At 41.0% G+C, this 143003-nt stretch overlaps 4 protein-coding genes and 1 long non-coding RNA gene across 6 annotated transcripts; 2 read left to right on the top strand and 3 right to left on the bottom strand.

Moving 5' to 3' along the window:
- Positions 1-3050: 3050 nt before the first annotated feature.
- Positions 3051-13266, top strand: PGAM5 (PGAM family member 5, mitochondrial serine/threonine protein phosphatase). Of its 2 annotated transcripts, none has more exons than XM_082491864.1 (6): positions 3051-3335; positions 6094-6272; positions 7699-7824; positions 9027-9115; positions 9413-9546; positions 11479-13266. In XM_082491864.1, the coding sequence occupies exons 1-6, from the start codon at positions 3058-3060 to the stop codon at positions 11627-11629; spliced, it is 957 nt and encodes a 318-aa protein (XP_082347990.1). In that variant the 5' UTR covers positions 3051-3057; the 3' UTR covers positions 11630-13266. The 2 variants fall into 2 exon arrangements, with proteins under 2 accessions (XP_082347990.1, XP_082347991.1); XM_082491865.1 differs by having other exon boundaries at positions 9416-9546.
- Positions 13267-16742: 3476 nt separating this feature from the next.
- On the bottom strand, positions 16743-35426 carry ANKLE2 (ankyrin repeat and LEM domain containing 2). The gene is made up of 13 exons (XM_082491466.1): positions 35159-35426; positions 30242-30730; positions 28990-29181; positions 27539-27732; positions 26369-26557; positions 25957-26079; positions 25504-25570; positions 24653-24834; positions 23101-23207; positions 22028-22221; positions 20344-21070; positions 19705-19836; positions 16743-17090 (listed from the first exon to the last, which is right to left on the bottom strand). The coding sequence occupies exons 1-13, from the start codon at positions 35409-35411 to the stop codon at positions 16853-16855; spliced, it is 3087 nt and encodes a 1028-aa protein (XP_082347592.1). The 5' UTR covers positions 35412-35426; the 3' UTR covers positions 16743-16852.
- Positions 35427-36359: 933 nt separating this feature from the next.
- GOLGA3 (golgin A3) lies at positions 36360-63147 on the bottom strand (the record flags this gene model as incomplete). Its single annotated transcript, XM_082491740.1, has 23 exons — positions 36360-40368; positions 41349-41512; positions 42506-42670; positions 43096-43218; positions 43447-43579; positions 44389-44528; positions 45008-45124; positions 45678-45875; positions 46525-46668; positions 47370-47586; positions 48280-48374; positions 48883-49146; positions 50107-50184; positions 51387-51755; positions 52409-52570; positions 53551-53688; positions 54001-54203; positions 54818-55124; positions 55741-55852; positions 57127-57818; positions 58315-58427; positions 59302-59583; positions 63015-63147. The coding sequence occupies 23 exons, from the start codon at positions 63145-63147 to the stop codon at positions 40167-40169; spliced, it is 4551 nt and encodes a 1516-aa protein (XP_082347866.1). The 3' UTR covers positions 36360-40166.
- A 37960-nt stretch (positions 63148-101107) lies between these two features.
- Positions 101108-105931, top strand: LOC309678701. Its single transcript, XR_014269777.1, has 3 exons — positions 101108-101128; positions 105045-105290; positions 105900-105931. It is a non-coding gene; the product is annotated as an uncharacterized lncRNA (long non-coding RNA).
- Positions 105932-113000: 7069 nt separating this feature from the next.
- CHFR (checkpoint with forkhead and ring finger domains) lies at positions 113001-139454 on the bottom strand. Its single transcript, XM_082491447.1, has 18 exons — positions 139416-139454; positions 138801-138945; positions 136631-136730; positions 129451-129560; positions 126948-127007; positions 126582-126794; positions 125375-125590; positions 124633-124789; positions 124226-124380; positions 123479-123641; positions 122402-122544; positions 121829-121948; positions 121429-121512; positions 120662-120732; positions 119574-119661; positions 119291-119398; positions 118146-118218; positions 113001-115829 (listed from the first exon to the last, which is right to left on the bottom strand). Exons 2-18 carry the CDS (start codon positions 138931-138933, stop codon positions 115787-115789), a joined length of 2037 nt encoding a protein of 678 aa, XP_082347573.1. The 5' UTR covers positions 138934-138945; positions 139416-139454; the 3' UTR covers positions 113001-115786.
- Between the last annotated feature and the right edge of the window lie 3549 nt (positions 139455-143003).

A 143003-nucleotide genomic window follows, 5' to 3' on the forward strand; every position in this document is an offset into this window, starting at 1 on the left:
TTACATTGGGAAGGTGATGCATGGTGAGTAAATGCGCTTGGGGTCATGGAAAAGGCTTTTCAAAACCACATTTTCCTCATTTCAAATGTCCTTTTATTACTTTAACCATTTTGTTTAAAAAAAAAAAAATGCCAGAAAGTTCATAAATTTTGCTTGCCAATTGTAGGCTAGAGACCTGCCCTTGCTCTCCCTGTAGCTAATGGTAAAACATCCAAACACCGACTCATCCCTGTAGTGATCCAGGTCCCATACAGAAAACAGAAGTTCTTCCTCACTGTTGCCACAAGGTGTTTCTGCCCACCAGGGGAAAGCAACTCCGGTTGTCAGGCCACATCTGTACTGACTTTTCTGCCGACCGTACTGGCTTTCTCATTTCTGCTTTGCTTTGTTCTGGTCACAACATAGTTAAGAGGCCAGCCAATCTTGAGCACCTTGCTTGAGCGTATCTCCACCTAGCCATTGAAATGGGATAAACCCCTGGGAATCCTCCCCGAATATTGCACCTGTGGCATCAGTAGCACAAGCGTTTACTGGTTTAGCTAACAGGATAATTCCAGTAGTGGGTACCATCAGTAGGTTGTTATCCTCTTAAATGGATTTTCTGCTCAGAGATGAAATACAACACAATAAAACTGGATTAGAATAGTAGCAATATGAATATATATTAAAAAAAATAAAGAGCAAGAAGTAACTAGTCATTAATGTAAGGCAGGACTGTATTCAAGCTAGTGGTAACTTTCAACAAATTATTTTTAGTGATTTTTTTAACCTAATTGAATTGCAAGTTTTACAAAATGGTATACATAATCTAATTAAAAATAACATTTTGGGATTTACTGAGTAAAATCTAAGATAATCTCAAAATACTTTTGCACGTAAATTGTATAAGTGCGTTAGTACCTAAACCAAGCAAAAATAAACTGCAGAATGTGAGCATACGCACACAGGCTCTCTGGTGGTGAAGTGTTATCACAGAATGACATCCAAAATGCAGCACTGAGGCAAAAATTATCCATTTTAATTTTCTAGCACAATGAGATTGCCCAGATGTTCAGCAATACGTTTTTGCTGAGGAAACAATTTTGATTATTGCTTATCAACAGTCTCAAACTTTTCTGGTGGTGGACTGAGTTCAGCCCTGGCGTAAGTGCACTGTTGTGCACTTGGCAAACTTGCCTCTGTCTACACCGGGATTTTGACCTCAAGTGTCAGGTATTTGTGCAATCGATGCACCTTTAATAGCACTGAAGGTTCAAACTGAACCATACGATTTTAGAATTCAGTTCAAGCAACTGAGAGATTTATCAGGAATTGCACTATTTGTCCCGTCCAGCCTCAGCGTGTCCCCGTCCCCAAGTGGATGATGGCATCTGCTGCAGTTTTTTCCTTCTTTTGTGAGTTGTTGAAGGTTATATACAGCAACTGGTATTCAGGTTAGAGGGCGGGCTGCAAGGGAAGAGGAAGGATAGAAATGGGACAGTTAATGGAGAACGAGTGTTAGTTATGAGGGATAAAAGAGAAAAGGCATTATGGGGGAAAAAGATTTAGAACTCGTTTGCAGGAAGATGGGAGACTGGAGACAAAGAACTGAGCTATTTCTAAGGAACTGCATGTGACATTTTGAAAATAAACTTTTTCCTTCTGGGGTCTTGATAAGAAGGAACATACGCTGTATAAATACACACACCTGCCTCTATGATAAGGGCTAATCCTTCCAAGATAAACTAAAGAGAAAGAATCAAATTAAAATTGTAAAGGTCTATGAGAAGAAACAGAAAGCTGAGTACCTTAATGCAGAGAATGAGGCAGGCAAGAAGGATAAAGACGGGGGAAAAAAACATCTAGTCTGCAGCAAATTTTCTTTGACTCAGTTGTCTGGGCCCCGGGGCCACTGTTGGTCTGTAAAATGTCCGAGAGCCAAAGGACCTGTATTCGAGTCGGCTCCATTTCTCCGTCTGCACCATGTGTGCCTGAGAGACACAAAGTGGTGGACAGGGGAAAGACACTCAGCTGGGAGAGCTGGAGTGTGCTTTGACTTCTTCAGCACAAGGGCCATTTTCTTTGGGGCAGGCACAATGTCCTTGTGGTTCTGCCGTGAGTCCTGCTGACCTCAGTGGCCCGTTGGCCCAGTGGCCAGGCAGGACAGGCACTGGGTGCGTGGGGAGCGGGCAGGCGCTGGGCACGGTCCTCCCGCAGGCACTGGGGCTGGCTGGAGTCTGGCTGCTGGAGACCTTCCACCTGGCTTGCACATGAGTGGGACAACACGGAGAGCGCCATTTGCAGTGTGGGGAATGCGGGTATGGAGGCGAAGCTTGAACAGGTGGACGGGAATGATAAGAATGCATAATTAAATATGCAAAGGCTGAACAATGGAATCTGTAAAATCTGCCAGCATCCCGAGATCCACGTTCGGGAGCATTTCTCACCATCTGCAAACTGCTGAATTTAACAGGTAGCAATCACTGCTGAATGTTGGATGTCAGCTTTGAAAAAAGGGGCTCTGTTCAGCTTCTCTTTCCCCAGGGCTGCTATCCTGAGGTTATTAAGACAGTACCATTGCTGACCTACAGGTAATTAATGTTCCACTTTGACCACATCGTTTTTTTCTGCACAACGCAATGCTGGTGGAGCTCAACTGAGATCTTGCTTCTGAAAGAAGCCTCCTTGTCCATTACAGAACAGAACATACCAGGTTGGAAGGGACCTCAAGGACCATCTGGTCCAACCTCCGTTGCTCAAGCTGGCCCGAACCGGGGCAGGGAGCAGCCGCCTTCGGGCAGGCGAGGGCACAGCGCTGCGAGGAGGGGAGGGGAGGGGACCGCCCGGCCCTGCCCTACGCCAGCCCGGCGCCGCTGCGGGCAGCTGCATTCCCCAAACCCCGGTATTCCCGGTTCCCGACGCCAGGGACCGCCAGCGCCGGCTGTCCCGTCCCGCCCCACGCCGGAGACTTCGCGGAGGAATCTTGCCCCACTGCGCGCTCCGTCCGCGGCGGGGCGGGGCGCGGCGCGAGGCGGGCGGTGCCGGGGCTGAGGGGGCACGCGGCCCGCCGCCGGCGCCATGTCGTTCCGCCGCGCCTTGGCGCTGGCCGCCTGCGGGCTGGCCGGCGGCTCCGTCCTCTTCTCCGCCGTTGCCGTGGGCAAGCAGCCGGCCCGCGGCGGCGACGCCGAGCCGCGGACGGGGGGTTCCGCCGCCGCCGCTGCCGTTCCCCCCGCTTCCGCCGCGCCGCCGGGTTTGCTGCTGCTGCCGCCCGCCGCCGCCGCCTCCTGCCCGCCGGCTCCCGGCTGGATCGAGAGACCCGCCGGTACCGGCGGTTACTGGGACAGCAACTGGGACAGGTAGGGGCGGCGGGGCGGGGACCCGCTGTGGCGAGGGGCCGGGGCGGTCTGCTCGAGGCAGAGCTGAAATTCTTGCCAATCCGGGGCGCCTCCGAAGGGACGGGTCGTGTCCGCCGTCCCGCCGAGGAGACGGAGGGGGCCCCAGAGCCCACCGGCCCCAGCCCCCGGGCGGCGGCCGGGCTCCGCGTCTCAGGGCGGCGGTGGCGGGTCGCCTTGTGCCTGTCCCGGGGTGTTTCTGGTTAATAACGGCGCCCTCGTGGGTGAAGAGCGTTTTCAGGTGCTGGGCGTGCGCTGGGCCTGCGGCTGCTGTTGGCCGTGAAGCGGCAGGTTTGGGTTCTTAAATCCCCTTGCCTGGAACCCGACTCAGTTCTGTGCTTCGTCCTGTTGAAATGCGTTCGCCCAAGGGTTAACCGCTTTTTTTTTTTTTAATTCTTTAATTAGAACGTGCAAATATCTGTATTGAGCTTTGGCTCATTTAGCTTCTGTCTAGTAGAATTATCTCCCCAGGGAGACTTATGTCAAGCTCCAGCTTAAGCGTAGTAAATCCAAACTTAAGCGCTAACAGATTTTTATTGTATAATGCATCCTGGTTTGATTTTTGAGGTGCTGCAGAATCAAATGCTCATATAGATAGGGCTATGTACACCCTAAGCATAAAAATAAAACCTTCATTAAATAAGGTTATACCTGGTTACACGGTTCCATTGAGGGAGGTGCTAAAGCTATATGTTTAACTGCAGATCCACTCCTTTCTGGTGCTGCTAAATGGTTGATTTTCTTAAGGGATTCTAAAGTACTTTTGAACTCGTGTAACTTTTCTTCTTTTTTTTTTTTTAACCAATTCAGGAAGTGGAGATTGTGCTGATGTAGCTGTCACAATTGCCTGAGCAAATATAGCTAGATAACAGCTAATAGCAGTTAAGGATAGTGTACTATATCACCATTCATCATAGTGTACAAACAGTGGAAGTGTATTATGTAAATACGCTATCACAGATCAATTTTAGCTTTCTGCTGCTTGGTGTCTACCAGTTGATAGGGTATGGCTCTGGCTATACTTAATTTTGATTTTTGGATGACATTGGCAGAAACACGTGAAGTTGTTAAATGGCTTATAAATACACAAACGTGTGTAACATTTATAAATGTGTGTAAATGTGCTTGAATTTTTCCTAATGTATCTTTCCAGCAACATAGTTTCTACTGAATCAAAAGAAGTATCCTATGAAATAGCAATGGGACTTCTTGGTTTTGGACTCCTGTTTTATTTTTAATGCCTTGCTGAACTTTGTTAACAGCTTATGGAATGTGTTGTGCCTCATTGTGTAATAGCAATCAGGTCTTTACTAAAGCGAAATTGATGCAGGGCTTTTTAAAGCAAATCTTGCTGTGAACTGTAGAAATGGGTACGTGAAGCAGCAATTTTCTATGACCAAATTACTTTGTCTGGAATTGAATAAAAATTATATTCTTGATTAAAAAAAATCTATAAAGAAATAGATAAACAAGTTTAATTACAATAATGGAAGAAGTGAGGTCTGGTATGAATTAAATAAATTAACTGTTCTTTAGGTATAAAATGAAAGGATTGGGTTTACCCTCCGAGGTGGAGAGACATAGCAAAAGTATTTGTATTAGTGGGGTAGAGCATCAGTGCAGAGAGGGGACCAGAAGACTAATCTGTGGGAGATTTGGCCAGGGTTGATGATGATGGTGCAGCATTGGTGTTGGCAGCGGGAAGTCTCTGGCAGTGATCTGTGGTACTGGGGGAGGGAGGGGAAGAGCCTCTGTGCCCAGTGTACTCTTGAGGAACCGGATCAACTGTCTGGGTGAGGCGCAGGAGGGAAGGTTATGGTGTGCACAAAGGGCGACTAGTCTGCAGTGTGACAAAATGGAAGAAATGTTAAAGTGGCACAAGGGGAGAGAGTTGATGAAAAAGATGAAAGGATAAATGAATGCTCTAGGCTGAACAACAAAACAGTGTTACTGAAGAGACCTGATGTGACCTGGTTTAATGTACAAAATAATGCTCAATGTGCACTGCAGAAACAGAACAATATCCCTTCTAGGATATTGTTTGGGGGGGGGGGGTTAGTCATTTGACGTAAACGTGATTTATAAAGTGCAAATTTTGTAGGTGTTATCACAGGGCCTTTTAGATATGGAACATTTTCTTTCCTTTATGTTCAGTCAGCACCTCTTCCTCTTTTCCTGGGTATCATTTGTGGTTAGTTTTTCTTATCAAAAACCCTAATATTATACCTGTGACTGAAAATCTGTGAAAATCCCAGGAATGACTGTTGAATCAACAGGAATTAAAATATAAAGTCTCTGCTAGTGTTTATAATCTTCTTGTCCAGACAGACTGTAGCTTTCATGTGTTTTAGTGTACACCATCTGTTTGCATTAGGATTTAACTTCTTCCGTTGCATTTGTTGCCTTTTTTCCCCAAGAATTAACTGAGGGGTGGCTGTTGCTAAACAGCAAATGTATCTCCGTCAGTCATGCTTTTTAACCTACGGCATTAACTTCTGGGGTTTTATTGCAGGTTTTTATTTATAGCTCTTGCACAATGGTTTGAATCAGTTTTGTGATATAAATGGCTAACTGGTCAATTTTAGTACTTCAACTGTATCTAGAATTAAGGCAAGACTGTAAAATTCCTGTTAAAAAAAATAAAATCTGTAAAAATCTGTAAAATTCCTCTGCCTTTTAATCTCCCCTGTCTAAAAATGATGTTTTAAATGCATTTGTTTAGACGTGAACCACTGGCTCTTATCAACATCAAAAAGAAAAATGAAGAAACTGGGGAAGAAGAACTTGCCTCACGCTTAGATCACTGCAAAGCAAAAGCCACCAGGCACATATTCCTTATCCGTCATTCTCAATATAATTTGGATGGCCGGGCTGATAAAGACAGAACTCTGACCCCACTTGGTATGTATTACTAGCAATGTCAGACTTTGCATTTTGAGAAAACAGTTTTTCATGTGCTGCTGTCCTGATGAGTACAGGTCAGTAACTCAGCTCTGTTCTGGGTCTCACTGCAAAACCTTAATGCACTTTTTGGATCCTTTGTGGCAGAAAGATGTCATGAATAAGTTTACTTGTTCTATTTTTGATCCTCTAAATCCAAACATTAAAATGTGCTTTACAGAGTTCTAAACATGCTCAGTTGTAAAGAAACTTCATAAAGGAAATTTCTGATTATCTTAAGGTTGCTTGAGCAAATTTTCATGCTAGCTGACGTAATTCCAAAGGCTAAGCTTTTAAACTTAGCTCCATGAGTAACTTTAGGATAGATTTCTCTTAAAAGGTGGCTTGTGTTTCTGTTAGTTTATTTGCTGATTTATAAAAAAGATATAATTGCCTCTGACTTTCCTTTCAGTTGAAGTGTTTATAATTAAATACATTTCGCTTTTGCTACTGAGCACTGATTATGGGAATACTGGTAAGCAGTTACATGAAATGAGGATAACCTCTGTGTTAATCTTAATTCATTGATCCTGTGACTAGGTCTCAAATGTTAATTAGTATTATTTTAATATTTTAATAGCAGTGGATTTTTTTTATTATGTATATGCCAACACTGTTTTGAGAGGGGAGGAATTACTGTTGTGCAGCGCTGTTTGAGGTTTCAGAAGTCTGGTGCCAAATGTTTAGTATATGGACCTTTTTCTTCCACCCAATTCTTAATCACCAGTGTGCAAACAGGAGTGGAATGCTGGTCCTGAAGGACTAAATTGCTGTCTTAAAGAGGTAACAAAGTATAATCTTAATCCTGTCTCATGCTGTGCCTTGGGTCAGTTACTTAAACTGTCTGTTGTCTTTTCACCTACCTACCTGAAAGATGGAATAGCGCCTTCCCTAGATGTCCAAGTGCTGTGGTTCTTAGCTGTTCCAAGCTTACGTTGCCTTTATGAAAAATGCACTGTCAGGTCTGAGTGGATCTGTTTGACACAGTCTCCTCTTCTGTGTTCCCCGACCACAGAGATGGCAGATGGCTTGGGTCAGCCCTGTCTTTTATTGGAAGTGGCTCCCTTAGGATGGGGCTAGCGGGGATATTGAATACTTTAGTGAAAGTCTCTGAGTAAGTTTGGGCTTTTTTTTTTTTTTTTTTAATTAAAAAAAAGAACTAACTATTTTTTCCTGCTGATGGAAATACGACTTGAAATTTTCCAGCCAATAAGCTTGATCTGAAGAAGTAGTGACTCTGGTAAAAATATTTTCCAACTACTTTTTGAAAGGAAAAAAACCTGACACCGACAGAGACCTTTTATGTCTCCTGGACAACCTTTTTGGTAGTTTGTGTGAGGCACTTCCATGAGTGTCACCAATTTATATAATGAATATCATTTTTAAGGTCGAGAGCAGGCTGAACTGACTGGACACAGGCTGGCAAGCTTGGGATTAAAATTTGATCAGATTATCCACTCCTCCATGACCAGAGCAACTGAAACAACTGAAATTATAAGCAAACATCTCCCAGGTAAGTGACTTCCCTTAATTTGTCGTCTTTTGATCCTTAAAACCACTTCCATTAGAATTCTAAGCTTGTCTTTAAGGTTGAGATGTTACTTAGCCAACTTTCAGCCCTGTGTGAATATGTCTGTATTTATAAAGAAACTAATCACCCTAATTCTTCTTGTTTCCAGTTCATCTTTAAAAATACAAGAGGGATTTGCCCCTCTGAGTGACTAGCTGCTACTTGTACGTACTGCTGTGCAGGAGAACTCTGCTGGTTGCTCTTCAATTAGGCGTTTTGTAAAGCAAAGACTGTCACAGGTCATCAGGCTTGGCTCAGTCCTCAGTCTCGGGCGGGCAATAGCACAGGAGAGAAGAGGATCATAAACAAGATACCATCTTGTAGTGATGCTTGCTGGGGTAGTTAACAGGCCCTTCTTGTGTGCTCTGCTATCCTGTGTGCAGGGGAAGATGCGGCAGACTCAAAAAGGTGTAGGTTTTTTTTTTAATGCGGGTGCTTTGTTTGTATGGGGTTTGGGTTGTTGTGGGATTTCTGGTGTTTTATTGGATTTTTTCCTCCTGATGTTCAGACATACCAGAATCTAAACTAAAGATATTTGACTATACATAATTCTGTCTGGTATTTTAGCATATATTCAGGTATGACTAGCTGAATGTCAGTTCTCTTAACCGTTCCATGTTTGTTTTATTAAATGTGCTGCTTCAAAAAAACCCCAAACCCAACAAAAGAAAAAACCTCAAACAACCCCCCAAGCTCCCAAACAAACAAAAAAACCCACCGCACCTAAACTGTCTTTCCTTCCTCAGATTAAGATATTAAAATATTAATATAAATATTAAATACCAAAAATGTAGCATTAGCATTAATTAGCAGTAAGCATTAACTGTCATACAGCTTTAGATTAACATCCTCGCAAGTGCATTTCTTCAAAGTCCAGCAGATTGGGAAGACTCAATTTGCTGTGCCAGGCTGGTCTGGCTGTTCTCAATTGGAATAAACTTTGTCTTGCTGATGACAGAACAGTTGTGTTGGAGAGACTCGCACACCTTGATAGGAAGTGTGTAGACTAAAATGGTCTTCAGGAAGGAGAGGAAGATTTCCTTGAAGAAAGAATGTGAAAAGTGTATCGACTGTAGAGTTGTGGGTCTCTTTGCAGCGGTAGGTGGAGTAACAACTCCTTTCTGAGTGTCTATTTAATGTTTTAGGAGTCAAAAAAATAAGTACTGATCTGCTGAGAGAGGGAGCACCTATAGAACCAGACCCTCCGGTCTCTCACTGGAAGCCGGAAGCTGTGGTAACTTTTTTCTGTATTTGTTTGGGTTTTTTAATATACTTCATATTGCAAGTTATCACTACAGTCAATGTCTGAGCTGGTGCTTTTCATCATAGAACTTAGATAATTGCATGCTTTTCTCCTCCCCAATAAGTGTACAGAACAGTTAAAATAACTTACAATCCTTAAGTATTAGTTCAGCCTCAAATGTGCATCCCTGTAAAGTAGAACTCTTTAGAAGATGCAGTCCGTTTGCATGTGCAGACAATGGCACGTGATGCTCTGAGCTGTGTTTAATTCTGAACTCTGTGCCATTAGCAGTATTACGAAGATGGAGCTCGAATTGAGGCTGCTTTTCGAAACTTCATTCATAGAGCTGATGCAAAGCAGGAAGAAGACAGCTACGAAATCTTTGTCTGCCATGCCAACGTCATCCGCTATATTGTGTGCAGGTATGTGTTGGATTGCATGTTCATCTGTGTGCTTTAAAAGGCCATAGTTTTACTGACATGGTGTTGGTGTATGGCACCACTGGGCGAGGAGGTGGGTTGATTTGGCTTGTTTGAAGTGGTTGGAAGTCAGTGCCTGCAATGTGAGTGGCTGCTTCTGCAACTTCGTCACAGGATTAATTTGCAGATGGAGGACAAATTTGAAAATTAGAGGACTTTAATTCTAATTCTAAAGTGAAAATGGCTAAATTGGTGAGACTCCAAACCTTTTTGTACATCTGAACAGTCTCTTAACACCCTAAACTTCTGCTTCCCATAAACCTGAGGAAAATGCCTGTGTGGACTGTTGGAAAAGACAACAAATAGAACATCTGACTGGATGCATCTTTTTGAGATGATGTGAGTTTGATTTTACATAATAAAAGACTGATTTAGTTTTGGGAATTTTTACTAATGGAAATTAACCCCATCCTTGCCGGAACCAGGACATTATTCAAGTTGTATTAGTGTGGTTTTGCAGTAACACCCAGTATTGGATTAGAGGGGAGAGTGGATCTTTCCACTAACATCAAGGTTGTTCATGAAGGAGAAAATAGTTCTGGATCTTTGCCTGTCTCTGTATCCAGTCAGCTGAGTCTGTTTTATTCCTCTTGCCTATCAACAAGGCACTGTCTGTAAGATAATTTGGCTTGAGCAGGACATATGTGATTAAACTTTAATCTGATCAATAGCTACAACAATTTCAGTTAGCTTTATTTAGCTGAGCTAGTTAAATGATAGCCTGTCTGCTCTGTGGATTGCTTTAGAGCTTTTCAAAATTGCTATACTTAAAATTATTGATCAGGTAAACAGAATGTTCTTTCCTGTGCCAAAAGAGATCATCTTGCTGCTACCTAGGCTTTTTCTGAAATAGCCATATACTTTTTCTCTTTGCTGTTTCTTCCCTCTTCTTTTTAACTTCTCTTCCGTGCCTTCCACTGCAGGCTATCTGATATCTCAGTTGAACACAATGCATCTAAGTGTTCCCTTTGAATCTAGCTTGACTGTAGCTGTTACTTAATTTTTTAGCCTTTCTAAAAGACTGTCTTAGAGCCAAGCCCAAGTTATTCTGTAGTATCTGAGGCAAAAGGTATTCGCGACAACTTCATGTTTTCTCCATCTGTTTTACTATGATTGATGGAACTCCTGAGGCTATTTAGTTAGGAATTTTACAATAGCTGGAGACTGGCTGTGATACTGTGGTTATACAGAAAGCACAGTGTACTTTTTCTTGCCACTTTGGGGAACAATACAGCTGATGGCAAGTAGTTCTGTGAATTTCTTCCATAGGCACATGCAGGCAAGTAGAATTAATGCTGTCTCACTACCTCATCTCTGCTGTTGTTACATACCTACCCATGTTGATAAGGCTAAACTAGTGCGTAAGTATGCTGTTTGCCACTTACGCCTTTGGTCTGTGGAGGAGGCCAGTGGGGTGGTGAGCCATCTGCTCTGCCTGTCCTGAACTGCGCAGGGTTCTGTGGTGCTGCAGTTGGCTCAGTGACCAAGTTGAACCTATGCTGTCTTATCCTCCCATTTGTTACGAGGTTGCTCAGAGCGCTCCCAGCAACCTGACCACGTTAAGAGCTTCTACTGGCTGTTGATTTGAATTACCCCTGTCACAATAATCGTACCCACCTGCTGGACTCTGCTTACGCAAGCGCATTGCTGCTACTCGTCCAGGTATAGACGTTGCATTTTCATATCAATTGCAGAAGAAAAATATTTTTTTCTAGGGCTGACTGCAGGAGCTTTAGCATGGAAGCTGCAGAATGACCAACCATTTTCCTTTTTTTTCTTTATATCTGGAACAGAAGGTGATGCTGTGAGCAGCATGTTAATATATCTGTTTACAAATGAATAATTTTTTAATTTTTTTTTTTTTTTTTTTTTTAGAGCATTGCAGTTCCCTCCAGAAGGCTGGCTACGAATGTCTCTTAACAATGGCAGTATAACTCACTTGGTGATACGTCCAAATGGAAGGGTGGCACTTCGAACACTGGGTGACACAGGTTTCATGCCTCCAGATAAAATCACACGCACCTGAATGAGCAAAACTGATGGCTGTCCAGGAGCTGCCTCTAAGTCTCTTTGCACTAGTACATTCAGCTACAGTACCACTAGATTTTTATTGGTTATGTTGGGGTGTGATGCTGTCTTAAATATGTCCTTTAGCCCCTTGCCTCCTTCATATGTATTCATATCTGCCTTTCAGTCCAGAAAAGAAGAAATCTTTGTATGCCTGAAGCTGTCCAGTCCTCAAGTATTCCCCAAAACTCAAAGCTGAGCTGTGGAATACAAAGAAATTGAATGTCTGTGTGCTCAGCAGGCGCAAGAGCACTGACTTTCCCCCGGCCTCTGTGAATTTCTATAACCAAAGCTTGCTCCTGTGGGTATTTTTCTTGTGCAGGAAAGCAGTTGGTGTGGGAACCAGAAGGAACAGCCTTGTGTCACACTGCAGCTAAAAACTGAAGATGAGCCCGCTTTTCTCAGCTCCTGCAGAAGAAATGACAAACAGGGTATTCTGCTGTTCAAAGGACAGAGGGATAAGGCTTCCATTTCTGTAAGCTGTCGAGCATGTATGTTTATGTTGTGTCATTGTTCCCTTCTGCCCCCAAAAAGCTCATGTAAACTGTGCCTGGAGGTCGTAAGCATAAAGCAAGGAGGGTAAAAAAAACCCCAACAGTTGCCTCAGAGCCATGGTGCTAGAATTAACTGCTGCTCAGGAAGTACTTTAAGCTATTCTGAACAATGTTTCTCAGTCTTGTAAAGCCTTTAACTAAACCCTGGTCTGTAGAAGGCTGTAGGGATGCGTTTGTAGCAGTGAGGTGGAAGGAGAGGAAAGCAGTAATCCCCCAAGTGCTTCCAGTTACTGACTCGGACATTTTTGAGTGTTTACTCCCATTGAGTTGTATTTGATTTGTTGATCCCTTGCTTTCAGAATAGAGAAATAACACCACTGAGTTCAAGGTAGTGAGACTTCAGGTCAGAGGTTCTGCTGTATTGGAGCAAACTGCTGCTTAAAAGTACAGTTGCCTGAATGGTGAAAAAGCATCCGTGGGATGGCATAGTGCAGCCGTCAGGCAGAACACCTGAAGCAGCGCCTTTGTACAGCTCTGATACTGCTGGACTTGTGCTAGGAAAAATGCAGGTGCCCGAGAATTTGTGAGGGGAGGGCCGAGATATGTTTCATCTTAAGGATGTTTGCTGGGAACCTGAACTGGTGTAGTGACTTGGATCACATAATACCTGGAACATTGAATGGTTTCACCATATGCATAGTTGGCCTTGGTGATAGGCCAGCAAACATAAGTAACTTGTTTGACAGGTTCTCTTATCACCAAGAATGTTGGTGAGCCTCTAAACTCGCTCCTGTCAGAGCCACATGAAGCATAATCATGGCACACACCCTAGCAAGATGGGGTCTAACAGCTTGTTTGATGCAGGACTGCTACTTCAGGTTGATTTCAAGGAACATGGGGCTAGTAGGGAACAAAACACAATTGTGGTGTAGTGCAAGTTGTGGGGGTAAGAGGAAAGCATCGCGATGTATCTCTCATTGATGCAATGAGAATAATTTATCAGTTTTTGTCTATTAACTTTTTAAAAGTTTTGAATAAAATAACTTGTCTCTTCAGTTGAATAATGGTATGACCGTCAGCTGCAGAGCACATGGCCGAAGTGCTTCGTGGTGACTTGGGTGGGTTTCTGCCAGCTGAGCCGCCTTTGTGTCCCATGTTGCCCGGGGCAACAGTTCATTTACCAGTTCATTGTCCTTTTAACTCCAAATGTCTGAAATGTAAACTTGAGAGAGTAGCTGGCTCAGTTAATTATCATCATCTACAGAAACACATGTGCAAGCACTGCAGCATACTAGAGGGGACAGCTGCGCTCTAGTCCCAGCCCTTTGGCTCCTGGTGGTTTGGGAGTTACAGGGCACTTACCACCACCTGGAACAGGAGCACCAAAGCTGGTAAGATGAAAATCCTGTGCATTGTTATTTGCGTGTGTGCATACACATACCCTCTCACATACGTACCCTTCCAGATCCCCCCATGCCAATAAACAGGTTCCTGGTGGGCAGCCAGAGGACACACGCACCACCTCTTTGCACAGTTACGGAAATTAGCAACGTTTTCAGAGGCACTTAAGTTGTGGGGGCGAAAGTAAGAAAATTATGTATATGATTTTTACATTATTTGGAGTTCCTGTCTTAAGCATTTTGAGACTCTTCTTCCAAGTCTTCAGTGGCATAAGCCAATGTTGTCATGCACGCAAATACAAAAGATGTGTGTGGTTCTGTTATCAAGGCCTGGAGAAATGGGTGCTTTGCATGTCATGGTTATCAACCAGCTACTTACCGCCACGACCCACAAACTAAAGACGGTGTGACACTTGCAGCTACTCACTGATTTTTCACTAGAAAATGGGGTACCTTTCTGTCTGTAACATGACACTTGGCTAATTAAATACAAACAAACTAGAACTAGTCTTTTGCACCTTTAAAAGTGAACTTTTGGCCAAGAAAACAGGAATCAAGCAGTAACAATCTTATTCAAAGCGTCTCCACAGGCTCAGCATGGAAGTGCTCTTTCACAATCATGAATGATCAAATCACTACATAAATCACTATTTTCTTTTAATAGCTGAAGTAAATACATTGTTAGAAAAATGACCTCTTAAGATGCAGTACAACTGGACTAATGCACATTATGTAGCACAGTTAAAAAAAAATACTCTCTTAACCGAACCAAAACAAAATTACAAAGTGAAAGGCAGGGGGTGGGAGTGGGGGTGTTTGTGTCTGTCTACATGTACATACCAGTGATATACATTTAAATATTAAAAAAAGCAAAGCATAACAAAGGTAAAAAGGACCAAAAGGAAGAAGCACTCGAGTGTTAGTTTCAGTCTCACGGCTCTGGAACAAATGCTTATCAAAAGGGCAACGGCACCATGTGACAGCTCAGGAAGGACCAGGGTGGAGAACCGCAGCTGCGCACAGCAACTTCCCACGGGGACTGGGCTTTAACATGGTACTGGGCAATTACTCATCACCTGAACAATTTCTCCAGAATGACAAAGACATAATTTAAATTAAATTGTTTAAAAAAAAACCCCAAAATTAATCTGGAAAAAAGAAACAAAACAAAACACAAAAAAAAACCCACGAACAAAAAATTCTTACTGCAGGAATTTGGGACCTAAAAAAGTTGTTTTGAGACCATGGAGACTGCTGCATCTAAGAAAAACCTTATGAAAAAAATCAGTTAATATACTTGGTAACATAGCAGATTATGTTTGTTTTTGTTTAGGTTTTTTAAATGTCTCTTACAGAATGACACCCCCCCACCCACCCCAACCCCAGCTAGTAGTCTAGACTCTTGCCAAATAGCAGTCATTTGTGTAAAATAGCTCTTTCTAAGGTCCAGCTCATTGGAAATAGGTTTTACTATAAAGAAAGAGCTACACTTATGCCTTTTTTTTTTTTTAAGAATAATTTCTGAAATAGGAATGCTCTCCCACAGCAGAGAGCTAGTGCAGCAAATAAAAGGAGAGAGAGCGCACCATTAAAATATGTTCTGTTCAGAAAGCCCAGAAAAAAACCTGTGTTTTATGTGCCCATAGTAAGTGGATGCCACTTTTTTTTTAAAAAAAGATTTCTAAAAGAACAAGAATTTAATTAAAAAAAAATTATGTTACAAAAGGCACTATTAAGCTTGCAAAAGCATTAAGTGCAGTTGTTTAGGTTTGTACCAAATCATGAGCCTACTGAAGGGTGTATAGTCTGTGCACCAACAGTCGCTCTGCAGCGTGCAACAGCCGTCAAACCTACGGAGCGCTGGGGTCCCCGTCCAGCCCTGCAGTGCTGAGCCCCCCGGGTGGCACAGGGACAGACACACACTTGGCTGACAGCCGCCCAAGGAAGTTCCAGGCTGTCTCACTCACTGTGTGGCACCAGTGACACCAAATCCATCCCTTTTTACCAGCACAGCCCTGGCAGACGTAATTTTCTGATCGGAATTGTGTTGTAACAATAGATAGGTTTTTCTTTCTTTGTTTAACCAGAGAGCTCTCGACACAAGAGAGCTCTGTTTCTGGAAGCCTTCCTTCAAGCAACATTACAACCATTAAGCTTTGTACGGAAAACTTCAATCTCAGTGGCATACTGTCGAAACAAGTCATTCTGACAGAAGGCTAAAGAATAAAATTATTGACTGCTTTAACAAAAACTCATTACCGCATCAAGACTAGAGACATAGTAAAAGCTTAGATTTCAATAAAAATATTTTTAGTCCTTACTCCTCTCTCTTTACAGTTGGGAAATAAGGAGCCACATCACAGGTCACTGGCTACCACTCTAATATATTACACACTAGACCATTAAGGGATCTTGCTGGTAAATTATTGCTGATGTGCTTTTGTGTAATAGCTATTAAAATCCGCTAATGTTAAAAGCTTCTGTGGGGAAAAAAAAAACAGCTAATTTTTATATTATTTTTTTTCTTCAAACTAACCTTTAAAGGAATACCAGTCGCTTTTATAGTGCCCCTTTACTAAAACACAGTATATCACGGTGTTTTTAACAGCCTCAGAACAAGCAAAGGCTCAAGGTTTTCTGTGTAACTAGGTGCATACATACACACATATCTATAAGAGAGTGCGTGTGCGTGTGTGTGTATGTGTATTTAACCGTCTAGACCAAACTGCTGGCTATAAACAAACGCTTTCTGTTTACACACAGGGTTTCACATTCATACTCAGTCCAGGAAAGCTGTCACTGTGCAGGCTTTGTTTTAGGCTCTTCCCTTTGAGCATCCCCCTGCAAGTGGAAGAACATTTTACCTCTTGCCATCAGTTTCCTCTGGTAGGATTTCTGCTTCCTGATGATGTGCTTCCACCAGAGTATCCGAGTGAAGGCAATGCAGTTGAGGGCTAACAGGTTCATTACAATAATGACAATGGTGATAGTAAAGTACCACCATTTCTAAGTAAAGGTTCAGCTCACTGCTTTACTGGCAACAAGGGTTACTTCATAGCTACTGGACAACTGCACTGACTGTCACTAACTTCTTGCATGTCACCAGAAATCTATCTCGTATATGGCATAAAGACATATATTCAATTTTTTTTACCATACAGTTGTCCTCAACTGAGGAAAAATAAATAGCCAGGTACAAACCCTCGTGTCACTTTAGTAACATTGTAGTTTTTTCCTCTGTTCTAACAATGAAAATATAATTGAAGTCCCAGGAAGATGAATCACATTTTAGTGGGCAGGAGGCTCTGAAAAATAACGCAGTTTTAACAGAGCGTGGTTGACTCCAGCTGGACTGTAGCGCCCAGGACTCCCATGGTCTGGAGAGAATGATGCGGCATTGCCGTATTTTCCTGGACTTCCTGTTAGGGGACTGTTTCTTCCCGAATTCGAATAGCCTGAAGCATTTGGAAGGCCAGCAGCGATGGTTTGGGACTTGACTCTTGCCTTCAGTGCTGGACTTGGCCAACTGAAAGAAACAAAAAGTCATTTTGTGTTTTGTTAAGAGAACTGCGCTAAGGAGAGCAGTACTTTTACCCAGTATCACTTGTAGATCTTAGAGTAATGCACCCGCAGAGAAAAATCACAACTTGTAACAGACAGGTCTGAGAAGAAACAGCGACAGCATAATATACTATAGGTAGACACATTGCCTCATCAGCAAGATGTCATTTGCTCCAAAAGGGCCATTAAGCATTAAGAAACGGGTGCTTGTGAAGCACCTGGGCAATTGTAGTCCAATGTCCCCATTAGGAACGGGCACAAGATGAAGGCTGATCTGGGCTTCCTTAGTGCCACAGCTCCTGCTGTGGCCGGGCATGATCCCCTCCTCCTATTTAAAAATAATCTTTGTCTTTGGATGCCACAGAAGTTAATATTATTTTTCTATATAGCAAATGTCAGATTTGTCCTTAAATCAATGAGAACTAGGTTCTAAAATTTATTTGAAATCAGAGCAAAATATTTCCTTTGTTAAATTAAAAGGCCTTTTTGCTAAAAACCTTTCCCTTTTCTCTAAATTTTATCTTAAGCAAGGCAGAATGACCAAAGATTGATTCTAGCATCTGTGAATCATGACTGTTCTTTCTAAAACATGTTGTGTGATGCAATTTCTTAAGATGAGCCACTACAGAAAACATGCGGTAAGCTAAAGAAGGTTTTAAAAAAATAAATAAACAAACAAAATCCACCCCCCCCCACTACGAAAGCTACGCATGTAAACAGCTTAGCTAAAACCTTTTCAAAATAATTTTCTTCTGACAGACCTACTGGTATCCGTATCATTAGGTCTGATTTTTGCAGTCAAAATCCTACATACCTAAAGACAAAGTGATCTAGTGTGTAATTTCTTTGCTTTTAGCAGAGGCAGCACTGCAAAATTAAGGCAGTTGACAGAGCAAGCCTTGGCATTGTCAAATAGTTACAGGAATCATTTCTACTTATGTGACAGAACAGTGATTACACCTAAAAATCTTGCATTAAATTTTAGCACTTTAGAAGAACACTTTAGGCCTTTTAGACAGTGGACTAAGAATGAAAAAGGCCTAATAATTAACCTATTTCTTTCAAAAAATTAATCACAAATATCAGGGGATGACAGAACGTGTCTTTGAAAAGTGAAGCAGTACTATCAACCAGGTATCTGAAAATATTTGCCTGTTTCTACTCCACTTTAAATCACAGAAAAATCTTAGCTTCGTGTTGTTTCTACAAGTATACTTGATGGCCCTATTTCCGTGCACTATTTGAAATACAGAGACAAAAGAAAGCTGTTTTCTGTCCCAGTGCTCAGCACTGGGCAGCATCTCTCCTTCCACTTACCATCTGCACTTCTTTCAGCCCTGCCACATGTGGTTTCACCTCTTCCCACAACACTCCTCCTGCTCCAATCTCTGCTACCTTAACACAGTTGCACTTCTCAGCTGCTGGTTCTCAACTCCTACTCTGAGTTTTGTGGCCAATAAAGCCAGTCAATTATATTTTTAAAATTCTCACAGGGTCTCACAGAGCTTTAAAGGTTCTCTCTTTAAAGCATGTTTTGAAAACTTAATGTTTAATACCTATATTGAGAACTACTTAGTGGAAATAGTTCTCATAATTATTATAAGTGGAATTTCATGCATTTAGAAAGCTAGAAGAAACAAGAAAAAAACAGAAGTCAGTACAGGTCATTTGATGGCTTTCTGTTCCTGCCCCCTTTCCAATCTGTTGTGTGGCACTGGGTCATCTGTTTCTTTCTGAGAACTTTATCATGACTATATATAAATTGTAGGCTGTCTGAGCAAGGGACTCTTCAGTGTTCTGACCAATGTCTGTCACAATGGAAAAGAATCTTCATGCTAATACAATTACCAGAAGCCACTTGTATTAAAATTGTCACTTTGGGTCCCCAAAAGCAACAGCATTCAAAATAAAACATATAAATGCATAACATGTATTCAGGCATCCCAGCAAATGCAGTCTGCTTCCTTTGTGTAGCAAAACATGACATTCTCTCTAAAAACTGAACACACACCATCGTTCACACTAACAAGTCCTTTGGACTGGGGTAATAGAGGGTAAAAATAAAAATAGTAAGAAAAAGGTGCCTGAAGATATTCAATTCGCTTTAACATCACTCTGCACAACCTGCGTACCTCAAAGCAATACAACATCATTGTCCTGCACCCGCAACAGGGATGAATGACCATCTGACACCACAACGGCCATCAGGGCCAATGAAGGATCCAAGTACTAAGCAAGACATCAGCAAACTGAGACATCTGGCAACTGGAAAACGCTGCTGCTCTCCAGACCTTCATTTTCTGTCCAATTTGTCTGTATAGGTACACCAAAATTATTTGGAACTGCAGTGTAATGGAAGGAATGTGACTGCAGCACCAGTACACTTTCCCTATTAACACACACCAGCCAAAAAGGCTGGGTGATTAACTGCAGAAACGCAGTAATAGCTAATACAGTTGAATATTTAAAGCAAGGTTTCTGTGAGCAATAAGGCCTGAAATTCTAGCTATTCAAGGTGTTCTGCAGCTGACCCACTAAAAATTTTATTTCAACTCATTTGATTGAATTTGCAGAAATACCTTTGCCTGTCAGATGAAGAGTATGACTGCACCGCGTGCTTCCATTTGTAAGTAACTGGGTATTTCTGTGGATCAATCTCTACTGCTTCTATAGCTGCTAAGACATCACTATCCAGCTTCGAGGGATGTTCCCTAGAAAATAAACAGAACTAGATGAAAAGAGAACTATGTATTTGTTCAGGCAATAAAACATCCCAATTCCAAAATATTTATTTTTGATATAAGCAAATGGCCCGCACTCCTCTATAAACACAGTTTCCCTATGAACTTTTTCCAGCAGGCCCACACATAAATGACTGTCCATTATTACACAGCAGTCTCATAAAAGTCTCATGAAGTCACAAGCCTGCCAGATGAAAGGTAAACAGCAAAGTTAACTGAAACTGATTTGGAAACAAAGACTTCTCTTCTTCTTCCTTGTGTTTTGGATATACTATTCAGGTAATTACCTGCAAGAGAACTGTATGGCTGCTGTACAAGCACTGAAGTGCTTTAAGATGATCATTCAAGGCTGACTACAACTAGCGTTACTTAGTGTCACGTAATCTCAACCTTGCTGTCAGTGATATTATAAGAAGTATCTTGTTTTGCATACATAAACCAAAGGACAAATAAGTGTTAAAAAAAGACAATTCTTACCCAAGCAGGAATAATTTCTTACAATCATCATTTGTGGGTGAAGCCTTCAAAAGAAATTTCTGGGAAGAAAGTTCTTGACGTTGTCGTGCCTCATTAGTCTGAACTCCAGATTCCATGGCCAGCCTCTCCTTTTCTGATGGCATTTTGTGTTCTGTCCTTAACTTGGTCTCTCCTGGTTTACCTGTAACACTTGGCTCAGAAGAACTTGCCAGTGAAGCTGCATAGCAGGTGTTATCCAGATGGTCCTTGGATATTCTCACCTGACTTGTTCCTTCAGCCAGAACTCTCTCGTTCACATTTTTTTCAGTGATTTTATTTGATTCTCCTGTGACCTCTTGTTCTTGGAATGACAGGCTTTCAAATTCTGACATTAAATTGGAAACGGGCGATACAAGGCATTCTTCTCCACCATGCAAATGCTTTCTGTCACTAATTATCCTTTCACTGGACATAGGACTACAAAATCCATTTTTGCTGGAAGAAGCCGCCTTTTCGTAGTGCCTGGGGTGATCCGATGTTTCTATAATGTTTACTGTACGCTCCATTGACAAGATATCACACTCAGCGTCTCCAATAGCACCAATGCTAGGTTCTTTGGACACAATAGGTTGGCCGATATTCCGTGCTGCATTTTGTCTGTTTTTAATTTCTTCTAAGCTCATGTCATCATCATCCTCATCCAAAAATGCTCCAACAGAAATAGAATTGCAGCACTTCTTACTCTTGCCTGTGAACAATTTTAGTAAGAGCAACACATAAAAAGACTTTCAACAGAGCGCCAATCAAATAAACTAGGAACGAATACATAATCTTTATGCCTTATTCTATTGATTGAAACCCTCTCTAATTTTATTTATGCAACAGCATGAACTAACCAAACTAAAGCTACAAATGCAAAATGACATCATTACGGCTGTGTATTTTTTGCAAATAACCTTTCATATCCTAGTCAATTGAGAACTGTATTTCCTACACTCCTCACTTCAATCATTAACCAGTAACAAAAGATAAACTCAGATAAAGCAGAATAGGGTAGTAAAACGTTACTAATATAGAATAGCTTAAGTTTTCATCTCTTCCAAAGCAAAAAGGCTTATGACTACTCCAATGACTATCCTTCAGGGTCTTGTCAGCCCAGGTTTATCCCAGTACCAGAGCACCTTCAGACCTATAGTCTCACAGGAGAGGAGGAGGAAGGAGCACAAAGATTTGGGACTAGTGTGTGCCTTCCATAAACAACGGCAAGCAGTGGTCTAAGAAGGTATACAAGCCTTCCTGGGTTTTGCTCAGTGTGTCTTTCTGTGGTAAAGAATTATTCCTTTATTTTAAGAAGTTATTTATCCTGTACCTGTGGATTACAAATTATACTCTAAGATGAATTCCCAAATGCCCTGAGTAAAAAACATACTGAAGATAGAGGTTTTCTTACAAGAATTTCATTTGGGAGCTACAATCAAAGTACTTCATATGAAAGATAACAAACACTTAATGAGATCTGTTCTAATTCTCCTACATTCACAGTGTTGTTAGCTACTTTTTCAATACTATAATCAGACTGTTTGGATAACAGATTAATAATAGCAACCACAACAGGTGAATACTACTTCCCCAGGGCACCAAGCTTTTTCTCTCCCTCTTCTCCCTAGGTACAACCTGTTGTTTGTAGCATTTGCCCTTTTCTTACCAGAAGGATGTGGAGTTTTATATCTATTGCAGGTTTCATTTTCCCCTGTTTCTTGCTGAGCCTTTTCGCTCATTTCCCGATGACTCAGGTACTCTTCTAATTTTCGCAACCCCTCCTGGGAAGACAGATCAACAAAACAGCCCAGAAATTCCCAGTATTCAACCCACGGGAACCCCAGTTCATGAGCTAACTCCCTGCAATAAATAAAATAAAACGAATCATTTGTGAAGACAGAAATATTAGTTTGACAGTAACTTTTCTGAACACATTTTATCAGCTATTAGTAACACAAACGTGCAACTAGGCAACACAATTCCTCAACAATCAACAATCTGCAAAAGCGATACACACACCCTTAGCAAACATACTATCATCTGATTTTTTCTAGAATGTTTTTCAAATTTAATCTACTATTCTTAAAGTTAGCACCATAAATATTGCTATTTTTAAGCTGACTGTATCTAGACATCAGATAGAGATGAATCCCCACTGATGTAGGCATAATTTGAATGATACTCCATTCAATAGCTTTTTCTATTTGTGAATGAGAGAAGCTAGGAGGAAGGGAGGGGTTAGTTTAAAGAAAGAAATCTAATTAGCTTTTAACAAAGTAAGTTTTTTTCACATACTGCCGATACAAGGTATTTTAACAGCAAGGCCATATACCTCAACACAGCTTTTATAAAGCAGAACATATGTATTAGGATATTTTCATACTGCTTTTTTTAAGAATCCCTCAATTTTACAGAAAAAGTAGACTATGCATAATTTTAGATCTTCTGACAAATCAGGCAAGTAAATGTTTGAGAAAAGCATTCTATAAACACCATCGATTATAGTTAAAATGCCTTTTTCTTTATTTCCAAAACTAAGAAAGCTAGCTCTTACATTTCTAGCCATTGTTTACACAAAAATACAGTAAAAATCCAACTACATTATACTTTATAAATATTTCTGCCAGTAACTTTTGCCCCAAGATATTGTTCAGTAAGTAATAACCGTACACTCAGCACAAGTCTTTTGCTTTTAATTGCTCCATTGCTAATTTTTTATGCTGCTACTCTTTTAGATACCTTCCAACTCTTTCAAGACCTCTCTCCAGATCAGATTTCCTGACATTGTGAAAGAAGCCAGCTCTCTCTCGAGGTGGGGTCTTCCAAAGCCTGCGAAATTCTTCAGCCTTCAAAAAACAGAAATAATTTCAAAAAACTACCCCTCACAATATGAAGCTAACTCAGTGTGGGCTAAATGTCTCCCTATAGGTCTGTTTGCTGCCTACATGTAAACAACTCAAGTTCTGCCACAAGCATTGCTCAACTCTAGCTATGAAGAATCTCATATTGAATCTAAAGTTACTCCTCCCGGTATTACTGGTTACTTTGATCTCATAACTGCTTATTAAAAGAGTAAGGACCATAACGTACAACCACTTTGAAGTAAACTCTACAGATACAAAGTTTGCCTGGTTGTAATCCGTGTGCAGCAGGAAACAGGTATGTCTTATAATTTTCCCATGCCATTATAATTTCATTTAATGGTAAATGCTCTCTTGGTCACTGGTTTCTAGGATGCAAAGGTGATATTTTTATATGTATATATTTAACTTCACAGACGATACCATTACTAGAATAAATTGTCGCTGTTTATTTTGAAGTTTGAATTTGAATTGCTGAAAGGAATAAACAAATGGATTTTTGTAAAATCCCAAACTTTATGCCTTTATATGACAAGAATCAGCAACAATGACTGAGAATTACATTCAGACATTAAAAGTATATGTCAGTAATCAAAACTGTTTACAGTTGATTACACGCTAGGTAAAATTTTTCAGAGTATAAAATATTCATTTCTGTCAGGAGAACAGAAAATTGACCAATAAGCATATTTAGAAGAAAAAGCATTAAGCATTTTGGTAGAAGTCAGTCCTGCAAGAATTCAAGCATTAGATGACAAATTCCTCAATTGTATTTATTCACTATTTCTAAAGCCATCATACTGCCAGCACGTTCATTTTAAACAGATAACATATTTAACTGGTATCTAAGTATTCTTCCCGAAAACTAGCGACTTTGCTTTTCCACTATACAATCAATACTTCTCCAAAGCTATCCCAACACCTACTACTTGGTTGTCAGTTTTTCCATTTAGAAAAAAATATTAATGTTAATTCAACAAGCAGAGGTAATAAACTGCTTCTAACATCCAGTATCAATTTCTAGAAATGAGATATAGTTAAGATTTTTTAAAATCAATGCATAGCCACATTGAAAAGCTTTGTTTCATATTAGAAAGTTAGTGCAATTATTTGTAAGTCAATAAAGGTTTGTCAAATGGTGTTCTTTGAATAGATTCTAACAGGACAAAGAAAAGAACAACTTTCTTTTGACTGAGCTTCCACTCTTCTTATTTAGACCACACGTTTCTATGTTTTCAGCAATAAAAAACATTTAGAAGTTTATGTGCTTCTCCCTCTCTCCAGAGGAAGACCCATCTCTTCAAGAAAAAGAGACACAATCTGTAACAGAAGCAAGCTACACCACACAATGAACCATGGGTGGATCTTCTATCTTTATTGAAAAAAAGGCAAAAATCGGTATTAAAAGTCATATGAACTTCTCTGCTTACCTTTGAGGGGCTCATGGGGCCTGCAAAAGCTCTTATCGACAACACTGGATCTTTGGGGCTGCCAGGGTATTTAGATAAAGTTCTTTGGGGGCCATCGTCTGTCTGATCGGGTGACCATGGTGCACCAATTACAGGAGCTGAGGAATTGTCTTCTGCTCTCAAGAGTGGTACATAGTATCGACCTAAAATAAATAATACAAAGCTTTCTTTGGAAGTTTATGTTACATTAGCCTGCTGCTTCTTCCTAGAATATCGATACACCCATATACTTAGCCACCTGACTTTATTTCGTCAGTAAACTACTTGTAATTCAGACTCACTGGTTCAATATTTATTGCCTGCTTTCAGATTGTATTTTAGTACAGGCTCCCTTCTGTCTCAAATGCAAAAATACCTGCATTGATACATACATCCCTTCCCTAAGGATCTTCAAATTTCAAACCCGCCTTTTGCAAATGCCTAAACCCACATGCGACAAAACAGTGAAAAGTTCTATGTCATAGAAATTACACGACTCCCTAGCGTGACAAATAAATCTCTTGCTCTGTAAAGGCTTTTTGTTTGCTTTTAACTTAAACTCTCTGCTTCAGGCTGGCTGCAAAAAATAAGGGCCATGCCTCTGTTATAGAGCTATGAGGATAACCTTGTGATGACAGAGGAAGAGTTCTGACCATGTAATTTAAAAGACAAAAAGTTTTCTGTTCCTTGTCAGTTTCAGTTTCTCTTTGGTTTTCACAGCACTGTACAGTAGCAACATTTATGAACAGGAATGCCACAGAAAGCAAACAGAATACAAGACAGCAAAGAGCCAAAATACATGCCTGATACAGTACAAAACTCTGAATACAGACCTTTCAAGTACTCTCTTAGTTTTTCTTTCAATTCTGCAGATTTATTCTTGCTTCTTTCACAAACTACCTGTTAATATAATTTTAGTTGTTTGTTAGCAAAGCATAAGATCAATCTCGAATCAATTGCAATGTGCGTTGTTTTTGCATAGTCACATTATTGGGCTCTACCCATCTCATCCGTTACTTTTAATTCATAGCAGAACAAAGCACGAAGATACATCCACATCCATAAAATGGGTACGTAAAGAAAAGGCAGTGAATAATAAAATCTAGAACTCTTCCCCAGACACAATCAACATAAAAGATTTTAATATTATCAAAGATTTACACTCTCATCATGACACCAGTACCTTACAAATCTTCTGCCTACAGTAGGTTAGTATATGTTCGAAATTGAAAAATATTGATTAGGCATAACATTTTTGGTTTCGCTGTGGACACGAAGAGACTTACTTCTGCTGGAGTTTGATCATATTTGTTTCTTGGATTTTTTACAATAGCTGGGTGTGAGGTAAGCACATTAACAACGTCCAAATTCCCAAACTTGCAGGCAAAATGCAATGGAGTATCAAATCCCTGCAGTGGGAAAAGGGGAAAATTCACATGCATTTGGAAACATGAAGTCAATCACACATATTTTGAGACTGGGAAAAGTAAGTAAGTGTCATGACTAATTATCAGGGCTCTTAATAGATCTTTTCCCACCATACTGTAGAATAATGATTATTAAAACCCACAAAATTCACGACTAGCGCATTTTGCGAGAAGTGTCCCCTTCTGTTCTCTTTCCTTCTCCCTTACACATCCTTAACGCCTCCCAGTTGTTTCCATAATAAGAAGAAACTGGCAAACATTCAAATCTTACCATTTTATCTGGTGTATTAAGGTAAAGGTCAACAATATACTGAATGCGATTTTTCAACATTATATCATTATCATCCGGATACATAAGCCTCATAAATTCAGGATTTTCCAAAGTGTCCAGTAGTAACTGGCAGATACCGGGTTGATTCTCCTTGGCAGCAACATGCATGACATTGTACCTACACCCTTCCTGAAAAAAAAAAAAAAAACAACACTGAAATCTAAACAGCTTTCTTACACCCATACGGCTTCTGATTTAAATGTGAAAATACAAACATTCCCACACTGAGTCTTACATTTAGACTTTTGTTCCTTAATAATTTATTAGGAAAATATGTTTACAAAAAAGTACATAAACATTCAGAACTACAGTAAATTACATGATATTGTGAAAACATTCATCTTTATACCCACATTATTCTTACCATTAACAACGTTATTCTTATACTCAGCTATAGTCTTTTTACATCTAGGGCAAAAATGTGGCAAAGAATGTATATTAAGATATCACATAATAAGAGGAGATAAGAACTTCAGTGTATAAAAAGAGCAGGAAAATAGGTGTGCATATATATATATAAAAAATTCAGTTTGCTGTAATATATTACATATACAATTTCAAGAACTTCACAAAGCTGGGCTGATTACAGTAATTTGTTAAAGTAAAATTGTTAGCATCTGCTAAATGGTAACTTATACATGGATTTCAGATGCAGAGCACATTTTGATACTTAATGGTGGTGCCCAGGTAAGCAGTGCTGTAGGAACACCTAGTTACAGCCTAGGCACTAGCCCGTTCCTTAAAATCATTCTACTTAAAAAAAGATTGGAATCTTTTTTTCTGGAAGGAGATCAATACTATATATATATGAAGACAAGTCTAATTCTTTCACTGTTGGATAAAATTATTCTTCCCCTAAAGAACTGCATACTCAGTTTCTTTACTCTAGCTCTTCTGGAGCAAAGCGAACTCTCAGTTACAATGAGTGACAACTTCCATGTTTCAGCTTTCAGTTGGAATCAATAAACACCGAGAAACTTTGCACTGGTGGAAACAAGGTATCTTGAAGGAAGAGCAAGAAACAACATTCCTTCCAGTTCTGCTTATCAGGCCTCAAAGCTGAATCACTAAACCAGAACTTGGATTTTTCTTTTTTTTTTTTTTTTTTACCTGTACAACAGTTGGATTGTCTCCTGACCCAATCAGATAGCGAGGGTTACTCCAAATAAGCTCTGAAAATGTTACTATATCTCCTTTCTCAACAGCTTTCCGAAGTTTAGCAGTAAGATCTTGAGTACGTGGACTTTTATAACTGTTGGCTCTCTCCTTATTAGCAGTTTCGGTCTCAGGGGAGCATAAGCCATCTATCAAAACACAAGTAACATGTTTCTAGATATACTCTTTTCAGTAATCACTATTTTTATATCCAGATGATGAAAATAAGTTTTTAATCTAAAATCTGTATTAACTTTGCATCTTTAACGTAGAGGAGTAAAAAAATTGAGGTCAGTGACAAGACATTTAAAAATACTAGTAGTTAGTAATATGGAGGGAGGAGAGCATGACTTAATCATCTTGTAAAACTGCTTCAGGCTTCAGCAGGGACTGGTAAATTTTATAATTATCAATCTGCTTCCATCCATGCTTAAAAGCAAAATTCAACAAGAAATAAGAATTTTCTGAATACTAAAATTGCTTTTGCAGTTCTGTGACTACTGAGTCCCTTTAATCTAGCAACTGGGAACACTGTGAAGTACGGTTGGTGTTTACAATTTTATTTCTGAATTTAGGAACTTACTTAACAATTAAGTACAGTTTTAATATGCTGTGCCATTTTATCAGCGTCTTATTAAACCTGAAAATCCTGAAGTCCACGAGTAAAATCAAATCCTACCGAATATAACCACAGACTACTAAGCGACATATCTATGCAAGCCATTACCAACATTTCAGCTTTAGAAGAACAGCAACATTCATGTGAACCACAACAACGACAATTGCTTTTAAAAGTAACCGGTTTACTTTATCCTAACATAGACCATAGAAACCATACGTTGAAGGCTGAACCTTATGCTTTAAAAGAAAAAAAAGCAGTCTTTCCACAGATTCCTGGGGCTCTAATTTACTTCTGTAGTAGTTCTTACAAAAGAAATGGCAGGATTCCAACATACTGTACTTCTTTTTTTATTTCTGTACATAAACTTTGGTGCGTCTTTCTTGGAAAAGCGTCAATTAACTTTCATGATCACTTCTCCAGCGACAGTATCATTTTACACAGAAGTAAAACCAGATTTGAATTAAAAAAAATAAAATATGCTTTTTACTGCCCGTTTCTAAATTATTTCACAGAAAAAAAAGTAATTAAATACTGGTTGTCGTATCTATTTATACAGTAATTTTATTGAGTGAGTAAGCTCTGGAACTGTGATCTAACATTTATTTACAGCTTACCTTACACACCACCACCACTCTAAAGGGACTTCAATTTATTAAGATGCTTCACCCTTTGAAATTTTTTCTATTCTTAGTATATTGGTTATGAAGTTGTTGCTTCTTCTCTCATAAAAAATTAGCAGACTGTGCATTGCATCTACTGCTCACAGGTGAACACCCTCACCTACCTCTGTTAAATGATCCCATTTTCACTGGAGACAAACATAAAGAGGACTTGCTTGGAGATGGGAAATAATCACAGATTCCTTTAGCAAATTTCTCAGCATCCTCTCTGTTTGAAAAAGCTTTAAAACGGGAACCCTTAATCATCTTAACAGCTTGGAGAGCTTCCTTTTTATCTTCATAAACATGTATTCTCTCTGCAACAAAGTACAATCAAAGTTAAGTTATTTCAGTAATCTCAGATTAGTTCCTAGAAACAGATTACAAAATTCTCAGACTATCCTTCCAGCTTTAGTCTCAAACTGTTTCTCTACCAAACACGGTGTAAGAATCGGAAGTCCTTTTAAATTTTCTCTCCTGGAAACTGAGAAGAATTTTACACACTCGAGCTAATACCAGGTGATGTGTGTACAGTGTTTGGCCATTCGTATCAATAAATATCTGAACAACCCCTCTAATAGATGGGCCAGCTTCAACACACGAGTATTTCACATCCAGATTGAAAAGCAAACTCAAGAGCTTATTCACCCTGCATAAGGTTCCATGTTCTCTTCTTTAGAAAGATCAACTATCCAGGTGATCCACTGACACAACTTTAAGACGTCTACACAAAACCTTAGATATTAATTCAAATACTTCTCCTTCCTCTCCTTTTGCATTAACATTAATTCGTTCAAATTAAGATATCTGAATATCCTTTTTATGAGAAATACTACCATCTCAGAGTACACAATCCTTTACGCACTACTGTAATCCTGCCACTAGGTAATGTAATAATTCCTTATTGCAGTATTCATCAATAAAATGTGAGGAATTACTGATACTTCTAGATACCATTTGGCATTAAGATAGAAAGGATCGTGAAATCTGTTAGAAGAGCTCATCTAAATTTCAACTGATGACAGTATAAATAGCTTTTTGATTGTTTATTTGTAGGATTACTTTTTGTTCTTGAGAGGGATTAAAGGCACAGGGTGGATACGAGAGTAGCAGTAGGAAATATTTTCTTCATCTGAGCCACATGGAGTAGAGGATCCTCATGTGTATCAACTATTATGGCAGAACACCTGGGATGTCTTGTAACTGTGTTTCTATGCCTCAGAAGATCCAATAAATACAGAAACAAAAAAAAATCGTTCAAGTAATGCTTAAAATACTAATACAATGGTGTTCATGTCACTTGCTATATAGAAAAAGGTCTATTTAGACGTGACTCTAAAATGCTTATCATTGGAAATAAAGGAAATTAATATTTACCATTCCTTGCCAATATGTCATCATAAACTGGACAAACACCATAGAACAGTGGAGGATCTCTGGACGGTGTCTGAGTACTAATTTGTGAATCAACACATCCTGCTCCACAGGCCGGAGCTGAACAGTTCATGTGCATCACAGCATCTTCTTCTGGAGGGTTCAGACCTACACAGTACCCGAAGTCTGCCTCTTCAGAAACACTTCCATGGCCGTTGTGGTTCGCTGCCGCAGCTTTCAAAGCCTTTTGTGCTCCTGCCCGGCTGCTATCAGACGGGACGTTTCCAGCAGCCTCCTCTGACAGAGCAGATCCTTTTCCCTCCAATGCTCCTTGCTGTTCCAACAAAGCTTGAGCCAATTTTTTTTCAAAAATAAACCTAGTAGTTGAGGTAATGGGCCCACATTTCAGTCCTGCTCTTACAATTTCTTCTCTAAGCTCATCGGGCGTGAGCTGCTTCAATCGGGACAATATGGCATCCATTGTTATTTCACCTATAAGAAAGGCAAAAAAGAGAGGAGATAAACTGTAAAGAACAACACTTTTTTTGTTTCCTGATATTTAGATGTTGTATTAAAGCCAAGGAAAAAAGTGGCTCGTAACAATTTTTTGGATTCTGATAAGATTATCACAGTTGCAGAGAAGACAAAATCTTTTTCAACTCAACACATTAAAACCATTTTTAAGCTATCAGACTTATACCAGGAGTTTATTTCCTCTCCTCTCACAACTACTTGAAAGAGTATTTACAGCTTACATTTTATTCTTGCTTTGTCCTTTTCAAATTTCTTTTGGAGTGAAAATTCAATCCAGAATATTTACGCATGAAAATTTCTGACAGGCTGAGAAATATTTGATTCCTGCCAAGAAAGGCACAATCTGTGTATGTAACAGAATACAAGAACAGGATGACTAGTTAGCCCCAGTAAGAGAGTCTGGTTAGGCAGCACCTACAGCGAAAAGCACAGCACTATTTCTATTATTTCCGTAAGAATTTCTAGCTGAAAAAAAGTATAAGGCATAAGCATGATGCAGCAACCAGGGGAGTCCATCTCTGGCCATGATGCAAGCCTGGAACTATTTACACAACATGTTGTTTCCCAGTCCCCGTTTTGAAAGCAAACAGCCAGAAGACAAGAACAGCTGATCTTTTCAGATTTCCCTCTCCGACAAAGAGCAGGAGCTGGAAGAATTCCTCCATTTCCCAAGGAAAATTCTTCTCTCTGGTATGATACTACAAGTCACCCAGCTCACTTCCCTCCCTGTAATTCACACACCTACAGCTTCCGCACTGGTCAGCGAGAAGACACTAAAACCAACGCATGATGCCAATACAAATTCCTTGCTGTGAAAAACACAGCTGAAAAATATAGGGTTTGGGCAGCTCAAGGACATAAGCAGCTTTACATTTATCTCATCAGATACTGCATCCACATATCTCCCCAAAAGCTGTGACTTTTTCCTGCTCTACACTATTCGGAAACGACAGCTTTAGGACAGACATGATTAAGCTGTCATATTCCTTCAGCTTGCTTTCACTCCCTCCTTACATTGACCCTTCCTTCGCCACCTAGCCATTGTATAGGTTATACTGGTTTGGATAGGTGTGTATAGCATTTTAAGTACTTTATTTTCAATTCCAGGCTTCATCCGCAATTTATGAAACTTACGACTATGGGAAGACACATTTGCATCTTTTCCACATGAACTGATTTGTATTTTTTTTAAAAATGCTATATTTAGAATAACACAACTCCCAATCTTACTCCATTAGAAACAACGCAACCTCCCAGGTATGGTGTCAGTACCACCTGTACTTTTAAGTTAAACCTCCTCAAAAGAGCACTTGTGGATGCACGTAGTGGTTAAGGATTGTCCACAATTTATGAGCTCTCCTGCTTTATGGGACAAGGTGCACAAGCAGTCCTTAACATGAGTCAGAACATCCACTCTGATGGGCAAGAAACTTTGTCTGGGAAAATAACGTAAGGCTTGAAGGGTGAATAGCTGCACCCTAACATAGCAGGGATACAGTACTCTAAATTCTAGATCCTAATAAGTTAATTATTCATTTTGTCAATGTGTACAAACTCAGATGTAATTCCAAAATTGCATCTTCATCACACAAGCGCAGAATAGTCAAACTGCCTCATTTTTCCATGTGTATTGCCAATAGTAGCACCACAAAACACATCAACAAAATAGACAAAACAATTTTGCTTTTTACATTACCCAAGAATTAAGCTGGTAAAGAACCAAACTTTTCATACATTAGAAAAAATCCAAACACACAGAGCAGTTTTTGTAACTTTTAGCAATATTGACTACAGTCAAGTAAAATTTTCACTGGAATCTGACTTCAAAACTATTACATTTCTAATAGTAGAAATACTATGGAAAAAGACATTAATGACAAACTTTAAGTAGGTTTTCAAGTACAGTTACAACTTGATAGTTACGTGACTTTAAGGGTTGTTTTCTTGGAGGGCCATTTCCTTTGAGAGTTGTTTGTTTTGGTTTTCTTTTTCCCCAATGTCTGATTTTAAACATCTTGTGGTTAGAGAACATACCTCGGTCCCTTAATATTTCACAAATATTAAGTAGAACCTCACTGATACAATGGGAAATGAAAGTATTTCAGCTTTAAAAAAAACCCTGAACTGTGGCAAAGCCGCATTTAATGCTGCTGAGCTACCTCCCCAAAGTATTCTAGTTCCCTTGTGATTTCTGAACCTCCAAGCAACCTCAGTGTTACAATTATCTGACTTGCCCACAAGACTGCAAAGACAGATGCGAAAGAGCTTCTCACTTATTTTTGATTCTTAATCCTTTATTTCTTTAAAATAAATTTGGTGCCATTATGTTTTAATCAAAGGATAAAATGTGGCCCTGAGGTCTATTCTAAAAATATCAAAACTTGCTATTTTAAGGATTTTCTTTTTGAGATTGCATAACTGAAAAAAACACAGTAAAAATGAAAACTCAGAGGTAAGTTTATTGCAGAAACAATTCAATTATAACACTTTAAAAGAGTCAACGTAATATAATGCCTTAAAGAATTAACTCTGGAAATACTCCTATTTTTAGGGTTCAGAACTAGCACAATTATTCTGCAGAAGTGCAGACTCTCACACATGGATAATTCATGTATGTGGAATATGCAGGCACACACAGTATCTTCCTCCTTGGCTTGCGGTTAAAAAAAAAATGTCAGCAAGGAGTGACTTTTCTGGTATCTCACATTTTGATACAACTTAGCGCCTAAAATTTTCTTCCTCATCTACGTAAGAAAAAGTACTTATTTCATGTGTCCATTACAACTCAGGCACAACTAAATCAGAGAGCGAAATGACAAAGCAGACCAACAGTGAAGAAACTAATCTTTGGTTTAAGATCCAGTAGCATGAAGAGTTTTCTACAATAAGCTTGCTGTGGAAACAGGAAAAAACATTGTTGGAATGACAACAGTCACTCAACTGTCAAAGATATGATATTCAACTAACCTGCCAACTTCTTTCATGATAACATCTGTTTTCCTGTTCAGAAATGGCAGGTTTCTCAAAGCAACATAGTTGGTTGAAATCCCATGACAGTCAATGAATTACAGCACTAGAGATTCATTTTTTTGATCAACAGTATGCTGAAATGTACACGCACTTTCTTTTTCACACCGTGCAGCTGTTTCATTGCACAAGTAATGCCCTTTCAAAAAGAATGTAATCGATTTTAAAGAATGCCAAAATTTACTTAAAAAGACAGAACTTTCATGAAATATGTTTGTATTCTGACATTAAGCTTTCAGCTAACATGGATAAGCGTTTTTTAGTTTTTAACTGCATCACCAGTTTTGATCTGTCCAAAATAAAAGGCGTGACTTGCAAACCTGAGAAATAGCAATTGCCTGTTTTAAAATAATCCTTTGATCAACTGCCATATGCAGGTGCAAAAGGTGATTATTTGAACCTTAAAATGCATATTATAACTTCAATGATCCAGAGTACAGCCAGCACTGACACCGCTACCCTTCCTAGTTTAGCATACAAGGTCTTGCAAGTTCCCATTACTGGCTTTACAAATATGAAGAACTGCTTTAACAACAAACACGTATTTGAGGCTTCTTCCAAATCAACCAAAATGTGGAAGAACAGGTATGAGATGTATTTTCCCTTGTCTTACTGCATCAGTATGAGAGATCTTAATCTGTTTCACAAAAATTTAAGACTAGTACCAAGAGAGAATGAATGGTTGACTTTTAAGGACGGCAATATTACTTTATTCCACTGCTCATTAAATCCTTCAGTAAACGAGCAATGTAAGAAAACAGACTTTTTTTTTTTATGCAGGAATTAAAACGAGAAACATCTAGCCTTTGGGTATATTTCGACTGCTAGGACTTACACACGGCAGAGTAATTGCGGCTATACAATCAGATATTTTGTCTATACTGCCTGTTGCCAAATTAGCTAGCAGTTATGAACTACGTGGCAGAAATAGAACCGCAAAACAAACTCGGAATAAACTACGGGAAAGACATGACTAAAAGAAACGGGGGAGGGGATGGGGGAAGGATGACTTCTCAGGAACGAGAAATGCAGATGTATTTCTAGAGCTAGTAAGGGACGGCAGGCCCGGCGTAGGAGTGGATTTCGCCAGCAGAGAGCAAGGAGACAGCTGGCCCTGTGGCCGTGCGACGGCAAGGGCGGGCAGCGCCGGGGGCCGCCCGCGACAAGAGGAAAGGAGCGGCAGGGCCAGGCCCCCCCCCGCGGCGGGGCCGGGGCCGGGCCCGGCGGAGCTCCGCCCGTGGGAGCAGACCCCCAGGCAGGGCGAGAGGCCGAGCGGCCGCGGGCCTCCCCGGGCGGTGCCCGGTGCCCGGCGAGAGGCAGCGCCACCCCCCGCCGCCCTCCACCCGAGTCTCTCCTCACCTGGGCGGCTCCCGCTGCAGCGCCGGCTCCCCGCGGAGAGCGGCGCCGGGGAGGAGAGGGGCGCCGGGGAGGAGATGGCCGTCGCCGCCGCCGGCGCCCCGCGGCCGCCCGGCCTCCTCTCCAGCAGCCGCAGCAGCCAGCCCACGGCGCCGATGACCGCGCAGGCGGCCAAGAGCTCCCAGCCCGGCCAGCGACCCCAGCCGGCTCCCCAGAGGGAGCCCCAGCCCCCGGCGGCCCCGACCCACCGCTCCATACCCCAGCCCGCGTCCCGCCCGCCGCACGGACACTCCCCGCCGGCCCTTCGGGGACGGTACCTCAGCGGCCTCCCGGCTTCCGTCTCGCCTCCCGCCCCGCCCCGCCCCTCAGGCCCCCGCCCCGCCCGGCGCCGAGGCTGCCCGCCTCGCTGCCTGACGGAAAAACACCGCCGCCCCGCCCGCCTTCAGCCCACCTCAGGCGGCGCAGCTGCTGAGGAAGGCTGTTTTCGGTGAAAAAAAGCGGCTTTCGGCTGGGCTCCGAGCGGGTGGAGACGAGGAGGCTCCGCTGATACCGCACGGAGAGATGCCTTAAAGAACGCAGGACTCGACAATGTCGCAGCACCTCTCTCCCCTCCCCCGCCAAAGTATTCGTAAATTTAATTGTAAATATACTTACAATATACGCATATTACAATATAAATATACACATACGTCCCTTCACAGATCTAAACTCGTCATTCCATGGAGTATAACATCACTATCTGACCCAAACTGCAACCACTGCTACAAACCAACTGGTCAGTTGCTGGTTTAAATGACAGGGAACACGGCAGGCCTTCAAGAAGAAGTTGACAACATCCCTTTCTCTCACACTGTTTAATACTACAAGCTCAGTACAGTCATTTCTCTCCGCATCACGGCAATTGGCTGATTTTGAATCAAGATGACATTTCTGCATTGTTCCATTTTGTGCACTCGAAACTTTAGACATTGGCAAATTCAGGCCCAGGGAGGTAACACATTACACTTCTTTCTTAACGCTCTCACCACACTGAGAAAGAGGGAACATAATGAAAATACAAGCACAATCCACTTTGGACGTGTTTTTTGTTTCCTTAAAGGTGACTATACAGCATGTTCTGAATCCTAAACATAAAAATTACTGTCCAAAACCAAAGAGAAGATGATATAAATTTCTCTTTTAAAGTAAAAACAACATGGAGCCCTTTACCAAAAATAGTTTATTGCACAAAACTTTTAAAGGAATTCCTATGCACATTATTTTTATAATCAACATGCTTTGTATGATCATAAACTTGAATTGTACATAGTGTAACTCCTCCATCCCCTGGGTTATCCACTCAAGAACACGAAACGATGAACTTCTACCTTTACAAATACCACCTAAGCAGACATTATTGAACGTCATGTATAAAACATAACAATATTTCCTTTACAATATCCAGAGCATCTTTCCCTCCCCTAAAATCTGTGCATCTGTATTGGAAGTTAGGCCGCCCTACTGCCCAAGACTGAAGTGTTACACATTAGTAGGAGACAAGAGTGGTCAGATGACAGCTGATGAGCATTAGTAATTAGTTTGGACTGTAATTGCTTTCACATGAAACTACTTAAAGACTCTGCTCGCAGCAAGCTACATGCAACTATTCACACTTCCCCAACAATGTTAATAAAACATACATCACAAGCTTTTGCATCACCAGTAGTGAATTTGCCATCTTCAAGTTAAATTTATATTGATACACTGTCCGCAGTGTACCTTCAATGTTGTCATAACCAGCATTAAAACACCCGTGCCACTGCCGTTCACTCCCCTAAGGAGAAATAAGTAATCCATGAAAATACGAGCACTAAAACTTTCTTTCTGGATATTACCCTACTCTTTACATACGTGAAATTCTCATATATTTCAGCTAGGGTACTGCCTGAATAAACAGTATGGGATCAGATCCTCCCATTGCATGAGTGGATAAGGGGCTCAGCTGGTCCCAATACAGTGCACAAATATTTCCAAGAAATCTGGAAGACAATAGAATGGAGCATTATACAATGTTCAGCAACACCAGAGACTCAGTAACCAACATTTTTTTCCATTGTAGGGTATGCTGGGTTTTTTTTTAATGCATAATTTTTCAGGAGTCCTCAAAACCCAACAGCATCTGAAGAAGTAATGCTGCAGCTTTTACCAACTTTCATCACTTGGGAAACATTCTCACATTACAGTGACATTTCTCCTTCATCAACAAGACCTAGTTCAGTAGGTAGCAACCACTGAAGAAACAGACACAGAAAATACATTCTATTGCAGTGCTTGGAAAAGTAAAAGAAAAAAATCTTTAAGAGATTATTGTTCAGTTTCTAAAAACACAGCAGTGTTAATGAGGCACCGATTTCCCTCTGATGTATTTGGCAGTGCTGTGACAGGCAGAGTGGAGGCAGTTTTCATTCCTGCAGCTAGTTTGTTTTATTGCCTAGACAGCAGAGACCTGAAGCTTTGTAGAGCAAGCAGTCAGCCTCACCGTGAGGCTTTTTAATAAAACAGCAATTATTTCTCTGGATAATTAAGAAACATAGCTGATGAGCTTCAAAGAAAAGGCCTTACTTTTATCACATGCTGCACACACCTTCTAGAGGGCTTCCCAGTAACTTCCGTAACTTAATTGACTTAGTACCCCACCAGATTTAGACCCTCGAGTCTCACTGTCTGTCCTTCATTTGAGTAAATGGCATGGTTCTTCTGTTTATAGAAAAAACACATGGTGAATATAAAATGAAATACCTAGTGTCCAGGTGCTTTCAGAGAGAGACAGGTGGGTCAATGTGGAAATCTAATCTGGGCACTTCACAACATTCTCCCTCATCTTTAAAAGGAAAAACATGCACCTAAGGCTACTTGATTGTAGAAGCTCAGACGTCTTTATAAGGACCTAGTGAGAAAATGCAGCACTGCACTGAGAACAGAATGCAGTATGATTATTGATACAAAAAGGAGAGCAGACATTCTGAAGAACTATGAAGGTTTTTAAGAATTCTGGCTTCTTTCATACCAGATAAAACCTTTATTCATACAGTTGTTGCCAAACTTAAGAGATTAAAACATAATGGATTCTTAACCATAGGCAATGTATTTACCAGAATGAACAGCAACATTAACGTTGCACAAGTGTTATTTTATTTAAAATCTTGAATGTGTGATAACTTTTTTGTACTGAACATATTATTCATTAGTGGTTTGAATTTTGTTATTTAACAATACTGCATATTTTTTTTCTTATTTGAGCTTAATATACAGGCAACTTCAAGAACATGACAGCAGCGAGATAATCAGTACCATTTAATCGGCAAAGTAGACTACAGCAGTACGCAGACATTAACATGTCTAAAAGCTAGTCTGTAAAGCTTTTGACTTCTGTGTGATGGGCACCTAATGCCACACTAATGAATTTCTTCACCAATTTTAAAACCTTGACTTTTAGCATCACTTCACTTTGATCCCAATAAAATATAAGTTAAAATCCAGTAGCTGAGGGGCATGAAATCAGTCAGTATAGATACATTAGGTGCAAAGTGTTCAACTGGACTACAGCTTGAATTGGTAATTATGAGAAATCAGACTTTGGGTAAATATGGATGGGTTTGGGTTTTTTGTTTGCTTATTTTTTACCTTACTGCTAAGCAAACTGCAATAGTTTTCTCCCCCAAACAACCAAACCCATTCAAAAGCAGCAACAGTCTCTTTGGAAAAATATATGAACTAGACTCCCCCCCAGTCACTTAATCTACTTGTGATTTTTAATTTATTTTCTTTAAACACCAACCTATAGTAGATACAATTGTCCCGTTTTCTTTATGGTTTAAAGACAAAAACATGCTTGTACACAAGTTACCACTAAATCTTCCAAATAATCTGCTACGTATATTTTGATTTCTGCTTTAGCACTTAGCATATTAGGCAAAAGCAGTACCTCCACACTGAATTTCCAAATGAGGAGAGGGTGGGCTTATCACTGCACTACGAGCCACATGGAACAACAGGACCAAAAGATGAAGGAATCTAAAGTGGGCTGCTTTAATAATAATCTAGTCAAGGTGCTCTGCAGAGGGGCTGCCACAGTACCAACATTTCCATTCATGGTGGACACCTTGTAATAGAGGGTGCAAAAAGTAGAGAAAGCGTGTGGGAGAAGATAAAGCTAATAAAAATAATAATTTTATAGGCATTATAATTTTGTCATTTAAAGTAAAAATAATTACATTTCTAAACGCTCTGGCTTTGAGGGTTAATTTCCCTAAGCCACTTGTACAGTATGTCAAAAACCAGCAAACTTAAATGTAACATTAAAACAACAACAGTAACAAAAAACCCTCATGTCAGCCTTAACTTACAGTATAAGCATATTAAAACAGATACTCAAAGTCAGAAAATTATGATTTTTTTTCTTATATATATATATATATATTACACGCATACCTTTTTCAAGGGTGTCTACCTCAAAAGTTGAACTAAAAAGGTGCAAGAAGTTTTTGTGCAGTGAAGCAAAGCTCCCTACTGGCCTGCAACTGTAAGAGAAAAACTGTGACACTTCAGAAAACATCCCAGGCAAATCTGCCAAAGATACATACTGGTCTGCATTGCTTGTAGTTTCTTTTGCTATAGGTCAGAGGTCACCTTCATAACTAGAAATGGCTTCAAATTAATTTTTTTCATTTTAAAACGTCATCTGAATCTCTTACTAAACCTCAGAATGAGTCAGATTTACCACTTGGCAGTCCCCAACATGACAGAATTATTATATGTTTCAAAATATTATATGTTTCAAACAAACCCCTGGAATAGCATGATCTGCATTTAATATTACACCAGTTTCTCAAGACCATGCCCTTTGCTTCTACAAGGCAAAAGCACAACTCTGAACACTTTTAAAAATGAAATAAATAAATAATTTTGATAAAGATTTGTTTACATACTTAAAGCAATAGGAAGAATGATAACTGATAAGGAGGTTATAGTGTCAAAGCTTCCTTGTCTCACTAACACTAGAATTCTGTTTCTTCTCATCTACAGCAGGAATCTCCTGCCGGTCTGATGCAGTTGCAGGACTGGTAGAGGTAAGGTCCATTAGCTGCCCCTCAATCTGAGTCCACGAAGACATTGATTCATGTACTGTAATGGTGTGTTCCTCCATCTGACGCTGAAGGCTGTCCATTTCTTGCCTTTACAAAGTATTGAGAACAGAAAAGCAAAAATTAACAAGCAGAAAGCTAACTGCTAAATGCAAGATCAGAAAATTACTTTTCCGATTCTTGACACCTACTCCAAGACTATCTAAGCTGTAGCTGTATAGAAGAGCATGATGTCTGCAGGAAACTTAGGAAGTGGCCTTCTTTAATTTAAGAGCAAAACAAATACAATATGGTTAATTCAAAAATAATGGCCAACAATGCACCAGCTCCTTTTGCTGCACGTACTCATTGCCAGGGATGATACAGCACTGTTTCCTCAGTAAAGGCACTTAGTGACTGCAACCTGACGAACGTGTTACTCTTGCAGGTATAAAAGACAACATGGGAGGTAGAGGTAAGGAAAGCAGCACAGAAAAATAACTAGATAAACATATTATGACTTTAGTCAGACACCAACTTAGCAAAGCAACTAGTCCGGTAGTACAGGATCACAGGCTCACTCCCCTCAAACATCAACTGAGGTGATAATAGCAGCTCAGTTCTCCCAATAACTTGAACTCCCTGTCTTCCTGAAGTTGTAGCTTTCCTGCTCAGAATCTCATGGGCAACCACATAAGGTTGGCACATGTTTTTGGTAGAATAAACTTCCTCTGTAGAGATTTCTTATTAACACACTGCCTGGGCTCCTATCACGAGCAGCCCTTCTGATGCTGCGAAGGGAGAGAAACACCAGCTTTTCCACTAGCAAGAACAACCAGAAATAGCTGTTTCTGGTTTGTTCTGCTGTGTACAATTTAGGATGGACATTTTGCCTAGTTTATTGTAAAGGCTTCTTTCCCTATTTCACTACCATACAAGCAATGACAGAACACCCTACTTACTGTCCTAAATATAGTCCCACTAAGAGGAAAAGAATTCATTTTACAAATCCTTTTTTCCTTAGGCTGGCAGCTGGTTTCTTGGAAACATTTTTAAGATTATTTAATGTGGTTGAAAATAACAGGTCATACTTTAATTGCCGGAGACAGCTGTTCAGATTTTTTAAAGGCTCCTTGCTCACAGCTGTTGATGGTTTCAACAGTTCTTCCAGCAAGGCAGCAGGCACTGGACAATCAGGAATCTTGACTGGAGTTACGGGATTTGAAGAGTTGTTTTCTCCTTTCAGTTCCTTCTTCTGGTTAAAGGAAAAAAAGAAAAGCCAGAATTACAATTAAGTTATTACATCAATGTCATTTTTACCACATAGAAAGAGTTTCACATCACACTACAGGGTACGTATCTGCATTATAGAGCAGGAATCAGAAGCACATTCATGTTAGGTCTCATAGGTCACAAGCAAAAGTTCCTAACCTAATGTCATCTGCTAGACATGCTAGACAAGTAAACAAACAGCATCTAGAAGGACCTACTCAAGAACTCACTCTACTAAAGAAATAAACCAGGAAGGATTTAAAGCAAATTACTTGGATCTTCACAACAAATTCTAATAACATTCTTTCAGTATAGTTAAGAGAACAATTAAAAAATAAATCAGTTATGTATAATCTAAGAAATTATTTTGGAAATTCTGGAACCTGCAGGATGAGGTATCAGGACCAATGTCTAAAAGAATGAAATGGAGGCTTCCATGCAAAATTCTGTCTCACTAAGTTAGAGTGTTACTTCAGGGAGGGAAAGAGCAAGAGATCTGTTACTGCATTTTCTTTGTACTAGTAGCAAATCAGAAAACACTAATAGTTACCTTTTGAAACTGTGGAAGAATGAAAAACTAGTCAGTACGGAGAGGACAGTCACATGAACATCAAGAAGGTATTAACTATAAGAAGGTATCAACTCCATATTTGCCCAAGATTCATTATTTAAGTGCTGCCTTTTTTGCTTTATTGATGTAAGTCAAAATGTAAATGTAAGCTAATATGCAAAACACACAGATTTCTGAAGTAAAAGGTGGGAAGTCAAGATCAGTCAAGTACAGTTACTTTTGCCTGCAAATCTTCCTGTATTTATCATTTAAATGTTAGAACATCAGTAAGTCTCTTTCACAGACAGGCATTTCATTTCAGAATTTTCACCAGGTTTCCTGCAGCAGAGTATTTTCTGGTACTTTAAGAGCGTTAGCGGAGTATTTTCTGGTACCCTACAACATGTATTCTTCCTATTTAAATACCTTCTTCATCTTGCCATGCTTCAGGTCCAACTTCAGTTGCTGGTTCTGCTGCAGCAGTGACTTCATGCTGTTCTTCAGTTCAGTCACTTTAGCCTGCAGCATAAACTTATCCTTCTGGGTCACTGACAGGTCTTCCCTCACCACTTCCAACTCAGTCTTGAGATTCTAAATTGGTAAAGAAGAGGATCAATATGATATGGGGAAATGGTATAAAAATTGCAGCCAACTAATGTTTTTGTCATTTTTTCAGTTTCCAGGGGAAACTAGAAAAAGAGAAAACACATAATACTGCTATTTGAAACCAATTTGCCCTGACAGAAAAGCAGAAATTAGATAAAAAAAAAACATCCGTAGCCTATTTTAATGGTGTATGGTCAAGGAAATATGAAGCTAACAGCACAGTCAAAGTGAAATAGAGAAGTAAAGACACTGCAAAACACACTGTGAGTCTTTATGAATAAAAATTTGTAAAAAAAGTATCAGAAAAGTACCCATGTAAGTATGCTTCTAAACAATAGAAATATTGTTTTAATTATCCCTCTACAGCAATACCAGTTATCTATCAGAATCTCCACCAGCTGATTAAATACCTGCAAGACAACTTGTATTCCTTCTAACTCCTTGTGGCTGCGCTGTTCGCTCATATCCAACTGCTGCTTAAGTGTTTCAATTTCTCTTTCTTTTTGTTCTACTTCCCACTTGAGGTCTTCCACCTACCAGAAAAAAAAAAAAAAGAAATAAAAAGAAAAGAAGTATCTTTAGAATTCTCTATAGGTGCAATCAACCACAAAATCTGAAATATATTATTACCTATGTCTCATGAACCCTTCTGGCTCTAAGAAAACCTAGCAAAACTTCATTAAAAATGCTGAATTGAAGACAAATGAAGTCATACAATGTATCACAAATAAGGATAAACCCAGTAAAAGTGCAGTTTTTACCTCTTGGCTTACTACAGGCTGTTCACTAAGTTTGTCATCCAGGTTTTTCTGCAGAAGTTGGAGCTGAGACCTGGCTTCTGCCAGCTCTTGCTGAAACTGTGACACCTCCTGGGAATGTTTTTCATCCTCTACCCTGTATAGCAGGAGAAGCAGACACAGCAGTTATTCAATCTGGCCTTTAAAACAAGTACTTCATTGGGTTAGCTATGTAACCATAAATGACATGACAGTCCATGGAACCTGGTTAGTTATGGCTTTGACTGACGTCTTTGCCAACACGTTCACAGCAAGAGTTAAATCACAAGAGGATTTTATAAGAGGCCGATGCATGAATGTATTATTAAATATTAAAAATAAAAATCCTTGAGCACTGGTAGTAGTGCAGTTACAAACACTAAATTATGCAGTAAAAAAAAGAAAACAAAAAACCTGTCAGCAATTTTGGTTTTGTTTTTAAGAGGAATAGGGTTAACATTATATCCATTCTCATGCAGACCTAATAATTTCTTAAATTATACAAAAATATTTTTTATACAAGGAAACAAATTGAATTTGAATATATTCTGGAATATATTCAACAATAAAATTTATCCTCTATGTAGTTCCTCAGAGATATGAAAGAGAAAAAAAATAATAGGATATATATGAAGTGTTAATCCTTACTAGTAACATAAATAGTAGAAATCTGTGTTGGAACTGTAAAATAAAAAAAGCAGATGCTGAAGCCAAATACAGCACGTGCTTCAAGTCTAACTGAATTATGAAGAGACAGAAAAATGCAAGTATTTGCCTAGAGTCCAAATATGCATCTTATGGTCAGGCTCAGCTGGGGTACATTTCAACATAATCCACTCTGGAGTGGCAAAACCAAAAATTCACTAATGTCTTTTTCAAAGAACATGTTTTATTTACTGTTCTCAAAGAACTTGGAAGTTTACTTACTGCAGTTTGTCCACTTCAGCCTGAAGGGCTTGGACAAGTAGTTCTTTGGCATGTAGCTCTTTCTTGATTTCACTGAGCTCAAGCATAGCAGCTCTGTAATGACGGCGGTTATGTGCTGCATCCGCTTTGGCTGCTGCTTCCTACAAGAAAAAAAAAGATGCACTTTTTCTTTGTTTTATCACTGTAGGTGCATCATAAAGGGAGCTGGACTAAAGTGGTACAAAACAAATCAAGAAGGAAGTTGTGGAGCCATTAACGCTTCTCTTTTTGTATAAAAAACTTATTATTGGTGTTGTTATCCTTATTAATGCTAAAAGCAGTCAATAACTATATATAATGGAAGAAGCATGTTTGCTAGACTGCTTTTTCATTGTGACTTTTTGGATGAAGTATCCTGAAGTGATGATACGTCCTATGCATTACAAGTCAGAATAGAACTTTCTGTAACACAGGGCACAACAGGAAAGACATCAACTCATCTTTCAGCCACTGGCCATCAAGACAGAGACCCTGCAGGAAGCAGTCTATGATAAAGCATAGATTTTGTTTCAAGCTACTTTTCAAATACTTTACATTTAAATCAACTTTTCAGTAAATAAAACAAACAATGAGCCTTTACCTGCTTCTTAAGGTCTCTAACTTTTGACTTTTCTTTCTCTAAGGAAGCCTGTAAAGCTTGAATAAGTTGTTGCATTTGCTGATCCTCCTCTTCTTTCCGCTTTAGGACTGCCTGAACCTGTACCACAAAAACAAATGTGCATTTTGTGTGGGCTCACTGGAAGACCAGAAATGCCAGTAGAGGAAATACAAACACAGGCCAACGCGGGGATTGCCAAACTTCTCTCTACTGTTCACTGATAACTCTTTCCTCATGGTACCCTTCAACCTTAAAAGTAGCTATGGATAAATGGTAGCTCACGGCCTATATTCCCATTTCCTTATGCCCCATGAATATATTACTATTGGCATAAAAATTGTTCAGCTCAATGAATCTGTATGTAACACAGCTGTATGTTCCAACTAACTTAAGTAAGCTACACTTTCACTATTGCAAATATTTTAGTGTGATTTGGGTTTTTTTCCAAAAGAAACAGCTTTGTTCAGTGCAAACTCTCATTTCTGATCTCTTGTTTAGCCCCCTATATTACTGCTGTTACACAACACATGGGAGACACGGATCTGGAGAAAACGCACCAACTTTATATCATACAAGTGAAGATGTCTTCATCCTGTTATCAGAAATAAGAGCTAATTCCTTTCTTAAGACATTATATCAAAAGGCCAAATACCTGTAGATTCAGTTGTACCAAGTCTGCTTCTCTTTTTGCTAGTGCTGTTTCTAGGATATTGTTGTGCTCCCGCAAAGCGGCATTGGACTGACTAAGACCTGTAAGTTTTCCTCGTTCATGCTCCAGTTCAAGGGCCAACTTCTTATTAATTTCTTCTAAACGTTTTATCTTCCTCCTGAAGCCTCTAGATTCCTGAAGCTATAGCCAAAGAAAAAAACAAATCAAGCAAACAAAATCAAACAATTCCAGATTACTACCACAGAAAAGTTGTGAGCTAAACTCATTAAACGTTCTGCTGTCCCAGAGTGGGATTTCTTTTTTTTTTTTTTTTCCCTTTTCTTTTTTAAATGAACACTGCAAAATACATTCAGTTAGGTATTTTTTTCCTTTTGGAAGACTAAAATGCTTGCTAGAAAGCAAAATCCAGGAGTACTGTTCAGATGCAGATCAAAAGTAGTAGATATATGTAATTTTTTTGTGCAACTCCACAACTGAACACCACCACCCTGCCCTCAAAATCACTCAGCAGCCGTAACTCCAAATAGTTTCAAAAGATAGTGATTCATGTCACCATCTCATGACCAGACACAGCTGGTATCTAATACAGGAACTACTTTTCGCTCTCATCTTCTTTTCCCCTATACAACAATGATTCATGAAACCATGAAGAACCAGCACAGGGCAGCAAAATTAGCAAGTTTCACTGACACAATGTTTCCTAAGAAACATTGTAAGATTCTGATTTCCTGCACCGTTGGAATAAAATTATGGTACCAAAATTTCTCCCCTGCCTCTCAGGGCTTTTTACTGTCACCCTCCCATCTACTGTGCAAATTCAAGCAATCACCTCATCCTCAAGTTCCAGCACTTTCTCTCTGTATTCTTCAAGCTCCTGGCTGGTAAGTGAAATCACTTCTTGCAGCTCTTTTTCCAGCATCAACTTACTGCTGCTAACAGCTTGCAATTCTGTCTCCAGAGCTTGAATCCTTTCCTACAGACAAAGGGATCACAAGCGTGATTAATGTATCACCCAACTACAGGAGTAATTTTGTTTTTGTTAAAAAGTCTACTTCTCTAGCAACTATTAAATGAAGTACTAGTGCTTAATGTAAAGGTCTTGCTTAGAGATTTCCACCCTTGCATTCAGCTACTGCTGTTAGTGTATTTGAAATCTTGCTCCATCGGTCCATGGAATTGGAACTTCCCCAAGTAAATTAATTTTCTTATCACAAGCATAACATATATGAGTAAGTTATGGCTACACTGAAGAACTTTTAATTCTCAATGAGAAAAAAAGCGGTAAGAGTTAGAATATTGGAAAAATCTTCAGATGCTGAGCCTTTCAAAAAACAAAACAGAAAACCTCCAAACCAAGAATAAAAATTAATCAGGAAATTAGCACTAAGGCTCATCATCCTGTTGAGGTTGGATTACAATCGGTAAATCTGAAAGATACAAATAAAACTAAAAAAAAAAACAAAACCAAACCACCAAACCAAAGCCTGCCATATCACATCTCTCAAATGTAGTTAAGGAAATTATCAGTGCTCAAAACACTGATACCATGTTCTTATCTAGCTTTATATTCCAAATATTTTCATCACGTCAGCGTAAAATAATATTTCAAGACTTATATTTAATAACAAGACAGCTCTATCTTTGCACTAAAAATGTTAAAAGGCATCTGCATACTTGAGCAATCTGATTGTTTCCACCATCAGTGATTTGTGCTTTTAGTTTGCTCAACTCTGCTTCAGCAGATTCCTTTGCAGCAAGAGATTCCTGTAGCCGACGACTAAGAATGCTGACTGCATTCTCATAGGCTTTATGTTTTGCCTTCATCTCTTTCTGAGCACTCGTCAGATCTGACCCTAGACGCTTCATTTTCTGTTTCTGCTCAGTAATGGCCCTGAAGTGAAAGGAAAAAGAAAACATCAGGTAAAACCAAAACTTTCCTGAAAACAGTACTAAAAGATTAATTTTTAATATGTCCCAACCAAAATCAACATCCACTTCTCTCCCCTTGTCCCAGAGTCACCCATCTCATCAGAGAAAGCCAATAGGTTGGTAAGGTACAATTTTGCCCTCTGCAAGACAATATGTTGAAGACTCTTGATACCATTCTAAGAAAATACTTACAGTAATTAAGAAGTCTTTGTCAGAATTATTAAAACTCCAATATGAAAGAATACATACTACTCTCTCTAAAAATAACAGAGTTTAGACTAAGAATCTAATCTAATCTGAGCTCCTTGGTCGATATGTCAAGTATCATAAAAACCCTGTGACCAGTGGAAAAAAATATGGTTCTCATCAATGCCACCATTTGAGCCAGTCAAGGTTAAAATTCAGCGAATTCTTATTAGGAGGAGCTCCAATATGCATGTTGTATGGCATATACTGTTGGTTAAAAGCACAAGTGAATCAGAGGAGAAGCTGGAACTTCTGTGTAGCACGCAACTAACACTTTGCCATGGATATGACCCTCTATTTAAATTTCCCACAGGAAAGACCAGGGAATAGGAGAAGAGTGATTGCTAAAAGGTGAATACGAAAAACAAATGCTGTAGTTCTTTTGTTTGTGCTAAAAGAACAGACTTACTTTTTTGCTTCTTCTTGCATTTGTTCTACTTGTTGTTTTAATGCCTGATTTGCCTCAGCAAGAGATACCATTTGTTCCTTATCGAACTGCAAAGACTTAATAGGAAGGAAAAACACACCCATGAGAGTAAGAACAAAAGCACATTTGCTGTATGTTGGATTATAAAAGAGTAAGCATGAATTTCCAAAATTACTTCCATCTATAAACCATTCCAATGTTCTCCATCTCCCTCCTCTTTCCCTTTTTTTTCTTGTTTCATTCATCCCTCTGTGGCCACCACCATAACACGGATGAAGAGAGTCCTATTTTGGTCTTTGCTCTCAGACAGAGTTCACTTTGGGACCAAGGAAACTGCTTTCACATCACACTTCTACCACTTCTGTAGCGTGCTTCTCCCCACTTACTTACATGAAATGTTAATAAGCTGTCGTGTATTTACAGAATTTTGGTGGGTATTTGCTCAAACATATAGACAATATTAAACATGCAACCAAGAACCTTAACTTGCAGATAGTGATTTTGTTTATTTCCAAAGTTAAATAGAAATAGCAGCATATCCTGGATGTAACACCTTTAAAGTCCAAAGCTTAACACCTTCCATACCTGTAGGCGTGTTTCCATATCGTCTCTTTCTTTCTGCACTGACTGAAGATGATTTTCTATTTCCACCATCTGCTGGTGAACCTGAGATACTTCCTTCTGTAGTTTTGAGTGTTCAGATTCGAGTGACTGTTTTTCAACTTGAATTTTTAATAGCTCTCGTTTTAACTCCTTCACTTCTGAGTCCAGCCGCTTCTTTGTAGCTTTCAGTTCGCTAATCAGCTGGTCCTTCGAACTTGCATCTCTTCGATAAGCTTCCACCATTACCTTGGATACAACAGTTTCAAGAGGACAATGTCACCTCTGTTACAGCCTTATAAATTTAGAAGTAATTTACTACGAAGTATTTACTGATATTCTTTTAGTTTGGGGGGAGGGGAAGGTGTCAAAAAACACAAACCAGCATCATCTTCTGTAACAGATTTACTCTGGTTCAAAGGTTTTTATGTAAATTCAGATATCAAATACCACTATGTATCAGCAGTTCATAAAAAAACCTGTGAGTAACAGTGTTTATAGCAGTATGGGATACTCTTCTTCACATTCTTTATGGAACTGTGCCATTTTTTTAAGCTACACTAATTGTAAAAAATTAGCCATCCCATGCACATAATTAATAACTTTTGCTATGAGAAGAGGGCTTAACTGTGACTGACAGTTTGAACAGCCTTCCCAAACTTAAACCTAACAAGCTAAAACAACCTTTGGCATTAGCTTAATAAGCAATCAAGCAGTAAATTAATGGTGCCACTCTATACCTAAGGCACATACGTGCAACATTAATGAAACCTCAATTTCAAATTACTGTCTCAAAACTGTAAATTCAGAATTAAATTTGCAATAAAGCACTTATTTTCAATCTAATTACTGAAGCAACTATCGTTTTTCAAAGCTGCAGGAAAACGACAACACTTGAAGATTTTCATGCATCCTTTTGCAAACCTAGCATCAACAAACCAGAGAGAGATTTTATATGGTAGTTCATTTGGCAAACTACCTGAAGTCCAAAGAAAGCATGAATCGGTTGGTGGATCTGCTTTTACTTTAGTTACAGATAAAAATTCAACTGTACAAAATACAGAAACTGTATAATCATGTCACAAAGTTCTTTGATACAGAAAATAGATTCAACTGTCTTCACAAACCCCTAAGATGTACATGCCTTCACTGTGAAAAAAAAGTATATTCCTTGGTTTTATTTCTTTGAAATAGTTTGCTGTTGATTACCTTCTGCTGCAGGAACTGTTCCTTCACTTTTTGAACCTGTTTTTTAAGGCTGGCATTTTCTTGTTGCAGATTTTCTACCTGCCAGAGGAAATAAAAAGCAAACATTTTGCTTTATGTGCCAAATGTTGTATTCTACGTCATTTCAAGCAGCGACAATATCTTCTGCTATGCTTGTACCAATTGCCTAATCTAATAAGGATCCTGTTTCTGACTAGGCACCTCAGTGGCACTGATAACACAACATTTTATACAGAAATACATTCACACAGGTCACCACATAGGGAGCCTTGTCAGCCTTCAGGAATGCAGGAAGTCCCCTTATCCTGCCATTGAAGTTTTAGTGTGTACCATTAGTGTACATATGTTGTATCCAGATGGTACCCATTCACATGTACATCATGATCAAATGAAGAAACCAGCTGGTTCTTTGAAAGAAAAAAAAAACCAATCTTCCTGTTAAATATATTTCCATAGTTCTTCAATACTTCTATTGGTAATACTATCAAGTCCCATTATTATCTTCAAAAGAAATCTCAAAAGATTTTTACCAGGAACTCATCATTACCAAGATTCAATAAGAAAGCTCTTGCTATGGAGCTTGGATGCTCTAAAAGATACAGAGCAAACACCACCATCAAACCAAGGTGTGAAAGGAAAATTCACCATAATTTAAAGCAGCCACAAAGAGAATAAGGATGTGCATTAGGCTTGATCTTGTAAAATAGTCAAATGACTAGAAAAAAGCCTCAGCTGGTGTACAGCAATATGCAAAAGCAAACCCTGGTACACTGTTTCAAGAGAAAAGGCACAATTAAACATGACCAAATTACTGCACAAGGAAGATGTTTGGTCCGCAGTGCCACAGAAAAGGAGCACACTAAAAAATTACTTCCAAAAACGTGATCTGTACTCAAAATTATTACCTTTAAAAACTGGTAGATTTTAGAAAGATGGTGGGTCTTGGAAACAGACAGCACAAGATGAATTAACCTCAGCTTCCCATCCCATAAAACACATGCATCAATGCATATAGATACCAAGGGATATTAAACTGTAAGCTCATCAATGATATAACAGGATGTAAAGTATCAGATAGTCTACCAACAGGGAAAGATGAGAGAATTGATTGAAATATTCCCACCAGCTGAATTTTACAACTACAGACATATACAAACTCACGTGTACCAATCTCCTCTCATGTAGCTGGCTCTATCATGTGCCTGTGTCAATACTTCCCTGCAACAGTTATTTTAAATACGATACTTTTAGGGATTCATTACCTGGCTTGACTTGATTGCCATTTCTCGCCTGAGTTGTTCCAAGATTTCTGATGCTACTTCTGTGCCTTCTCCAAGGCGCATTGCTCCTTCGTCAAGTTGCTCTTTGCTTGCTTTTGCTGCCTGCAGAGCTACTTCCAAGACAATCTTCTCATTCTGCAAATACTGGATCATGTCGTCTTTAGAAGTAGCATCACTTTGGAACTCTTCTAATCTGGCCTTCAGTTCATCATACTGTGTTTGCAGGTCATCCAGGGACTGCTCTTTGGTGTGCAATGTCTCTTGGGTCAGAGTGAATTGCTTCATCAGGTCTAGGTGCTCTTGCTGTAAAGATTCAAGCTGCAGATCTCGCTGATGCAAAGTCAACTTGACCTGAGAAGAAGTATTTTAAGATTGAATTAATACAAAATGAATGAGTTCTTTGCAAATGCACTTCAATAAAAAATGTTTTAACTAATATTTTAGCTTCTAGAAGAAAATAGCAGAAGGTGGAAATATTTTTTAACCTTCCTAGGTCACTTCTATTCGCTCTACTAGTTGCACTGATTGCCTTCTGCAGCATCTGTAGTCTTACAGGCTAAGCAATGACCAGAATGACAAACCTAAAATATTCTTAAGATTCACAGTATTCTCAATTTTTATTTGAAAAATGTGTCCACAGTGGATATACTGAGTAAATTCAGTGTTATTAATGATAATGCCATATAATTACATGGAATATAATACTAAGCTATCACATACTTCATCTCATTCCAGCCCTTGACATGCTGCCTTTGTAATGTTACAAGGTTAAAGCAGGACTTTGTAGCAAAGTGCAGATTTATTACGCTGCAATTGTATATAATGGTATCCTAACTGCCTAACAACTTCAAACGTGGATCTATGCTTCCTGTTTACGCTTAGAATAATCACCAAAAAAAAAAAAATTAAAAAAATGTAGAGCTCAGTATCTATTTACTATTGTCTTTTCAGCCAAATAAGTATTTCCCTTAAAACCCTTGGGAATTTGCCTAACAACAGTCTACCTGTTCCAATTCTTGCTCCAATGTTACTGCAGAATCAGCCATTTTCTGAAGCTGTTCTTTTTCATCCTCAAACTCCTCTAGCTTTCTCTGCAAGTCTTCTTCCACCATGGTTTTAGCCTCCTGGATTTGCATGAAGGCAGCTTCTTGATCTAACATGTCAGCCTGCACAGAAAAAGCAAGGAATCAACTTTTACAATTTCCGTGGAGGGAAGAGGCAGGAAAATGAAAAAAAGAGAAAAAAAAAAAAAAAAGAGGAAAAGAAAAAGGTGAATTATCAAGAAAGTTTCAAGAGAAAAGACACAAGTGAAAATAATTGATGTCTGCCTTCACACAGCTGCATGTCTTTACTGAAGTCCACCATTCGTATACTTAAGAGACCTTAGAACAACAGTGAATGTCTTGTATACTTATAACAATCTGAATTCCTCTTAAATAACACCATGTCCATTTTAAATTGGTGAAACAAGATGTAAAGAAAAAGAATCTTTATTAAAATTAAGCTGTTTGGAAAAATTCTGAAACAAAACACTCCTTGGATACTGTAGCTACTCCATAAAATAGCAGTTCCTGTCATTTACCTAACCACTATTAGTAACACTGGAGATAGGGTGCTTCCACTGATCTGCTGTTTTACTGCCCTTTGAGACTTTGAAGCAGGAACTCACTGAAATTCAATGGGATTTAAGCTTTTAAGTACTTTGAAAGTGAGCATAATGCACTTCAGATTTTGCTCATCTTTTCTTACTGGAGTACAGGAAGGACAAACCTGAGTACTGAGCAGTTTCGCACATTTAAGAAACACTTTACTGACTTAGTCCAACTTCCAATAAGTTTTCTCTTGAAAAAGTTCCTGAATGGGCAAAGGAGAACATTTACATCCACCTTTAAAACCAAATAAAAAACAAACACCAGACCTGAAAATGCAAGTATCGCCCTGGAATGGGAAACATATGCCCTTGCTCCCTCTTATTGTTTGTAATGCCATGCAAATTTATCTGGTCTGAAATATTTACCATTTTTATAATGCATCATTTGAATCAATTCATAATAATTGTTATCTTGCCAGAATATCCTTGAGTTTGCAAAATCAAAATACACAACCTAGGCAGAACATAATTCATGAAGACCACTTACAACCATACCTCAATATTTTGCAGCTGTGCTGCAATACGTTCCTTTTCTTTAATGGATCTGTGCTGGGTTTCAGTCAGCTGCTGAGACAGTGCCACATTCTCTAGTTTGAGATGTTCCAACATACCTGCTTGGGTCATTTGCCCAGCCTAAAGGAAGGGGGGGAAAAAAAAAAAAATCACGTTGGATCTATCTGTGCCTTATCTCCACTATGACTTTCACAGCACTACAGATCTTCATCCACAGAAGGCAAGCGCTTGGTTAAATTTATGCCTCAGCCTTAATGTGAACGAACACCTCATGATGAAAAACAAAACACCATCCCTGCCTCTTCTCCACCTGAAGAATACACAAGTGAGACTGGCTGCTTTGTCCAAGCCCATAAACAATATCCTTTGGATAAAACTAACATAAAAAAGAACATATTCTCAGGCCTCCCATGTGCAAGTAAAGCATAATACCTGTATATTGGCCATCTCACTCTGCAGCCTGACACGGGCCTCCTGTGCTAGTACAAGCTGCTGCTGGTACCACTGCCGCACATTCTGGAGCGATGTGATTTCTGTTTCAGATGCCTTTAGCTTATTGGTCAGTGTGGTGCGTTCTAACTGCACCTTCTGAAGCTGGTTCTGTAAGGAAGCCAACTGCTGTCGCAGATCATGAACTAGAAAAAGAAAAATAAAGAACTTGGACAAGTGTACTCCATTGCTCTATTTTTATGCACACATTTTCAAGGATTATAGCTATATTCATAGCTTGTTCTTTTTTTTTTCCCCTTTCTTTTTGAACAAAACCATGTATGTCTAATTGCATAAAGATTAGTTTTTCCTGCAAAAGTGAGGGGAACCGATAGAATACAAAGCATTGGTCATAAGGAGGACAAAATTAAAATAAAAGAATAACTTCTTTAAGCATTCGAAGTTCCTTAAGTGGCAGAAAATATGAACTAATTAAAAACCAGGAAGCAGGTATCCTGACATGTAGAGTCATCATTACAAACCAATATTTGTACAATTTTCTAAAAACCATTATTCCACTCTCAAACAGTTACCAGACTAAATATGTATGCCCCCCTCTTCAGGCTGGCAGTGGCAGCTTGCAAATTGTGGCACTTTTGTGACAAAAATAAAAAACAATCATAAAATTCACACCATTTTATTAGTATGACATCAACGAAACACAATCTAAAATTCGTTCTTGCTCGAGGACTTCAGAATTATGTTGAAATAAAATGATTTATGGAATAACAAATTTTAAAGATTGACATTTACATCCCACCTGTGCTGTCTCTGGTGAGAACATTTTTTTGCATATCTTCAACCTTCAGCAGGAGTCTTTGGTACTGCTCCTCTGCTAACTGCAAATCATTATTTGAAGAAGCCAAACTAGCATTCTTTGCTTCCAGAGTATTTTGCAGGTCAGCCATTGCTCGTTCCAGATCCCAGCAAGACTGCTTTAATGTGGCCACTTCTGAGCTCAGAGATTCCTGCTTCTGCTGGCTGTTTTGGCTGTGCTCCATCTGTGCCTGAAGCTTCATGTTCAAAGCTGCAAGTTGGGCTTGTAGCTCAGTCTTCTCTTTGAGAGCCTGAATGTGTCCCAAAAATCAAAATATGGAGGTTTTCAGAGAAAATACATTATGGCTGACTAAAGAAGATGCTCAGCAAAATGGCTTTGCTAAGGCAAAGACCACTTGCTCGTAAAAAATTATTTTTGAAAGTGACATCTCATCTAGCAGGTATTTCAAATAGTCAAAGAATACAGAGGAAACTACAGACAAGATGTATATAGCACTATACGTCAGTAACCATGTCAGGATATTTAATAAGATGCATGTTTCCACACTTCAAGGAAGAACGCTTTCCATTATAAGTGTTATACCATCAATCAATACAAAGAGAAAATAAACCTATATAGACATCACTAGCATTACTCTGGATTTAACACCTCACTTTCAATTTTACTTTTTTCCAAAAAACCCATTGTTTTTAAAACCCTTTCAAGACTTTACTATCTTTATATTTAACCTCTTAAGCATCCTTGTACAGTACCTTGTAAAGTTTCATACATTAGTTTCCTTATGATAACCTAATTCAACAACGTTTTTACAAAACACAATTCTCCCCAGTAATGAGCAGGAGGCTCTTGAAAATTAATATATTAATATCATTTGCTAAATAGAGGAATTCAAATTCATTTTCTACCTGATTAGCTTCTAGTGAGAGTGCTTCTAGTTGCCCTTCAAGTCTCATCTTCTCTTTCAGAACCTGTAACATTTCGTCATGAGTTCCTGCGACAGAGCTTTCCATAGAAACACTGGAGACAGAGACATCACATACACAGTTAAAAGGTTAGAATACACCACTCACCTAGTTGAAGAAAGTGAAGCTGAAATCAAGAGGTACTCAGAGTCCACGTGTGACCTAGAATTTTGGACATTTTTTCTGGCTTTATGATGGATCCAGAACATCCTGAAAGACCCTTTGTTACCATCCAAAGAGAGAAAGAAATTATATTCACGCTAGGGTTCTATACGTTAGTTTCCTGTATTTGCAGCAACTAGAATCTAGTGTGGCACCCATATATTTGTGATTTTACTGAAGTGCCATGGTTGCCTTCATTATATTCTATACCTGCAATATCCTTTTTCAAGCAGGCAAACGGACATAATGTGAGCACAAAACCTCCACAACTATTGTCCGTGATTGTCTACTTTAATGTGCCTGAGAAATACCAACAGCTGCTGCAAAAGAAGGAAAAACAGGGGTTTGGTATAAGGGATTCCTTGTGGTCCTTCCCTGATGCACAGCCAATGAGTCTAGAGAAAAGGGGCAAGACCTTCTCATCTTTCTCAGTACTGAAAGAATTAAGTCTAAGCTGGAATAACTGTTGACAACTGATTTTTACCTTAACATCTCAGGGCACTACACTTTATTTTAACGAAGATAAAACAAAAAAAGGTAATTTCAAAATTAGCATGTATAAAGCATGCATCTGCAGGCAACTGACAAAAAACACAACTGCATTGTTAAGGGCTTCAGCAGCCATCCACTCGCTTGCTGAATCACAGTTTAATACCTACCATATACACATAAGCTTGTGAGACTAAGTAAGTCTCATTCTAAAGAGCTGAAGAGGATAAGTGTATCTAGGACAAAACCCTTGGTGTTTCATAACTATTTGAGATCTGAAAGGTATGCGTGTAGATCAGGAAAAGGACAATAATAAATATCACTGAGTCAGTTCTGGCTATGCTTTCAGACTTTAAAGACCAATGCCACATCAGTGACTCAGTGAACAAATGTCTGCTTCCCAAGTAAATACAGATAGAAGGAACTGCTAGCACAACGTTTATAACACAGTGTCAGTAGCAAAAACATCTTTCTTAAAAGATACACTTACCAAATAGGTACTCAAGTGAAGTGACCTTTCAGTTTCTTTTAGAATCCGTAAGTTAACAACAGATTTGATCACAATGAATGTAAGTTAAAACTGGATCCAAAGTTAGTGGAAGGTAAGAATAATAGGCTACCTAGTCCAAGAAAGTATAATGCCTAATAATGGCCTCACTCTACAGTGATCTGTCTTACCTGCTAGAAATACTGTCTCTCCTGCTCCGTACTTCCCCGTTAACTTCTTGCTCTTGGGCTTGATGCTCCACTGCCGCAGCCTGTAGCACCTCACTGATGGAAGGAAATTGCCCCATTGCATCAGGATGTATCTTCTGACCGTTTATTGTATATGGAATACCCTGTTTGCCTTCTGCATTCTGTAAACTGTTATACAGCCCTTTTCCTGACACGCTGCTGTAGGTAGAGCTGTCACTCTCATTTCCATCCAGCCTCATTCCTGCTTCACTCCCATCAATCTCTGAAATGCTATCTCCTGCCAAGGAGGAATTCTCTATTCTATCGTCCGTGTCAGAGGGCAGACTAATCTCAGAAACAACTGATGCCGGACCGCTTCTGCTTTGCTTCAGAGTCCCACCAGACAGATCGGTAGCCACAAAATTCCCAGAAGCATTTCTAGAGCCTGGATCTTCAGTTCTGTAGTCAGCCAAGGACCGGATCTTACTGGGCTTAGATTTTGAACTTCTTCTCTCTTTTGAGGATGCTGGAAGTCCCAGGCTACCCAGTTTTGGCCCCCTGGGGACACTGGTCCGCAAAAAGGAGTATTCTTTTGTCATTGCTACAGTGCTAGCTCTTGGCAAGATTTCTGGATTTAACATCAGTTCAGGATCTAGGGTGCTGGAGGGCCGGATTTTGGATGTAGACTGATTAGACTAAAAGAAGCAGAGTCAACAATAAATGTCCAGAATGTTGCATTTGAACTGGCATCAAAGACTAATTTTACTGTAGAACTTCATACATGACACTCTAAACTTTTACATTAATATTTAAATATATGCATCATCTCATAAACAAGGTAAATTACATCAGCAATCAATACTATCAAGGCTCAATATATGCATGTTGAAAATGATGAAGGTAGACTCCAAAAGCTAACTGAAAAAATATAGGAAAAATTGAACATTTAGGTTACTTAAGTTTGGGGTTTGCCCTCCCCCCCCCTTTTAAGTAGCACAAAACGGTACGTTACTGATGAGATAATAGAATCAAATTTTGCATATCCAGAAGAAAAAAATGCTTTCTCACATTTGAGAAAACTACTGAACGTTTAAAGTAGATACAAAGAGTTAGTTAGAATACAGAAAGGATAAAGTTTTCAAGGTGCTCAACAAGATACCAAATGTAGAAGATCTGTTGTGTGCTACTCACTCTTTCTTGATGTCTCTTCACTCTGTATTGTTTGAGCTGTTCTTCTAGCCGTCTTCTTGCTTGAAGTCTTATTTGTTCTTCTTTCTCCAATGGAAGCGAAGACTCTACTGAGCCTGTAAGTGAAAGGTGTCTTTACGGCAGGAAACTCCAACACAGCCAAATCTTGATGCAAAAGGAAAAAGCTCCTTCTACCATCAGCAACATGCTTCATGCTTAAGCAAGGAATGCAAGGAAAGCCCATTCGCATGCACCTCAGAATACCCTGTTCTAATGTATCCTTGTGTAAGCATTGATAAAGTCTGTGTACTTCTGTTGTTCAGTTTGCAAATGAAACGACAAGAGATTATACAGCAAGAACAAAACTATTGCTGTCATTTAGTCTCACCTGTCCTACACTTCTGGCAATACTGAAATTATAAAATTAAGCAAGACCTACACAGTCTACTCTGACCCTACAGGTCAGAGAAAGATGTTCCCTAGATACATTTTCTTTCTTTTTGTTAACTCACATTAAATCTTTCCTCTAGTAAGGCTTTTTAAAAACATTTCTGAAGACTCCTGCAGCATTAGACACCTTAACATAAAGGCTTCCCCTTTCTCTCCCTTTTATTGCTCTTCTCTTCCCCTCTTTACTACTTAGCTTAAAATCACCTGATTCTGCTGGGTTTTGTTTGGTTTTGTTTTTTTTTTTTTTTAATGCCACCTGTTACTCCTAATAATCAAGAAGATTAGAATAGCTTCAGCCCCAGAAAGCATAAATTCCCCTCCAGCGTAAGAACAATTTTTAAATCATAAGGCACGTGCCTTAGCTGCAGCAGAGGGTGGTTTACTGAAAGAAAATGAATTGTAGTTCAAAGTCAAAGCTTACTGCAAAAAGGAAGTTTAGTCCAAGCTTAAATGATTTTATAGGATTCTAGAGCCAAGCTCAGAGTTAGAAGCTTTATGCAGCAAGAGAAAGCAGGGGCACCACCATAAACAGATGCTTACACAATTCAGTTTCTTGCATGGGAAGACTTAGTTTGAGAGACTGCAAAGCTTCTTTTCTAAGAACTATGCCCTCAGCACTAGTTCCCTGAGACTTCCTTAGGCTGTCATGGAAACCAGTCACACCTGGGGACGACTCTTGACCCTGTGCAATGCTGGTGGGGTCAAAAGATACAGGAGAGTCAGGGAAGAGCGACTCTGGCCCATTCTGGCAGGCATCCACCTTACTGTTTATCTCCAAACTTCCCTCTTCATTTGGCACTTCATTGATGTTAATACTGGTAGCTGGAAAAGAAAGTTTCAGTGAGCTACACTGTAAGCCACCCCATTTATCTTTACACCTCCACCCAAATACAATGCTACCACTATTGCCTTTAGACTGTAAGAATACAGAAATTGCTAATGACAGCAGCTGGCAGAAGGAATTTTATAAAGAATTTTTGAGTCTTCATTTAAAAAGACCAGAACAAGTACCTTTAACTTGCTTTACTACTGTGCCTTCAAGCAGGACCTCAAAAGTGATCATAAAATATCTTCAAAACCTCATATGGGTTTTTAAGTCTTGTTAGGTTTAGAAGCATGAGACACCGAATGTAAGCAATGTGATCTGTGTCACACTGAGTGGCAACCTACTACAAACAAGACTCAGCAACTGCAGGCCTGTGCTGAATGATTCAGCTATTTAGCATGCTGCTGGGCACCGGGGAGAAAACAGCCACCATCCCGCTTCCAGCCTGGGCCAAGCAGAGTTTCTCAATTTTAAACCGAGTTTAAAGTTTTTTCAAATAGGATGTCTTCATCAAGAATACAGTAGCATAGCTCACATGTATCAAAATAATAAATCTACCAATTAAAAGGCAATTCAAGAACCACTTTGATACCAATTTTATCCCCACTTACTAATATTTTCTTTTCCATCAGAGCAAATGCATCTTCAAAACCAGTTCAACACTTCACAGGTTTGTATTTTGAGTTTCTCACACATTTCTACTTCACTTGGTTGGGGACCACACTTATGAAACTGCTGTTGCAATGAAACTGTGTATCTAACTTTAAATGCACTATTCTAGATCTCAGATGAGCAGGGTACTGAAATAGCCACTGTCTTCCTCTTCATGCCCACACCATGTATCACTGGAGTAACTGGAACTCACTGGACAATATGGAAGACTTCATTATTTTTTTTGCAAAGATGTGTGAAAATACTTAACATTTATGATCACAAAGTATTTGTAAGAGGAAAAATCAAGTTTCCTCTTTCTATTTTTTCCTCCTCTCAGATCTACAGACTTGAATAAACGTTTGTTTTTTTTAAAGTCTGCTCAAAGATGATGAGGGGGGGAAATAAAAACCAACCAAACAAATAAACCGGAACTGAGAAACAGATCCTCCCAAAATTAAGTGTTTCTAAGATTCCTATGCAGAAATATTCTGCAGCCAGGAAGTTGACTACAACAATTCAATAAAACTTTAATTATTGATTTAGACCAGCCCATTAACATACTCCTATTAAACATCTCCTCTTCCCCTCAATGAATCACTATGAACTTCTGAAAGCAAAACAATTCAAAAATAAAGTTATTATCATTCATGTATGTGGTGAGCATTAAAGCGCACCCTGAAATTAAGTAAGTCATATGGGGAAAAGTTACAGGTAGGAAGATAGGACTTTTTAATTGTTTTCCCTTTTGTTATTGGAGAAAGCAAAAGGTTTCCTTTTAAGTGCAGTCAAATTTAACTTCAGAGTAATTTAAAGAGGAAAAGATAAATTTCCCCCCCTAACCATTTGTTTCAACCTCTGCCGCACATCCTCCCATAAGCTAGCACAGATGTTTGTACATTGAACCAGCCCAGAGGAAAATGAATGAGGAAATTGAATGTGGGTGCAAATAAAAAGTTTTCAGACTTAGGTTGCCAAAACCCATGAGCTCTCCAAGACTGGAATTTAAAAACTTTCAGTATCTTATTTGTCATGCAGAGAACATTTTGAGGCCATTTTAGCCTCTCTGATTTAGTTCAGCATGCGGTCACAAAAACACCTGCAGGCATGACAGAAGGGATGGGTGCAACAAGGATGCAAAGAAGGACAGGACTGCGTTTTTAATGACTAACCAAAGTCAGAGTTTAAGGCATTTTAAAACTAAAAGATTGTCAAAACTAGATTTAAAAGAGATGTTAGTGCTAAGAATAGCCACGAGAAAATAAGAAGGTACCTTGCACATTCAGAAATATTGTTTCTGCCCATCTTTCAGAAACTGCAGCTATTACTGCATCAGGTTTATACTTTATTTACATTTTTATCATTGAAACTGTGAGTGGTATACATATACAAAAAAGGTGCTGGAACAAAATTCTGGAGGAATGGTTTCCTGGCAACTTCCTGAAGCCATGAGACAGAATCCAAATACTACCTTGAACTAAAGTAATTTGATTGCAGTAGTGTCAATACAACTTCGGTCTTTTTAGAATGGGGGGGGGGGGGGGGGGCGGGGAGATGCAATTACACTGAAAACAGTGGAATGACACACCACCTATTTATAAGCCACAATTCAGTTTCTTGTCCACAATGTTCAACACAGCAGAAGACGGGAACGTGTGACCTCGAACTTCATAAAAGATCAACGAATCATCATATAACTACACTCTGCCAGTCTGCTTACGTGCAGTGTCAGAAATGCAAATAAAGCCTCAGGACTCCACTTTCCTGCCCGTGACAAGATTACAAATCTGTGGTATGAGAGGAGGGTGGAAGGCTAACAACTTCATCACATGATCACCTCCTTTTATGTAAGGAACCTGTATACTTTTGTGTATCTACACAGCTGCAACATATACACCCACTCCACCCATCTACCACCATATCCTTATACAACAACACATCCTTAGATACCTGTAGTGGGAACATAGATATTTCAATTCAACACAATGAAAAGATTTTCACAATGAAAGCAGTTAAATACTGGAATGGGTGGAGAGGCTGTTGAACCTCCCTCTCTGGAGATTTTCAGAATTCAACAGGAGAAGGCCCTCAGTAACCTGATCTAGCTTCAAAGCTAGGTCAGCTCTGTGCATGAGGTTGGACTAGACAACCCACAGAGATCCCTTCCAACCTGTTTGATTCTATAATCTACTCATATCAGTGCTCTCTTAAGTTTCTTGTAAACAGCTGCACAATTATTTTACTATGGAGCTTGTCTACAGATAAAAGTTATTTTGAGATAATTTGGGGAGTACATGCCAGCATCTCTCTTCCATAAATGGAAGCTTAGAAAGACTTTTTGAGTGCATTTTGATTTGTGCCTGATTGATTTAATTTATAAGGAAAATTTCTCTTGCCAGAATAAAGTACTCCAGTCATGAGCTTACTCCACAGCAAACATTTGAGAACTATTAATTCTAGTGAATTTCAGGTATATACTCACAGAAACACAATTAGAATACAGAGTAACACCATGAACAGCACATACTCAACTGACAGCAGATAGTACTTAAGCTAATAGTTAGGTTTTGTTTTAAAAGAATAAGTTTTAAAACAAAAGACAGTTTTCCCATGCACAAAGCCATAGGCTTTACCAAACTTGCTTAAAACTGCTGAACAAGAAATTCCTGACCTCAAGGAAAAAAGTCCTTCAGCATCACCTGAACATCAAAATAAGCAGTTGTAAAGAAGCCTGGGTAAGACTAGGAAATGATTTGGTTCATATGAAGTAACTTACTGTTAATTTCATCTGTTGCAACTGGCAAATCTGACTTGGCTTTACAATCCAGAAATTCTTCAGAGCTGCTAGGGGCCCCATTACTGCTTCTGTTCTCCAAGTGACCATCCTGCTGGACAGACGAGGAGTCCATGGTAAAAACGATGCAGATCCCTGGAAAGTTTTTCTTCCAAATAACTTGCCACCAAGCGAACTACCAAGTCCTGTTTCTCTCCATCAGCAACAGCATAAATATATTACCCAAGAGCACAGTTCTCAGCTGTACAGCTGTTGGTGTGCAGCAGGCAGCCAGTAATTCCAGGAGATCATGAAAACAGCTCGAAGCCAAAGTTGTAATCACCAAGGAGCCGCATCCTCTATAAACAAAGTGTAGTAAATTTACAAACATTTCTTACAGCTTTGGAAATATGAGTTAAAAAGCAAGTAGTGCTCACAAACTACTCACCAGCCCAACTTCAACACACAGAATCAGGACACGGGTACTAGCAGAGACAATGAAATACAACCAGGTATCCAGCTGTTGTGAATAAGAAGTGATCTATTCAACAGCTTCTTTTATTATCAATTTTTTTTAGTAGCACTGATACACCAGCATAATGATGGAACAAGGTAATATTCAGCAAGACAAGTGATTTAAGATCACTGTCCCTTTTAAAGGAAATACTTCTTTGGCCTCTGCTTTAATAAGCGAGCTAGTACTCAGAGGAGCATTTTGTTCTGTAAATTACAGTCTGGACTTTCATACCATATATTTCATTTCAAGGATCTACTCCCATTTAAGTTTCAATAACTTCAGTTAGAATGCAGAATCGAATTCAATTTTTTTTAAAATTAAATTACATCATTACTATTTACTTGTCTGCAGAGCAATAAGTCTGTATGACTGTACAGAGCCTGAACTACTGATTACAGCATGCGCTGGCAGTCGGAACGTGACCTGGGCTGCAGTTCAATGCTGCCTACTCCTATGGTGAGTCAAGAGGAGGATTTCCAAATGCAGTTTATAGAATTTGCAAATGATTCTCCGGGCATTCAGATCTTAGCTTTGGGTATAGACCCAGCCAACTAACATGATCTGACAGAAGCCATTGTACATAGTCACTTCAAGCATTTAAATTTTGTTCAAATAGCTACTGACAGCTAAATTCAGCTTACAAAATGTTATGGTTCCTATTTACTAAAGAAACACAAGAAATCACCAGTTAACAAAAAAGGGGGGATTGTGGGATGAATGTCAAGTCAGGGGTATTTTAATTGCATTTTTACATGAACACAAACATTTTGAGTGACATTCCTTCCATATCTCCAGAGAGTACTTGTGTAACTGCTACGGCCCTGGTCACCCAGCAACACCACCAGTCCTCTCCAAAACGTTACTGAGGCTGCTAACAGCTCAGGACACACAGGACTTGTCGATTATGTAGGTGACCCTTATGTAGGTGAGCCGTGAAGAAGCCAGAAACCTGGAGCACATTTCTAAAAGAGAAACCTCCACCAAACAAAGATTAATACCTTTGCTGTGATTTGTTATTGATTTTAAACGTTTTTCCATATAATAAAGCTTACAATAAAATTTCTTGAAGACCAGCCGCTGTACGGCAAATAGAAACTACACGGCAGGTCACAAAGAGGAATTACTGACAAAAGGTGACCACAATTTAGACTGCTTACACCTTGGCAAAATCTGGCCAACGTCAGACGGTTTGTTATCCTTGTCACAAAACACCTTTTAATGACCAAGGTGGTGAAGAATGGTTTTCTCCTGCACAACCCATTCCCAAACATTCGTGTATTTTGGCTTCAAAGTCCTTTTGTGTCTCTGTGTGGAGCACAGGCAAAACACACACAGATGTACGCACGCCACCGCAACCCAGCAGTGAAAGTAGCTCTATGAAAACAACCCATTTTCTTTCAAACACCAATAACCAGGACAGCGGAGCCCGGTGGCAGGCCGGGGGCGCCGCCGGCGAGACGGGCCCGGGGGTCCCGGGGCACCGCTCTGGGGCGCGGGCAGAAGCACCTGGCGGGCCGGGACCGCAGCCCGCGGAGCCGGGCCGCGCCGGGCCGGGCGGCCCCCCGCCCCCCGGCTGGCCGCGGGAAGGAGGGCAGCCCCCAGCGCAACCCCCGTCCTCCCCCCTCTCCGGCCTGAAGCAGCACCCGGCCGCCCCCGCGCCCCGCCGCCACCCTTCCCGGAGAGACCCCCGCAGACCTGGAGCCGCCCGCTCGGCGCCCGGCTCCTACCCGAGACGTGGCGCTGCCTCCGCCGGGAAGGGGAGGGGAGGGCGCGGCGGTGCAACGCGGTTCTTCCTCCCCCGCCGGCCGGGCGCCGCTGAGGGCCGGGCCGGGCCCGGCGAGGGCCCCTCCGCCCCGCGGCCGCGCCGGCCTCGCACAGCCGGGCCCCGCGCCCCTCGGCGGGGGAGTCGCGGCGGCCTGGCGTAGCCGGGGAGGCGGCCGGTGCCGTCGGGCCCGCCGGAGAGGCGGCGGCTTTTCCTAGACGGACCCTTCCGGGAGGGAAGGGGAGCGGCTTTCCCCGCCGCGGCCCCGGGGCCCGGCTGCCCTCAGCGCCGGCCCGGGGCCCTCCGGCCGCCAGGCCTCGTTTCCCCTGAGGGGAGCCCGCGGCGGGGGCAGGGCCAGACCGGCCGGGCGGGACTTACCGGCTCCCTCCGGCCTCCGTGCAGGACCCCGACTCGCATAAATTAAAATTAAACCTGTGCATAAATTAAAATTTAAATCTGTGTCTAAAAGCGATGCGCCCCTCGCAGCCTTCATCGTTTGGATCATTTTTGGATTAGTAGTACCGTGCACTGGACTAGAGTCGGGGGAGCTCAATGACATGCCCTGTTCGTGTCACATTCCCAGCGTTCCCGATGGCCCTTCCTCGTAAATCAGTCCTTCGTGTTTTCAGCACCTTTCTGGCACTGGGCACCCCAGAAGTCCCCCAGGGTACAGGGGACTGTCCTGTCAGACTGGTATTCCACATAACTGTTTCCTCCTGTACTTGGTGTTTTTTTCTTTTCTAGATTTTTTTTTTTCCCATTAGTACAGAAGCTTATCTCACTGGGTTGCTGGAGAGTTTATTGGTTGGGTACATTTTAGTCCTAACCTTCCTAGAGTCTCTGTGTGGACCAGGATATTGTTTAGTAAATGGAAATGGAAAACCAGACGTGTCTCTGAAAAAGTCACATCACTGCCCACCACTACCCCATCAGAAAACTGAACATTTTTATTTTCATAATGAAAATGCCTTCTAACATCATATTGTCACCCTAAATATAGTTGCCAGGTAAACATACATAGTCAGCTTTTCCAGGTACTCCTCTTTGCTTTTATCAACCTGTCCAAATTATCCTTAATATGACTGTGAACCCACTGAGCTGTCTAGGAAGACGTGAGGTTGTTCGACAAGTTGGGAAGATAGTTAAACCCAAACCAGCAGCGAGTCTAAATTGTTTAAATTGCAAAACTGTAGCTCCTGGCATGCTGCTAATGACAGTAACCGGGAGTTTTCCTGCATGCATTACGCAGAGTAGCCCTCGAGGCATGATTTGGAAGAGAACATTACTTTACAAGCTAATTCAGGAGGAGGACTATTTATTGGCAAGTGGAAATGCATGGATCTGAGGAGGCGAGCAAGCCTGATGATCAGAGGTAGGGACTAGATGGGGGTGATCAAGAAAGACTGGGTGGTGTACGCCTCAGCACAATCTTCTTAGACACTTTACTGAATGAAACACCTTTTACTGTTCCCAGCTTTGCCAGCACACTCTCAGTAAGGGATCTGCACAAGTATCTGGAGAAAGCATATTTGGATTCAGGGATCAGCAGCCTCCTGCTGTTCTGCTGCCCGAGCCCCATGCCTGTACAAGTGGGCAATCCCAGGCTGGGGTCCAGTACCAGTGTGAGCTGAGGTTTGGCCTTCTCAGTGGGATGCACGTGTTTGTCATGGAGCTTGTAAACCATCTGTGGGGTTTGTATGGGTGCAGGAGAGCTGAGCTGAAAGGGCCCTCAACAGAATGAGCCTTTGGTGAGATTTGAGAGGAGTCCCTGAGAGCTCGCGCGTATGAATGTGTGTTTCAAAACCTTTAGTAGTGACTTTCACTGGATACTCTTCCACAGAAGATGGCAAGGACAATATGGTGAGGAAGACTTGAATGCCTAATCTTGGTTCAATCTGTTACTTTGCTTTTCTTGTAAGAATGTAAAAAGTTGGAGTTTTGCTTCCTGCTGAGAAGTCAAATTAGAACTGGTGAGTTGCTAATCTTGACTTTGATCCCATCTGTCTGGGACAATTTATTGTTTGGGTAAAGCTCCAAAGAATCTTTTTTTAACTTATTAGTCTGCCACATGGCACCAAGCCCCCCAGCTACAGGAATAACCGCTTGTTCAGAGATTACCGCCCAAGCACGGCACAAAGCTGCAGCAGGCATAAACAGGCTGCCTGGATGAAAAAGAGAATCCTTCATACTGAAAGATATCTATCATCAGTAACACAAGTTTTAGCACAACAGGGGAATGTCATGGTAGTTGTTTAAAAAGCCAGAAAAATTGTCAAACACGAGCACAAACGAGGCCTTTAAGTGCAGGGCTTCCTGTAAATTTGCGGGAGACTTGCTTGTGTAAACTGCAGTCTCTATCTCCAGCAGAGAAAGAGCCCATGGCTTGTTCCAAAGTCTATTCAAGTTCCTCTCGCAGACCACTCTTTTATTCTTCAAATATAAAAATCAGAAGGTACCGCAATGGTCCTTTAACCACAGCCAGCCGCAGCATTCTTTCACCCTGCAACTAGGCTGGGTGCAGGAGCTGTCGTGCCGCCTTCTCTCCAAGTAAGCTCTCTCAGACCTTAATAGGAATTGTCTTTTTCGGGAACCCACAGGGCCTTGCCCCTAAAAGGGGAAGGCAAATTTATTCATCTTTGCTCTGGCAAAAAAAAAAAAAAGTCTATAATGCCAAATTAAAGAGCTGAGCTAACAATTAAAATTAACAGGGAATGACAGACCATTTGCAGAGTTACCTATCCAGCATGGTACTTAGAAAACTCGCTCTGTGTGTGTGAGAGTTGCAGTAGCAAAAGAGGAAGACTCAGGTAGGAGAGAAAGGCTACGTACTCTGCAGAAGCAGAGGGTGGCACTCTCTGCACAGCACAAAGCCTTACAGCTATTACAGCTACAAACATGTTTTTCTAAATAGTTTCTTAGCAAAGATCTTGTTCTCTAACTGCTGACAACACCGTGTTCCAATCCCCTGTGCTTATTGCATGTTTTTCTGCTTACATATTTCTATTATCTCGTGTCACTCACTCTGCAAAAACCTCATTAAAAAAGAAACCTGTGCTAACCACATATAAATCGCTCTCTTACTGGCAGACTGCAATCAGGCTCAGGCATCCAGCTTTTCTCTCACAGCCACTGAGGAAAAAAATAACTTTGTATTAAATACAGACTGTGGAACTAGAATTCATGTCTTCAGAAATGTGCTTTATTAGAGACTGCCTTAATATTTTATTTTTATATTTGATTTACTTAAAAATTTTATTTATATATGTGAAACATTTATACAGCATTCTACCTAAGCAATTTTTAGCGTGTCTGTTTTAGCATAGAGAAGTATTTAAAGTGTTACTTTCCTGACTCATTTCTATAAACAGGGGAGATACGCAGATGTAACTGTGACATGTCTGATACAACGATGTCACTCAGAACGGATTTAATCAATCTCTACATAAGAGAAGGCTGGGAAAACATAAAAAGCTGTGTTGTGTAACCAGAAGATTTGCAGATGAGAACTCTTTGAATACAGAGAATAAACTAAGATTTAAGGCCTTGTTACTGAAAGTATCTTGCCACTGCCCTCCTCATGTTTAAAGCTGGATTCAGTTTGGTCACACCAGCTGTTTTGAAAAACAGAAACTGCTAAGAGCTGCATTCATTTCTGTGGGACATTCCTCTATAGTTTCCCTGGGCGAGGAGAGTTAGTTTTGGTGTCAGGATGCCTTACATATTTAAGGAAATTAGAATTAGAATCATAAAGTTCTCTTTCCATGCATCAGTGTGTTTGTGAAAGTGGATGGAAATTACTGGTTTTCAGTGGTTTTAAGCTTAGCTTTCCCACAATAAATGATTTTTACTGCCAGCCTAGAAACAGTAAGTTTCTACTTTTTTTCCTGGAAATGACTTTCCCGGCCTGAGGCTACTGGTTAAGAAAGTGCTGCCATTACACACACAAATCCTATCTGCTAACTTCATAAATGTCACTGTTTGGCTGAAATGTAGTGCTTGCTTCAGCATTTCAAGAGCCCTCAAAATGGCACAGTACAATAGGTCATGTGGGCCCATCCTCGGAAGGACTTGCTAAAAGAGCATGGAAACCTTGAATTTTTCAACAGGGAGCCCAATGCAGAGAATAGAACATTTACTTCCTTAAAGATGTCTCAATGCCTGTGGAAGAAGCTTGGCCTCTTGTCTTTTGAGGGGTGTGCACAGTTGCACTTGCATCTTCCCTTCCTGTCCTGGTTTGAGGTAAAACAGGACCAATTTTGTTCAGTAACTTTGCTTCTTAGCTGGGCCTCTTCTGAATACTGACATTAACAGCATATTATGCAGACGCTTCCTGATGCCTGGTGGGAATGGGGTACAACTGATGTGGGCTGTGGGGCAACTGTGCGAGAGGTGGAGCTGTAGAGGATGTAAGAGAGGGAATAGAGTAGGCAGGAAGCAAAATCCCTTTTACCCTTCTGTCCTTTCTTCCAGTAAATATATCCCTGCTCTACCTCCAGCTGCCTCGCACAGATGTCTCATTGGCAGCAGGGCCAGACACCACGGGAAGCCAGCTCACCAGCTAGACGTCGCCTGGAAGGGCTAATGCAGAAGCCCTGCCTGCAGGCTCAGCACACCACCCGCAAGCCTTGCTTCATGGCTGTTACCTTCACTGGGCCGTCAGACACTGTTTGGATCTACTCTTCCATGCTACCTGGTGTGGGAAGTTGTCCATGACCGTACAAAGTCCCACTGCCTGTTCACAGAGGGAGCTCATAAATATAAAAGATCATCTTCGTAAAAACTACGGTTTGAAAGGGTCATTGCGAAGCCATAGCAATGAGGTGTGTGTACAAGTTCTGCTAGCAGAGGGGTGCTGAGATAAGGGAACAAAGACATATTGACAGAACTTGGTAGGCCAAGAATGGAGTAAACACAAACACAAGAAATCAGTGTACATTTGTGTCTGCTACAAGCTCAAGGTCTACAGCTTGGAACAGCAGCATAGCCCACACAGCAGCCGCTGTGCCTCGAAAGGATTACGAGTGCCTGCACTCAGATGACCCCTGGAAAGGAATCCAAATAACAGCAATGTAAGATCCTTAAAAAGAGAGCTGCATTGCTCGACTTGGGCATGTTCTTTCTCTTTCATTTATATATTTTGATATTATGATTCTAGCCCTGTCCAAGTGAAGGGAAAATCACTTTTTCAATACCCTTTTCTGCCAGCTGGTCCTTGACTTACATCCTCAACAACTGTGCATTAACATAAGGAAACAGCAGATGGAATCTCTGTATTTACTTCTGTCACACTTAGCCTCATGTGGAAAAAAAAGTAGATTTCTTGTTTCAGGGATTTTTCAAAGCTTAACATGCATTTATGGTGACATTGCCCTGAGATTTAACTGTGAGTGTTAAGAAAAGCAATGCACTGCAGTGCTATGCTATGGAGACCAGACTGCCCTTCAGGCAGAAGTGTTCTGCTTGGAAAAATCCCTTCCCTCTGAAAAAACCCTTCTGCCAGAGATGCCAAGTATCCTGGGTTATGTGTTTACTCAGAATAGATATAACATAGTTATATATGCTTTTTCATTTGACAGGTAACTCAAAGAGCTATTACCCAGAAGGAGCAAAATGTAAATTTAAACATGAGCAATCACAGTAAATAACTGACAAGGTCATAGCCTAGGAACACCATTTACACAGAATTTGCCCTGAAAAGGAAAGGGTGAAATAAGAATTGGCCACACAAAAAATTATTTGCATCTTCTACCTTCAGTGCAAGAAGGATAAACAACCCAATTAATCCAACAAGGTGTTGCTTCCATTGCAGGGCTATTCCTATACCAGCAGACGCAGATTTCCCAGGAAGGCAGTGTGGTCCAGGAGGGCAGGGGGCAGCAACAGCCCTCTCCCCAATTCCTTCTCAACTGTGGGCTAATCATGTTGTTACTTTTTGTAGGTGTCCCCGGTTTGCACAATTAAGGATAACAGGCAGCTTCATCACAGGCGGCTTCATCTCACAAGCGCTGCGAGGATTATGTGGATATCTGTTTCACCTCTCTGGGAGTCAAGCATTTTTTTCCATAGACAGGCCATCAAACCCCCAGAGTAGGTAACTAGCCCTGGATCGCACACCAGCTCGGTGCCAGCGTGCATTCAACGGGAGATTGCTGCCCCCGTGCCTGTGCCCAGTGTCTCCTGCTTTCATTACAGAGTATAAGTGCAAGACATTACTTCTGATTTACACAATGAAATGACAATATGGAAAGTTAAAGATAAAATACATTCATATGTTTATGAAAAAAAATGGTTTTCTTCAACACCACACCTCCAATTTCATGCTTCTTATGTGCACCGACTTGGACACCAACTGAAGGAATTATCCAGTTGTTTTTTTCCCTTGATCACATTGTCTTCTGAAACCCAGGTTAATCTCTGCTCTTTGGCAAAGAGGAATTCAGGAAGGGGGATGCCAGCACAGCCCAACAGCCTGGCTAGTCCATTGTCCCTTTTCCAGTAGTGGCCAGCACAAGAATTTTCTGGGAAAGGTGTAAGAAACCCTGTACCAACTTGGCAGGCTCCCCTCCCATGCCAGACAGAGCTGGATCTCTGAGGGCTCCTTGTGCTGCTCACTGTGAGGGGGCAACTGCAGTACAAAAAAAGCAGCTCCAAGTGTAAAACCACAGTATTTTGTCAAATACTTTTACTTCTAAAATCGATTATTATAACTCTTCCTACAGAATAGGAGAATTAACTGCAGCTAGCAACCTGTGTTTGCTGCCACCTTGCAAGTACAGAGTAATTTTTGGTTGCTGGGGTCCGTGGGCTGACTCTCATGGCAGCAACATGGCGTGACTGAACGGGGTACAGGAGAGGGTCTCATCTGGGAAACCAAAAAAACTGCCTCAGAAGCGAGGAGCGTCCCCTGCCCTCCCATGACCTCCAGGAAGGTTAAGTCGCTGCTGTACCCTGACCGCTAGGTTTTTGCGCAGCTCCTGCTCTTTGGGCTCCCCGGGCTGCCCAGCGGTGTTCCTTCCCTGTCCTTTCCTCCACGCTCAGATGAAGCTGGGATGATTTTTTCCCCCTTGGAAACACCTGAGCCCTTTTCCTACTTCTCGTTCCTCTGATAATTCACTCCCCTGAGCGGGCTGCGGGTTCTGGTCGGAGTCCCGGCCGGGTGGGCTGCCCTCGCTAGCGCCGGGACACCGGCCCCTCCATCTCCCCCCCGCGCAGCCGGAGACGCTCTTCCCGCAGGAGCCCGCTCAAGCAGGCGGCTCGCAGGGGCCGGGCCGCCTCCAGCCCCGGTGCCTCCCGAACCCGGGGAGGGCACAGCCCCGGCCACTCCGCTCTGACCCCGCCAGCGGTGGGGCGGGGAGAGGGGGGCCTCTGACCGGGCTCCCCGCCGAGCTCCCCGCCGCAGGTGACCCCCCGGGGGAGGGCAGGGGCCGGGAGCGGCCGGGGGAGGGGGCGAGGGGCGGGGAGGCCGGGCTCGGGGGGTCGCTGTCAGCTCGGGGCACGGCTCGGCAGCGCAAAGCTCCGCTCGGCTCGGCTCGGCGCAGCGCGGCTCGGCACGGCGCAGGTCCCCCCCGCCCCCTTCCCCACCCGCGCCATGCTCCGGAGCTGCCCCGGCGCGGGGCTCGTCCTGGCGGCGGCCGCCGCGCTCTGTCTCGGCGGGGCGGGAGGCAAGGTAACCCCCCTCCGGCACCGGGCGGCCCCTGCCCGCCCCCGCCGGCACCGGGCACAGGGTGGCAGCGGGCTGCCGGCGCGGCGCGGAGAACGGCAAACCCGACGGGGAGGGGGTGCCCCGGGGCTCGGCGTGCGTCGGGGAGGGAGATCCGTCGGGGAGAGAGGAGGTACCGGGAGTCCCGGGAAGAGGGGTGCAGCGGGGCTGCCGGGACGAAAGATGCGGCGCGGATCGCGGGAGGAGGGATGCAGCGGGGCTGCCGGGACGAAGGATGCGCCGCGGGTCCCGGGAGGAGGGATGCAGCGGGGCTCCCGGGGCGGGGGTGGGGGGGCTGTGCTGCCCCTTTGCCCGGGACCGCCGGCTCCCCCGGCCCACTCGGGGGCGCCTCTTTCGGGTTAGCTGGGGGCTCGCCTCGGAGTCCCGAAGGCACCGGGAGACACAGTGCTGCGGGATCCCACTGTCGCGGGATCACTCTGTCCGCTTCCATACAACCAGACCCGAAATCCGGTGCAAGCCCCGCAGAAACCGATAGAACAGCATTTCCAGCAGAAATCAGAGCACTTGCCCAAAAGCATCCCTGACGAGGGGTAGCGTGGCGTTAAGGAACCCAAAAAAACCACCTTGTGCTGTAATACTGTTCCCATGCTCTCCGGTCTTGTGCACCTCCTCCATAGTCCAGAGAGCAGGTAAACAGTGCAAATGACAGCGACGGCTCTCAGGGCAGGGATCTTGGCACAGGCTGGGAGCCACTGGGTGAGCACTGGGGGAACCAGAACGGTGATGGAAAGGCAGATGAGGAAGCACAGAGTACCCTGCAACTAGGAGCAGCTGCAGAGTGAACAGTTGCTCTGTGCTTTGGGAAGGGTAAGCAGTCCTGGTCCCACTGAAGTGAGTGGGACTTTTCCTGTGGACCCTGACAGGAGCAAGATTTGATGCTTCTGGTAAAAATTCTCTGATCTATAAAACATGAGCTGCTACACTGTAAGAAACAATATTCCACACATTTATGTGTTTTGATATGTATATATATCTTAAGAAAAAAGGTGGGGGGGTGTTGCTTTCCCTGGTGGAAAACAGCATTGTAATTCTGCGTGATACACCAACTCCCTGCCACAGCACATATGAACACAGCGATGAGTTTGTGGTTGAAACGAAGATGTTTTATCTCACTCTGGTATCCTAGTGAAGATAGCTACAGTGAGAACTTCTTAATTAAGCCGCATTTCTGGCACCAAAGTACTAAGTATTAACTTTACAAAGGTACGCACTTCAATCTGTTGAATTGTACAGTTGTGGGGTTTTGTCTTTTGTTTCTCTTTTAACTCAGAATTGCATCGCATAACCTGCAACCTTACCCTTTCCTTTTGGGTTTGTTACTACAGATGAACAACTCCCTCATCCAGCAACATACTTCTCTTATTAAACTACATAACTTGCTTGCTGCCCTAAGTTATTACATCCTTCCTGCGCTAGTTTTGTTCTAACTTTGCCTGTCATGAAGCGGACCAAGTGTTAGCTGTGTGGGGTGCCTTTCGGTGTGAGTGGCAATGGTGGGACACTGAATGCATCAGCAAGCTGTATCATTTTTGCTTGATTTTTCTTTTTTCTATGTTTCCTAGCCAACTTCTGTTGTTCTCTAACTCTGAAATCAGGACTGTTTGAAGTCCCATCAGGCAGTATCTGAACTAGTTAAGAATTGACCAACAGCACTCTAGAAAAGAAACTGCCTCCTTAACGAAGAAGTAGCAGCCTCCTGCATATTTTCCCAGACTTGACTTCTTGCCGTGTCAATTGTTCTTTTGATCACACGTTGTCTATAGTCTCTTAATATACTGGACAATTTCTTTTGCAGAGTGAAACTTAGCCATTTTCTATTGCTTATCTTCCTAAGTGTGAAAGTGAAATCTGTGCGTACATCTCTTGCTCCCTGTTTTTGTTATTTTTTGAGTAAGTTGCACTTGCTCTTCACTCATCAAGGACTGCACTATGCTGCGTAGGCTTCATTATTTTTATCTTCTTTGGCTACATTCTGATAGTGTTGCTATGCTAGTAAAAAAATACACATCCCACTCTAAGTTGATGGTTCAAATGTAGTTCAATTTAGCAGTTGAGAAAAGGTATTCAAAGATTTATGAGAAATGAATTGTCTTCTGGCTTAGAGTTAACAATACAAAAACATAACAGAAACTCCCTTGGCAAGGGCAAGGTCTGCATTAGGTATAGGGAACTGAATTGCTCTTTTCATCCAGGAAGGTGGTCTCTGCCACTCTCAGCTTTGGGATGCTGCGAGGTAGTGTGGATGTTTGAAACATGTTTTGTGGCAAAGCAGAGCTCTCTCTGGAATCCTTCACCGAGTACTACAGCAATATAAAAATAGGAGTTAGATCAAATGAAAGAAAATTTGGAGATAAGGTGTATGATGTTTCCTCCTGTGTGTCTGTATCAGATGGAACAAGATGTGCAGATAAACGGCTTGTTTATCCTGAAGGAAGAATGTAAGCCTGATGAAAGAATAATATAGTCAAAATTATGTCTCTGTATGTCCATAAAGTATTATCTGTTTAATCAAATCCCTGTGGAGGAGGTCTTTATGCCAGTGCCATCCTTCGTCGGGTATTCTTCTGTTCACTTGCTGGCTTAAAGAAAAAATCAAGCCCGTCTTATTCCTTTTAAGAGAAGAAATCTTAGCAATCCTAGACCCTCCAGTGAAAGTCTTAGTCCTGCTCCCAGTGAGGACTATGGCAAAATTCCTGCTGGTTTCAGAGAGAGCGGGATCCTTCCCAAGATCAGTGAAGGATTAAAAAAAAAAATCAACTACTAAAATATGCACTTCAATTAGCAAAGAATGTGGCCTGATTATTAAAGTGTATGAAATTTCAGCTATTAAATTCTACGGTCCTGATCAACAAAGCATGCTGCACAATTGGCAATGTATCCAGAATCTCAACTACTGTACTAGTCTCCTGCCAGATCAACCAAGCATGCAACTGAATCAGTAAATTATGCAACTGGAGCAGCAAAATATGCACTTCTGACTGAGGGGGGGTGGGGGGAGAAGGATATTGAAATTCTCAAATGTTTTAAATTGACACACAATAGGTCTGTTACTGGTCAACCTCTGAAAAGCCGAGGCAAAATATATAACTTTTATCAAGTGTCTCCAGACAAATGCTGGACTGGAAAAGTACGTCCCTCAAATGGCTCAGTGTCTGCTAGCAGCAGCCCTGTTCTTTATCAGATGCACTGCACATCTGGTTCCAATCCCATCTGCTGCCAGGTGTGGGGGTTATTCTTGTAACACTTTAATGGGACTTTTAGGTCCAGGTAGCTTTTACTTTATAGGTGACTGTAAAGCACTGTATATGCACACTAGGCTGCCTTTCTGTCTCAAGAAACCAAGCCAATAAAGACATATAAGGCACCTTCAAAGAATCCACAAGTTTTGTTGGCAATGATCTTTATATCGATTAATCTCTTCACTGTTTGTGAAAGTACCGTGCGCTTTAGGAATAGACAAATGATAGGTCTTTCCTATTTCTTTATATCTTGATTAATTGCCATAGCTGCTTCCTATTGTGTTTACAGTGTACCTTGGCAGATATTTGCTGTGCAGAGTTTGGATGTTTGTCCAGTTTGGGAAGCAGCTATATTCATATATCCTGAAGCAGTAGAGCTGTTTCTCCCTAGCTTGTGCATATGTGCTTTAAAAATCCAGCCACAGTTGCTGGTTCTGATCTTCAGACATTGTTTTTGCTTTGAATCATAGAATGGTTTAGGTTGGAAAGGACCTTGAAGATCATCGAGTTCCAACCCCCCTGCCATGAACAGGGACACCTCCCACTAGACCAGGTTGCCCAAGGCCACGTCCAGCCTGGCCTTCAACACCTCCAGGGATGGGGCCTCAACAACCTCTCTGGGAAACCTGTTCCAGTGCCTTACCACCCTCAAAGTGAAAAACTTATTCCTAATGTTTAATCTGAACCTGCTCTCTTCTAGTTTAAATCCATTCCCCCTGGTCCTATCACTACATGCCCCAGTAAAAAGTCCTTCCCCAGCTCTCCTGTAGGCCCCCTTTAGGTACTGGAAGGCCGCAATAAGAACTCACCTGAGCCTTCTCTTCTCCAGGCTGAACAGCCCCGACTCTCTCAGCCTCTCCTTATAGGAGAGGTGCTCCAGGCCTCGGATCATCCTCGTGGCCCTCCTCTGGATGTGCTCCAACAGATCCAAGTCCTTCTTATGTTGGGGACTGCAGAGCTGGATGCAGTACTCCAGGTGGGGTCTCACGAGAGTGGAGTAGAGGGGCAGAATCACCTCCTTTGACCTGCTGGCCACACTTCTTCTGATGCAGCCCAGGATACGGTTGGCCTTCTGGGCTGCGATTGCACACTGCTGGCTCATGTTGAGCTTCTCATCAATCAGCGCCCCCAGGTCCTTCTCCTCAGGGCTGCTCTCCAGCCGTTCCCCACTGAGCCTGTATTTGTGCTGGGGATTGCCCCGAATTATTATTTGTGTTTTATACAGAAGACCTGCAGGTTGTCCTATTTTAATAAAGATGCAGTTTCAGGATTTCTATAAACTACCTTTTTTTTTTTTTATGACTGGAAGTAAACTGTGTAACACTGCCTGCGCTCAAGGAAGGCATGAGAATTGCTTTGTTTTATTGCACTGTTCACTTTAGTACCCAGAAATCTGAAACATTATTTGAGCCTAAGCAATATCTAGGCTTGTTTTTTGTTGGCTGGTTGTTTTTTTTTTTTCTAATCCACTACATTTGGTACATAAAACTGGCTTGCACTGAACTTCTTATTTACCAAATTTCTGTCTCATTTCCAGGTCAGTTCAATGAATGATCCTATTTAGTTCTTTTTCCTGTTTAAAATATTTCCTACTGAGTCCAGAGCAGTGCCCTTAAAACATAATTGATTTGGGTCATTGAACCTTTATTTTTCATGCGTGTTAGTTTGCATCCCGCCACTGGTCTGACTGGTATTTCAATTAGAAAAATGCAGGCGGATTTCTCCTAGAGGCTGAAGTTCACGTGGAGTCTCTGGCAAAATAAGATCCTGGAGTACATATCCCTGGAACTGGGCAATGATTTGTAACTTTTTTTTAATTCTCTGTCTGGCCAAAATGTTATAAATCTGGCGCTCTCTTGTTAGCTTCACGCTAAGCAGCAATAATGTCCACAGTGTTTTAGTCCTGATAATTCTAATTACTGAAGCACTGAGGAAGCTGAAAGCTGAGAAGATGGACAAGGCTGGCCTCAAGTCCTGCACAGCACATGGGACTCTCTCTTTGTAGAGCTGAACCATAAATCTCTCGTTTGCCAAGGCCAGCGATGGAAGCGGCAGCCAAGGTAAGAGAAGTAAGCCCGTGGCAGAAGATTTCTGGAAAGATGTGGGTAATCGTTATGCAGAAGGAACTAAAAGAGTGCAGTACCACTAGAGATGCCAACCATCCTTGGGATGAAAATGCTGAAGTCATTTTTCTTTCTTTACTGTCTGGGTAGGTTGAAGCAAACAATCCTGTTGCACTGGTTTAAAAAGACCCAGTGAACAAACTTCCCTGTGGTAACCAAGAAACAATTACTATTCTCCCCATCTGCTTCTTTGCATGACAGACCAGGAACGGTGGTAAAATCTTCAAGTCTCTCTCTTCTTGCCTCCCTTTCTTCTTTAAAAAAAGAACTTATGGCATGTTTGGTAGCAGAGAGCGGCTGCCCAGCAGTACTGTAGGCAGACCTGGTCTGGTACAGCAACCCTTCCCATTACACGCTATTATTATTATTACAAGGTCAGTCTATGCACTGATCTCTCAGGTCTATAAATAATAAATATTCAACTTGGTGGTTAGATACTTCCTTGAGTATGGGAAGTACTAAATAGAAAAATAATTCTCTGCTACTTGTACAAATCCGTGGCAGAAGGCGGGTGGAGTAGGGACAGGGCAATATAGAGTCTTACATTAATATGTAGAACAATTATACAGCAGTAGGGAAAAGCCTTACTGGCAGCCTTAGTTCTCGAACTCAGTGTAAGAACGTTATAACTCCTCCTACAAGCTCTCAGCTGCAAATGGCCTTATGGTTCATTTTGAATATCCTTACTCATGTCATTGCCGATGAAAAGGAGGTTCCAATTTTGAGAGGAGAAAAGGCTAATTTGCCTATATTTCTTTCCTAGAATTCTTGGGGCCCTACTGGAGCTCACGGAAGCCATCTGGGACTTCAGGAGGATTTAAATCAGGCCATAAGTACTGCTGTCTTGGATTAGTAATGATGTACATTGAGGACAACATCTGTATTTGGGTTTGGGTGGAGTCCTTTCATGGTAGAAGAGTTGGTAATACTTTTACAGCACCTTTCATCAGAGGATTTCAGAGTTTCACAAATATCTAATTACAGAAACTATTAAATTATGTGAAATCCCTGGTCCTGGGGGAGTAGAGGCAGCACCATTATGCTTCAATATAAAGCAGGGGTGGGTGGTGTTCAAAGGGGCAAAACAAAAGCAAATTTGCCACATGCAAGCCATAACCTGCTGCGCTATCTCATTTTCATCCGGTATTTTGTTCTTCTAATTTCTTTATATTAGCAGCCAGGTTGCAACATCAAACCAGCTAAACAAAATAGGCTGGTACGAGCCTCCATTCAGAACTACCATCAGCTCTGAAGAAGGGACTTCTGGAAGTTCACTCATCTCTTACTGACCCGTTTCCGTAGTGTTTGTGTTTCATTATTGTGTTAACGAGTAGCAGGACTGTAGCAAGGGTCGGGTGCCAAGGATGCCAATAAGGAGAGCTTCCTGAATACAGGAGATCTGGGATGAAATGCCTTTGAACATCCAACCTGATCCAAATCCCAGAAAGTTGCCTTTCCAAGGAGGGTGTGCCTGCTCTCTACCATACCTAATTTGGGATTAGCAATGGGAGGCCTAATCCACTTGTTCTACCCAAATCCAGCCCTCTCCTGGTCTTGGTTAGTAAATATTCCACTGTTTTGAATGCCTGTTTAAGTTTTTATTAGAGTTTTGTTTGTTTGTTTGTTTTTTCCTGGATTTGACTTAAAATGTGGGGCCTTTCCTGTTGGAACTGAGGCTTGAAGCCCAGGCTGCCCGTTCCCTTGTCTTCCTGCCTGTGTTATAGATCTGCATGGGTGGGCAGTGCAGGTGAATCCGAGATCTCGCTATTTGAATACAAGGGCCCCAAGGAGTTGCTCATCAAGACTAACTTTAAATGCAAGCTTAGCAGGCTGAACACTTTGATTTGCCTCTAAAATAAACAGTAACTTATTCCAGGTTTCCTGGATGAAACTTGAATGGGGAAGAAGAAAGGATGTCTGCAAAGCAGATTTATTTGGAAAAATAAACTGCTCACTGGTTGGGACCCTGTAACAACAAACCCAGCGCCGAGTTTTTTCCTCTGGCTGCAGCATCTGATGCTTTTTTCTGCTTTCTCCCACACCCTCCCTGCTGTGCCCTCATGGTCTCTCCTTATGTGTAGGCAGTAAAATAAAATTTACAAGCATCCTGCTCTCTGAAATCCTGGCAAAGGCGGAGTCTTGGAAATTTCCCTTTGCAGAGTGCACAAGAGGAGACTAATCCTGGAACAACGAGGTGGGGAAAAGTGCTGCTGTTTGTATATCACCCAGAACTGGGGAAGTGTGTTCAGACCCTAACAGACCTCTGAATGGCCCGCCTCAGCTGGAGCGATAGCTTATTTAGAAGCCTAGTGAAAAATATTGCCTGAAAGGGAGAGGGTGTTTCTTTGTTTGCTTTTCAAGGGTCACTATCCATATCTTCTGCATAAGCCCTCTCACCTGCTACTGATATTTAGTGACATAACGACCCGGTTCCCAAAGAGCTGCAGTAACACTCTGCAGCGTGCTAGTGGCAGTACAGAATATTTGCAGGTTTTGGCTTTCACTTGTGGAATGTTTCCTTCTCCATATGTTTGTACAATAGACTTCCAACATGTGAAACATCTGATGTGTCTGGATGAAACAATAGGGTCATGCAGCTGGAAATCCAAGCACAAGCAGCTCTCTTTTTTGCAAGGCCAGTTTGCACATATATGTGTGTGTTTTGTTGGCCTTTAAAGATCCAAATTTATTTCCTGGGAAGTGGCCAGCAAAATTTGCACGGGATTGCCTTTCAGTTCCCCTTTTCTCCTGTTTATGGTACTTTCAAAACAAACCAAAACATTCTGGGCACCTAAGCTGCGTATGGATTTCATTGTTCAAATCTCCCCCACATATTTGGGTGGTTATATATGTGAAGTTAATTTAGGAATGCTAGTTTTACAGATTCCTATGAATATACATAACTTGCTCAATGGAGTTTTATACTGAACTCTACAAGCAAACTTTTCCTGCAATGCTGTAGCTTTTGTTTTTTATATATTTCATCTGGTTACCAAGCAGTTCGAACAATCTAATCATGTTTTCTACTCTTTAATTTGAGCTGCTTTGGCCTGTTCAATTTCTAGAAAATGAAAACCAGATCGATCTTCTAGAAAATCCCTCATCACCCCTGTCAGTTCCCACTAACGCTATCGTTTACTGTTATTTTTTTCTATGGTGTGTTGTGTACACTTTGTTAATGAGAACATGCTCTAGTAGCAAAAAGACCTATGCTGACCTATTAAAACCCTAAAGCAAATGGCCATGGCATCTTGAACTCTTCATTCCACTGCCTTAATTTTATTTGTGATGATCCCATCATATTCATGATTATTTGCCTGAGGAAACACTCTAAATGATGCCTTTGTTTCTCTTTCTAAAGCTTTACATTTTTTTGTATGTTTCAATGAGGGTATTTTCTGAAAAAAAAAGAAAAGAGAAGAGAAGAGAAGAGAAGAGAAGAGAAGAGAAGAGAAGAGAAGAGAAGAGAAGAGAAGAGAAGAGAAGAGAAGAGAAGAGAAGAGAAAACAAGAAAAGAAAAGAAAAACAACCCAAAAACTAGAGCAGGGATGGCAGTTTTGCATAGATGTAGGATCTTATTTGATATGGCATCTTGCATCTGTATTGGAGAATCTCTATGTGTCTGTTGAGTGCCCAATCACAAGTTAGCTCTTTTTTTTTTTTCTTCCTTCCTCTCCAAGGAATAGTCTGAAAAGTCCACAAGAAAAAGCCAGTTGTGGATGTCAATTCTAGCACTCCCTGGTGGATGTTCTCTTAGATATGGTGTGTGCTTCCTTAGCCATAGAAGCTACTGTTGGGATGAAAGGGGAGAACCAGTGTTCAGACTGCTCTCATAATGACAAGTCTCACTTGCATTTGTTGCATGAACATGGCGTGACAAATTTATGAGATACTAATGACAGGTTTCTGCTTAAAATAGTTCTACTTTACAAGTGTAATAGTTATAGTCCCCAAGGGAACACTGCGTAGTCAACTGGGTCTTTCCAAGCACTGGATTTGCATATTTTAAATAGATTTTTTTCAAATCATTTCATAGGAAAACAATCTAGCTTTTGTCCCTTTCAGACCAAGATGAGAAGAAGGAAATGAATGTTGCAATGTGGGGCTGCAGTGAGAGATGAAGATTTCAGAATAAGACTTAGTTTCTAGTAAAAGCATCTGGATGTAAGAGTATGAATGAAATTAAAGAAAAAGAAAGCCTTGGACTAGGTCTCTTCCAGAGCATTTCTACCTGCATTTCACACTCTTACCAATGTTTTATCCACTTCATGAGCATGTCTGCACCATGGCATGCAACAATTACTGAGTAATCAGTGAATGCCAGGGTTACTCCTGTGGCGGTAGCTTCTACTGGGAAACTGTCAGGTAGCAAAGTACCCATAAACTGCCAGGCTGCTGCCAAGCCCAGAGAAAAAACTAATCATCCTAAGAATTTCTAGCCCTAAAAGTGTAAATCAAAGAAAGAACTGGATAAGGAGAGAGAACTCTGTTTAGCTAGACTTACATAGCTGTAACTTGCAAGATATCTTGTAGGTTGTGGTGGTCCTCAAACCACGACATAGATGAAACCAACTCAATCTTAATCAAAGAATGAAAAGTGGAGAACTAAAACTTCTGCCTGTTTATGATATAGGGGAAAAGAGCAAGAATGGTTTTGTTATTTTGTCAATATCCTAAGATTTTACCAATGATGCTTTTTTTTTTTTCGCTAGGCCTCTTAAGCTCCCGCCTTTGTTGAGAGGGGGAGACATTCTTCCAGAGGGCTATTCAGACCACCTCTAGCTCCTGCTCTGAATTTTCTTCTGCGGAAGACAATTCTGGCTTTTGTCTGCAGAGGGAGGCAAGCCAAATTAGCCAGCAAAGCCCCGCTCCCAGAGCTGGGTGATCTACATTCATGGCCTTACGTAGGAATCTTGCATCAGGTACTCAAAATATCTGCGGCTACTGCAGAAAATTCTGCCCATTGCTCATAATGGTAGTGTAGGTTGGCATCTCTGGCCTAATAAGGATAAACTGGTTTTGCTTCTCACCTGGACCTCCCAAAAGCAGTAGAGCATTAGGCTGCCTTTCCTCTGGTTGCTCCAAAGGCGAGTACAAAATGTCAAGTTACAATGTATGCACAGACTGCATATACTGCTGATCAAGCCATGGAAAGCTGCGCCGTTCCATGGGTGATTGTTCGGAAAACAGCCCCTGTTTGTGTCTCTGGGAACAAGCATTTTTTTGTAAGAAGAAAAAGGCATTGCATCTCTGGAGTTAAATGAGGAGGACTGTTGTTCTCCACAGAAACTGGAGTGCGTCCCTGTACCCGGTGGTTGTTGGAGTGCCCCTATTTGGGTTTTTTTTGTGTGATTTTCCTTTTCCCCACCTCCTGTTCTCAGAGAGGATGGAGGATGGTGACCTCATGGTGCAGTTATGCAATCTGCTTGGGGCCAGGTATCAAAATACACTGCAGCTGTGAAGCTGGGACCTTGCCGTGGCTGGGGGGCCTCCTGGCTCTAATGAGATCCCTGACCTTCTCCTGCCACTTCTCCTGCAGCTGCTTTGGTTCACAGAGATTTGTTGTGGCAATGGCCTGCCTGACGGCTTGGCAAGCTGCCGTCGGAAATGCTGCATCTCCAGGCAGGCACCAGGAGCTGGCCTCAGAGACCCATCGCAGGTGAGGGTACCCTGAGCCCTGCCAGCCTCCTTCCATCCTGACGCAGCCTTTGTCCAAGGGTATGCAAACATTACCATCTGCCCTGTTGGGTTTTGGGGGTTTTTTTTGGTGTCCCCCCCCCAAGAAATAGAGAATGTTATCTGTTCTCTGGTGAAATAAAGCAGTGCCTTCCAAGCAAGCCTGTTGTGACGCTTGAGCTCAGGGCTCAGCTGCAGCAAAGTCACATATGGAAAGAATAAGAGAAAATAGCATGCCTACAGTCTGAGGCATACTTGGGCCTCCAAGTCTTGAAGTCTTGTTCAGACTTTGCATTCTTTGCTCTAATTGCTGCACTGCAGTCCTGCTTCCCTCCTCTACTCTTCTAACAATATTGTTATTTTCCTCGTCTCCTGCAGCAACAGGCTGTCCTAGTCCCCTTCCCTTCCTACCTGCGTATTTGTTCTCTTCAAACGTCCTGTAAACCATTAAAAACAATAGAAAAATTGGTGATAGCTGTGAAAACAGGGTCCTGTGAAGCTGTCTGATGCGTGCCAAGAAGGAATATAAGGCGGGTCAGGTTCTTTCCTGAAAATGCATTTGCAGAGTGGAAATGTCACATCCGTAATCACTTTCATGTGGTGGAACTGCCACTACCCACCACTGAAATAACAGAGCAACTGTTAAGAAATGCAGTTTTGGTTTTGTTTCAATCCAGCAGGTCGCACTCACTTCAAGAAATATTAGACCCTTGTTTAAAAACATGAGTGCAACTGCTCTGATGCCATAAATGTATTAAAAGCAAATGTATGCTCAGCCCAGTTTCAGAGTCCCACAGCTGAACCTCGTTCAGTGCTTGTTTATGTGAATTTGCTCAGGGAGTGAGAATACGAAGTGTGTGTACAGGTATATGGGTTTGTGTTGGAACAGGGCTATTGGGAGAACAAGGGAGACCCCTCAGCAAGCAGGATACTCTCATAATTGATGAGAACTAGTTTGGAGATCAATCTGGAAAACAAAAATCACAGCTAAGGACTGGAAAAAGGAGACAGGGACAACTCTCGCCTAATAACTAAGCAAAGCGTCGGCAATTTTTGTTATACTCTGCCAATCCCATGTCCTGATCTACTTCTGCCAGGTCTGCTACTTCCAAGCATCCAGAGATGCTTGAAGAGTTGTCCTAATACAGGACAAGAGAGTCTCCTTTTGCTGTTGTCTCGTGCTTTAAACAACAAAGGCAATTTGGCAGAGGGGGAAATGGTGATTTCAAGGCACTTCCAGGAATTCTTATACTGGCAGGTGGAAAAATAGGTTAAATGTGCTGCTGCTGTATCTAGTTCATGCTAATGAAAGAAAATAAACCTTGCATGCAAAGAAGAGCTGAAAATGCAAAATTAAGTAGAGCGCTAATTTTATAAAGTCTCCGATTAACTTTGTCCTCCACTTGGAAGAAGTCCTACCCGCTTTGATCTCTAGATCAGTCAGCTAGTGAAGTAAATGTGGTCACTTCTTAAACTAACAGACTGGAGTGTTATGTCTTACTCTTGGGATATTCTTTCCTCAGATCCTGTACTTGACAAGCATCCAAAAAGCTCCAACTTCCCTAACTTGGAAATACTGTGAGAGAAAAACTTGGGACTTTCACTGGGAACCACAAGAATTGTATTTCTGGTAGCTTTTCAGCTAGCTCCAGCCACGTCAGCAAGTAAAGTCTTGTCTATATTTTGTTCTTCCCCCTTAAGCTGGAAGTGTGGAATGGCCACTTTCCCTTTGTCTTTTTGTTTTTCAAACCCTAAGTTTGGCTTTTTCTTTCTGCTCTGGCTGAAAGTTTGGGCCATTTCATATTCCATCCCTGGTTGTTGGCTCTGTTCAAATGTCCTAGTGAGTCTGAGTGATCTTTAACTCGGAATGAACCTCCTGTGCTTGGAGGGGAGAAGGGGGAAGTAACCGAGATACCATACCTCACCCTGCATGTTTTGAGCAATTGCAAAGACGTTGGTGGAGCCAGAGCTTTAAAGAGGTCCCTGGGGCAGAATAAAATGTGAAGGAGCCGGTGAGGTAGTCTCACAGCGTTGCCAACTCTTTGAAAGAAACACACATGTGCGTGCATGTGCGCACATAAGATGTATTTAATTTTGGAAGGGTGAGGGATCCTAAATAAAGGCTTGCTGGATTTTCACCCCACTGATACTACAGTGAGCTCAGATGGCTAAATTTAGTCATCCAGACTGAACAATCTTGGGTTCTAAGACTACATCCATCTCTGTCCAGAAACTAATTGCATATCTGTATGGTTGCTGTTGAATCAGCTCTAAGCTGACAAGATAAGGCTACTATAGAACTACCATATACTGCCTGCAGTCCTGGTCTGGCACCAGACAGCTGCAGTGGATTTTGTTTTTTAAATTAAGCAAAAAAATCTGCCCGGGGAGGGGGGCTCTCTTTCCTACTCTGAAAAAATATATATATAAAAATCAGCAAAGGATCATTTGTGTAGTGGGGCTATTTTACAGGAAGGAACAAAACATAAAAGAATCTTTTGGTGAAAAGCACAGGATCATAACCAAGCATTTTGATGTCAGAGTGATTTTTTTAAGGGCCTAAGGTCTGCATAAATAGCTTCTATTCTCACCTGCACTCATTAGTCTAGTATTAAATCTTTCTAGTACAGTCTTCAAGCAAAGACCAAAAAGCCCTTTAACTTGGATAAGGGGATAATACACGTCTGTTCCTGAAAAGGCTATTAAATGCAGCACCTCTTAAATGTTCAGTCAGTTTGAAATATAGTGGATTATTCCTTCTCTGTCATTTCTAAAAAGAAGTGGAAGTGACATTTTTAAGTCTGCCTGAAACTGGAAATACATGTGAGAAATACACAGAAGCCGAGATGTGCATAAGGCATTAATGAGGGCAAAGTGGGTTATGATCTTTGCACGTCATTTCCTTGCAAGCCTGCACCTGGGTACCTCTATTAAGTGTGTGGCTTGGCCCCTGAGGATGTCTTGGAAATTTAGTGGCTCTGCTGTGTGTCTCCAGTTTCCTCTGCTGAGGCTTTCACTCTGACTCGGGGTACGCACAAAGAGAACTTGATATATCTTGGGTGAGCATGTTATAAAGGAAAACAAACTACATTGGACAGGTCCCAAGCCAGAGAATCTGTGATTGTGCTCACAGAGGAATGAGACAAGATGAATCAAGACAGGATGTCCTCCTTCCTCTTCTTTGAAATAAACACACTTTAAAAATAAACACTCTTTGGGATTGTGCATGGATGCAAGCAGGACAGCATCCTCCAAGATGCTGCAAACGGCAACTACTTGCAACCAGCATTAATGTGAATGAAGAAAATTTATCACTGCTTCACCTTTATGGGCTTCAGCAAAACCTGTGAGCACAAACAGGCTGAGGGTTTCCCTAGCTAGAACCTTGCACCACTTTGTTTCTGCTTCTCTTCAGCAGGGCTTATCTCTTTACAAGCTAAACCACGTGGCCATGTCACCTTCTCTTATCAGCTACTTGTCACAGCATCCTGCCCACATTCCCTCTGGGCTCCCAGCATCACCTCATGCCAGAAGCAGTTCTGTCTTGGAGGCAGGTCAGAGAAGCTTGAGAAACTGAGCCCTGCCTGCTTCTAGCAATTCAGGCAGAGGCTGGTACCCATCACTGAAGAGCTCTCGTGGGCCAGCTAGAGGCTGCCACAACTTGCCATTCATGGCTTTTTGCAAGACCCTCCTGCAGGTTTTGAGCATAGCTTCACTCTGGTGGAAGCAGCCAGAAGGGTCTCCTGGCTTTGATGTAAAGCGCCACAAGAACTTGTCCTCTCCTGGCAAAACAAAGATCTTGCTTCTGTGCATGCTTCTGCTCTAGCTCTAGTCTGGTGACTGCTTTTGCAGTAATTGTGACTAAAGAAAGGGTGCTAATTAAATTATTCTTGTAGCAGGATTCCCTTAGAATGTGTTGAGTCCCTGACAATATTCCTACTGGAATAATACAGAGGCTCCAGGGCTACAGTTGTAGGAGTTGTGCAAGTGGAAAGAGAGTTGAGGGTTATATTACTCAGATGATGATAACTACTCTTTCCTGTGCATATACTTGGTTGGGCCTTATAATAAACTCCCATCTGACCAAAACAATTATTTTCCCCTTTTCCCGCATGGGAATTCTGCTTTTTGTCAGTGCCACCTGCTTCTCAAGAGCAATTTGGTGTATAGTGTCCAGTTTGAAGGAATCGTGGACTGGCTTTGTGCTGCACCCCTACATATCAAGGGTTTGCTCTTTCTTTGAGAGAGATGGTGCTCCTCTGGAAGCAGACACTGGTGTCTGCAGTGAGATTTCTGAACAATGGTTTGCAGTCACTTGTGGCCACCTCTGTTCCAATCCAGCATGGCTGCCTGCTTAAGAAAAACTCCCAGGCTCTCTACAACTGCGTCGCACAGAGGGCTTTGTTGCAAACCTGCACCTCAGAGGGCAGCAGAGCATTCATCCCACCATCAGGGCACGACTGCCAGAATCACCTACGAGGGACTAGCACGAGGTCCTGCCCTGTACTCCTTACTCCTGTGATTCCTGGTGCAGAGGCCTTATAACTCCCTACTTATGTGTATCTTAAGTAGCTCAAAGTTGATGCCAATATTAACCACTCACTGCTAGAGAGTCCAAATGTCAGCACAGGAGGAGGTAAGTAAGTGCACGACAATGGGGCAGTTTTAGTAATGGGCATAGATTTATGCTTCTGAATGGGCTGCGTAGCCTGAAAAGGGGAAATGCAACGTCTTGGCACGTTCTGAAATATCCAACCATTGTATTTCTGCCCAAGAAGCAAGAGCTGAGACTTGAGTTACTCCTTCTCTGCAACCTACTAGATGCTGTTCCCCAGTTATCCTAAATCAGAAGGCAGGTAGGGTACGTCTGACCACAGTGGGCTGAAGGTTCAGTTCAACACAACTGTTTTAAACATTTGGGACTCCTAGCCAGAGTGGGAAGTGCCGAAAAGCAGATGAACAAGACTGATAATCTGGCTCTCCCTGCTCATAATTGACCTAATTGGTGTGGGCATATATCAAGTGTAGTTTTTAAAAAACCAATAACCTATCATTCACAAAGATTAAAAACATGCCAAATTTTTTGCATGCCTCTCTCAAAAGCCCATGAGTCTATAACTTGCTGCAGAAGGGAACATCTGTGTCTAATTGATGAAGCTCAGCCTTCATAATGGGTGATTCAAATGAACTAAACAGCTTTGTCAGTCATTCAGTTGTGGATTATAAATTCATCAGAAATCCTTTCCCTGCCCCTCGGATCTGTCTCCCATTTCCTGTCCCTTGTGGCTTTTTTTTTTCCTGGTCTCAGAGCAAGTCTTGAATCTTTTCAGTCTCCCAAGCCATAATAAATGAACAATTTCCCCACTGCCATGACCTTTCAGCCATATCTCTGGAATGCACACATTGCACAAATCCCCCACCCTGCCTGGGTTGGGGGAAGCGGGGTACCTGTTGGGATGCAGCCAGATATTGCAGCCAGCTGGCGGCCACGTGGCTCGTAGGGGAGCAAGAGGCATTTGAGTTTGAATCTGAAGCTCCTCAGATGAGCACGGAGTCTGCGAGATATTTCTCCCCAAATAATGCTGGATTCAAGTGAAAATGCAGTCAGGAAAGGGAGCCTATCCTGGGAGCGGGGGCGAGGGATTATGGGGGGGATGCACTTACCCATTCAGCACTTTGGTGATTAATCCCACAAGATTCACTGAACTGACGGCTGCTGCTTTTGGGTGTTAACAAAGTCTTCTGGTAGTAGAGGGGGGGCTGTGAACGCCTCCAAGCGCCTTCTCAGTGTCTGAAAAAAGGCAACTAGATCAGTTCACATATTCCTCAAAATAAAATCTCAGCCCTCAATCATCGCTAATTTAAGGAGGTTTGGGCAAATCTGTAATTCCTCCCACACCCAGGAGTACCACCCTGCAGTAGAGCAACAGTTCTGGTGCACATTCTGGCTCCAAAACTGGGTACATTTTTTTAGTTGAAAAGTTAGGCATTATTTACTGTTTCTTGCTATGCAAATGTCTTATTGAAAAGCGAGCTCAAAAGAGTAGCATGGGACAAAGGCTGGGACAGAGGGAAGGAATATGAGGGAAATCACAGAACAGCCCTCTTTGCTTCTTCCAAGGGCAGGAGCAATCCTCTCCCTGAGGGAAGAGAAGCATATTCACTGGAAACCAGCTAGTTTTCAGTAAAATCCAAGTGACAACAACTGTGACTGTTATTCTGATGTGAATTAGCAAATGGATCTAAATGTTAGGATCTATAGCCTCTTAAATTGACAGAGAGTTTTGCTGTTTTCACCTGGATTTTTACCATGAATAAGCTAATTCAGACTAAACCCCCAAATTTTACCTCCTAGAGAAAAGATCAGTAAATTTCTGTTAATTTATTTTGGTATAACACGCTGTGGGACCCCTAAGGCATGAGACAGAGGTTAATATGTTTTTGGCACATGAATGTGGTTTCTTTTCCACTTGAGACTTCAAGCCGTAGTCCAGCCCAGGTGCCTTAAATGAGAAGCCTGTAGTTTATTCCACTATAATTAACATAAGCTTTAATTTAAATGACACTTAAAAGTCAAAGATTGGATTTCAAGTTGAATACAGAGTTGAATACAATTTCCACCCACGCTGCTGTTTTGGTCCTTTTCTATTGCCATTCTGCCATCTACCCTGAAATCACTCAGAATATGAAAAGCACCTGCTGGAAAACAAAGTTCATGCCTTGCAGAACAGGTCTGGCTTTTTGTTTTTATTTAAGGGTTTCTAGCATTTGGCATTGCATTTTTTTTTTTCTTTCCATTTCAATGAGCCAAGGGGAGGGTCTAGGAGGAAAAAAAAATCTGGAGTATTTTGATCTTTGTGGCTTTATATGGACTTCATAAGCTTTGTTTGTTCTACTGCCAAGCTTCCTTTGTGTTTAAATAGATAACAGACCAAGACGACTAATCATTTCCAATAAAAAACCCCACCAAACCCAAAGCATTCCCTTTCTTTTCCAATTAATGCTTGTAAACCCGTGCTCCTAGACAGGGCTTGCGACCTAAGTACTTCTGACTTATTTTTTCCCCTTTTCAAAAACAATTGCCCAAGGTGCAGAAAGGGCTCAGTGCTCTCCAAATATATGAAAGAATCTTGAGAAAAGGCTCCGAGACCGTCTTTGGGAGAAAGTAGTTGTAAATATGCGTGGAAACAGCCTCATGTACCTTTAGAGAAGAAGCAGCATGGTTGTTAGTGCCACCATTTACGAATTTCCTTCCTCTTTGGATTCTGCAGGCTATTTATGGAGAAAGAAGAAATAGCAAATTTCACAGGGGACTATTGCTGTGTTATGTAAAATGCATGTTGATTGCTAGTTTACTAGTGAGATCCGATATCTGCTATCGCTATTTTGAGAGGCTTTGCATTTGAAGAAGAGACGATTTACCCAATCAGACCCACCTAGATTTTACTGCCTAGTGAAGTAAATAAGGCTGAACGTCTTTGAAACAGATGAATTGGATGGATGAATCATGGGTAATTATCAATGCAAGGTTGTGGTTTTGTTTTTTTTTTTACATTAAAAATGTTTTTGTAATGAAAATAACAGGGTTCAAGGTGCCATGGTGACACAGTTTTTCTTTAGCTTCTTGAGATTTTTATCACACAACCAGCTGTTTAAAACAACACATTTGTGTGGTCAAAAAGTTCCATGTTAGCCAACACCAAAAAAGGATGCTACTATGATCAGTAGTAGAAAGTGAGTATTATATGAATTACTCATCTGAGTTATATTTCCGTGGAGGCTGATCATGCAATATACACTTCTATAGTCTCTAAGACTGGCTGTCCATGTTAGACATAGTAGAGTAATGCTCCAAACGGGAAAGGAGAAGACAGACTTGAACAAGCCTAATGAATTTCCCCTTTCTTGAGGCTATCTTATACCGCTCCCTGAAGGGAAAGAAACTAGTAGGATCTTCGGTAAGTCTAGCAGCCTGCAGCCTGTATATCATCTCTGGCAAGATTTAAGCTTATCTATTTTATTTCTCAGGTATATTATTCCTGCGGTGCAGTGGTGGAATCAATGGAAAGAGGTCTGATTTTATCACCAGGTTTTCCAAACAACTACTATCCAGGAACACACTGTGTCTGGCAATTTTTCATTCCCATGAGAACCCATCTTATCCTGGAAATTTTTGACTTTGACATTTTTGAAAGCTCTAGTGAAACTCCAACCCCCTGGGATAGCTTTTCAGCCCCTGCTAAAGCAGGAAATAAGGATGTGCCTTCTCTCGAGGAAAACCTGGACTTTGCTCTCCGTACTACAAAACCCTCTCTCCAGACCTGGATGTCAAAGGTGGCTCAGAATCTGAGCAGCACAGGAGATCAGTCAAAGGACCTGACTAGTCACCTGGATGAACTTCCAGGAGCCGCCTCAAAAAAAGATGAAGCCAAACAAGCATCTGAAGAAAACCAGTCGAAGCAGATGAAGGAACCCAAAGCAATTATGAAGGCTCAGCCAGAAGAACTGCCATTCCCTGTGGCTGGTAGTGCCACAATGCGGAGGCAAAATACCAGTGGCCAGGAAACAGAAGAAGATTTGAAAGGGAAAATCTTGCTTGCCCACCTAGCTGCTAGTGAGAGAGATGAAGTTATGGTAGAGAGCTGGACTCTTCCCACAACAGTATTGCCCATGGAAGTCTCTTCCAGCCCACAGTCAGCAGTGGATGTCTGTCCCCATGATGTACTATATGTTTCCGATCTCATCACATTTTCCTCTCGCTTTTGTGGACCAAATTCACCTTTAAACAAGACCATGGTCTTTGGTTCATCTCTGGAAATGGTTGAGGTTATCATGGAACTGATCACCACCACAGACCGGGGCCGAGGCTTTGCGATGCTCTTCGAATACAAGAACATCACCGACCCCAACGCTGTAGACGCTGTGAGGCAGGAGAGAAAGGAAAATATGATGGCACTGACAATTGTAACAGGGATCGTCTTCTTTGCACTTGCTTTGCTCTCTGCCCTCTGCATAGCTTGCAGGTAAGATGATGCATATCTGAGCTTTTGAAGTGTCTGATATTATCCATACAGGAAAAAGACCAGAAAACAAAGTTATGTTTCCTTTCCTCTGCTAATGCCTGCTGTCCTTTAAACGTAGTAAAGTGTGTGGATACAGAGGAGATCAATGCCAGTCAGTAGCCCTGCCCTAGGCTCCTCAGTTTTCTTTCCGAGTTCCACAGCTCTTGTGCCTCCCGTGTATTTTCTTTTCACTGCAGAAATACATGAAGCGTGAGGACTTTCTTGGGCATTATTCTGTGTCAATGGCAGTGGTGCCTTTGACCCTCAGTTTTGGGACCCTAACTGGCCAATGGACAAATTCAGAGCAGAAAGATCATCCTTCCCCACATCTCCCGAGCAGACTGAGCTGACAGCCGCTGCATCTTTTCACAGTGATTCCACAGTCTGACTCAAACTATCACTAATGCTCTGCAGAAAAGTAAATAATAACAAAAGTATTACCACTTAGAATTGAGATTAAATACTATTTTCCAGTCTGTAGCATTTTTTATCCAAGAGACCGTGCAGACATTTTAATTCCAATGCACCTGATGCGTTAAGCAGTAATCCACACATCTCTCCGACTGCTAGGGAAGAGCTGAGAGTCACGCTGCAGTACCTCTGACTGTCCCCAAATGTCATTCAAAATGGCACAGTCAAGTGAGCTGATGGTCAGGCTGGGTTGCTGATTTCCAGGTCCTGATGCTAACTGGTTTAATGGCTAAAACCAGCCAGTGACAAAAGCGCACCTCTCCAGTCAATTGCTTTTCTTTTATACATTTCTTTTGTCTATATCTTTCAGGAGAAAGGTTCTCCACCCCCCAGCATATGTTTGCATTTTTCTCACTAACTCCCTAGTGAAAACATTTTTGTAGAAACAGTGATTTATTTATTTATTTTTTCCCTCCCAACAAATTCAAAACAGAGCCCAAGCTCCCCAGCTTTTTGTCAAAACAAACAGTATTTTTCAGATGTTCTGGCTTCACTGAAAACATCAGGTAAACGGAAACAAATAGCAGCCCTTGCAGGGCTCCGCTGGGGTGGCTGGGTATCAGTAACAGCATTCATTTCCCAGTGGCAGCATGCAACTGGTCTGTCCTTTCTCTTCCTGCATCCCCGGCCTGGTCTATCGTACCTCCTCCAGCCCCAAAGGTCTCGGGATCGCCCAGCCACTCCTGGTCATTAAAGCCACTTTGACAGAGGAACTTTGTTTTCCTCGTGCTTTTGGAGGCTGCATTTCTAGCTCTGGCTGAATAAATACAAAATATAGGCCATCATATACTGGGTATAAGAGAACGTGGGCAAGGTGCTGAAGCTTAAATATAATCTCTCCTGCTGTATATAGAAATTCCTGCTTTCGGGGTCTGAGCTTTTCATAGTTAAGAGTTAAACTTGCATGTGTTACATCTAACTAACCTTTTTCCTTTTTAACGAGCTTGCAGAACACTAATTTAGACCACAATTTTTTGCTAGCTCTAAAGGAAAACTTCTGGTGTAAAATGTCTTCCAGATACCAAATGCTTTATTTTTATACCCATGCCAACCTTCAAGAGACAGGAACACCCTCCCTTCGCTGTGGCAGCAGTCTGGGCTGATACACACGTTGAGTAGGCTGTGCTTGCTCCATTACCCCTATTTAATTTCACCGTAACCATCCATGAAGCAGAGTGTTATTCAAACCAAGAAGTACACCGGCAATCTGAGATTTCGCTGGCTGGCGTTTACTCTGCATGGCCTGTTTAGAAAGCCGCTCCCTGCTGCTCACATGCACAATTTGGCTTTTTGCTTGTCAGATGTTTACAAAATAAAGTAGTGTTCTGCTGTTCCTGACCAGCAGAGACAAACAGAACACATTTTTTTTCCCCACACAAACGTTTGTGTGTTTTGGTCGCTGCAGATACCTCTTACCGGGGGTCCTGTGGTGCAGGACCAGGATTAGACTCACTTCTTTTAACCCTGGCTTTCGTGCCTTTTCATTGCTCTATGACTCTTTTTTTTTTTTTTTTTTAAAGGAAAACGTACCTCAGTCAGTTATTGACTCTATATACAGAGACTATCCGCAGTCCTTTAGCCTCTTGAAAGGCCATTTACTATCCCAGCTGCCTATATTCCCCACATGCTATCCCAGGGAGGCCTTGATGACAATACTTTATTACTTGTCAGATGTAAAGCATTTAAGTGAGATCTGACACATGTGGAAGCAATGCCATGACCCGTGCTGAGTAACCTCGCCTGTATTGCGCTGGGAGAGTCCTTTTTCCCCCGCTTTACTGCTCTAACTGCTTCAAGGATATTGGTGTCTGGTCCCAGAACCGCTGGCGCTGGTTGGAGCTCGCCTACACTTCCCTGCTGTGGGGTTTTAACACAGCTCAGAATAAGTCTGCAGAGGCCATTAAGCACATCTAAACTTCTTTTAGTTTGAGCCCACAAAACTCTATTTTACTCTTTTTGCCCTCAATAAGGGCTTGAAATCAGGTGTCAAATGTGTATGAGCCACAGCCTGTCCTCACTGCAGAAAACATCAGGACTGCAAGGGGTGGGCTGAGGGGAGGAATGAAGATGCTTTAGTACACAGCATGCTCGGAAACCGGACCAGCTCTCTGAGGCATGACCATACCGGCCCTGGCTGGAGCGTGCCATTGCAAAGGATGCTAACAGCAGCCTTCAAGCTCTTGGCCTCGTAAACTTGCCTTCCACTTTCTTTTCTCTTTGTACTTTACTTGTTCCTCTGGTACCGGGTTTAGCTGCTTCCTTGGGTTGGTTTTTCCCCCCCCCCCATTTCTATCTGCTGCTCTCGCTCAGCTAAAAGTAGCAGGCTCTGCCTTGCCAGGGGTAGAGATGGCCTGGGATGGGCTTGGCACCCACTGCCTCTCCAATGCACCGAGTCGTCAGCAGTGTCTGCGCGGGCTCATTGCATTCAGCCAGGGCAGAGCTCTCTGGGGAAACTCCAAGTCTCTGCCACACTGCAGCTTTTGTTTGCTGTTTGGGGAGGGAATGAAAGCTTCAGTTGTTAGTTGGCCAATAATTCTAATTACTTTTGGCCATGAGGCCTGGCTTGAGTAATGGGGTATTTTTTATTTTCTTTCCCAAGCCCCAGGAACAACAGGCATGTCCACCTTATTTAATTTTAATCCTGTCCAGTGCAGTCAGACTTTCGCTCGATGGTTGCAACCCATGGATTGCAGCTGCATTTTACGTCTGCGCAGCCTGCCAGTGACCTGTTTCCAATCACATCCCGCTACGTGTACAGCTATTTCATCAAGTCATCGTGTGCTGCCACCTCTCTCCACGCTGCCCTGCCAGGCCCTGCCTGCAGCCTCATCGTCACCTGGGGCTGAAACTTTTCCTTCCTTACATAACGCCTTCCTAGAGAATCCTCGTCACTTCTGGGCTAAAACCAGACCTTTCGTCTGCCGCCTCATTTTGGGCACAACCCAGAAACCTCTCCCTGCCTGTTTTTATCTGCATCCTCCATTTACGTCCCTCTACACATCGGGCTGGTTTAGAGACCTAAGGCAGCTGGACCTGGCTGGAGCTGCCTGCTGGGGAGCACAGGGAAATTTTCACAAAGCTTCCAACAGACTTGATTTTTTTTTGTTTACTTGAGAAGTTTGAAGTCATTTAAAACAAAATAAATTGCAACTTCTTTTAAATGATGGAAACTGGTATATTTGCACATTGAATCTTTTATATCCATGAGCTGTGCACTGATCTAAATCCCTGGTCTCCTGGTGGCAAGACACTGCAGCATGCCATGGGAGATGTACTCCAACTGGACAATGAGCTAAAGTTCCCCAGTCCTGCAAACTAGCACATTTCTCCAGGCACTCTGGCAGCAGCTCTGAACAGAAGTAAAAAAGAAAAAAAAAAAATAATCAAGTTTCCATCAAAAGTTGTTGGTCAAATCCAGAAACTCAGCCTTTATGTGTTGTTTTTTTAACAGTAAATCAAATTGTTCAGTGGAAATCAGACACCCAATACCCAAAGTGTGATGAGGGAAGAAAGTTAAAAATGGGACATTCAGCCAGTTACCATTTTTTAATCCACATTTAAACCTTAGGAAGATCGAGACTCTTCATTCTCTTATTCCTCCTTGTTCTACCATGTTTGCACAGAAAGCGTGTGTTTGCTGGGGGCACCTTACTCTTCCTCTGGTTCGTTCTGCCAAACTCCAGCCTGCATTTCAAGGCAGTGACGGTGCCTGCTAAGTATTGTAGGGCACAACATTTACAAAGAATGGCAAGGAGAAGAGCCAAATGGATGTAAGGTATTTCAGTTTCTTAATGCAGAACTCGCCCTGTCTATCCTAGTTTATCATAGCTGTCAGTTGCTGAGACTTCTCAAACGGATGTTCCAGCTTTGTCCCAGAGAATATGAATACCTTATAAATGGGACAGCTGCATACAAGAATCCAAGGAACACATTTTTATTTGTGTTTCTGAAAACTCGAACATTTTGTTTGTTAAGTCATGCTAGCAGTTCAAATAAACCCCAAAGTGAGACCATCCAGATAACTAACAAGTCTGGGTTGCTGATGCCTGGTGTTCAGTGTGGAAGAACTATGTGCTAAGTTTTGGGTTTTTGTGCCCTTTAATTCCTGGGTGGGAATACTTTAACAAATTTGCTTGTAACATGCCAGTTATTTGAAACTAGAATATTTCATAGGAATGTATCAGATTTGATTAAATTTTTGTCAGGGGTTTTGGCAAGAAAGAGCTGGGAGGAAGGGAGGAGATTAAAAAAAAAATAAATAAATGAATGCTGTGTGGAGAAAGCAGGGAATTACGCACTGTTCTGCCTCCATCTACCCGAATGCCTTGACCACAATGCTCATTCATTATGTTGGGCCATGTTTTACTACATCCCTCCTGATGAAACGGTTCTGGTGCCCGATAAGGGCTTCTGGGGGGTGTGTGTGGAATATTTACACACATATTTTCCACTCCGAAGTATTTCCTACTCAGCTTGATCTTGCTTGATAAGGCAACACCACTCCAACTCAGAAGGCTCTCCCTGTTCCCCCTCCCCGAGTCAGTGCATTAAGGAAGAGCCTTCGCTGCTTTAGCCCCGAGTGCCTCAGAGAGACCCAAGCGGTGGTGGTGCCATTGTGCCTCCTGGGGTAACAGCTACCCGTCTGCACCTCTTCTGGGCTGAATTCTCAAGTGCCAACTCGCTCTCTTCTTTTTCTGTAGTCTTCTCTGTATTCACTGAGAATAGCACTGGGGGTGCATCATGGGTTTTTTTTTCTCCCTCAATTCAGTTGTCAGTCAATAAGCATTTTTTAAGAGATCCAATGATATGGTGAAGGAATGAAACCCACCATGCCCGAGATGTCGGCTCCCAGCCAGCCTCATCGAGTGGCCTCTGAGCCCCCATTCTTAAAAACAGTCACGAAATGGTGACTGAAAACTTGAAATCTTGGCTTCAACACATCACTACCAAAAAAACAAAAACTTGTATGGAGGAGATTAAATGCCTTAAAACAAACCAACCCCTGCAACAAGAAGAGGAAAAATGCCAGCCAACAGCACGGATAGTAGGGAAAACAGTAACACGGATCCCATCTTATCTGGTCAGTGCCTTAATGCTCCCGTGGGTTTCTGCAGTATTCCGTGGAGAACTGCTGTACACAGAGACAAACCACACTTGCTCCAGTCGTTATCCAGTGTATTACTGCCAGCCTTTCCTTGTGACATCTTTATGTCTTATTCATCCAAAAGTAAATAACACTAGTTGTTTCAAAAAAGTCAGTTTTAGTAAAAATGTGAAAAAAAAAAAAAAAAAAAAAAAAGGTTAAGAATGTGCTTTTGTTTCCCTTCAGCCAGCAGGCATGGTTACCCAGTAATCATCTGCCATTGCACTTTCTTTTGATAAAATGTTCATACAAATGAACAACATCTGATGCTCTCTGCTTGCTAAATATAATCCTGCACGCAATATTGGCTACGCAGATGAAATATCCTGCCTAACAGGATAAGAAGGATGTCACTGCCCAGACCAAAGGCAGGGTTTCAGTCCCACTATTTAGTTACTGACATGCAAGAACAGCCGGCGGGGGGGGTGGGGGTGGGGTGAGCCTGGTGGGACTGGGCAGAGAGATCTGAACTCTGTTCCTGCTTTTGCAGTGATCATGGGAAGAAGATGACAGGTCCTGCTCTTCTTCAGCTGACTTTCCATTACATGAGCATGTCATTTTCTCCCCTGGCCTACAGGCCTTGTTGTCCTGAGTCTCGGCAAGTACTTTGGATGCTCCTGTAGGCAGCAGAGCTCAGAACCTGCTGGGTCCCCCCTTGCAGAGCACAGCCGAGACCTTCCCTTCTGTGGATCTATAACTCACTCGTGGGCTTGCTGTTGTTGTTGCTGTCTCTCCTTTTCAGGCAGAGAACGTGCCCCAAAAGGAGCTCGTCCAACGCATGCAGTGACCAGGAGGTTAGTGCTAATGGCTTCAGCAATTTCTGTTTCTCTCTTTCATATTGGCTGTTGCACTGTTTATCTGACGATGTTTACTGGGGCATGTTCTGAGTTGTAGAACGGGATCCAGAACTCCGCTGTTGATATCAATGAGCTCCAGCTGGTGGTGCCAAGTCGGGAGAATGAAAACAACAACCACTCTGTCAGCCGGGAGCAGGCGGGTAAGTGCGGGGCAGCAGCGGGAGCAGGTCAGGGCACCCCGGAGCCCGGGGCCAGTTAATCAGATCGGTTCTTCCTTGCAGTCCTCCTCTCTGTCTCGCCCATGCACAGCTGGAGAGCCGCTTCACAGCAGAAAGCCTTTGTTGTGGGAACTATCCCTTGCTGCTCTCCCCCCTCGGTGGTAGGGCGATTCCCCTGGCAAGGAGCACACGCAAGCACACAGCTCCAGGACGCTGCCAACAAGATCTGTCACAGCACATGGCATTGCAGAGACACTGGGTTAGCGGAGCAAATGTGTCTGGTTCAGGCTGCTACAAGCAACTTATAAAGATCCATGAATTGTGGAAGAATTTCACCTGCCCTGTGCCTAACCCTGTCCAGAAAGGATGGGTTTTCCAATGCTTACATTGGCTTTGGACAACTTTGACTCCTGAAGCAAACGTTTTCTGAAGAGCTTTATGAATGAGACTGTTTTAGATGACATTTACTTCACACTGCGTTTCGAGAACAAAAGTCCCCCAGCCAAGCTGCAGTTAAGGTCACTTGCTGCAATTTTGAGTCAAAATACATGAATTGTATCAGCGCCCCTTTTGGTTGAAGGCCAACAGGGAGCTACTTCATGTTGTGTTGCTCTACACTATCAGTTTTCCACTAAACCATCAGCCATTACACACAACTCTCACAAAGATATCTTCCTAAAAAGCTAATTCTAGGCTCCTAACCATAACAGTTTCCCATCTCCTTCTTTGAAAAAGTCATTGAGGAGGTTGTGGCCAGAACCCTCCTGACCTGGACCAGATGGACAAGCCTTGGGGACGCATGCACACACACAGCCCTGTGGGAGCAGTATTGCCAGGGTTTGAGCAAAAATCACTGGCAACAAAAAGCACAGCTCCCAGTATTAACGGGGATGAGGAAAAAATACAGGATGAGTTGAGCAAGTCCACAAGTTTCTGACCTGCAGCACAATCCCGCGTGTTTAATATGAGTGATTTCAGTTTGGGTCTGTCTTTACTAGAAAGCAGACCCAAGGGTCTTCCTCCCCTCCCTTTTTGTTTTGTTTTTCAAAGCTTGCAGTTTCAGGAGAGCAAACTGTTGGCTTGAGTTTTGTTCTGGCTGGTGTGACAGCCAAAGCCTGCTCTAGTTTGTCTGGGGAGAGAGGGAGGCGGGTTTGTCATGGAGGAGTTGGGAACAGATGTTTTGGACACTTGCAAGCAGTCTTTATTGATATTCTTCTTTTCTCAGTCACTTCCTGTGGAGGCAGCACAGAACGGTCTCCTCAGGAGACTGACCCAGATGTCCCCTCCTCCACATCCGCAGTGACCACCGAGACTGGGAGCGATGAAGTGTTTATTATTTCTGCTGGACCTGGGGCCGGGGGGCTGAGCTTTACCACCTACAGAATACAGGTAGGAATGCTCTTTGGCGCTTCTAGAAGCCCAGCAAGCTACGGGATGTCCCTTTTGGGCAGCACTTGTCACATCTATCCATTTATGCTCACTGCCCACCTTGCAAGGAAGGCAGTGACCATGCCAGGCAGTTCTCCTAAGCCTCGAGCTGAGCTGCCATCAAATGGTCTGGGCTGTGATCCGCCGAGCCAGTGTCTTTGCTTTGAGAAGAGCAAGTGCAGGAGTCTACCTTGGATCTGAGAGGTGATAATGCCAACGGTCTGCCAGCAGGAGGTAGAACTAGCCCTCAGAAAGGCCTTAAGTGGAAAAGATGATGTTCCATTAGAAACACTTGTAGCAACGGAAGGAACTGGGAGTCAGACCTGCTCCTGCCCACCACTACCAAGTGGTCAGGGAAGTCACTCGGCTCCTCAGCGTGTCAGAAAGCTATTTAACTGTCTCACCAGGCTGATGTGAAAACTAACAGCGTACGCTCCAAAAACCGGGCTCTTCAAGTGAGAGCACTGGGGTCCTCTCAAATACACACACAGAAACCTGGATCCACTCAGTAAGTTGTCTCTTATTTTAGCTCTTTCCCTGCACTCCTGCTCAATTATTTGTTTAGAAACAGGTGACAGCTCAGAAATCTCAGGTCTAGCTGCCACCTCTTCAACACTAATAGCGGCTGACACAGCACATCCATTACAAGTCAGTATTAAAGCCTTTCCCAGGTCAGCGCTCCCCTCTCTCCCTCCTTTTCCCACAAGAGGAGAAACAACCAGCACAAGGAACTCGCATGCCCCAGGACAGTCCCTGTAACACTTCTGTCACAGTTGACAAAACAAAAGCATTCTGTATCTCTGCATTTGATTAGGAAACCAGCCAGGAGGCCAGGCTGGTCGGGATTTTCCTGCGCTAGTGTAAGAGTCATGCTAAACTTTTCCTCCAGTTGGCCGCACTGATCAACAGGGAAAGGGAAATCAGCTCTGATGCATTCCCCTGCCCAGACACTTTACCTTCTGAGGAGCGGGGCACCAGGGCACCGTGAGCTGTGTCAGTGCCCAAACTGGGCACCCTTGAACACCTGCACTCCTTGGTCCTTCTTTCCAGTGGAGAGAGCTTCACCTGGTGGCAGCCACATACAAATACAGCTTCTAGACAGGAGGGAAAGCCATTTTCCTTCCTCTTTTCCCCACTCTAGTCAGAATGAACAAATACACTTAAAGAAAAACATTTCTATTCTGCCATCCCTTCTACAAGCAATTTATCAGAGGAGATTTATATATATAAATAAAATACTTAGTGTTAAAACAGTCCTAAGTGAAGGTAACCCAAAGAATTAAAGTAATTTACCACATCATTAGCTCAGGTAGCACCTCCGTCTCGCTGATGTCCGTGCTGCACTCAAGACAATCAGGGTCCTCAATCAAACCCCCTAAAGAGCAGAAAACCCACCCAGGAAGGGTGAAAAGAGCTTTTTAAAAGCGCTGGGTCTTTCCCCCCAGCTGAAGACTATCCTTTCCAAGGGGGGGCGGAAATTGAGCACAGCAGGCCAATTACACACCTGCGTTCAAACAGGATCTCTTCAGGCCAGTTGAGGTACTGGATGTTAGAAGTATAAACATGATTACAGTTTCATTTGTAAATGTGTATTTTTAGGGTATAAAATGCAGCTGGCCAGCCAGCTCCTGACTTTAGCCGCAGACCCCGCAGAGGGTACGGTGCACTGCTCGTGTGGAGCAGCACTAGGCGGGCAGGACGCGTTATCTACTGGAGCGCAGCCACTTTCTTGGCAGGAGCTAAGAAGTTATCCCCATGTGAAAGACGTGTGAAATCCTGAGCCTTTACGGTACAGTAAATAACGCTGTCAGACTCACCTCACCCAAAATGCTCAACTAGACAAAGCAAGCTGTAAGGAGCTTTCATTAAACAAACCATCCAGATCTTTTTACTGAGAAATGGTGGTCCTGTGCCCCCCAGTAATTGTGAGCCTCAGCTCTGCTGGGCAGGTGCCAGTGATAAACGGGCTTTTGCTTTTCAGCTTTTAAAAGCCTTTTGAAGAAGTCAGTCTCCTGTCAGGAGGCAAGAGCTGGGAGCGCAAACACGCGTGTCTGTGCATGGACTAGTGGGAGGAAACGGAGGGCAGGACAGGTTTCAGATGGCTTCTGAGGTGTCCTCCAGGAGGGTCGTGATTTTCTAAGTCTGGTTTGGTTTAAGACATTATTCAGCCTTTGGGTAACTTATAACTATGAGCTCTAACTTCTATTCAGACATGACAAGTTTCAGATGCAAAGGTTTGCGTAAAGAGTATTATCATAGAGGTTTAAGAAACATTTTTTGCTAAAACATTTTAAAAAAATCTGGAAAATACATTATTCATCTTCTTAGTTACATCCAGTATATCTGTCTCAAAACCAGTGGCTAGCTTTTACACCAGTTTGGAGGTAGTTATAATAATATTAGAATAATAAATCCTAAGACAGCCCGAAGAGGCTTCTGAGGAGAAGACAGCTGGATTATAAATTTATAAATAAAGATTATTACTTTAATCAAATCTGAGACTAAAAGCTTAATATTGAAACAAACTTATCCAGAGCCTGAAGCCTTTCCCAGCTTCCTACTGAGATATTTTTTTTTCTGCTGTAGTAGCTAATTTCTTGTCTCTCTGACCATCCATTTCCAAGATGACATTTTAACTAAATAGTTTCTTTGGTTTGCAGGAACTCGAGAGATTCAGTTTAACAGAAATAACAAATGACAAGTTTCTGGTTTCTCAGGACTTTTAAATCCAGGACAGTGTGGCATTTATTTCAGACCCTCATTAAAGACTATGTAAATTTTGGGAATGTGGATTTTGCATTCTTCTCATGACAACCATACTTGCACAGCTGAAAATTAAAAATACATATAGTGTTGTGGAACAGGAGGCTTACATAAATAACAGGTGATGTATTAGTAAGGATAAAAGGACATTCATAGGACAGTCAGGGATTCTTTAACTTTTCTGGCTCTAAACCCACATCAATATTAAGGACAAAAAGTTTGTTTTTAAATGCAACATCAGAACGTATAAAGTAAGTATGGAAGAGATCTTTCAAAGTCGTCTATAGTTCATTCCCATATCAGATCAACTTTGCTTATACACAGGGCCGGTGACAATGGCTTAATGTGGTCTCACCTTCTGTCAATGTCAATATGACGCTTGTCCGGACGTCTTGTTCTACTGCTAAAGCACGTTTTCCACCTGAAAAGCATTTCTTATGTGAAATTAAAATCTCCTTGGCTCCAATCTGGGCCTCGTGCTGATTGTTCTATTCACCAAAGACACCAAGAAGAGATTATTCCCTTTCTCTTTGTTTTTAATTCTCTTTATTCTCTTAATTCTTCTCTAACGTAGGATAAAGAGCACCACTTACTTCAGTCTTCTCTCCCCAATCATGCGTTTTTGAGATTTCTCATTCTTTCATTGCTTGCTTCTGGATTTCTTTTAGCGGGCCCCATTCCCGCTGAAGTGGTGTTTCCCGAGACAGACACATCTGGAGCCTTCCAAGAGCCAAGCAGCATGGAAGAATAACGTTTTACACAGTGAAGTTTACTCCTGTGATCTGTTAGGTATCTCCAGTAAAACGAAGCTGTAGGTATTTGATGTATTTGGTTAGTGGGAGCGGTAGGATTTTGCTTCTTATGTAACTGAAATTTCCCAATTCAGTGTAAGACCTGGCAGTGGGGAAGCAAGGTAAAACTGCCGTCCGGGGAAGGCAGCGACCTGCAGGCAGCACGCTGGAGGAGCAGCGAGGAGAAGTGGCATTCCAGTGTCTTGTCCTGAGAAAAGAGCCACTGAAGGAACCAGTTGCTTGCATTACCAGCAGATTTTTAAAGCGTTTTAAAAACCTTTTGATGAAAGATGCTATAAACGATCCTTATTTGCTCTTTTCAGGACAAAAACCTAAAAAGAAGCGTCACAAGCCCAGCCTCTGTGTCTGACTGGCTGACTTCTAATCACCCGGCTGCAGGAGCAGACGCTGCGGAGAAGGGGAATGTCCAGCTGGACAACCACTGTCCCAGGCAGCGCACATGGAGTGCCCGCACTTTCCACGACTTTCTGGCTCCCATACCACAGCTACAGAAAAAATGGTGCAGCTGGACCACCAACAGCCCCTTCACGAAGCTGGTTGACAACAGCGTAAGTCTTGCAAGGAGGGGAGGACGTGGTGTGGGGGGGTCTGTGCCTCGGCTGCTTTCTGATGGGACTCGTTTCCCCTTGGCCTCCTGCTTTGCAACCTGCAAACGTGATAGACGTTTCAGTCCATCTTCCTTGGTGTATGGGAAGCTCTTTTCCTAACTGTACTGTAATTCATTCAGGCTTTCCTAAAGAAGCTGTATTTCCTGGTGGCTGACACCTGGTTAAGAAGTGATCCCTGGTGCAGAGAAAACATTTAAAAATGCCTTCGGCCTAGATTATCTCATTGAATGTTCTGACATGTACCTTTTTTCTCTGGTTATGCCTTACATTTATTTTAATTGACGTATTACTATTGCATTGCGAGGAATCTGTAGGTGTGGGAGGGATAGCTAGGTCTCACTGACTGTAATCATCAAACCAACAGCTTGTTACAAAGCTAACAGAGGCTGTTTCTTCTTTTTTTAAGGTAATAACATAGTTTTTTGCTGAAGAATGCATCTGAACTCTAACATAACAAGGAAATTTAGCTTTTAGTTCCCTTGGGATCAAAGTTTCTCAAGACAGCTGCTTTTCCCGGCATGTCTACTAATTTATTATTATTTTTTGCAGGGTTTTCCTACAGCTGCAAGATCCCAAGGTGTCCCAACCAGAAAGGTAATCTCAGCCACTGAGATAGAAGGAGCATCAGAGACCATTTACTCTGACTCATCTGCCAGTAATGCCTCCTACCCCCTCACTCTGTCTGCACAAAGGCAGCGGAAGCTAAGCTCCTGCAATTTGAAGAAATCCAGGTTTGGGAATCCTTATTTTGGATTTTTAGCCAATTCACCTGACAGCAAGCATGTGAAGTCCTCAGATCCCTCAAGACATCTAGGGGCAGCATCTCCAGTTAACAGCCAAAGCCCCAAAAATCCTCTAGAGAGCTCCAACCCGCTGAAAATCAACTTGGTTAATGGCTCGAAAACAAAGGAGCTTGTGGTAGAAACAGATAAAAACAAACCAGTTTTTGTTATTTCTGAAGAAGGAGATGATCAGCAGCCTCTGGTCCTAGCAGAGCATCTTAGTCAATGTGGAGATCATCTGTCAGAGCAAAATGCTGTGTACGCTCCAGCTGTGCCAGAGAAGCAGCCGGTGGTCCTGACTGCTGAGGGGAACAGTTCCGCCAGCTTCACGTCAAATCTGCCCCTTTGGGCAAAATCCCCTGGTTTATACAAAGGTCACGTGAAGGCCCCCAGCTCTTCCAGGGACCAGCAGAGCTCCTCGGCTGTAGAGGCTCATACTACTGAGACCTCACAGAACTGTGATGCCTTAGCTGCTCCTACGCTCTGCCAAGCTTCAGTCCAGTGATGCCCTCAGAAAGACTGAAACGTCAATTCACAAAAACAGAGGCGTCAGTGATCAGAGTGGGAGCTGTGCCAAGTAGCTGAGCGTGGCAGTCATAGACGGATGCAACTATAAGAGTGGTTTTTTTTGCTTCCCACCTGTTGGGATTGGGATTACAACTATACATACCATAGCCCAGCACAAATGTCATCTTCCCCTATGCTCGCTAACCTCATCTCTTTTCTTCTGCATGGAATTTTGATGTGGTTTAGTACAAGAAAGCATCCTCTGAAAAGGTACTTCAGACTGCAAAAAACCTTCTCTGGAATAAGAAACGACAGCCATCCGAGATGGTTACATCGTGGTTTGTATCTGAAATGTCCTATACCTGACAGTCCTCTGTCACTGTGGCATCACTTGAGCCTTTCTGTTGGGAGCTGGGAGTTAAATTCTGTTCGTAGGTATGCCTGTACAATCCAAGCCTTGCCAAGCCAAGGGTAAGCATTCAATCATGCATGTTTGCGTACGGTTTTGTAAACTTAATTTTAAGCATTTCATAACTTCTGCACTCTAGCACAAAGTTTACCAAGCATTAGCATCTCTAATATTAAAGACCATGATGATCTCACACCCTAACTCTTTCGAGAAGCGTACAGACAAGCTGAGCAACCCAATACTGGATGCTAGTTCTGTAGAAGTCTGGTGTAGCTTTACCTTTGCTGGATCTACATAGGCTTAAAACACCTCAGTCCACTACATTTTTAAGTGACTCCTCATGGCAACCGGAGCATGTGTACAAAAACACTGAAATACTAGGAATAGTCTTCAGCATCCGACACTTGGATATTTGCAGCTGCTCTGATCCTATATCCACCAGCTATTTACTGCTGGTAACGCACATTGACTAGAGAACTATTTCCCTTCCTTTTGCAGGCAAGACTTAAAAGACAAAATTAAGCGGGGCAAACTTTGAGTGCTCGCTTTCTTTAGAAATGAACTACTAAGTGGCTGTGCCTCCCTGATTACAAATCCAGGGCATTCAACGGAACACTGAACCAAAGGGAAGACTGCTAGTCCTATTGCCTTTAATAACCCCATCAGTATTTTAATCGCCTCCTGATGATACTTTCCTAGCTTTGCAAGACTCCTGCGTATTCAGCCCACAACTTAGAATTATTTTGCTTTCTTAAATGAAAGAAATTCCCCATGAAGCTGTATTTTACAGCTGACACAGCACATTGTTCTGAAGCAATAGTATGGCATAAAACAGGTGTCAGGAAGAAATATCCGTACCAGTCTTCCCCTATATTAGCTACAGTGTGCATCGAGTTATCTTAATCCTTCTGTGTGAAGGCATTTAAGTCTGATTCCTGAAATATTTAACTGAATTATTTATGATTGCACCTGCTATTACAGCTTCCATTTGCCGCTTATTAATGTCTGAGCTACGCAACACAAGATTGTAGGTTTTGCCTTATATTTTGTGTGTGTGTGTTTACATGTCTCCGTAGACATAGAAGCCTGGCATCTAGTAGCAGTGGAAGCAAAAACCACGTATGCCCTTTAGCAGTTGACTCAAACACGAACAGCAAACAAGTCTCCGCATTTGTTAATACCAGACCGTCTCAAGTAGTTTTGAAGCACAAAAGCCTGGCTCCAAGTTCGGATTTTTCTGTTGTTGGGGTTTTTTGTTCTTGTTGTTGGGTTTGTTGGTGGTGTGTTGTTGTTTTTTTTTAAATTAATGCTACATGATTCAAAGGGAAGAGTTAATATATTTATGATTTAAGAAAATATTTAGAAGTCTTCAGTATAATAACTTTCACTGCGTTAAATTCATATACATTGTAATTCAGAGTCAATGTTCTGTTACTTATTACATTTCTAAAGATTGAAGTATTAAATCTACTTTTGAAAAGTACTCACGTTCAGTTATTGACAATAGCTACAGTTGAAGGGCTGGAAAAAGCGGCTTTCTCAATAAAAGCATCTAACTATTCATTTCTACAATGTAATGACACTTATTTCATTTATTTCGCTGAAAGATGAAGTTGTATGGGCATTGCCTCAGAGCACCAGTACATCGCGTGGTACGCGCCAGTACAGCAGCCCCATTACCGGCTGCTGCAATGGGAAGAGCACAAAAGCTGCTCCATCATTCAGCCGGCAGCCACCCGAGGTTTATACGCTGGGTGATCTCTCCTCAGCGACCCAGCGACATAACGAGGTGGTTGTTTACACCAACTTCCTCTGCCACCGGTGCAACCACAGAACAGATTCTTTCCTGGCCCTGTGAAGACTGCTGCCGAGGCGGGCTTCTCCGGGAGTTTGGATTTCCTTCCATAGACTGCTTATCTTAACACCCTGTACCTCTTCCATCTTTGCCTGCTGTAGCGCTATATAGCCAATTATACCCAGGACACTAAATCAGATATCGTATGTTCAGCAGGGACTATACACATATATATGTCAAGAGAGTCCCCGTTCTTGAAGAATACACAATGCTGACCAATGCTGCTTGTTCTCAGAACAGACGTGGCCGGTACGCCAAACCGTCCAAAGGTAATGTCTCCTGCCACTAGAGGATTCCGAAGCCGAAGTGGTGCCCGCGGCAGGTACACAGACGAGCCCCTCGCTCTCGCTCGGCCCCAAAGAGCCAGGAGTACAGCACACGGCAGACCTAAGCTTAAGTTCCTGACTTGCCTTTTGAAGTTCCTATTTTTTTTAGGCAGATCACTAAAATTAACTGCTACAGAGGTATTTGTGCTTTATTTTATACCTTTAAAAAATTTATACAAGATTTTCCTCCTCTGACCTCCTTTTAAATTCTCCTCTGTTTTTTCCCCCCCCAGGAACAGAAACAGCTTCCACCCATACTCTTCAGAAAAGTCACAGTGCAAATTTAAGAAATTCTGAAAGCTGCGAGTGGAATAAAGTGCTCTAATACTCTCAGCTGTAAACATTGACTGGGTTTAGTTTTCAAATAGTATTACTTATGACATTTATTTTTTCCTAACAGCTATATAACTTCCCAGAGCTATGCTGCCACTTTGTAACGACAGAAACCCTCACAACACAGGCATGGGCTCTGGCTTCAGTGTCACCTTTGTGGTACCGCAGTCGCTTTACTGTGTTATTTTGCATACTTGTAACCAAGCAGCAAATGGGATAAGCACGCTAAATGCTTGCTGAAGAGGAGGAAAATAATTTCAAACACAATTGCACGGGAAAAAAAATATCCAAAAAATGTTATGGAGCTAACAAACAGGAGGAGTATTATTTTCAGTAAAACTGTATTTGAATAATGTTCACTTTTTAAAAAATTAATTATTCTGGAATACGCTAGACAGTCCCTCTAGCCAATGTGTTAGGTAGCTCGAATAGGAAAAAAAATACGTGGGCATTCCCTATTTTTTCATTTTTCACAGAATCACAGGATTTTCAGAGTTGGAAGGGACCTCTAGAGATCATTTAATCCAACTCCCCTGCCAAAGCAGGATTGCCCAGAGCACATTACTCAGGACTGCATCCAGGCGGGTCTTGAAAATCTCCAGAGAAGGGGACTCCACGCCCTCCCTGGGCAGCCTGTGCCAGTGCTCTGTCACCCTCACCGTAAAGAAGTGTTTCCGTGTATTTGAACGGAACTTCCTGTGTTCTAACTTGTGCCCATTGCCCCTCGTCCTCTCACTGGGAACCATTGAAAAGAGCCTGGCTCCATCCTCCTTCAACCCACCCTTTAGATACTTGTACGCCATAATAAGGTCTCCCCTCAGCCTTCTCTTCTCCAGGCTAAGGAGTCCCAGCTCTCTCAGCCTTTCCTCATAAGGCAGATGCTCCAAGCCCTTAATCATCTTAGTTGCCCTTCGCTGGACTCGCTCCAACAGTTCCCTGTCCCTCTTGAACTGGGGAGCCCAAAACTGGACACAGTATTCCAGTTGTGGCCTCACCAGTGCAGAGTAGAGAGGGAGAATGAATTTTTGAAACAGATCTTCTAAATAAAAGCTTGAAGCTATACAAGAATCCCAACAAGAATCCTGTATGGTAGGTTTCCTACTGTCAGGTAGTTAAAATCGTTAAGAATGGAGGCCCAACGGGGAAACAATCCAAAAGATTTAACATGCAGCGAACGCATCCTAACTTTGAGGATTCAAAGTAACACGAAAAATCCATTTATAACTTCCTAGCAGAAACACGAACTGAAGTTTCCTTTCAGAAATCTAACTTTTCTTTAAGAGCAGTTGGTTACAAAGCATCCTACTCATAACTGTTTGGTTTGGATTTATTTTTGTTCCCCCTACGAGAAGGGCACATAAGCAGTACCAAAACACATTTGACTCAAATAGCCCAGACAGCTACTAGATTTTATTCTAAACAATTAAAGATTAATTTGGATTGCAAGGAAAAGAGGTAAGTCCTAAGCCAGCAGTTACCTAACGAAAGCAAGCAACTGAAACTCAGCAGCACTGAAAAGAATACCCAACAGAGACCAAATACGGCTTCAACATACATTCGTGGTCTGTCTAGAAATGCCTTTGATGTTAAACCTCATATGGCACACTTAGCATTTTTTATAATTCATTTCCTATGGAAACTAATGAGCTTAAGGGTGAAATTACCTCATTGAAAGTCAAAATGGTGAAGTGTGAAGAAAAGAAGGATGACCTGAAAAGCAGATTTAGAAGCAATCTTTGCATATTAAGCATTGCTGTGGGAAATAGTATAATTAGTTTTCTTCAGAAGTTATTCCTTGGAATTGTGTAAGTGGTATTTCAGCTCCCAAACATCATGCAGAAAGAATGTTAGATAAAATAGGTGGAAAAAATGCAAAATCCCCACACATTCTTTTTAAAACCAAGAGATCCTTTTCCTAACTTCCAGCAACACAGCGACTGGTGGTTTATTTTTAGAGGGCAGACTGCAAAATAAGGCCCCCTTCCAGCAGAAATTTCTAAGAGGCCGCAAGAACCCAGATTTTCAGAGCATAAGTTAGAATTGAGCATTCTCTTCTCAAATGCCTAACTCCTTTTACTTGAATCGATTTATTTCCCTAAGCTCTGGCTGTGGGCTAAGCCATCTGCACTGCACAGTTCTACTGAAGACTAGGAATCGATACAAAATTGATGTATTTTGCTTGCAGAATGACTGAGCTAATGATTGAGTGTCAAATACCAAAATTTTTCTATTAACTTCAAGGAAAAACAGTATCAGAGCTTCAACACAAACTATCCTACGCAGTTGTTGATTCAAATACTTGTATTTGAGACACACTGAGGGCTCTCAGATTGACACCGACTGTTGAAATTAGTATATTGTCAGCTATTCCAGCTGCAAAAGGCCATGTATTATGTTCTCTCTCTCACAATCATGCTACCATCTATCTTTATTCTTTACAGAGGAAGTGCCCAGAAGACCTTAGGCTGTGTCAGAACTGATCACTTGATAGGGCATAAATCCAAAATCAGCAGCTTCCTCAAACTGTATTAGTTACAAGTCATTTGTTGACATAATGGAGTATAAAACACTTAAATCCAGCAACGTAAGCGCTGGGCAAGCCAAAACCATTCCAAGTTTTAGGGGCTATCAGCTTGTCTTTATGGCACACAGAACAACATAGCATTTTCACTTTTACATTACTTAACCATGGGTTTGAATTTCTCTTAAATTTAGTCTGAAGAACACATGACAGCTGGTTTAAGAACAGCAATACGGATTAGCTACAACATTAAAGGATATCCAGCTTCAACTGTGGGAATGGCAGCAGCGCAAAAATCCTGGGATGCTGAGCTGCAATTTGAAGCTTAATAACTCTGGCATCGCTGTCTTCCACCTCAGATAGAACAGGGTGCAGACAACTCCTATTTACTTAGCAAGGGAAAACTTCTAGTCAGAAAAAGTTCTATTAATAGTAGCCATTTGAAATCCTATCATTTACATAAATTAGATCATTGTAAAGATGAACAGAATGTAACAACCATTTCTCTAACCCACTGTTAAATCAACAGTGGTATAATGCTTGTCACTTCAGTGTTTACGGTGTTGCAAGAAATTAAAATGGTATCCACTTTTTTAAGAGTGGTGAACTTCTTTTATTTACCAACACCTTGAAGTCATCTTGTTGACAAAAATGAATTCCATTTAATAGTTTTTCTCTTGTATCATTCTGTAGAGATACTGATGATTCTTTGTGATATCATCTGACACTTATAATAAATTCTCTCAAGAATTTCTTGGAATGACACAAACACTCCAGTCTTTTTCAAATACTACAAGTTCAAGGATGATATTTAGTTGTAAAATCTCAACACTCAAATGCAAACATGAGAAAGTGTTGCATACATCCATTCCTGTGGTGAGAGAATATGCCACAGAAGAAACACACAACTTCAGTGATTTTTTTTTTTTTTTTTTTAATTAATAACTTCTTAGTTCAGGAAAAAAATAAATCACAAAAGAGAACTGGAAGAACTACTCTCCACCTTCTTTATAAAAGAGCTTTCTCAAAGAGAGACACTATATACCTTGTTCACCACTACGTCAAACCCTATCATAATCACCTCAGTTTTCACATCTATTCTACCACATTTCATGCTCAGCTTCCAAATATCTCTTATAAAGGAGGTGGGGGTGTGCTTTAGACAGGTTAAAAATATGCTGCACCTTTACAGTATTTAAACAATTACACCAAGCATAGTTCATACATTTATCACATTAACTATCACCTGGTAACCATACATTTAAAAAGGTCTAATGTATAGAGTATGTAATACCCATGACAGATACTCTTACTTACTTAAGAGCATATAAAGATCAGGATTCATTCACCCTCCCCATCTACAAGTTAATTTCTCATCTCTTCCTGGTACAATATAAATGACAAAAAAAATCCCTTCATTCCATTGCACTACCGCAACCCTATATGCATAGAAAGGCAGATTAATTATCTGTAACAGGGGAAAGGAAGAGGGGTTTATAAAAGGAATTTGAAGAACCTCTACTGCACAGGTAGTTTAGATGTTACGTACATGAGTTTTGTTGTTTGTTGTTCTCCTCCCCCCCCCCCCCCCCCCGATTTTTTTTTCTTGAAGTCACATAATACATCCCTACACAAACATAACTTGAGTAAGTGCAAGCAAGGTTGTACATAGTACTGTAGACACATTATTCTTGACCAACAAAAAAAATTCAGCACAAGAGACTTGAACACTAGCACAGTGACAAGTCTATGCTGAAAGCCCATCTGGGGTGTGGGAAGTGGTGAATGAGAATGCAAAGCACATTTCTGCATATAACGTGCAAAGGCTTGATCTCCACAACTGCACCCAATTTGCTACATGCACAGCCAGAGATGAAAATGAGATCAAAACCAGCTGGGAATGGTTGTCCTGAGAAGATACAATAACCATTAAAAAAAAAAAATCTAAACATAAAATACAAATACAGAAGCAACAGAACATTGTTAATAATACTAAAAGACAGAAACACACGGTTGTTGTTAAAAGAAGTTTCAAGTATTATTCCAGATCCAATTTCAATCCTACTCACAGGAGAAAATGCCCAGAGATTAGGAAGAGAAGTCCACACCAAAGTGTATTTTTAATAGCATACAGGCATGGTCAACAGACCCAGCCTTGCGACAGCTATTTTAAAAAATAAAAATCTAAACAGAAATGCATCATTCTAATTAGCATTCATATTAAGATGTGCATTACTGGAAATAGTTGTTTAATTCACTGACACCAGTAGACATGATGTGCTGCATCATTTGTGCTCCATTATATCACAAGATATTGTGTGTACACTTTTTAACATTGAAGTACAAATCCTGCTCATAAAATAAGGCATACTTAAAAACAACATGGTATCTACAGAGGTAATTTTGTATGCTTTCTTCTCATTCTGTTTCACTCTTCTAGGTATGATGAAAAAGAAAAATTGGTCCCAGTCAAGGTTTGTGAACATTAGCTACCAGATTAAGATGAAACAGACCAGATCATATCAGTTTGGGGGTGGTGGGTTGTGCTGGGATTTTTAGATTATTTTTTTTAAATGATGCTTGGGACATTTCCTGAATGAGCTCTGCAGAAGGCATGAAAATAAAAATCCATTTTTATGTCAGTGACACCAGTGTTCCCCTTCATCATCCCTATCCTTATCCAGAAATGCCTCCATATTGCTACCGTTTGTCCAAACTGAGTAATCTTCTGTAAGATTGTTCCTTCCAGTAAAGCTGCTATATTCTGTTTTAAGTTATACCTTTTTCTACATTTTCACCAGTGTCTGCATGCTAGAGAACAGCTGCATGGCAGAGGTACATATTTAGCATACGATATTAAACCAAAAAAGAAATAAAAAAAAATGAACCAGTGTGCCCTACTGGCTGCTCTATGTCAAAAGCACTGTTTGGTCTTCTGATATAAAACACTAGAGAAGTAATATTAGCAGAAGTCTGTTCTGCTTCAAGTATTACCCCAACTTTCAATGTGATTTTCAAATTTTTGTGCAATTATTTTTGTAATTTAATGTGAATAAAAACATCAACACAACTAAACTAAGAAAAGAAACTGTACTTCTTTCACTATAACACTGCACATATGGTAGAAGCTTTTAAGTTCAAACAGCTGTTTAATGGACGGATTTTTTTTTTTTTTTTAAGTGAATATTAATGTAGTTTCTAGCCCAAACGCAATGGGTAGTGACAAAACATCAGACTACCGCAAAAGGCAGTTACAAATATACACTGACAACTTCCTTCTTAAATATTAATGGCTCTTGAAATATCCATCAGATACTTTAACAAAACATTTCTATTTTAGTCTAAGGATTTTTGTTAGTTTCTTCACAAGTAGTGCAAATACACTCCTTATTCTTAGGTCTTCCCAAGATATGGCTGGTTTTTGTGTGTGACATTTCTGTTTGTGTTCTCCACTGAAGTGATACAGGGACACTGCAGTCGTGAGGATGGAATGCAATGCTTGCTGGACTTTCTTGGAAAAAAAGAAAAACTACCTTATTCATGTACGGCTGTAAAATTCTACAAATTAAAAAGTTCACACCAGATTACCTGATGCAAGAGTGATTGAGTCCCTGCTATGGGGGAACTGAGAAGATCCCCTGAAACCTTAAACTGTACAAGCCATGTAACAGGTATTTGTCCCCTCTCTACAGACTACAAGTACTCAGTTCTTGAATCGTGTTTGTTCACAAATGTGATTGAACTTCCTGAAATAAAAAAAAAAAAAAAAGTATTAAAATAAACAGAGTTCTCAGAAGTCAGGCAACAAAAGAAAGTCAGTGGTTTTCACAGGGTATTTTAAATGTTAAACAGTTTAAAGCAGAACATTTACATGCTAACATATCTGTTTTTCAGAACCTGTTTAGATCGTACTCTACTACCATGTTATCAGTAACATGATTTTCAACATCTCTCCTGCCTAACCTTTGTTAGTTTTATTATGCACACCAGAAACCTGTTATTAAAAGCATTCCTCTATACTTCTGCATACTTCCAACCCAGAAAGCAATTAAAACAGGAACCAGTGAACTAATTTTGCCCTGTAAGACATCGGTAAGTTTTAGTAGACAGCATTACACAAGTCACTAGGAACTAGAATTAACCAGGCAAATAATACATTTCAACATAAACATGTTCTTTCACTGGCTTAGAATCTTATTCTGGAAAGAAAAAGATAATTTTTTTCTCATTTTGTATTATTTAGGTTTTACGGGAATGGCAAGTCCATCCTCCCAAATTAAACAGATAACACAACTTTGTACGAAGCACTCCTTTCCAATTCTAAAAACATCTCACTATTCATCCTTTGCTATTCTCTTATGTGGGTTATGCATCCCTTGATACATAACTGAAACAGGAGTTGGGGTGTTGAGTGTGTATATACATAGACATGTGGAAAAGATGATACAAAAGAGACCATGAATTTTCTCCCTCTTGATGAATTAGATCAAGGCTTAAAAATAAACCTTGCTTACAAAACCAAATTACTTAGCAAAACAGTTTAGCTCAATAAAAAAAAAAAACAAACCCTAACTGGACATCTCAAAGTGGTACGACAGGATTATTTGCTTTTATGGTTTTTAGGAACTAAGAGCAGCAGCCAGTGAAGTTATAGGAACAGCTAATGCTTGAAAGAAAAAATGAAAAAGAAAAAAAAAAAAGGACAAGAAAAAAAAAAGGAAAAACAACCCATGAGTCTATTCTAGATGGAATTATCCACCACAATATGAACAAATACGACTGGTGAGTGCTTTGATACCAAATTAGCTTTCTAACATTTCAAACTAAAATCTCCTCTGGGAAAACAGACAGTCCTGTAACATGAAGTTACAGATAGCAGTGGTGCTTTAAATTACATTTGCAACTTAAATCCCAAATCATTTCTGAGTTATTTGGCAAAAACCCCTGAATTTGTAAGAGGCAGGGGATGAATATTTTACAGGTCTTTCTTATGACCTGCTTGCATGGGCTGTACAGACTGATTATTTTCAGCCCATAGTACCTGAAATATTAAAGGAATTATGCTAAGTGTATATGTTCATTGCAGCATTAGAAAGATACTGCAGAATCTACTATTCATTAAAGCCCTTTCTCAATAAGGGGTAACAGTTCCCCTATCTTAAATTGCACTGAGAATTTAGAGAATTATTTATAAATCAAGAAGGATTTTTCTACTCTCTCTGGAACCAGTTAGCTATTAGGTAGATAAATATTAAAGACTTGTAAAACAAAATAAAAATTGTCTTACCACACATGCATCTTTTCCTAAAAATGAAACCGCGTTGGTTATCAGTGGCCTTGATTTTTTTTTTTTTAAAATCAAGGACCTTGATTTATTTTGGATGGACAGTTCTCATGAATGACCAGATACCAGAAGCCCATGTCCCCTATGATGTATTAAAACACTTGATAAGTAGAGGGTTAATCACTTTTTGGGCTCAATATTTAATTTTCACCATATGCCTGATTGCTAGGGTCAGAGGCATAAGATCTAGAAACTATTCCAAAACCAGGAACTGCTAAGTCACACCAGGTTCCTGATGTTACATGTTCCAAACTTTTCTTTCTTCTCTTATTGCAGATTATTGCCACCAATTTATCCCTTCCAAGTATGCTGCACTTCACTAGAAGAGTCTCTCTTATAGTTTCATATGGAAATCGCAAGGTGCTAATTATTGTGTATACAGTGGTTTTAAGAAGCACCCAGACATAAGCAAGTGAGAAGCTGCTTCAGTGGGAGAAGAATAGGAATGTAGGGGGAGTTGTGGGTGGAAAACCAAACTCAAGAAGTGTCAGCAATGGGTTACATCAACTTACAAGTGCCAGTGGTGCCCTTCTGACATGCACGAAGGGCTCATTTCAAAGTTGTATTAAAACCAAAAATGACCGAAAAGAGTTTTGTTTATGCTGCAACAGTGTTACTCATGCAATTTCTGGCGCTTGAAAGGTTGGGATTTTTGTTGTTATTTTTTTTAAAAAAAAGAAACAAAACCCCAAACCACTTTATAAATTGTGTAACTTACATGGCATGATGTGCTTTGACCTGAGTTCGACAGTTGCGCCCCCAGTAGCAATCAGGACGTGATGTGACAGTCACTACAAAAAGAGAAAATCAAATGCTATATTTCTTACAGAAGTCATTAAATAAGGCGATGTAGATCTGCTAATGGTGGTTGCTCATCAGCGCAAGCTTTGTAGATATGATTGGCAAGAAACAAACGTATACTTGGTTCACCTTTCTAGAAGCAAAGCAAACACTTAGTGAAGGACAAAAAATTAATTCTAGATATTAGGCTCATGCAGACTTACGATGAAAGGATTTGATTCTCAGTGCTGTCAACTGCAATTTTACAATTTAGTTTAATAGAGATGGACTTTACAGTTCAAGACACTAGGCATATGTCTAGATAAATTTCCATATGAAAGAAAAAGTTATTAAATTTGGGTGGAGTTTGTTGTTTTTCCCCCACTTTAATATACATTATAACTCAGCTGTCCAGGAAGCCATTACACTAAAATGAAAAGCAATACTAAGGAGAAACAAAGTAGACTGACTGTCTCTCATTATGCGCAGAAGCAGAAGCAGAGTTCTCAGCTGTTAAAGACAGGGAAGATGTTGCTAACAACAGGAATGAGATGGCCAAAAGTAACATTTAAAAGTACACTGCTGGAAGAGTTTCTGTTCCCAACAGATTTGGGATTGAAGGAGGCAGTTGCTTGCATGCTATTTTATACTAAAACTGTAAACGCAAACAGATTTGGAATTAATTTATGAAAACATTCCTGTTCCTTGCTGAGAGCTGGTAAAATGTGAAATTGTTTGGGAGGTGCATCATTTAATGTATTTAAATGGGGAAATAAATCAAATTACAGCAACCGGTTCCTGTGGACGATATTCTGGATTTTACTGAATTTCTCTTTTCACTATGCAGATTATTCTACAGATGACAAATCATACTGAAAGAAAGGATTCCATTAGGGAGTCTGATAATAACTATATGCAAACTTAGCAGCTGAAAAGTAAAGCAATCAGGATAAGATACTAGCCCTGCAAAGAGAGTTGCACTGGGCTATGTGAAGATGCTAAAAAAAACCCAAGGATACAAGGATAAAACCGACTTTAACTCCTTAAATGACTTTTCCCCCTTACTGTGTGAAGCAGTCCCACCTGGCAATTCAGCAACAGGAATATTCTGCCTGTACTGGTAGGCAAGTTCTCGAAAGCTGCGAAGGCCACAACAGTAGCAAAGCACTGTGTTCCCAGTAATTCTGTAATCTGGGGAGAAAACAGGTTTGTACATAATGTCAGTGTAAGGCTTGAGAAATCAGATTTAACAAAAATGTCACGATGGCACTGGTTATGTACACAGAACTTCAAACCTCTTGATAATATTACTGAGTTATATATAGACAAAGAGTTATACATGGACAAAATTGAACATAACACATACCTGACAACATAAAAACTCCTCTTTGAAGAGCTAAGAGACTTTCGTTTAGCATATTTTTCCACGTCAAACCCCTGGATGCCAGGTAATCCTGAAAAGAGCAATTTCAGTGTTTAATCTAGAAAAATCTAGGGGAAAAAACCCAAACCTTTAAAGAGTGTCCAAGCCACTCACTCTCAAATATTTCCAAATCTAGATCTAACTAGGTTTTCAAAATGGGCTGATGCTGAGTAAAAATTAAATACCTTTAACTTAATTAGCATGATACTTTCAGCTCATCAAACCTTCCACTCAGTATCTTTTTTTCAGAAGACTCCTACTTTTGCCAAAAGAATGCAAATAGATATATTTCAGTCACATTCTTATTTACCTTAAATCAAGATTTCATCTAGTTTACCCAATTTAGACAACCCCATTATGGTACGGGCAAAATATTTTCCACGCAACCTAGCATGAAATTTGTCTGGGGAAAAAAAAACACTTAACAAGTCTTGTTTTCTTGGTATATTTTCAGTGATGTATTTTTCTCTTTAATTAGTATTTTGGATTTTACACTTTAGAGAATAGGAACTGGCTAGCCTAATAAATACTTCATACAAGTAAAATTCTTGGATGATTTAACAACCAAACATATCTGAATTCTATAGTATATCTATCAGTCATTTAAACTCAAATTCAGAAGTTATGTCTAGAATTTTGGCCTTCTTGGCACCTGTCAGACATACATGTTGGAGAAATTAGACACCAGAATTGCATGAAAGGGATTTTTTTGTTACTGTTGTTAATTTGGGCGATACAAGAAGAGCTGATGCTAAATGGAATGCATTTCTAGAATACAGTGCCCTCTTACACAGAGACTGAAAGGGCCAAATTGTCACCCACAAACACTTCCAATCTAGACACAGTAACTACAACTGTGATCCAACTGAAAGTTTGGGGCTCATTAGATTTGCCTTTCAGAATCAGGTGCTGCAAGTGACACAATGCTGCTGCTCTCTTAGGCAGCATATCGCTATCATTTCATGAGTGAATACATGTTAAATTTTGTACATTTATTACTACACATGATACATAGTGATTTTTAAACATACCTTTAGGATATCTGACTCGTAGTGGTTGTTATTTAGGACTCCATCTAAACACTTATCACCAAGATTTATTTCTAATCAGAAGAAGAAGAAGAAAAGTTACTATTTCCTCCCCCAACCCCATGGCCCTCACACATTCTCTGAAGATTCTTCTGTTTCCTGAAATAATGTGCACAAGCTTATGTGAGCATCAAGTAAATGACTGCATTCAACATACGCTAAAGCATGTGATATATACCTTCCAGTGGCAAAGACAAGCCATCGAGATTTTGCAATTTCACCTTTAGTTCACAAACACTACTACTAATCTGCACAAATTAACAACGCTATTAAAGCATATTCTATTAGCTTCAAACTGCAGCCAAGTTATTTCAACTGTTCTAATTTATTTTTTAAAATGGCTAAAACCTGGAGTTTCAGAAGTCTGCATGTTTAAAAGGGTAAGGTTCTTTTCTAATCAGTTAACATCAGATGTTCAGTGCTCTCGCCAGCTGAAATACACTGTAGTTCTTTTTATATGGGAAAGCATTGTGCTCATAGTTTTCAAACCAAATATGGTATGAAGACAAGAATTTAGATTTTCTCAAAAGTTAAGACACTTACCACTCAAGATTTTTTTTGTTTGTGATGTGAGGACACAGCTTTTGTTTCCTTTTGCATGACTGTGCTACAAACTAGTCTATTCTATTTCTGAATTACCTAAAGTTCACCACAGACAGACATAATTGCAAAGTGAGCAGGCTCATAAGAAACAGATTATTCCACAATACCACAGAATGGTGCCAAACAGCCAAAACATGCCATCCGAGTGCAGCCCCAATATAAGTGACAGAAGGGTTGCAGACAAACTGTACCTGGAAAATAACAAAGAAAAGCCCTGTAAAGACCTGCACACAGCAAAACTCAACAGTTATTATTCTTATAAATCAATAACAATAGAGCCCTGATAAATTTGGCTTTAAAGATTACAACTTTCTCATTTAAATACATTCTATAGAGGAATAATAAATTTTACAAAGGAAGATTAATTCACACTTTTCTTCTTACAAGAGTCCAGATAAAGAATATTAAAATAAAGAACACTCAAAGTAAACTTAAGCTTAATTAAAAATAAGGAGAGATTTATTTCTGTAGCCAAAATTTTATTAAAAAAAAAAAAAAAGTACACACATTGCTGAGGAGCAACATGAGGATTCTGTTCACGCTCTGCTCTTCGGTCAGGCATTGGCTGAAAGCAGCAGGTGCATATTACATGGCTTCCTTGAGCAGGACATACATATTCCTGGACAGCTAGATGAGTTAAAAACAGAAAAAAAAAAACACCAAAAAAACCCCTGAACAATGTGAACAATGTACCCAACTGCAATCTGGACTAGGAATCTTAGTAAATATTATCATCATAAAAATCTGAAAGTAACAAGCAAGCAATATCATTTTTACAAAGATACCATAAAAGAGCAGAAAAATGGCCTAAACCAGAACAATGGCATTCGGACTTTTAAACTACATCAATGTGTAAAATATTTCAATATGTAGAACAGTTGAAAAACTATCAACCATCAGCAATCTACTTTGGAGAACCACAGAAAAACCATGGTCAAATCTCATGATATTTGCAAAGACACCTATGTGAAGTGGTGTTACTCTTGCAGTACCGCGAGAGTGAACTTGCTTAGTTCATAATGGGTGTATGAGTTGTAGTATTTTAGTATCACGCTACTGAGAAGATTTCATGACACTGACCTGCAGGGAAGTTGGCTGATGTAGATGGTGCATCTCCCAGTGTTTGCATTCCTCCTGCTTCTGTCTCTTGGCCTGTGCCAGGCAGAGTTGGAACAGAGTGTCTTCGATACCCTGGGCACTGTCTACATACTATATACGGTTGACTGAAAGAATAAAAAAGGTCATAGGAAATCACACCCAACAAATGCAAATATAACTCATATCCCTATGCTAGACAGCATTGTTCATACTTCCAAAATTTAAATTTGGAATTTCTTCATCCAGTAACATATGGAAGTTTATATAACTCAGTACCTCACAGCTGTTAAGACTGCTGTAGTTAGATAAAAATTTTGTATTTTGCAGTATTCCCCAAGCAGTTAAAAGAAAAAGAAAAAAGAAAAGAAGAGTGGTGTGACTGGAAGGGAGATGTACAAGAAAGAGAGGAACAAAGCTCAAATAATTATCTACAGGAAGAGTTTTTCTGTTCCCCTCTAGACATACAGCAAAAAATGTTTGCTACTGGAAGTAAAGATGAGATGTTTTGGTGCCTGGGAATCCCTAGGTCAAGCATCAGCTGATTCAGTGCCATACACCTGGTGAAAACATCATTCAAGGCACATAAGAAAGTCCAGTCATTGCAGCTGCATTCATAGGGTCATAGACTGCTTTATCTCCTGCCTAGATGTGAGGATCTAGGGGAAATCTAGATCTTAGGATCTAGGAGAAACCTGTTTTCTCTAAACCAACAGCCAATTTGTAATTAGAAAAGGTAATTTCATGCATTTCACATGAAGCAGTTGCATAATTCAGGATAGAACTGTTGGTTGTTAACTGATTCTTGGTGGACTTCTAGGAAGTTCTAATTCTAACTATTTTTTTTATTGACTGCCCAAGGTTCAGTACAATAGCCAACAGAATTGCCAAGATAATTACTGGTAAGAATGAACTCACCTGGAAACAAAAATAAGATTCATTCTGGGAATGATTGTGGAAACACTGTCAGTGTAACAGTGTTTATGAAACTAGCTCAATTTGTGGGTTTGTGCATTGAAACATAAGTAAATCTAATTTAGCACACAGTTTAAATAGACATACCTGATATCTGAAGATTCACTATCTACATCTGACAATTCCAACAAATCTTCAGAACTTCCTTCCTCGTCTGAAAAAGATCTCCGCACCTTAGGTTGTAACATGTCTTGAGTAATTTTGTTTCTAGCATCCATGCTACGTACATCATCTTCATTGCGACATTTATCTGAGAAGCAAATTCAAATTTCAAGACAAAACAATAGCTCACATCCCTTATCCCCACCCTACTTTATTAACACAGTTACAACTATTGTGTTTTCATTTCCATAAAACTTATTTTTAGATAAAGTTCTAGAAGATCTTAGTTACATTCCCCTCTCTGTTAATGGAAGAGTAGTATCAACCTACTCAAGTTTTGTTTTCAAGAGGCCATGATCAAAGTTCATTAAATTCATATTCAATTACATTTTTCAGAAGCATCTAAGTTTAGGTGGCCTAATCAGTCAGTGTGCCCTATTTGATAAAACTGATATCCTTCTCACGATTAAACAGCAAAATAAAATTAAGAAATCTTAGCATACTCAGTTATATATTAAATCACCTTTAACTCTCATGCAGTATTTGAAATACCACAACAAGTTATTATGTCATATTAAATGCACTTGTTTTCTTACAGCCACGTAAAACACGGAAACAGCAGAGTAGTAATACCTACATAGAAATTTAATAGACAACAATCTGCACATACATCAGTTACGCAGCTAATGTGTGAAATACATCAGATTCTGTTACACACACTGTTCAACTTGCCTGGATGCTGAATCAGATAAGCTTCAACCAAGTTGTTCAATATGTGATTTTTACAAATACGTTCTACTGGACAACGACAAGTTGGACATAGAGAAGATCTTTCCATCCATCCTGAGTAGCAGGCAGCACAAAAAGTATGCATACAAGGCTGCAAGCTGGAAAACACAAACATGAAAACAATGAAAGAAATGGAGTCAAACCACAAAACTTTTATTTTTCAGATACACTCATAACACTCAAAAAACCCCTGTTTAGCATTGATTTGACTACATAGATTGGGGTGGAGTGGGGGGGAAGGGACTCAGAGGGCTTGTGAAAACCCTAAATATCCTGGCCTCCTCAAACAGTTGTCACTGAACTTCATATGTTGTTACCACATGATTACAGCTTTTGTCAGTCATACATACCTTACACAGTCATGCAGCAGTTCTTGGCAGATAATACAAGTTAGCGTTTCTTCCATCTTATCTGGTTTCACATTTGATGTTTTTGCATCTTCAGAGCCAATTTTAATTATACATTCACTTGGAGCTGCTGGTGAAAGATTTGGACACGCATCTTCATCTACAAAGACAGAAGATTCCACAGTATGTAGTTTTTGAAGCTTTTTTTAAAAAATCTTTTTTTAAGTGTTATAAAAAGACCTGAAAGATATACACTGATTCACTGTTCACTGGCAATGGTCCCACTAAAGGTTCTTGCTTTAGACATAACAGCTTCTGCTACTGAAGACGTTCTTTTCACTGGACCATAAATCTAGTCAATAAGAAGCCAGAAACAATTTGAAGGAGGACTGACAACAGCTGACCTGACTCAATTTGAGGCTGGGGAGAGTGAGAGGGGAGTTTTGCTTTTCTTACTCAATATAATACTATAACGTAAAATAACATTGTGAGGAGGAAAAGAGTTACCTATTCCCTATTACCATAACTGTTCAAGACCTTCTAAGTTTGATATGTGTGCATTTTGAATTTATTTCATATTAATAACAAAAAATAACCACAGAATCTTATGTTTCTGTTAATCTCACTGCGCTCCTATGAAAGATGGACATAGCTTTAAGTTTCTAATTAAGTTTTTTTAAACTAACTTTCAACAATAACATTAAGAGTATGCAGGGTAGGTTGCACAATAGTGTAGCATACTAGCCTCCTTTTAGTTTCTTCTTAGCAGGTTCCAAACCTTCCTCCTCCCCTGTCCTTTGAGAATCTGATTCTGCTTTTTCTTTGTCAGTGATTTCTGAAGTGATTGCAGAAGGTTCAGTATTCATATCCAGCTTTTCATGCTCGTCTTGCAGTGCTCTCGGACACACAGATTCTAAGATGGGGAAAGCAGGCACAGGAGTGAAAACTGAGGATTGTGATCCTGCAAAATAAAACCAGAAACATGAACGTACCTGCATACAGATTGGGACATGTGAAAATAACAGGTACTCAAACACTGATGATACATACACATCAATCCAAACATCTGAATGGGAAAAATTGGAGAAAAAAAAAAAAAAATCAACGTCTGCATAACTATACTACATGCATTCTGAGCCAATCTGACTAATTGGAAAGACCTGGGGGGGAAAACAAGCTATTAGTTGTGTAACTCTACTTAAAATCCCCATTCCTCTTTAAATTGTAGAGTATTTATTCATAAGGCTATTATCCACACCAGGTCTTCCTGACAAAGATGCCAGGCAGAGGATTTATGCAATACTGATCATACGTAACAGGTCAGGATCACAGCGGAGGGCAAAGCTTTGTTTTCAGGAGGAGCATGTTTAAAAAGTCCCATCGAACTGTTGACAAATGCCATTTTCTAGCTCTTGCTCCAGTTCTATTCTAAGAGTTACACAGCATTGTAGTATTACACTTGCCAACATAATGCAGGACACTAGACTATGGATCCATGTGGTATATTTTGACCTTAGAGCTCTAAAGCAAGGGAAAGAGGACTGGTGATTGGCAGCAGTAACAGTGACAATTAGAGTAGTTTCTCACAGTGAGTGCATGAGCACAAGCACTCATATCTACTCAATTTGTTATATGAGCCACACAGATTTGCTAAGTTTTCACCAGTGCTCCACTACAAAACCATACTGTAAAGATAGAAAATTTTGGGTTTTACATGTATTTTCTGCCCCTTTGAGCATAAGCAATTCTCACAGTTGCCTTACTCATCCACCAGGATTTCCCCTGCCTGATCATAGAGTTAAAATGCACATATCCACCTGGTATTTTCACTAGAACTTAACAAAGCAAATGCTATAGACCCAGATAGGGGTAAGAGATTAATCTTTTAAAATTTAAAACTGGAGTTACAGTTGATGGGATATCAAACTTTAAATACTTGACACAATTCTTACCAGATGTAGAAGGATTATCCTGCTGAACAGATGCAGACTCAATAAGAGAGGTAGAAGAAGCATTAAAGAGGTTAGATGTAGAAGTAGATGGCTGTGGTTCCTCATAGCAAGACTGAGTAGCTGACGGTGATGAGGTAATTTGGGTCTCATCATTACTTCTTCCTGTACTTGAGGTATCTTTGGTCACATGGCATTGGTTTTCTACATTAACTTCTACAGTTGGAAGGGGGGAAAGGAAAGAAAAAGATCCGTGTGACAGTTACCATATGATGGCTTCAAAATTCCAAGGAATCAAACTCTCTCAAGGGGGTTACATTAGTGATTGGAGCCTAGCTCCTCTTCATGGATCTTGAACTATTTCCTTACCTACAGGTTCTTGAGTTGCATCGTGTTTTGTGTTTAAGGATTCATAAAGATAAGCAACATCTGAAAGAAATTAAAAAATATTGATTAGAATATTTAAACAAAAAAGTCACTAACCTTAATCTCACATAAACAGCTTCTATTCACAAGTGGCTGCTTCCCCAAAGTACCTGACCACGGAAGAGGCAAACGAGGGGTCACCTCTATAGTACAATGTTAATACTCCTACTTAGGAGGCAATTAGGAACAGCACAGGAAGATCTTTTCTTCTCAGGAAATCAGGCAGAGCAGCTTTTGTGTGAAGTTTAACTTGTGCCAGCCATGGAACCAGAGATTTAATCATTTCTTAAACCTAAAATCTGCTCTGTGTCAGAACAAACTGTATTTTTACTGATATTTCAATGAAAGTTCTTTAAAGAACCTTATTATTTCTGAGTTCACTTTTCAACTTCTTCGATCAATTTTATTTCATTCCTTTGTGAGATACACGAACTCTCAAAAATATAGATTAAGACATGCCATAAGTTTCACCCAGAAACTAATTTAGTACCCATAAATAAAACCAACCAGATAATATCCCTTTCATCTCCATCCTACTTCAACCTAATACAGTTCCAAAGATTCCTCTAACTTGCTACTTTTCTTTTTCATCTCCAGCCCCCTAGAAGCAAGTAAGAGTTTCTTAGTTTGTAGCAAGCATTTTTTTCTGATCAAAAGTTAAGAGTATTGTCTCCTTCAGAACTACTCCAGAATGTCCAAACAGGCACGCCAAATCTAAATTCTCTCTCTGTCTTTGAAGATGGAGAAGCTGAAAAAGCAAAACTGGAGGCTTAGTAATTCATAAATTGTTAACCCAAACAGAAATCAGTGATTCAGTTCTTTACAAAGTACCTGGAAAATTCACATAAGTGAGTTTTTCCAAGTAGCATCAACTGCAATAGTGCCATCTTAGAAAGGATTTGAGAGATAAATAAGCCATACAGACAGACAAATAGAGCTTATCACTGCCTCTTGCAACATTTACATCAGACAGCATAAATCGTTCTGATCTGTCTGTATATACATTAACAGCAACTTCATAAAGGAAGTATTTCAGTAGTCAGTATGCATTAATCTAGAATTTTTTAGATTAACAGTTCATATGTCTATTACTGTATGAAAACTGTAAATACAGTCTTGTGTTTTACATTAAATATTATGCTGTAAATGTATGTACCCCCACCTATCTCCCAATACATCCAATTATCTTCAGAGTAATAGGGGAGCTTATGACCATACAGAGTTTGTCTGTTCACTTAAAATTCCACTTCAGAGATATCAAATACAGTAATGAGAATTAACATTTAAAATGCATCTTTAATCTAAAATCTTTTTGCAGAAAGTGAGTGCTCTCTATTAAAATTTAAATATTACATACACGCACTTAAAAGAAGAATTAAATGCTAATGGACAGAGCAGTCGGCTGGGGCACAACAATACATGGGTAAAAACAGAGCTTGCCCATTCCCTTTCTCCCCCCAATTTATCAAAGTTGAACCCTATCTGTTATTTCCTAATAATGAGTAATTAAATTCTTTTTGTAAATCTTTTCAATCAGTGTTGGATTTTATGATCCTGTATAACTGAATGAAATGAAAAGGTATGAAATTAAAATTCTGCTGCCTCAACAGTTATCATTTCCCAAATCGTTTAGGAACATCTTTAAAACAGACACCAACACAGATCACTCATGAAATCTCTTAATAATTTCTTTCCATTGCAAAAACTGAGCATTTACACCTAAAACCTTGGTTCCTGACTTCTACGCAGTTAACACATGAAAGAACATTACTTCCTGTCCAACAATAGCTTGGCTTATTTAAAAGTCTTTGAGGAAGGACCCCGATTATTTATTTTTATTTTTTTTAAACCTAATCATGCTATGTCATCCACATCATCCTGAAAAGAATTCCCAAAAAGAATTATAGGCAAGTGAGGCCTGATTATTCTTTAAGGCCACACAAATATTTTTCCAGGTTTACTAATTCTACTTTCACTCTAGGGCTTTCCCCACCTCCCCTCCATTTTGCCTCTTCCCCCTTTAAAAACAAACAAAAACAAACAACAAAACCCAAGACAACACAAACCAAAAAGCTTTTGCAGACTTTCATTCTGGTGCCAAAAATTGCTTCAAAGTGATATATAAAGTATCACTAACTACCCCAGCAATATTTGACTTCTAAAAGAAGCATTAGGCATGGGATCAGGACCTCATTAGTTACCATTCCATGCATTAGTTCTTCCAAAACTACTTCTAGGCACATTTCAATTTCAGACAGTTGCTCAGACTTGTCTCTGTAAGAACTGGCACATCCATGATGCCTTCTACGGAGACTTGTTTTTAAACGTTAACAAATTATTTGTCTTAAAATTGAGTAATTCTGTTTTAATTGTACTGATACTTCTTTTCTCTCATGACTCAAAAAAATGACTAAGTATGCCATTTAAAAAAATATCATTTACTTACTGTTCTCTGGCTCATTTTTTCTGTAAACAACATAGATCACATCCCCAGTCTGTAAAGGGTATGTCTGCTTCTTCACCACTTTCAGTTTATTAATTACTGTTCCGTTAGTACTGTAAAGAGAAAGAAAAGATAATAGCATAAATATTTTCATAATTACATAGGAGCAGGAAGGGAAAACACAAGATACTTTCAATGAAGAAAAAATAAAAATAAAAAAATTTAAGCCAGGATCAAAAAACACCAAACATCCAGAAACAAATAAAAAATTTGTCCCAAAGACAGACGTGCAGAGCTACTAGAACTTCAAAGCTCATTTGCAGCTACTGGTAAAGGGGTGGTAGCTGACAGATCTGACAAAAGATCCCTGACATTTGGCCAGTGTCTCAAACTAATTAGATAATTGTTTCTGTACAATAATCTCCACTCTTTAAGTACAAAACAGGAAAGGGCAAATGGGAGTTACATTTTAAAAGTTCTAGGTTATGTTTTACAATTAACACTAGGAATCTCCTAAGACATTTTGCGATGAAGGAACTTTTCCCGTAGTCGGGGATGTTATATAGTATTAATTTTTCTCCTCTCCTGCTTCAAATATTAAAAAAAAAGATAAAAAAAAAATTCCAAGGTTACTTAGACTGTCTGCAACTGAAAAGCGAGAAGTTAGTAAGGTAAGAAAGCAGTTATACATAATTAAAAGATGACTTGGAACATATTATTTTGATATTGGTAAAAACTCCAAGACTTATGGAAGAAATTAAATTGAGGAAGAGGAAAATGCAGAGCATTGCTGATTAACAGAGGTATCTCTGCTTCTTCACTATGGGTAATGTTTTATACACAGGCTATTAGTGTTTTATAACTGACTCAAGTTATTCAACTATTGAATAATTCCAGTTCCGTTGCAATAAGCCTCTTTCAGATCTGCAGCATTCTAGAATTTCAGACTCCTGCCATTCAAATTCTCACCAATTAGTACCAAATATAAAAGAACAGAAAATCAGCAAAGCAAACGGCTGCGCGAAATAACAGCAAGCCTCTGCTGCCACCTCCTGGAGGTCACCACTTGTGCCCAGGACACAACACAGCCTTCCTCAGACAGTTTCTCTGGTTATTTAGAAATAAGCACCTTCCCTTCTCATTGTTTTCCTTTTTAAAACAAACCCGAAAAAACCTCTTGCCATTTAGTAAGATGAACAGAGAAAAACTAGAACTTCCTACTGTTGCCGTTCTTGGACACAGAGTCAGAAGCATTAAAAAGTCAAAAGGAAAAGAAAGCCCTTTTGAATCACTACAGCAAGTCTTGTTCAAGGTACCAGTTCTTCCTCTGTCCTCTGCAACTGCTTTCACTATCTACATGGTTGAATCAACTAATCCAACGTAAATAACAAGATACAAAAAATTAGAAATGCTACTTTAAACATCACGAAATAAACAAAAATCTTTGGGTCACATCGATATTTGCTCTACGAAAGCATCTTCAGGTTTCTCCTATAAGCAAGAAAACCATTTTAAGCTTGCCTTTTATACCTCAGGCATACAGATGTGGACTAGCCTGAAAGACATAAGCATCAAAGAATCAGCAGAACAGAGCCATCACTAAAAACATGTATTCTTGGAAAAAGAAAAAAAAAAGATAAATCACCACACATCTAGTAACCACTTGTGCTTGATCTCACAAGGCAAGCTGCAGAAATAGCTACCCAAGATCCTAATTGTCAAACTGACTACAAATCGACAAATCTTTTCAGTTCTGCACAGTTCTACAGACTTCAATGAGAGCTGACTAACAAATTACTTGGCATCCATGGACCCAAAATGAAGTAGGAATAAACTGATACCACTTAACACAGAAAAACATAAGTTTTACTTAAATACATTACCAAACTCAAGTAGTTGCAGTTGTACTTCAGCCAATAATCAAAGGGGGAAAAAATATCCAGCTCCCCCAGATAATTGCATTACTCTTTCATTTCCAGTTTCAGGATTCGGCATGAGGCATTTAACAGATATGGTGACTTATCAGATTAATGTTGTGGACATTTTTTAACCAAACACACAAGATAAACTATGATATTCGTACACTCCTCTGACGTTTCAAATTAAAGTAAGTTCCCATAAAATAAGTAGAAAGAACAATGAGAATCCCAAATATGAAGGCCATTCATTAGGACTCAATATTGAATTGATACTAACTGGCTGTATAATTTTTGAGGTGGTGAAGAAAAACGGTGCTCTTGGATATAAATTGTCTCCACTGTGAAACAATGTCACAAAAGGTCCCAATGTCACTTTTCTAAAGAGTGGAAGAAAAAAAGTCAGGCCTTGACTCAATTCCAATGGGGTTGATGACTCTACAGTTTGATTAGGACAACTAAGATGATTAAGGGCTTGGAGCATCTGCCTTATGAGGAAAGGCTGAGAGAGCTGGGACTCTTTAGCCTAGAGAAGAGAAGGCTGAGGGGAGACCTTATTATGGCGTACAAGTATCTAAAGGGTGGGTTGAAGGAGGACGGAGCCAGGCTCTTTTCAATGGTTCCAAGTAACAGGACGAGGGGCAATGGGCACAAGTTAGAACACAGGAAGTTCCGTTCAAATACACGGAAACACTTCTTTACGGTGAGGGTGACAGAGCACTGGCACAGGCTGCCCAGGGAGGTTGTGGAGTCCCCTTCCCTGGAGATTTTCAAGACCCGCCTGGATGCAGTCCTGAGTAATGTGCTCTGGGCAATCCTGCTTTAGCAGGGGAGTTGGACTAGATGATCTCTAGAGGTCCCTTCCAACTCTGATAATTCTGTGATTAATGAACCATACATTACCTTTACTTCCCAATCACAACTGTTGTGCAGAATTGATGCGAACAGCTACATTTCACTCAGAACAAGCTTACTTTTGAAGTAAATTAATTATCTATGTGTTGTAAAATACTTTGGTATCCTTCCGAGAAAAATGCCAGTCTGTTAGTTCTCAGTAATTACTAGCATCTATCCAGGAAAACAATGTAATTTACTGTAAAGCTTCTGGGTTAATAGTTTTAATAGTTATCTGCTATTTAAATGCATATTATCCTGAACACACTGTAAACTGAAATGAGTCTTGAATTCTATTAAGTTAGAGAATCTCTTCTGTACTGTGTCAGAGTCCATTCTTTTAACGTTCACAGAAACAGTTTTGACTGGTGGGGAGGAGAATTTAACAGCAGAAAGAACACCAGTGTCAACTGAAGATCAACCTCTGATTTACTCACAGAAAGGGAATATCTGCTTGCCTGTCACATGACTATCAGCCGTGTGTAAATAGCTTCCTGTTCTGAAACATCACTTACTGCTTAGAATCCTTAAAAAAAAAAAAAAGTCTAGAAGACAACAAGAAGAGGTCTGTAAAAAAAAATTAACTTAGTTGCCTTTAAAAATTCTTTTTCAAAATGGAGAATCTTACAATTGCTTTTACCTAGGACAAGCCAACTACTGCCTCCACTGTGATAGGTCAGCTCATATTATTTGTTTTCTTTCAAGCAGTATAAAGCAACTTGTGCATGGTTTAGAAAATCAAGCAGAAATATACCCCCCAAAAGGGCAAGTCTGTGAATATTTTATTGTACTATTTGCTAGCTCTTGGGTTTTGTTACTTCCAAACTTCTATTTACTCAATAATTTTGAGTTCTCTACACATTTTCTTTCACCTGCAAATTTATGGTAATTCTTTCCAAAGTAGACCCAAGAACTCGTTATGCTACCAGGGAGATAAAAACCAGTGTTGGCTATTTGATGATATTCTCTGGTTTAGCTGCAATACAGAAACAAAGTCCACTCAGTTCAACTGTCCCACACTAGCTGCCTCCTTCAATGCATTCCTCTTCACCAGAAAAATCTGAGCTTGACCACAGCAATGTTTCCAAACTGTTTTCCACTTCAGAGAAGAAAAAGCTGATGTTGCAGTATTTTTCTAGGACTTTGGGAATCTGTATTGCCAACTCAAACATTCAAAAATCTTCTTCTTTCAGCCTGCTTGATTTTTTTGGAGCTCATCTGATATTCGGCACAAACCTTGGACGACCCAGAAGAATAGTCTTCTGCAAGTAGTCAGATCAACTTGTTTAGTCTCTCGATTCAGCAAACAGTAGCCACACTTCATACCAACTGACAGGCAAGCAAAATACATAAAGGATCTTCTTTTTTGTTAGATACATAGAAGTGTAACATGCATAAGCAGCTAATTGGTAGTACTCCATAGGTGCAGCCTTTCTATTACACTACCATTGTAACAAGCCCCACCTTTCCATGCATATAGAAAATTAACTTTAATTTGGCGTTGCTAGTTTTCTGCTGGCTGCACCTTCTGCCTCAGGGGGAGGGGGGTTGTGCATGTGTAGAGAAAAAAAAAAAAAAGACAGGAATGTTTCTGCATCATTTGCAATTCCTTTAGCTTGTATTGCCATGATATTGGTATATACTAATTCTACCAGCTACAGGCAACTGAAACTAGGGATGGTTTCTCAAGCTTACATTTAGACCTACACTCTGAGACTGCCATGACAGGCAAACATGGCCTCATCTGTTGTTTGAAATGTCTTGAAATTTGGGATAACATTGGAGAATGAAAATTACAAGCCATTTTCTAGACATCCTAGCTGGGCCTGATATTTTTCCCCAAAATTTCGCATTCCATCCTACAGCTTCCAGGAGTATAAACCCTCTAACAATCTTCACAGGGACTTATCCTGTTTATTTTATCTAGCTACAACCTAGAAGTAGGGAGGAAATACACCCTCATCAAGCTTGTGGATGACATCAAAGCAGGGCCAGAGCTGCGCTGCCATTCAGAGGCACTTAGGCAAGCTAGAGGAATGGGCCCATGACATTCAGTGAGGCCAAACACTAAGTCCTGCACCTGGGATGGAATAACCACCTGCAATAGTACAGGCTAGAGACCAACCAGCAAGAGTTCTTGGCGGATCTTATGAATAAGCATAAGATCATACACCTTGGACTTATGCCTAGGCATAAGTCAGCAGCATGCCCTGGCAGCAATGAAGGCCTACAGCACACTTGGCTGTATTAACAGGGGTGTAGTCAGAAACTCAAGTGAAATGATTATTATTCCCCTTTACTTGGAACTCATTAGTCCACATCTACAATATTACCTTTGGGGTCACCAAGTACAAGGTCGGTCTTGATAAACTTGAGTGAGTCCAGTGGATAGCCACTGCCATGGCCAGAGGGCTAGAGCACAAGACTTATGAGCTAAGAGGCAACAGGGCTTGTTTTGCCTGGGAGAAGTAGTACCTATGAGGAAGTTACCAAGACAGAACAGGTTCTTTACTGAGGTGACTGTCGTGGTTTGGGCCAGGACAGTGACAAAGGTCATAAATTGAAACACGGAAGATTCAAACAGGCTGCAAGGGGAAAAGAAAACCCAAACCAACAAACCACTACAAGGATAATCAAGGTTTGGTATCAGGGCCTGAGAGACTACAGAAAATCTGTCCTTGGAGGATTTCAAGACCTGACTAGAGAAAGCCTAAACAACCTAGTCCAAATCCAGTGGTGGCCCATCTTTGACAGAGTTTGAACTAAGTGACCTCCTGAGGTCTCTTCCTACCTGAATAATTCTGTATGTTCAGTTTTACTCAAGGAAATAAAGAGGAATGCGTAGCCCATGTAAATCTCTGGAAGTGAGTTTCTCACCCTGAAAAAGACTCCTTTTAATAGCAATATAGCTACTAATTGATCAAGAGGCAGAAAAGGAGCAGAAGTGCAAGAATTCTGCTGAAAGAAAAATGTCAACTAAAGCTCGTGCATTCTGCCAGTGCCCCCCCCCCAAATGTACATGCCATTCAATTAGACAGTTCAAAGGTTTTTCAGAATATTCTTAGAGGGATTTTTGTCAAAAGCTCAGCAGGTATTTGATACTAACCCTGAGCTACCAGAACAATATATTTAATTGCATTCTGGGATATTGGAACAGGGATTCAGCATGATACCCTTCATAACCTCAAATGTGAAATTTCCTCTTTATGTATGTACATCAATATATTTTGAAGTGTCGTCTTCGGGTAAAATGCCTTCCAGACATGAAAAATGGGGGAAACTGGCAGAAAAGTATTATTTGTTTCTTTACTGACTGCAATAACCCGTCAGAAAAAGAACATGGTTTACAGAAGCATTTTAAAATGTCACAGAGTTCTTGAAATGTAATAAACCAGAAGCTTTCTGTCATCTTAGACAAAAAAATGCTGTCAAAAATGAAGCAGATAAAAATTTGAAGAGGGTTACAATCTCCTCCTAAGAAACACCATTCCATTCAAATTCCTATCTCAATTTTTATAAAGGAGACTAGAAAACAAACTAAAATCCATTGGAAACCACCCACAACCCCTGCAGTGCTATTTGTACTCCCACAGTAGCCTTAGAACTCTACAGGAAATAGCCTCACCAGTATAGTAAGTGAAGAAATATGTAACTAACTTTATACACTAAAAGTAGTTGCATTAAATTAGCTTAGCTTTTTAAGAGTAGTTCCAGTGAGGTATGTGCTTGAATCTTTCTACACTAAGGGCCTAGTTCTCACACCCCTAACTTAACACAGAAACACCCAGAAGAAAAAGTAATCATTCTGGTTAAATGAAAGAAAACATAACTGAAATATCAAAAGTAGAAATCTAGCAAACATCTTTTATGATTAAATTAATTGAATAGGCTCCAACCTCCATCTGACATGCCTACCACAAGCGCTAGACTACTACGGTACCTATGATATATAGACTACTGATATTTTGAATACCAGAAAGAGGTATAACAAGTAAAGATTTATACTCCACATTTATTTTATGCTTTGAGATTGTCACGGCAGGTATTTTCCTTCCCTACACAAGTGCCTGAAATGAGGCATACTAATGCCTAGAGCTTTTAAGAATGTTGGCATCGCTTTTTTCACAAGTCTAAAGAAATACACTACAGAACTATTACATCCACAGTATTTTTCATCCAGTAGACTATGAATTCCTTTGTAGAGGAAAAAAAAATATTTAGAAAGAGTCACCCCCCCCCCAAACCTAGATTTAAAAGAAGTGAAAAAAAAGAAACAAAAAAGAGGTTTTACTATTGATGCCTCGAGCAATACACAAGAATTTACTTCACAGACCAAAAAGAAGACAACAGTAGAAATTTACAGAAGAACAAACCTTGTATCTTCCAATGACACTTGACCAGATTCTTCATCTACTACGATTTTACAGTGATCTCCAGACACCAACTTGTTGCCAGGGAAAGATAAGTCACAACCTTAAAAAGAAAGCAGATTTTCCAGTGTGCTTAAAAATACACATTACACAGACAGATCAGCATTCTACATGGCTATAAACGCACAACAAACTGACTCATGTACATCTGCAATAGTTCAAAACTTCTACTGGCATATAGGCAGCAACACAGTCTAGTACGTGAAACATAAATACAAGCAGTGAGATAGCTCCATGTGCTGATAAAAGCTTATTTCAACCATTTCAAGATGTTTTAGTTCCCTTCCCCCCCCAGTTCTAGCCCTTATAGATGGAAATCAAATCACAATTACTCTGTTCTAGAGTGGTACAGAGATAAATTCACACATATTTGAAGTATTCAATCTAAATTCTAGAGGCATACATCACAGAGCACCCAGCTCTTTTTCCACATCATTCTAACACTGTTTCATTGGATTTAATTTCTGCTTTATCCTAGTATACGGGGGGGAAGTCATAGGAACTAACAGCTGATAAATAAGAGAGTATCACTGTTCTATGTTAAAGTCTTTTTCTTTTATTTCTTTTTAAACAGAAAAATTTTCCTCACCTCTCTTGACAGTGCTGTTACATTAATAAAGCTGAAGGAAGACTGAAAAACCAGGACTAAGATCTAGGGATATGCAGAAGTGTAATGACAACATTGACATGATAGAAACCTTCTTACCTACAACTCCAGGGCTCTGAGAAAATCTGCTATTTTTATCTCATTTTACCTTTGAACGCTCAAGGCAATGCTCAAGGTTCTCTGTGTAAGACACTAATCTTCCTCACGAATGACTCAAAATTCTTGCTAACACAAAAGTTATAATTAACAAACATGATTCACTTCCACCTATTCACACTGTAGGTCCACTGTATCTCAGCCTGCAAGAATAATGTATCCAGAACAGTAATAGCCACTACATACGCCAGTGACAGTTTATCACTAGTCAACTGCTAATAGTCAAGGAGCAATCAACACCTACAAAGTTAACTGCTGCAACACAATTTGTGATACTAGGAAGCCCACGGAAAGCAAGTAGACTACATTTTATTCAGGAGCATGCCAATGTTTCTATTCTATTCTACGGAGTTGGACTTTCATATGGGAGCAGGAAGGACAAAATGCCCTAAACAAGCATTTCTAATGCTCCTGAAGATTTTCTAAGTAATATGTATGACCCAAAGATTGGTATTCTTGTAACCATTTATTTTATCAGTCCATTAGCAAACAGTTATGGAAGCAACAGAACCACAAAAAAATCATATTTTTCTGCAAGATAACCCTCAATGGGACCTCAATTTGAAGAATTTACCGACAGCTTAGATAATGATAATCCATCTAAATGTATATTACCAAATGTAAACAGGCAAAACATTTTTCCTATAATACATAATCTGAATTTCTCATAGAGCTATAGCATCTGGTGTTTGTTCGAGACTATTTACAGTCCAATGAACTGATGAACAGGAAACTGAAAAATACTGCTGTCAGGGCAAAGTAAAAAAATTAAAACACTGTGATGATAGTTTTAAATACAGTAAGCATTAAATCCTTTAAAATAAAGGCAAGTAATAATAGCCCTAGACTCTGAGAATAGAGCTTTCAAATCCACTCTCACAGAAACTTTCAGTGCTTGTTAGCAATCTTTATATGGCCAGAAGAATTAAGGGCTTTTATGTGGGCGTTCTCTTTTCTGTGAAGCACAAGCATTTTGCATTACAGTTCCAACTTATTTTAACCACAGAAACGAAATGCGAACAAAAACAGGACTGACACACAGAAACCCTTCTGAATCAACAATCTTTTTTTCTCGTTTGTACAAACTGTCACAGACAACCTACAAGGCATATTCACTTTTAAACACGTGCAAGTTGGTAAAAAAGAAAAGGTCATTGTAAAACTTCCTCTCCACACAGAGCCAAGATGTAAATTAAGCGCAAAGGACTGCCTGGCAAGCACCTTCAACAGTTGGAAGCACCAAACCCAACTAGTTTCATTCCATCTTCCAATGTTTTAAAGGCCGGTAGAGGGTATCGCTACTGTCCCCCCACCACCACCCTATGCCAGCGCAGCGTGTCCCTGTCCCACCTTTCTTCCGACCAATTGTCCATTCTCTTTTCAGCAGCAAGACGTGCGGCTCTGCCTCATCAGCACCCAGCCGGATCAGCTTCCCCCAGGGCTGCTGCTGCTGGCTCTGCTCGCCTCCTTCCGAGTGCTCCATTTGGATTCACATCTGACAAAAACAAACAAAGCGAACCCAAACCCCACCATCACACAGAACCCGGGGAGGGGGGAGGAGAGGGCTCGGTCGGCGTCGGCAACCCCCCCCCCCCGCGGGCCGGGCCCTACGCGCCACCGCCCCGCAGCCTCTCACACTCCGGGGGGCTCCCCCAACTCCTGCCCTGCCCGCTTCCTTTTGTGTGGAGTCGGAAGCCCTCCCCCTAGGCCACTCGGCCCCCGCAGCCAGCCCACTCCCTTCCCTTCGCCCCCACGCCACAGGGCCTGAGGGGGAGCGGGCTGAGGCGGCCTCCCTCTCTCCTTCCCTCCCTCCGCTCACTTCTCTCCCCAACTTTCCGCCCCCAGAGGGCCCCGCTCCCCCGGCGGCGAGGGGCGGGCAGGGGGTGCGGCACCCCCCGCTCCCCCTGACCGCCTCCGCCCGCCCCCTCCGGCCCGGCGCCCCCTCCCCTCGACGCCGGCCCTTACACCCCGTCCCGCGGCCGAGGCGGCTCCTGTCAACAGACATTGCCGATCAGCTGATCAGGGCAGGGCGGGGCCAGGCTTGCCATTGGAGGCGGTGCACGGCAGGAGAGGTGGGCCTTCCGGCGACTACCACCGAGCCAAGCGAGCTAGAGCGCCGCGTCTTCCGGGGAGGCCGCGGCGCGCCGCCGTGCATAAAGAAAAGAAAGGCGATAGCGAGGCTGGGGTACCGGTGGCGCCGCGGCGGACATCTTGGGTGTGGGCCGGCTCGCAAGCGGAACAAGGCGTTCGCCGCCATCTTTGGTGCGGGCGGATCGAGCTCCTCGCAGCGAGTTGCGTATGCAGGCAGCCGGCTGAGCTCGTTTAGTCAGTCGCATACAGTGAAAAATACTTGTAGTTTAACTTTTTGATGTTGAAGAGTTATTAGTTTGCCAGTGGCGATTGAATAAAAACATACTTGCTGTTCCAGGGACATGCTGGAGAAAGAAAGTTCACACTGAGGCAGGATCAGTGCCCATTGATGGAGGTTCATGCCCAGAGGGGGCACCGCAGTTTTAATTAGGAGGCTCTAACAAACCCAAACCTTCAGTTACTGGGGACAAGAGCAAGCAGTGGAGCTTTCTGCACCTTAAGAAGTGTCACTTTGCTCTTTGTTGCCCCACCGACAACTTCAATTCAGTGTCCACTTCTACAGTAATTGGAAACTAGCTTAAAAAAAAAAGACCTAAAACAGCAACAAAACCCCCCAAACAAAACAGCAAGTGGCAGATCTCCTCAGTTCCCCAATGGCAGCCCCATCTCCTGCGGCCATATGCTGGTGTGGCATGCTGGGCCTGTGTTCCCAGCCTTGCCACACCAACCCTGCCTCTGTGGGGCCATCACCCTCATCATCTTTTCCCCACCTCCCTGCTGCATCTTCCCACCCTCTCCATTCCACTGGGAGCCACCTCAGAGAGCTAAAATGACCGAAAACAAATCACTCCCTTGGTTGCTTACATCCTGCTCCTGCCTTGGGCTGGTCTGGGCCTCAGTACGTACTCCATACTGTCTTCACCCGCCGGCCTCATAGCCGGGCTACCCCAGGCAGTTGCCCCTCGTCCGCCCAACTGGGCCCAGCAGGTTTCCAGCTGGCTGCTGCCTTTCCTCTGCCAGGCCTGTCCCAATAGTTGGAGCTTCTTCCTCACAGTTTGCTGAAAGACGCCTTATGCATCAGTCTTTCTTCCCTTGATCTGATCGTTGAAGGATTCCACAACCTAACCCAAATCAGCTAACATAACCCGCCCCCCCCAAATGGCCATCGAGAAAAACAGTACCTGAAATTTGATAGTCCTTTCCCCCTCTGTGTAAAACACGATCACTACTACCCACTTGTTGATCTGCTTGTTTCTCTGTATTGGTTTTGTGTTTGTTTGTTGTTTTTTTTCCTGGGACATTTGTACCATCAAATTTTTTTTAGGCCAATTAGCACCCCGTTAAAAGTGCCTTAGGGAAACAAATTGTAGTCCTTTTAAACAACACCAGTAGCAACCTTCTAGTTGTGAATTCCTTGATCACATGCATCGGAAGAACTCAAACAGTTTTATGTTCATCAAAACAGAGGAGGAAGAAGCTGAGCTATCCTGGACCTCCCTGCTGGTTGCTGGTTACCTTCTTAAATTAGTCATATAACATGTGCAGAGGCAGTGAATCTTTTTTTTTTTTTCTCCTTTGCTCAAATGATTTTGAAGTTTGGATTAAATCAGAAGGCATGAAAACAGAAACAAAACACTGAAAACAAAACCATTTGCAATTCTTTGCTTTGATACTCCTACTTGGTTCACAGGGTTGAGCTCTCAGGTTTGCTTTTATCTTAACCTTTCCTGGAAACCCCGGAGATCCCCTTGGCCACATGAATCTTGCAGCAATATCAGCCTGTGCAAGAGAGATGCACGGGACTACTGATACAAGCAAAATTATTCAAATATAAAAGTGTTTTGGGTCTGCAGTTTCAGCTGATACCTAATACACAGTATTGCTTCACGGTTCTCAGTTGCATGGGCCCCAGTTCAGGAGAAAATGTAAGCACACGTGTAAGTCAAAATTGAAGCACATACTTAAGAGCTTTGTGTTATTGACCTTAGTCTATAACTCTTCCCTTAGTAATAATACTACCAAAAAACGGTTCTTTGAGGCCTGACTGTCTGCATTCCTCCAAAAGGATTTGTCTGTAAAATAACCTCCTTATTTTCAACTTTGTCCTCACTGAGGACTAGTGCCTTTTACACATTTGAAGAGAGGCACATCAGTGGAAGTTACAATCACTCAAAAGCATTGTCATGGTGCTTCATTTTTATTACTGCTCACAGTGACTAGTAATTGTTATCTCTGAGTGGCAGAGGAAAATACCAGCACATGGGAGATGCAACTAAAAGCCCAACAACCAAATCTTTTGTGTAAACTGTAGCATTAGCTGGGGGAGGAAGTTGTTTTGTTATATTGCGGCATTGAGAAAACATATTTTCGAAATATTCCTGCCAAGAGATCTCTCTGCAACAACATCAAGGAATTACTGTGCCTCGGTGATAGCACAGTGCAAGCAAACGATTGGTTCAGCCCTCGCAGCTCTCCCATAGTATCCATGTAAAAAGACAGCAAGTGAAACATACAGCTAGCTTAACGAGTCCTGTGTGGTTAGGAGACTCAATTAAAATTAAATTATACAACAAATTAGGTTTTAAATGCTGCGCTGCTTAGCCAGCCAGACAAATAATAATTAGAGATGTACTGATCTGCTGCTATGTGCAGTTGAACAGCAGACTGCTGTAACTGCTTTTAATGTACACTGACGACAATTCCCTCCCAGCTCAGGGTAGTTTTATATGACATTGCAAGTAAGCCATCCCTCAACAGGCCTGTTTTGTACTTGTTACCCTCGTGAGCTGGGCAGAATGGACAGGATCTTTTACTAGAGTCCGTCTTTCCCATCTCTTCCATCAATTAATGTTTCTTTAGCAATATACCTTCCCCTCTTCTTTCCTTCTAGAATCCAGGTCATTCTAGATGGAATTAATTTTCAGGCTCTGAATTGTGTAGGTATACATATTTTAGATTAAGGAGAAAAAGAAGCTACAAATATTTTTATTTTTTTCCCCCCCTACCAATAGCGGTACACATACCAGCAGTTTCAAAATACTCTACGATGCATAGATGGATACAAGCCAGAAACTGCCATCTCTGATACCAGTTCTAGCAAGAGAAATTTAGGAGCTCCTGGTAAAGAACAACATAGAAATCAGTCCAATTGCAAATGACCTGAAGGCAGCTACTCAAATCCTAATGTAAAATTTCAAATGTATTTGTGTTGCATTGATGTCTGGAGCCCTCTATCACCCTGTGATAGATAACATTTAGAAAGACTAGTGCTGTTTAATTTTCTCTGGGATTTGTTTCACCTCTGGTGAAAGTAATATTAAATTCTTAACATCAGATCTGGCAAATGCAACATGGAAAATATGTTTCATGATTAAACTAATAATTATGTGTTCTGCATGGAAAATAAAGTATTTAAAGATCATCCTAAGCCAGCAAGAGTAATGTTATCATACAGCCATCTTC

Source organism: Vanellus vanellus (assembly GCF_965231255.1).
Source record: "Vanellus vanellus genome assembly, chromosome: 16".
Lineage (NCBI taxonomy): Eukaryota > Metazoa > Chordata > Aves > Charadriiformes > Charadriidae > Vanellus > Vanellus vanellus.

Bases quoted from the DNA above. Each gene is read 5' to 3' on its own strand.
- PGAM5 (XM_082491864.1), top strand. From the start codon at position 3,058: ATGTCGTTCCGCCGCGCCTTGGCGCTGGCCGCCTGCGGGCTGGCCGGC. The intron at 3,336-6,093 runs GTAGGGGCGGCG...GCATTTGTTTAG, and splicing joins TGGGACAGCAACTGGGACAG to ACGTGAACCACTGGCTCTTA. The intron at 7,825-9,026 runs GTAAGTGACTTC...TTAATGTTTTAG, and splicing joins TATAAGCAAACATCTCCCAG to GAGTCAAAAAAATAAGTACT.
- ANKLE2 (XM_082491466.1), bottom strand. From the start codon at position 35,411: ATGGAGCGGTGGGTCGGGGCCGCCGGGGGCTGGGGCTCCCTCTGGGGA. The intron at 26,080-26,368 runs GTAAGATTTGAA...TTCCCACTGCAG, and splicing joins TTAATACACCAGATAAAATG to GGATTTGATACTCCATTGCA. The intron at 23,208-24,652 runs GTAAGCAGAGAA...TGTTTTTTGAAG, and splicing joins GCCCCATGAGCCCCTCAAAG to GCTGAAGAATTTCGCAGGCT.
- CHFR (XM_082491447.1), bottom strand. From the start codon at position 138,933: ATGGAGCACTCGGAAGGAGGCGAGCAGAGCCAGCAGCAGCAGCCCTGG. The intron at 124,381-124,632 runs GTATGTATGACT...TGTGTTTTCCAG, and splicing joins CTGCTGCATGACTGTGTAAG to CTTGCAGCCTTGTATGCATA. The intron at 118,219-119,290 runs GTGGGACTGCTT...CTCTTTTTGTAG, and splicing joins TCCTGTTGCTGAATTGCCAG to TGACTGTCACATCACGTCCT.